Source organism: Salmo salar, chromosome 02 (genome assembly GCF_965601325.2).
Source record: "Salmo salar chromosome 02, fSalSal1, whole genome shotgun sequence".
Classification (NCBI taxonomy): Eukaryota; Metazoa; Chordata; class Actinopteri; order Salmoniformes; family Salmonidae; genus Salmo; species Salmo salar.
Window position 1 is genome coordinate 17677679 of NC_138292.1, and position 144179 is coordinate 17821857.

General features: G+C 43.9%; 6 protein-coding genes and 1 pseudogene across 13 annotated transcripts; 1 reads left to right on the plus strand and 6 right to left on the minus strand.

Annotated features, from left to right (window-relative positions):
* Positions 1–9088: 9088 nt before the first annotated feature.
* Positions 9089–17715, minus strand: s10ag (S100-A16). Of its 2 annotated transcripts, none has more exons than XM_045696000.2 (3): positions 17511–17715; positions 10739–10863; positions 9089–9769 (listed from the first exon to the last, which is right to left on the minus strand). In XM_045696000.2, exons 2-3 carry the CDS (start codon positions 10856–10858, stop codon positions 9611–9613), a joined length of 279 nt encoding a protein of 92 aa, XP_045551956.1. In that variant the 5' UTR covers positions 10859–10863; positions 17511–17715; the 3' UTR covers positions 9089–9610.
* Positions 17716–23047: 5332 nt separating this feature from the next.
* On the minus strand, positions 23048–24464 carry LOC106573865 (protein S100-A11). Of its 2 annotated transcripts, none has more exons than XM_014149280.3 (3): positions 24320–24464; positions 23883–24013; positions 23048–23340 (listed from the first exon to the last, which is right to left on the minus strand). In XM_014149280.3, the coding sequence occupies exons 2-3, from the start codon at positions 24009–24011 to the stop codon at positions 23206–23208; spliced, it is 264 nt and encodes an 87-aa protein (XP_014004755.1). In that variant the 5' UTR covers positions 24012–24013; positions 24320–24464; the 3' UTR covers positions 23048–23205. The 2 variants fall into 2 exon arrangements, with proteins under 2 accessions (XP_014004755.1, XP_014004764.1); XM_014149289.3 differs by having other exon boundaries at positions 23883–24071; positions 24320–24393.
* Positions 24465–24727: 263 nt separating this feature from the next.
* LOC106575300 (toll-like receptor 12) lies at positions 24728–32531 on the minus strand (annotated as a pseudogene). Its single transcript, XR_014380178.1, has 9 exons — positions 31450–32531; positions 31139–31306; positions 30740–31045; positions 29822–30082; positions 28025–28213; positions 27319–27743; positions 26963–27171; positions 26745–26862; positions 24728–26533 (listed from the first exon to the last, which is right to left on the minus strand). The product of XR_014380178.1 is annotated as a toll-like receptor 12 (transcript).
* A 1031-nt stretch (positions 32532–33562) lies between these two features.
* Positions 33563–59946, minus strand: LOC106575071 (uncharacterized). The gene is given in 12 exon segments (XM_082960421.1): positions 33563–37044; positions 37047–38323; positions 38672–38906; positions 39036–39152; positions 39282–39334; positions 39953–39976; positions 40231–40464; positions 40605–41031; positions 41135–41196; positions 46220–46994; positions 47179–47261; positions 59781–59946. Coding segments are annotated over 11 exon segments (3846 nt in total). The 5' UTR covers positions 47236–47261; positions 59781–59946; the 3' UTR covers positions 33563–36459.
* A 235-nt stretch (positions 59947–60181) lies between these two features.
* Positions 60182–61949, minus strand: LOC106575092 (lens epithelial cell protein LEP503). 2 transcript variants are annotated; one of them, XR_001321685.3, is made up of 3 exons: positions 60811–61947; positions 60698–60728; positions 60182–60485 (listed from the first exon to the last, which is right to left on the minus strand). XR_001321685.3 is itself a non-coding variant. In XM_014151283.3 (2 exons), exon 1 carries the CDS (start codon positions 61039–61041, stop codon positions 60850–60852), a length of 192 nt encoding a protein of 63 aa, XP_014006758.1. In that variant the 5' UTR covers positions 61042–61949; the 3' UTR covers positions 60182–60485; positions 60811–60849. The 2 variants fall into 2 exon arrangements, 1 of the variants encoding a protein (XP_014006758.1); XM_014151283.3 differs by lacking the exon at positions 60698–60728 and having other exon boundaries at positions 60811–61949.
* Positions 61950–62977: 1028 nt separating this feature from the next.
* LOC106593005 (SHC-transforming protein 1) lies at positions 62978–90856 on the minus strand. Of its 4 annotated transcripts, XM_082960426.1 has the most exons (14): positions 90577–90847; positions 84691–84737; positions 76182–76346; positions 75784–75854; positions 73984–74047; positions 73067–73186; positions 72672–72725; positions 70443–70494; positions 69387–69513; positions 69109–69259; positions 68780–68837; positions 66952–67071; positions 66421–66665; positions 62978–66154 (listed from the first exon to the last, which is right to left on the minus strand). In XM_082960426.1, the coding sequence occupies exons 2-14, from the start codon at positions 84700–84702 to the stop codon at positions 66026–66028; spliced, it is 1368 nt and encodes a 455-aa protein (XP_082816552.1). In that variant the 5' UTR covers positions 84703–84737; positions 90577–90847; the 3' UTR covers positions 62978–66025. The 4 variants fall into 4 exon arrangements, with proteins under 4 accessions (XP_082816552.1, XP_082816554.1, XP_082816551.1 ...); XM_082960428.1 differs by lacking the exon at positions 84691–84737 and having other exon boundaries at positions 90577–90856; XM_082960425.1 differs by lacking the exon at positions 84691–84737 and having other exon boundaries at positions 76182–76527; positions 90577–90841.
* Positions 90857–91955: 1099 nt separating this feature from the next.
* On the plus strand, positions 91956–103546 carry LOC106575080 (bifunctional FAD diphosphatase/FAD synthase). Its single transcript, XM_014151243.3, has 10 exons — positions 91956–92044; positions 94282–94499; positions 94638–95015; positions 100992–101105; positions 101354–101621; positions 101737–101884; positions 102055–102153; positions 102503–102692; positions 102854–102927; positions 103034–103546. The coding sequence occupies exons 2-10, from the start codon at positions 94320–94322 to the stop codon at positions 103167–103169; spliced, it is 1587 nt and encodes a 528-aa protein (XP_014006718.1). The 5' UTR covers positions 91956–92044; positions 94282–94319; the 3' UTR covers positions 103170–103546.
* The last annotated feature ends 40633 nt before the right edge of the window (positions 103547–144179 follow it).

Here is a 144179-nt window from a genome sequence, read left to right on the forward strand (position 1 = left end):
CTACTATGAATATCCCAGCAGTAGGTTTATGATGTGCTCAACACAAAACACTACTATGAATATCCCAGCAGTAGGTTTATGATGTGCTCAACACAAAACACTACTATGAATATCCCAGCAGTAGGTTTATGATGTGCTCAACACTACTATGAATATCCCAGCAGTAGGTTTATGATGTGCTCAACACTACTATGAATATCCCAGCAGTAGGTTTATGATGTGCTCAACACAAAACACTACTATGAATATCCCAGCAGTAGGTTTATGATGTGCTCAACACAAAACACTACTATGAATATCCCAGCAGTAGGTTTATGATGTGCTCAACACAAAACACTACTATGAATATCCCAGCAGTAGGTTTATGATGTGCTCAACACAAAACACTACTATGAATATCCCAGCAGTAGGTTTATGATGTGCTCAACACAAAACACTACTATGAATATCCCAGCAGTAGGTTTATGATGTGCTCAACACAAAACACTACTATGAATATCCCAGCAGTAGGTTTATGATGTGCTCAACACAAAACACTACTATGAATATCCCAGCAGTAGGTTTATGATGTGCTCAACACAAAACACTACTATGAATATCCCAGCAGTAGGTTTATGATGTGCTCAACACAAAACACTACTATGAATATCCCAGCAGTAGGTTTATGATGTGCTCAACACAAAACACTACTATGAATATCCCAGCAGTAGGTTTATGATGTGCTCAACACAAAACACTACAATGAATATCCCAGCAGTAGGTTTATGATGTGCTCAACACAAAACACTACTATGAATATCCCAGCAGTAGGTTTATGATGTGCTCAACACAAAACACTACTATGAATATCCCAGCAGTAGGTTTATGATGTGCTCAACACAAAACACTACAATGAATATCCCAGCAGTAGGTTTATGATGTGCTCAACACAAAACACTACTATGAATATCCCAGCAGTAGGTTTATGATGTGCTCAACACAAAACACTACTATGAATATCCCAGCAGTAGGTTTATGATGTGCTCAACACAAAACACTACTATGAATATCCCAGCAGTAGGTTTATGATGTGCTCAACACAAAACACTACAATGAATATCCCAGCAGTAGGTTTATGATGTGCTCAACACAAAACACTACTATGAATATCCCAGCAGTAGGTTTATGATGTGCTCAACACAAAACACTACTATGAATATCCCAGCAGTAGGTTTATGATGTGCTCAACACAAAACACTACTATGAATATCCCAGCAGTAGGTTTATGATGTGCTCAACACAAAACACTACTATGAATATCCCAGCAGTAGGTTTATGATGTGCTCAACACAAAACACTACTATGAATATCCCAGCAGTAGGTTTATGATGTGCTCAACACAAAACACTACTATGAATATCCCAGCAGTAGGTTTATGACGTGCTCAACACAAAACACTACTATGAATATCCCAGCAGTAGGTTTATGATGTGCTCAACACAAAACACTACTATGAATATCCCAGCAGTAGGTGTATGATGTGCTCAACACTACTATGAATATCCCAGCAGTAGGTTTATGATGTGCTCAACACTACTATGAATATCCCAGCAGTAGGTTTATGATGTGCTCAACACTACTATGAATATCCCAGCAGTAGGTTTATGATGTGCTCAACACTACTATGAATATCCCAGCAGAAGGTTTATGATGTGCTCAACACTACTATGAATATCCCAGCAGTAGGTTTATGATGTGCTCAACACAAAACACTACTATGAATATCCCAGCAGTATGTTTATGATGTGCTCAACACAAAACACTACTATGAATATCCCAGCAGTAGGTTTATGATGTGCTCAACACAAAACACTACAATGAATATCCCAGCAGTAGGTTTATGATGTGCTCAACACAAAACACTACTATGAATATCCCAGCAGTAGGTTTATGATGTGCTCAACACAAAACACTACTATGAATATCCCAGCAGTAGGTTTATGATGTGCTCAACACAAACCACTACTATGAATATCCCAGCAGTAGGTTTATGATGTGCTCAACACAAAACACTACTATGAATATCCCAGCAGTAGGTTTATGATGTGCTCAACACAAAACACTACAATGAATATCCCAGCAGTAGGTTTATGATGTGCTCAACACAAAACACTACTATGAATATCCCAGCAGTAGGTTTATGATGTGCTCAACACAAAACACTACTATGAATATCCCAGCAGTAGGTTTATGATGTGCTCAACACTACTATGAATATCCCAGCAGTAGGTTTATGATGTGCTCAACACTACTATGAATATCCCAGCAGTAGGTTTATGATGTGCTCAACACTACTATGAATATCCCAGCAGAATGTTTATGATGTGCTCAACACTACTATGAATATCCCAGCAGTAGGTTTATGATGTGCTCAACACAAAACACTACTATGAATATCCCAGCAGTAGGTTTATGATGTGCTCAACACAAAACACTACTATGAATATCCCAGCAGTAGGTTTATGATGTGCTCAACACAAAACACTACAATGAATATCCCAGCAGTAGGTTTATGATGTGCTCAACACAAAACACTACTATGAATATCCCAGCAGTAGGTTTATGATGTGCTCAACACAAAACACTACTATGAATATCCCAGCAGTAGGTTTATGATGTGCTCAACACAAAACACTACTATGAATATCCCAGCAGTAGGTTTATGATGTGCTCAACACAAAACACTACTATGAATATCCCAGCAGTAGGTTTATGATGTGCTCAACACAAAACACTACAATGAATATCCCAGCAGTAGGTTTATGATGTGCTCAACACAAAACACTACAATGAATATCCCAGCAGTAGGTTTATGATGTGCTCAACACAAAACACTACTATGAATATCCCAGCAGTAGGTTTATGATGTGCTCAACACAAAACACTACTATGAATATCCCAGCAGTAGGTTTATGATGTGCTCAACACAAAACACTACTATGAATATCCCAGCAGTAGGTTTATGATGTGCTCAACACAAAACACTACTATGAATATCCCAGCAGTAGGTTTATGATGTGCTCAACACAAAACACTACTATGAATATCCCAGCAGTAGGTTTATGATGTGCTCAACACAAAACACTACTATGAATATCCCAGCAGTAGGTTTATGATGTGCTCAACACAAAACACTACAATGAATATCCCAGCAGTAGGTTTATGATGTGCTCAACACAAAACACTACTATGAATATCCCAGCAGTAGGTTTATGATGTGCTCAACACAAAACACTACTATGAATATCCCAGCAGTAGGTTTATGATGTGCTCAACACAAAACACTACTATGAATATCCCAGCAGTAGGTTTATGATGTGCTCAACACAAAACACTACAATGAATATCCCAGCAGTAGGTTTATGATGTGCTCAACACAAAACACTACAATGAATATCCCAGCAGTAGGTTTATGATGTGCTCAACACAAAACACTACTATGAATATCCCAGCAGTAGGTTTATGATGTGCTCAACACAAAACACTACTATGAATATCCCAGCAGTAAGTTTATGATGTGCTCAACACTACTATGAATATCCCAGCAGCAGGTTTATGATGTGCTCAACACTACTATGAATATCCCAGCAGTAGGTTTATGATGTGCTCAACACAAAACACTACTATGAATATCCCAGCAGTAGGTTTATGATGTGCTCAACACAAAACACTACTATGAATATCCCAGCAGTAGGTTTATGATGTGCTCAACACAAAACACTACAATGAATATCCCAGCAGTAGGTTTATGATGTGCTCAACACAAAACACTACTATGAATATCCCAGCAGTAGGTTTATGATGTGCTCAACACAAAACACTACTATGAATATCCCAGCAGTAGGTTTATGATGTGCTCAACACAAAACACTACAATGAATATCCCAGCAGTAGGTTTATGATGTGCTCAACACAAAACACTACTATGAATATCCCAGCAGTAGGTTTATGATGTGCTCAACACAAAACACTACTATGAATATCCCAGCAGTAGGTTTATGATGTGCTCAACACAAAACACTACTATGAATATCCCAGCAGTAGGTTTATGATGTGCTCAACACAAAACACTACAATGAATATCCCAGCAGTAGGTTTATGATGTGCTCAACACAAAACACTACTATGAATATCCCAGCAGTAGGTTTATGATGTGCTCAACACAAAACACTACTATGAATATCCCAGCAGTAGGTTTATGATGTGCTCAACACAAAACACTACTATGAATATCCCAGCAGTAGGTTTATGATGTGCTCAACACAAAACACTACAATGAATATCCCAGCAGTAGGTTTATGATGTGCTCAACACAAAACACTACTATGAATATCCCAGCAGTAGGTTTATGATGTGCTCAACACAAAACACTACTATGAATATCCCAGCAGTAGGTTTATGATGTGCTCAACACAAAACACTACTATGAATATCCCAGCAGTAGGTTTATGATGTGCTCAACACAAAACACTACTATGAATATCCCAGCAGTAGGTTTATGATGTGCTCAACACAAAACACTACAATGAATATCCCAGCAGTAGGTTTATGATGTGCTCAACACAAAACACTACTATGAATATCCCAGCAGTAGGTTTATGATGTGCTCAACACAAAACACTACTATGAATATCCCAGCAGTAGGTTTATGATGTGCTCAACACAAAACACTACTATGAATATCCCAGCAGTAGGTTTATGATGTGCTCAACACAAAACACTACTATGAATATCCCAGCAGTAGGTTTATGATGTGCTCAACACAAAACACTACAATGAATATCCCAGCAGTAGGTTTATGATGTGCTCAACACAAAACACTACTATGAATATCCCAGCAGTAGGTTTATGATGTGCTCAACACAAAACACTACTATGAATATCCCAGCAGTAGGTTTATGATGTGCTCAACACAAAACACTACTATGAATATCCCAGCAGTAGGTTTATGATGTGCTCAACACAAAACACTACTATGAATATCCCAGCAGTAGGTTTATGATGTGCTCAACACAAAACACTACTATGAATATCCCAGCAGTAGGTTTATGATGTGCTCAACACAAAACACTACTATGAATATCCCAGCAGTAGGTTTATGATGTGCTCAACACAAAACACTATTATGAATATCCCAGCAGTAGGTTTATGATGTGCTCAACACAAAACACTACTATGAATATCCCAGCAGTAGGTTTATGATGTGCTCAACACAAAACACTACTATGAATATCCCAGCAGTAGGTTTATGATGTGCTCAACACAAAACACTACTATGAATATCCCAGCAGTAGGTTTATGATGTGCTCAACACAAAACACTACTATGAATATCCCAGCAGTAGGTTTATGATGTGCTCAACACAAAACACTACTATGAATATCCCAGCAGTAGGTTTATGATGTGCTCAACACAAAACACTACTATGAATATCCCAGCAGTAGGTTTATGATGTGCTCAACACAAAACACTACTATGAATATCCCAGCAGTAGGTTTATGATGTGCTCAACACAAAACACTACTATGAATATCCCAGCAGTAGGTTTATGCCTTTTGCATCATCAGTGTTACACTGTAGGTGGTTGTAAAATATTGTTACAGTAATGTATACCTACTCAAATACACAGGTTAAATAAAAAATATATACATAAATAAACACACAAATGCAATACAGTAACAAAAACATTGTAATTTATGTCCAAAATGCAGTATTTATGAACACGTGTTTTGTATGTAACAATTTCCATACCCAACAGGAGAAAACCAGGAAAAACATTCAGTAAGATAAAGGGTTTTCTGTACAAAAATAAAAAATTAAAGTGGCTCATTCTTTCAAAATTCTAAAGACAAAAACATGCAAAATGTAAGAAAAAAGACATTAGGCTGCATCCTGCTGTAATGTCTGCTTCAAACTCACACCCTCAAACACGTAGATCCCCTGAACACAGCTCACTCTCCAGATCCCAATCACCTGAACTCTGATCACCTGTATGTCATTATCACACACTATTTAGTTCAGTTCTTTGCACCCCATCACTGTGAGGTATTGTTTGTTTTGTGACACACGGCTTGCAGAGCCCTGTGGTTCACGTGATCGGCTCCTCCTGTGTATGATACTTTTGCCTGCCTCACTAACGACACATTTTTCCTATTCCCTGCCTGTACTTTAGCCTATCGGATTTCCTGTTATCTACCTATTGCCTGATCTCCCGGACTACGTTACTAGCCTTTTCCCTGCCTGTACTGTTGCCCTTTTGGACCCCCTGTGTATGACCTTCTGCCTGCCCATGGACCCAGCTACCTGCCTCCTCCTGTTGTCCTTTGCAATAAACAACGCTTGAAACCAGCTCTGTCCCCCCTTGTGTTCATTACACCTGCCTCCTATTTGGGTCTGGCCACAGCACCTCATCTACATCACAAGCCATGTTCTCCCTGGCTAAACAGCAGGGAAAGAATCTTCTGGAGTGACGGATCCAGCCGCCGAAAGCCCCCACATCAACTTCACCACATGCATCCTCCATTGCCTGGAGAAGAGGCAGGTGTGCAAGGAGATGGTGGTCATACACCTTCCATCGCCATGCCGAAAAAACTATTCAATTGTGTTTAGGAATGGGGAATATGGTGGGAGGTATAGAACAATAAATTGTGGGTGGTCAATGAACCAGTTGGGGACCAGAGCAGCCCGGTGGAAACTCACGTTGTCCCAGATGACAACATACCTGGGCTGCTCTGGTCCACCCTCTGCTCGGCTGGAATGAGGAAGCCATGTAGTGTGCCCAGGAATGGGATGAGAAGGGCGGTGTTGTAGGGACCAAGGTTGGCATGGTGATGGAGGACGCCTTGCTGGCTAACGGCTGCACACATGGTGATATTCCCTCCACGCTGTCCAGGGACATTCACAATGGCCAATAATGTTCTGTCCCCGTCCCCTTCTTTAGGCTAGCATCCAGCTCCAAGACTCTGAAACAGACAAGACAATGTGACATAGACCTTGAGCAGTCAATATGGTGAGGCACAATACACTGGATTACAGTACTCTAATGTGGCTATACAGTGCTGATATGATAGTAAATTCACAGTATAGTACTTACTTGCACATATTCATAGTGCTGTTCTTTAACCCTCTGAGTGTCGCTCAAATGGCACCCTGTAGACCTGTTTCATCCGGATTCGGTTGTGCTGTAATACACGGTCCAGTGTAGACAAGATCACCTGGTGAATGTTATTGAATATTGTGTTGTCTGCAATTATGTGGTTCTGGATTTCTCATAGTCTAATGGTATTGTTTGCCACCACCATGTTCACAATAGCGGTCTCCTGTTCTGATGTGAACAGACAGTGTCTTCCACCATGGCCTGGCCGTCTCAGTTCTGCAGAAGAGCCACAAATATGATGACATTACTGTACCGTTGGGCAACGATCCCTGAGTAACATAGGCCTACTGATATGTCAGACTGCAGTATACATAAAGAGCATAGTGTAGATGCCAGGTAATTTACCGGTCGTCATTTCTGAATGTACGGATGATAGATGCAACCGTGTAGCGGCTCAGGTTGGGCTGAACTCTGCCCAGCCTCCCTCATACTCAATCCATGGTAGAGCACATGGTCAACCAACGTGGCCCTGATCTCATCTGAGACAACTGTCCTTCCTCGTCCTCTTCCTCCTCTTACTCTCACTCCTTCACCTCTAGCTCTTGCTTCACCATTGACTTCCATTTTCCTCCAAAACAGGAGCACTCATCTGTGGCCTTTTATAGTGCTAAAGCTCTGATTTCTAAGTGAACAATTCAGCAGCGAGTGTTTACACCTGTGAGGAGTGGGTGTTACCAATTGGTTTATAGCGTTTGCAATTTTGCAGACTTGGTTTAATGATTTGGTACATGAGTTTCAGGTTTCGGTGATTGCGTTTCAAGTTCCAATTTTAGTGTGTAAACAATTGGGAAAAACTGTAATCTGTCATTCTCAAGCATCTGCTCAGTGAACTGTGTCTGTTCCCCTCAGGGCGTGTGGTGTGATGACCTTGTTGGCTGGGCCTGGTCCAACAGCTGCCCTGCTTGGCCTGGTACTGTGTGTTTCCAAATGCTGTGTTGGACCCAGATTGGTAGCAGCCAATTTCAGCTGGTGATTAGGTTAAGGCCTGAAACAATGGTTCTGTCTCCCAGTAGGTTAGATGGTAGTGGTTATTGAAATGAAGTGCAGAACCTGTTGGAACGGCGTTAGGGTAATATAGGAGATCCAGAGGGAGTTTATAATGTAAACAGCTCAACAGACCTGAGGCTGTGGTTAGCCTAGTGGGTGTGTCTGGCCTGAGGCTGTTTGAAAGGGAAGCTGGTACCTGATACAGGATCAGAGGGTACTAACTGAATGGAGACAACACCCTTGACAGGCAGCCATGCATAGCTATCACTTCTGTAACACACACAAACTTATACAAGCAAACAAAATGCCACACAAATCCTACATTCATACAAATACATAGCTATTGTAATAATGTATATTTTAATGACAACTGCACTCCACAAACCAAAACAGCAAACTAAATGTCTCCTTGTTAATCTGTGCTGTTTCTTTGACCAAGCCTTAGGTTTATATAACCACTGAATTGTATAGTGTCTGTGCACGTCTTGTTTTTTAAGTCTGAATGTTAATGTAACATACAGTACTTGTATGTTGCACCCACTACAGCTCTGAGGCTGCTACCCCCGGGGGAGCGGAAAGTAGGATTGTATAGATCTGCCTGCATTACAGTATAGACTTGTTTATCTCTCCCTGGTGCAATGCAGCATTGTATTCTGTTGGCAGAAGACGTGTGCGTGTATCCTTGCTGTGCACAATAGGTGGTGTTGTACATTGGTGTCCAATTTCAATATTCTGGTGCATCGTGGGCCACGGAGTGTAACACGACTAAATTTAGAAGGGGCCGCTGGTGGCCATGGTAGCAGGTATCAGCATATTGGTTCTATAAGGTGTGTGTCTTCCTCATGACACAGGGCGACCTAGAGAATGTCATTTAGAGAATGTTAGAGCAGTGAAAGACGACATGACTTTAAAACATTGCCATGGCTTTTATTTCAACATGATAACAAACCAATTACTGTAGAAGTGTTGGAGTAGTTATACTAAAACATGTGAACTGTTAAACTTAATGTCAAAAATGCCTTCATAAAGTGTTTATAAAACCAGTAACATTGTTATAACTGAGATGAAGATTCGTAGTGTATTGTAAGCATATAAAAATGTTGAGATGAAGTTAAGTCTGATTATGTAGTGATTATGTAGTGATTATGTAGTGATATACAGCTAAGGGAGATTGACAGTTCATGACAGGTCTATGAGCCTCTATAGGTACATGGGGCCTTATGGCAGTGTTCTTCAATTCTGGCCCTGTGGTCACACACACTGTAATCAATCCCATCAAAGCCTTCACGAGTTTCATCTGGTGTGTCAGTGCTGGAATGGAACTAAAGCCTGCACACCCTGTGGGTCACTAGGACCAGGATTGAAGAACCCTGCTTTATAGACTGCATAAGACATCTTATAGAGTGTCTATGAAGCCATATGTAGTTCCTATGAGGCAGGTGTGTTGTTGGCTGCAGTCCTCTGCTCGCTGAGGGTGTTTGCCACGTAGCCAATCAGAGTCATGTATTCCTGGAAGCTGACCTTCCCATCTTTGTTCTCGTCCAATCCCTTACGCATCTCCTTCACTGCAGAGGAACTGTCTGTTCCCTATGAGGTGAGAGGGGGAGAGAGGAAGAGAGTGGGGATACAGAGAGAGAAAGAGTATCATTAAAGATTACTTCCCCAATAACACCTGGTGCTGATTTGCATTATGACTAGGGTTGAGGCTCGGGTTTAACCGGGCCGTGGACACGAACCTGGGTCGTGGTTGATGCTCGGATTTAGCGGGAACAAGGACACGAACCTGGGTCGTGGTTGAGGCTCGGGTTTAACCGGGACGCGGAAACAAACCTAGGGTCAGGGTCGTGGCTCGGGTTTAACCAGGACGTGGACATGAACCCAGGGTCAGGGTTGTGGTTGAGGCTCGTGTTTAACCAGGACGTGGACATGAACCCAGGGTCAGGGTTGTGGTTGAGGCTCGCGTTTAACCAGGACGAGGACACGAACCCAGGGTCAGGGTTGTGGTTGAGGCTCGCGTTTAACCAGGACGAGGACACGAACCCAGGGTCAGGGTTGTGGTTGAGGCTCGCGTTTAACCAGGACGAGGACACGAACCCAGGGTCAGGGTTGTGGTTGAGGCTCGCGTTTAACCAGGACGAGGACACGAACCCAGGGTCAGGGTTGTGGTTGAGGCTCGCGTTTAACCAGGACGAAGACACGAACCCAGGGTCAGGGTTGTGGTTGAGGCTCGCGTTTAACCAGGACGTGGACATGAACCCAGGGTCAGGGTTGTGGTTGAGGCTCGCATTTAACCAGGACGTGGACATGAACCCAGGGTCAGGGTTGTGGCTCGCGTTTAACCAGCACGCGGACATGAACCCAGGGTCAGGGTTGTGGCTCGCGTTTAACCAGGACGTGGACATGAACCCAGGGTCAGGGTTGTGGCTCGCGTTTAACCAGGACGTGGACATGAACCCAGGGTCAGGGTTGTGGTTGAGGCTCGCGGTTAACCAGGACGTGGACACAAACTCAGGGTCAGGGTTGAGGAGTAGTGATACAAGGATAGGTGGAACTTACAGTCATGATGTTGCCGAGCTGTTTATTGACGAGGCCCTGGAAGTCCTTATCTCCGAGACTGCCCTTCCCTTTGGCAGACTTCAGATACACTTCTACCACTGTCTGGATGGCCGACTCCATAGCTACTGGGAGAGAGGAGAGGATACAGAAAAATCTCAAGTTTAGACAATTGAATGCAGCAACTGTTTCACTGGAACTGTTAAGACAAGGTACACTCTTAGAAAAAAGGGTTCTTAAAGAGTTCTTCGGCTGTCCCCATTGGAAAATCCTTTTTGATTCCACATAGAAAACTCTGTGGAAAGGGTCCTGCATGGAACGCAGAAGGGTTCTACCTGGAACCAAATGGTTTCGAACTGGAACAAAAAAGGGTTATTCAATGGGGACAGCTGAAGAACCCTTTTAGGTTCAAGATCGTACCTTTTTATCTAAGGGTGTAGAAAGAGGACATCAGAATAGAAGAAAGAATGAAAGAGGGATGGAGGAAGATGAGGAGAGCCCGGTGAGGTAAACTAAGGAAAGGATGGAGCGAGAGAGAGGGACGGGAGGAGTCTGAGGTAAACAATGGGAGCTGTGATGTCTGATGGAGAGAGGGATACCTGATCACCATAAGCCAGCAGAAGGCTATGGGTTCACATTACTACAGCTAAGACCTGTCTGTTACACACTCTCTCATATATATATATATATGAGTCTGTGGTTGGCTAATGTGTTTGTTACAGCAGAACTCCAACAGGATAGTGTGTGTATGTGGCATCAAGGTGGGATATGAAACAAAATCCTACACCTGGCATCAGACCGTGGGTGTGTTCTGCTCTCACTCACCCACTAATTAGGCTAATGTGAGAACAGTCCTAATTGGCCTAGGTCAATATATATCTACCCTACCCCCTCTACAGTATCTCTAACCCCTTCTCTTTTAACATTAGGGTGATGTCCTGAGGGTAGGTCGGGTGATGTCCTGAGGGTAGGTCGGGTGATGTCCTGAGGGTAGGTCGGGTGAGGTCCTGAGGGTAGGTCGGGTGAGGTCCTGAGGGTAGGTCGGGTGAGGTCCTGAGGGTAGGTCGGGTGATGTCCTGAGGGTAGGTCGGGTGAGGTCCTGAGGGTAGGTCGGGTGAGGTCCTGAGGGTCGGTCGGGCGAGGTCCTGAGGGTAGGTCGGGTGAGGTCCTGAGGGTAGGTCGGGTGATGTCCTGAGGGTAGGTCGGGTGATGTCCTGAGGGTCGGTCGGGCGAGGTCCTGAGGGTAGGTCGGGTGAGGTCCTGAGGGTAGGTCGGGTGATGTCCTGAGGGTAGGTCGGGTGAGGTCCTGAGGGTAGGTCGGGTGAGGTCCTGAGGGTAGGTCGGGTGAGGTCCTGAGGGTAGGTCGGGTGATGTCCTGAGGGTAGGTCGGGTGAGGTCCTGAGGGTAGGTCGGGTGATGCCCTGAGGGTAGGTTCGGGTGATGTCATGAGGGTAGGTCGGGTGAGGTCCTGAGGGTAGGTCGGTGAGGTCCTGAGGGTAGGTCGGGTGATGTCCTGAGGGTAGGTCGGGTGATGCCCTGAGGGTAGGTCGGGTGATGTCCTGAGGGTAGGTCGGGTGATGTCCTGAGGGTAGGTCGGGTGATGTCCTGAGGATAGGTCGGGTGATGTCCTGATGAGGGTAAGGATGAAGGGTGATGTCCTGATGAGGGTAAGGATGAAGGGTGATGTCCTGATGAGGGTAAGGATGAAGGGTGATGTCCTGATGAGGGTAAGGATGAAGGGTGATGTCCTGATGAGGGTAAGGATGAAGGGTGATGTCCTGATGATGGTAAGGATGATGGGTGATGTCTTGTTGAGGGTAAGGTTGATGGGTGATGTCCTGATGAGGGTAAGGATGATGGGTGATGTCCTGATGAGGGTAACCCTAGAGCCCCAACCCACAGGTAAATCTCCCATCTGACACTGTCACACCTGAATGCACACACACACCAAAATGCATGCGCATTCCCACAAACACACACCTGTCCCCTGGGCCTAGGCCAATTAGGACTGCTCTTACATTAGCCTAATTAGTGGGTGAGTGAGAGCAGAACACACCCACGGTCTGATGCCAGGTGTAGGATTCTGTTTCATATCCCACCTTGATGCCACATACACACACTATCCTGTTGGAGTTCTGCTGTAACAAACACATTAGCCAACCACAGACCCACACGGCTGGACATCTATCATCATCATCTTCATCCCTCATCACTATTTCACCAGCCTGCGGGTGTCCCGAGCAAGAGACACCTTCTACGCACATGGCCCATAATAGGACAGGCTGTGTGTGGTCTCTGTAGTTGAGTTGGTAAAGCATGGTGCCAGTAACACCAGCTAGTGGGTTTGTATACACGCATGACTAAGTCGCTTTGGATAAAACAGTCTGCTAAATGGAATATATTATTACATCAGGGATGGGCACCTGGACCCCTTTTGTAGGCCCACGGATCAATTTCCACACACATTTTTCAGGAACTCAGTCAGGGTCTCAACTTACTTTTGAGTTAGAATAGTAGAAACACAAGGTGACATTTCTAAATGTGGTTGTGCTTCAGCTGTTTCTCTTGTTATGTCAGTCACTCAATTAGCCACGTCAGCTAAACATGTTATATTGTTATGTCAGTCACTCAATTAGCCACGTCAGCTAAACATGTTATATTGTTATGTCAGTCACTCAATTAGCCACGTCAGCTAAACATGTTATATTGTTATGTCAGTCACTCAATTAACCACGTCAGCTAAACATGTTATATTGTTATGTCAGTCCACTCAATTAGCCACGTCAGCTAAACATGTTATATTGTTATGTCAGTCACTCAATTAGCCACGTCAGCTAAACATGTTATATTGTTATGTCAGTCACTCAATTAGCCACGTCAGCTAAACATGTTATATTGTTATGTCAGTCCCTCAATTAGCCACGTCAGCTAAACATGTTATATTGTTATGTCAGTCCCTCAATTAGCCACGTCAGCTAAACATGTTATATTGTTATGTCAGTCCCTCAATTAACCACGTCAGCTAAACATGTTATATTGTTATGTCAGTCCCTCAATTAGCCACGTCAGCTAAACATGTTATATTGTTATGTCAGTCACTCAATTAGCCACGTCAGCTAAACATGTTATATTGTTATGTCAGTCACTCAATTAGCCACGTCAGCTAAACATGTTATATTGTTATGTCAGTCACTCAATTAGCCACGTCAGCTAAACATGTTATATTGTTATGTCAGTCACTCAATTAGCCACGTCAGCTAAACATGTTATATTGGTCAATCTTAACGTGTAGTAATCATGGTCAAATTACCGACCGGGACCCCCATGTTTCATCAGATTAAATGAATATTAAAAACAGCAAACATTGGTCTCATGGCAAGTGTAGAATCGCAGGAAATTCACTCAAAGAATTTTGTTTAGGGCCCCCAAAAGGCTAGGGCCGGTTCTGACTGCATGTGTGAGTATGGATGTGGGTACACGGACCCACAAGCTACTGTGGCACCTCATGATGAGGTCTGCCCATCCTTGTTATATATATTGTGTGTGTGTGTGTGTGTGTGTGTGTGTGTGTGTGTGTGTGTGTGTGTGTGTGTGTGTGTGTGTGTGTGTGTGTTTGAGCCCTAGATCAGAGTGATTGATGAGCAGATGGATCCATGAGTATCTTTTTAGACCCAAACAGAGGATGTAATGAGACTAACTGGTGTGAAACCAAGCTGCCCGGGCTGCACCAGAATACAGAACCCTGGACAGGACTCGGTCAGCGGGAGGGAGGAGAGGAGAAGTTAAGAGACCAGAGTTCAGTAGGTGACACTAGTTTGGTGTTTTATGTTTGAAGCAGGTCAACTCTGGCTCCAACAAGACCGTTTTTTATAGATTTTTTCAAATTTATTTAACGAGGCAAGTCAGTTAAGAACAAATTATTATTTACAATGACGGTCTACACCGGCCAAACCCGGGCGACGCTGGGCCAATTGTGCACCGCCCTATGGGACTCCCAATCACGGACGGATGCGATACGGCCTGGAATCAAACCAGGGAGTCTGTACTGACACCTCAAGCACTGAGATGCAGTGCCTTAGACCGCTGCGCCTCTCGGGAGACAGACATGTTTAATTGATGTTTAATAAACGTCACTAGGAATTTACTTTCACATCCAACTTGTGTAAGAAAAGTTAGGAGTTACTTTCAACTATTCAACATGATTTAGGTAGTCTACACAAATGAGTATGGAGCTGAATAATGTTTATATGTGTTGACATGATAACAGCTGGTTTCCATAGCTAAGCAGGGTACAATAGAGGTATGTATCTGGATGGTAGACTTGATGTGACTGAAGTGAATTACCTCCTGTATTCCACTAGGAGACAATGTTCAGGCAGGAACTGTAGGACTGTGGCGTCACTTTTTATTTCAATGTACCTCTATATTTAGGTTGATGGCATGACGTTGAAACAATGACGTTGTAAAATATGTCTAATCAAATATGAAACGTAATTTCTCCACTGGGATTCTCTGCCTCCAACCCTATTACAGGGGCTGAGTCACTGGCTTACTGGTGTTCTTCCATGCCGTCCATGGGAGGGGTGCGTCACTTGAGTGGGTTGAGTCACTGACGTGGTCTTCCTGTCTGGGTTGGCGCCCCCCCCCTTGGGTTGTGCCGTGGCGGAGATCTTTGTGGGCTATACTCGGCCTTGTCTTAGGACGGTAAGTTGGTGGTTGGAGACATCCCTCTAGTGGTGTGGGGGCTGTGCTTTGGCAAAGTGGGTGGGGTTATATCCTGCCTGTTTGGCCCTGTCCGGGGGTATCATCGGATGGGGCCACAGTGTCTCCTGACCCCTCCTGTCTCAGCCTCCAGTATTTATGCTGCAGTAGTTTATGTGTCGGGGGGCTAGGGTCAGTCTGTTACATCTGGAGTATTTCTCTTGTCTTATCCGGTGTCCTGTGTGAATTTAAATATGCTCTCTCTAATTCTCTCTTTCTTTCTTTCTCTCGGAGGACCTGAGCCCTAGGACCATGCCTCAGCACTACCTGGCATGATGACTCCTTGCTGTCCCCAGTCCACCTGGCCGTGCTGCTGCTCCAGTTTCAACTGTTCTGCCTGCGGCTATGGAACCCTGACCTGTTCACCGGACGTGCTTGTTGCACCCTCGACAACTACTATGATTATTATTATTTGACCATGCTGGTCATTTATGAACATTTAAACATCTTGACCATGTTCTGTTATAATATCCACCCGGCACAGCCAGAAGAGGAATGGCCACCCCTCATAGCCTGGTTCCTCTCTAGGTTTCTTCCTAGGTTTTTGGCCTTTCTAGGGAGTTTTTCCTAGGGAGTTTTTCCTAGCCACCGTGCTTCTTTCACATGCATTGCTTGCTGTTTGGGGTTTTAGGCTGGGTTTCTGTACAGCACTTTGAGATATCAGCTGATGTACGAAGGGCTATATAAATACATTTGATTTGATTTGAATTTCATCCATATTGAATGATGAAAATTATTATGTTTTTAAGTGGAATTGAACAGGATTTCAACTTATACATAGTTCTGATTATAATGTTGAAATTAGACTGATGTGCTGTAACAACCTTTTCATCAGGTTAAGTCAGTGTATTTAAGTTGAAGTTTTACCCACATTTCAATGTTTCCAATGCTGGTTGAAACGAGATGAAAACAGTACTGGTTGACCATGTTGATTCACTTGGCAAATAATGTTGAAACAACGTTAATTCAACCAGTGTGTGCCGAGTGGGTTGTGTGTCTATAAAGCATTGTGACCTGGGATGGCATGGCTTGCAAGGTGATCATCAACCTGAAAATGTACATATTTGTCTCCTTTCCTAACACATTTAGGGGATAGATACGGTCATGTGGCAGGCTGAATATGGCGGAGAGAACTTGCTGCAGTCTAATGAGGATAATCATATTCAGAAGGCTTTGGGTGGGTCACAGCAACGTTTGAGAAGCACTGCTACAGGCCTAACTAAATAAAATGGGCAGACTTTCACACAATAGTTTATTTCGAGCCAAGTCTACTCACTCTCTCCATGCCTATGAACTGTGTGAAGCTCGGTTCAGTGGACTCGTTTCACCTGCATGAGCTTTGATTATTTCGACGGCCAAGCAGAATCAATCAGCGGGGATGTGATGTGTTCAATAAGTTACAAGGTGTGACTGACTCACTTCAGGCAACCATACCTGCACGGTGCTGTCAACGGCGTTTTCCACAAGCCATTTCTCCCCGCGCTACCAACGTCTTACCGTTCGTGAATAATTCAGGGTGAAAAGACTAGAGAGCGAGCTGTCCTAGCTGCTGTTACACAGGGCCACGGTCGGTGTTGAGGTTGTACAGACTCGAACGGATGTCATTGTCCACAAGCTTAACGACAACAACTACCGAACCGTTCACTCTTCGGCTCGTGCACCGTGGTTTTGCGCCCCCCGCCTTTAGCCGAACGCATCCGGTCGATTTGTAGAGTGGTCCCGAGGTAAAACGGACAGGGGAAATAAATAAATAAAGACGAGCTCTCTGGTTTGTCCTGAATTGTAAAGGGGTTGAGGATTGGGTTACCGACCAGGACAAGCCGATCCCTGTGCTATCATGCTAGGTGGGTTTAGGACAATAGATCCGCTCGCAAACTATACATTATTCATGTTCGGACGGAGGAACATGTTCTGGGAGGCCCATTTGGATCCATCAGCGCAATGGCCTGTTTGACTCAACGGAACTTCTGACAAACAAGCTAGGCTACATACTTCAGTTACTTTATCTACTCACCGTTAGATTGGGAATGAGAAAAAACAAATGTGCTCGATGTCAGTTATCTTGTCCAGGCTCTCTCTGTTTCTCAGTCTCTCAGGAACTCTTCTCAAGGCTCAAACTTGATCAACTAGTTGCACTCAAAAGAATCTCTTCCGTTTTAGACTTTTTCTTCCCCAAACTTTTTTGTATTGTGTCATAGAAGGGCGTGTGGCTGGGAAAGGGAGGCGAGTGGCTGGGAAAGAGCAAGGGAGATAGACGAAGGGGGAAGGGCTGCCAACAGATTCATTTTATTGTGTTAATAACTACTCTTTACGATATGAAACGTTGATTTGAACCTTCTGATCAACTAGTGGGTCAGGCGGCGACCCACTGTCTGATTCATATCGCGTGATTTCTGATGATTTCCTCGATTATATCGACTGATTGGTTCTGAATGGGGTGTTAATAACTACTCTATAGTTTAGCAGTTATTTTCATGTTTACAATAGATGGTTTATTGTAGACTATAGCCTATAGTTTGATTCTAAAAACTATTTGTAGCCTTATGATAAACTTAGGTATGCTATTATGAACCCTCCACAAAACATAAAAAGTTACTTAAAATTACTTTCCACAGATCAATGTTAGGGATGGCTGAAATATTTTAGCCACCACATTGCATCAGCACCTTGAGTGAGCAAGTGTGAACAGGCAATAAGGTGTGTGTCTGTGCATGGTAGTAGACCCGAGTCATATTTCCACCACACCCTTATTAAAGTCAACATCAGTTAGAGTTTATTCAACCACATTGCTCAGACACACAAACCATAATGTATAATTATTCACAAAGCAAGGAGAAACTTAGTCATGTAGAACTCAGATACATTAAGATCATATTCACAGCCATGTTTTTAGTCAGTTGGTTATTTACACGTAGGCTACATTCTCCCGCGGCATGTATTCATGGATGCCAAGGGAAGCCAGGCTTCCCCAAGAAATGGACAACAAAAATAAACAGATAAAATAATGTATCTTTTGTCTCTGTGTTTCATACATTTTTTTCCTTCAATTCACAAGAGGTTGAATAGATCTCACTGGAGAAAGCAACCAAGCGAGCGAAACAGCACCCCTCTGTCTCTGTATGTGTAGCCCATCTATCTAATGCTGTCTACTCAAAAAGAGAATGATATTGTTGCCGCCTGTAGCATTGAATGCAAGGGAAGCCAGTGAGCATTTGGCCTCCCTTGATAAAAAAATGATACAATGATAGTTTATTTCAAAGCTGATTGGCTAAGTAAACTCAGCTGTGAATGGTCCTGGCCCAGCCTGAAAAAGTGTCAAGGGAAGCCAGTTTGGATTTGGCTTCGCACCAATCACATCACATCAAAAGCCAAACGTCATTGACAGAAAAAACTTGAATTGTTGCATCTCGTTGTGTTGTTGTCCTCTGGTGGCTAGCTAGCTAAAATTGGCCCTTTCCTAAATTAGCCATGGATGGAGAGGGATTTGGACATGTGGTTTTACTTACAGTGCATTTGGAAAGTATTCAGAACCCTTGACCTTTTGCACATTTTGTTACGTTACAGCCTTATTCTACACACAGTACCCCATAATGACAAAGCAAAAACAGTTTTTTAGAAATGTTTGCAAATAAAAGAGAAGAAACTGAAATATCACATTTACATAAGTATTCAGACCCTTTACTCAGTATTTTGTTGAAGCAACTTTGGCAGCGATTACAGCCTTGGGTCTTCTTGGGTATGATGGTACAAGCTTGGCACAGCTGTATTTGGGGAGTTTCTCCCATTTTTCTCTGCAGATCCTCTCAAGCTCTGTCAGATTGAATGGGGAGTGTCGCTGCACAACTATTTTCCGTTCTCTAGAGATGTTAGATCTTGTTCAAGTCCGGTCTGTGGGTGGGTCACTCAAGGACATTCAGAGACTTGTCCTGAAGGCACTCCTGCATTTTCTTGGCTGTGTTCTTAGGGTAGTTATCCTGTTGGAAGGTGAACCTTTGCCCCAGTCTGAGGTCCTGAGTGCTCTGGAGCAGGTTTTCATGAAGTATCGCTCTGTAAATCGTTCCCTCGATCCTGACTAGTCTCCCAGTCCCTGCCGCTGAAAAACATCCCCACAGCAAGATGCTGCCAGCAACATGCTTCACTGTAGGGATGGTGCCTGGTTTCCTACAGACGTGACGCTTGGAATTCAGGTCAAAGAGTTCAACCTTGATTTCATCAGACCTTATTTCTCATGGTCTGAGAGTCCTTTAGGTGCCTTTTGGCAAACTCCAAGCGGGCTGTCATGTACATTTTATAGAGGAGTGGCTTCAGTCTGGCCACTCTGTAGCGGCTCTACTGTGCACCACAGGAGAACCAAGAAATTAAGAGCGACATCACGGCTGTCTTTTAGGCTTTTATGTTGATCTGCAATAGTATTGTTAAAAGACAGGACAGGAACACATCAGTCTCCAATGCACCATCTGACAAGCTGTTCTACACAGGCGCATGAAGAAAGGTAAAACACATATCCTATCTCACATCCCCAATACATTGCTAGGTGCTTTCAGTGTTGACAGTACCAAAATACAACAACTTCATGTACAAAAACACTGCAACACAAACAAGTTACAACGTGAAATCGCCTTTATCCCATTCAGACCTTAGAGGGCCAAAACTACATCTCCCATAATGCAACACCATCACTAGTCGGTAGCTCAGCTAGCCGTCTGCATCACAGAAAGGCATGCTAGCTAGCAACACTTTTAGCACTCTGTAACTATATTAATAACAACAATAAAACTCTGAAAGTTACGTGTTTCAATAGTCTCACACTCCCTTATAACAATATCTACAGCATTAACCTTGGGATGTTTTATTTATTTCACGTTACGGACTTCTACAAAGGACTAATCTGCAACCCATACCTTTCTCTCTGTGTTTTCTCAGACTGAGGAGAACGGGAGCTATGGGTAGTACCAGGGTGTTAGTAGGTGACGTAAGCACCCAGATAAAATAAAATACATTTAATGAAATAAAACCCGAAGATGTTAACATCATTCAGCAACTGTAGCTGCCCACCTAACATCAACAGGCATCCCCAGTAGCGCAACAATTAAAATTAGAAACCAAAAACAAAGTTCCTGGCGATCATAGCGATCTGACTCCCCCCTTCTGTCTGAATTTGGAACATTCCTGTTCGCGGGCTTTGGCCACTGACCCTCAACCTGATTGTTCTGCTCTGCGTTGTGTACTATTCCAATAATCTGACGTTTGCTGGAATAACCATTTTAACTCTACTACAACTCTATGAAAAAGGCCTGATTGGTAGAGTCCTGTAGAGATGGTTGTCCTTCTGGAAGGTTCTCCAATCTCCATAGAGGAACTCTGGAACTCTGTGACCATTGGTCACCTCCCTGACAAAGGCCCTTCTCCCCTGATTGCTCAGTTTGGCCGGGCAGCCAGTTCTAGGAATAGTCTTGGTGTTTCCAAATTTAATTTAACCTTTAACTAAGCAAGTCAGTTAAGAACAAAATTCTTATTTACAATGACGGCCTACCCCGGCCAAACCTGGACGACGCTGGGCCAATTGTGTGCCGCCCTAAGGGGCTCCGAATCACAGCCGGTTGTGATACAGCCTGGATTTGAACCAGGGACTGTAGTGACGCCTCTTGCACTGAGATGCAGTGCCTTAGTCCGCTGCGCCACTCAGGAGCACCATTTAAGAATAATGGAGGCCACTGTGTTCTTGTGGGCCTTCAATGCTGCAGAAATGTTTTGGTACCCTTCCCCAGATCTGTGCCTCAACACAATTCTGTCTTGGAGCTCTACGGACAATTCCTATACGACCTCATGGCTCGGTTTTTGCACTGTAAACTGTGGGACCATATATAGACAGATGTGTGCCTTTCCAAATCATGTCCAATCAATTGAATTTACCACAGATGGACTCCAGCCAAGTTGTCGAAACATCTCAAGAATGATCACTGGAAACAAGATGCACTTCAACTCAATTTCGAGTCTCATAGCAAAGGGTCTGAATACTTTCGTAAATAAGGTATTTCAGTTTTTTATTTGTAATACATTTGCAAAAATGTCTAAACCTGTTTTTGCTTTGTCATTATTGCGTGTGTATTGTGTGTAGATTGATGAGGAACGTGTTATTTAATCCATTTTAGAATAAGGCTGTAACGCAACAAAATGTGGAAAAAGTCAAGGGGGCTGAACACTTTCAGAATCCACTGTGATTCTATGTTCTGGCCAATGATTATAATGGCCATTCTGATCCAACCATAAAGTCATACATTGTGCCTCTGGCCTGAGAGGATGGAAGTTCAACATAGCTAGATGTAATAGGGTAATATTAACAAGCTGGCTAATCGTTGCCCATGAAGGGAAGTAAGACTAGCAAGCAAGCATTTTAGCCAGGTAGTCTAGGACAACAAAAACTAAAAGCGCGTACTGTATGACAAAGTCATAGACTGTTTTGGCAACATGAACGAGAGGAGGATGGCATTGGTGTGTCTACAAGTAGGGTGAGTCAACATGTTTTTTTCTACTTACGCACACACACACTAAGTTAATTAGACTAAATTGTTTTTGGAATCTTTCAGTTGTCACTGTATTAGGCTAAGCAGGGGTGAGTTGATGATGTTGACGTTGAAATGGTGCTGGAATAATGGAGGCAGCTCCTGTTTTCTTTGTGATTTGCGATAACTGGTGTTCTAAATCAATAGTTGTATAGTAGTCCAAAAATGTCAAAAACATGAACTTGCTTTACCATGCTGTAGGTGATGTTACTGTACATACAATATGCTTTGTGGACTTCCCTAGACAGAGGTTGCTATGCGGGAAAAAAAAGACGTTTGGTTGAATTTATTCAGCCACTCTGTCTTCTTGTCGTCTCGGCCTTAGGCCTATATATCACGGTGTCAAGGCATATGAACTAACAGGTTACAGAGCAAACAACGCAATTATCACAACACATAGGTTGTAATATGGCTTTTATTTTTCTGTCTTGGCTTCCCCATTGATTTGACCCACTCACTGCTACTGATTCTCCCTAGTCTGGGAGCCAGATATTCTGCTGCTTCAGCCAACTCCTTCCCTGCTGTCATACCAAACATGTTTTGTCATAGCAATCATCATTGGCTGAAGCACTAAGACTGCAAGACTGACATCCAGGCTATGTCTACAATTCTTTACTCCTGCCTAGTGCCTATACGCTTAACAATGGTGTTTTTCTCGTTCTGTCCTACAGCCTCCTGTTCATTTGACAAGAGGTACAACCTCCTGGAAAACACTAGCAGTCTCATTCACAACAGGGCCAGAATAAATTCTGCTTACACACCAAGATTCTCAATTTACACAGACAATGCAGACACAGTCTGATGCCATCACTGCTCCCGCTGTGTGTGTGTGTGTATGCAGTATTAGTTTTAGTCTGGCTAGTTTGGCGAGACATAATTATACTCTCAAAACAAGGAGGGAATTTTGGCTGCGACAGAAAGGGAGAGAGAGGAGAGAGAAAGAAAGAGGGAGAGAGTGAGTAAGGTCAGGTAGTCATAGATACTATAGTTGTATGATTCATCCATGTTTTTATTTTGCTGGACCAATCCTCCATAGCTTTATGAAGCACTTGACAATTTAGAAACACAACATGGGGATAACCATACCATTAGAATAAGTTATCATTGTAATTATATGGTAGTAACAGAACAAGACATGGAGACATCCTATTGGATAAAGCCGCCGTGTTGATTTGCTAGTCGTCCAATCAGCTGCCAGAACTCCAGGAAGGTGAGCTCTCCGTCGTTGTTCTCGTCAATTGAGTCCATGAGTCGGCCGATGACAGCTGGGTCACCAGCGTTCTACAGGGAGGCAATAAGGGCCGTCAGAATCACTAGTTAAGAGGCTTCCTTTCCTCTTCTTCTCAGATTCAGAACCACACTGACTGATCTGATTATGCTTGTCAGAAAAGCCATGTGACGAGAAGAAACCTTTCTACCATCTGAGGTCATGAGAAGGGAACAAGGAAATTAAGCTATTTTCTAGGTGTCACTATTTGGCCATTCTAGAAAGGATGGCGGTACAGCACTTTACAAGCACAAATGCAAATGTCTATTTTAGTATGGCCATACTGATATACCACAGGAGGCAGAGGTTGGAAGGACAAGAGGCATCTGTGCTGTCTATGTCCCCATCTAGAGGAAATGAAGTGGACCAAAAACTGATGTTGTGGCTCACCAACCCTGCTCCTGGAGAGCTAAAGGGTGGACGCTTTTGTTACAGCCCAGCACTAATCATCAAGCTGAATCAGTTGTATTATAGCTGGACTGGAATAAAAGCCTGTGATCACGGGTTATTATAGTATTACTCAAACGTTACCACAGTATAATTAACATGTAATTACCTTAACGAAGTTGGGGAGTTGTGTTTTGACCAGGCTCTGGAACTCATCTCTGCTCAGTGTATCTGAGGATCCATCACTTCCAGCAAACGCCTTGAACTGGGACACGAGTACACCAATGGCTGACTCCATCACTGACAGAGAGAGAGAAACGGGAAGAAAGAATGGAGAAGAGGTAGTGTTCTAATGGGACTAAACAGAATGCAATACAGACAGAGGAGCGGTTATTGAACTGAAAAATCATATAAATACGTAGATAAAATACTACAGACCACGTCAGGTCAAAGACAGCATTGAGAAAAAACAGCAAGTGTTACAGAGGAGGAGAGAAAGAGACGGGAGGACAGGAGATAGAAACATTAAACAGAGAGGGAGATAAAAGATAGATGTATATTCAACTTATAGAGAAATATGGAGGTAGATTAGAATGATTAACTCACCTGGACACTGCTGCCGGTGGCTGAGGTGGTGAGTGTGTTGAGGTGGTATGTGTGAAGGCAAGCTTTTCTCTCTCTCGCTCTCTCTTTTTCTCTCTTATACTCACCTCCTCTTCATAAAATCAAGCCCCCCCTCATCTCTTGTAAATGTTTCTCATGTCATGGCGTCCATTCCGTCCACTTCAAGGTTAAGGTGTCTGTAATAGTGTAAGCTAAATTACTCCACACTGACCACTGGTTTCTTTCCATGACGTGATTATTGGATTTATACAACACTGAAAAGCACTCACCTTCAGACAGGAAACCACACGTGTTCATTTAACCATTTATTATTAAAGATTACAATACGTTAGTCTAGGCATTAGGCTCTGCTCCTTCGGGGTAGCTCACTGCTAGAGCATGCATAATGTTAAGCTAAGATTAATTACAGGCAGAGAGCAAGGTGTGCTATACCAATCACCCTGCAGGAAGGAAACACAGAACCTAACAGGTGGAGGCTGTGGTGGCTGGTGGGTAAGCAGAAAACAGACATGTTACAGCAATAGTACTATGTCACCAAGAACACCAGCGCATAGCTTGTGTGGGGCAGCCATCATAGAAGTGTGTGCAGAACCTGGTGGATTAAATAGACCACCATATTAACGTAGAGTGATGATCTCATTGATGCAATATCGGCTGTTGCAACACCCAGGTTTCCTGTCTGGCTGCCATATGAATGTAAAAAGTCGCTATGCTTATGCTAAAACCTCTCAGAACAGCTCTTCTGGTTTACTTAGCTTTGGGCAGAACAAATCAACTTCATCATCAGCAGAAATGAGGGATTGTGTATTGCATGTTTCGCCCTTTGGCTTGCATTTAGAATATTATATTGATTTGAGCCTGTCTTGATTCAAATCTAACATCAGTGTTATAAAGTCAGATTTACTGTGAGTGTAGTTACGTGAATCTCTCATTCTGACCAGAGTCAAAGGGTAGCAAATGATTCCCACCCTCTGGCATGAGTGGCATCTCCTCTCCTAGTCAAACTATATCTAACATTAACCTCACAACTAATGAGACAGAGGAGTCTGAATCCAACTCCACTGAGTGAGGGGTTTGATGTGACATCATGCACGTATACATTCATGCTCACACACTCACAGGAAATGCACAGTTTAATTCCATTGCAGTTGAATGTCAGTTTAATAATTGAGCAAACAGAGCGATGCAGATATAACTACAAAAACATTTGTCCAACACTATTATCTTATGTATTTGAAAATGAAACACACACACACACAGGGCTTTGCCTGAAGGTTTAGACTATTCCAAATCTTAAAAAGACACGTCCCCCATTTATTCATGCAAAGCTGTAGAAATGCATCATCAGCATGATTAGTCAGCAGCTATCACACAGACCAGAATGGCTTATTAACCCTCATCTCTCAGCCTGTAGCAATGGATGTCTCTAGTGATGACAAGACACACTGTCCTTCTGCTGCAGAGGGTTAGAACGAACAGGCCCTGGTACTTACTGAGGAGAGGGCAGGTAGACAGCATACACCACTTTCAAACACACACACACACACAGACAAGCACTCTTGCAAGCATGCACACACACATTTTAGTCAGTATAGCTGAGACATCAGCTATACTATGTGGGTCTCTGCTTTAGATGGGAGGAGTGTTGCACTATAAAGCTACTGTAAACTCACACTGCATCAATGAGTTAGAGTGCAACATGTATTAAAATAAATGGTCATTTACTGGAAACAATATCTAACCAACTGAAATGTGTTGTTTCCATGGGAGAATGTTTAGCTTATTAATGTTGTCTTTGTGCTCAAATACACACAGCACAGATCTAAGAACAGTTAATTGAACAATCAGTGAATGAAAGAAAGGAGACGAAGGAAAGGTAGCCTAGCATTTAAGAGCATTGGGCCAGTAACCGAAAGGTTACTGGTTCGAATCCCAGAGCCGACTAAGTGAAACATATGCCGCCGTGCCCTTGAGCAAGGCACTTAACCCTGTAAGTCGGTCTGGATAAGAGCGTCTGATAAATGGAAGGCAAAGAAATCAACGTCAAAATATTATGCAAAAAAAAAATCCAGAAAGGAGTCACTTGACGTCACCCTTATCTGAGATCAGTAGCTAACACTCTATCTCTCTAAACGTAGACTGTAGAACATCGCGGGGAACACGCAGATGACTTCAGGATGCTTCCGGAGGATCATGCTGCAAAATGAACGTAGAATGAAAGGACATTTGAAAACACATACAGTATGTTATATACTGTAACACTACTAGGGTCAGGTTGACCTTCTGTGTAACTGAGTTACAAAGTTACTCATTACAGTGGAGTGGTTACACTTCAGATAGAAATAGATTACTTTCATGAGAATAGCAGGACAAATGGTGCAAGGTCTGATCTGACCCCTTCTCTCACCAGTTCGTCTGCGTCTCTCTCTGCGATGTTTCGTCGTAAACGCTCCCAAAACGTTACCCTCTCATCCTCATCCTGGGGCCAGTCCAGGTAGGTCCGGGTTCTGGCCAGCTTAGCCAGCCTGCAACACAAACACCCAGTACATCATATCACTACTGTTCATATACAATGTATTCCATTCTACGTTCAGTCCATTCAGGAGATGAGTTGGTGTGTGTTACCTGTGGAAGGCGGACAGCTCGAAGGGGGAGATGTGTTCTAGGAAGATGAGGATGAGTCTGTGGCTGTGCTCAGACAACAGGCGGTGTGTAGCCACTCTCATCTCCAGGCCACACCAGTCACTCCTCAGGTAGCGTCTTGTCAACACACACACCGTCCTCCTGCTGCAGTAGATGTTCTCAGCGATGTTATCCACGATGCCCTTCCCTACCTGGGACAGGACACAACAGGCTGGGTGCTGTTTATCAATCTAATCTAATGTATTTGTGGTTGTACTTTGTACCATTATAGCACCATATTCTCCATTCTCACACACACTTCCATGTCGAAGTGCGCGTGCGCACACACACACACACACCTCAAAGTCTCGGTGGTGTAGACACAGTCGTAGTCGTGGCTCCCCCTCCTCCTCTAGCATCGGGGCCATCTCTCCCAGTACCCACGCCTCGTCAAGACTGCTGAACGACACAAACGCATCATACCTCACCTCCTCTTCCTCCTTCTCCTCTCCCTCCTCCCCCTCTCCCCCATCCTCCTCTTCCTCCTCCACCACCTCTTCCCCACACGTCGCTCCACCCATCCTCTCAGACGAAAGAATAGTACGACACAGGGCCAGCGGAGGAAGCGGTATCCTAGCGCCAAGCACAGTAGGGTGCACAAAGCAGCCATTGTGGAGACGTAGGACAGGAAGTCGTCTTCGGTCTGGCAGAGGCGCTCCATGGTGGACAGGAAGTTGAGTCGCTGGTAGTGCCAGATGCACTGCTGTTGCTGCAGGAGCACCACCTGAATCCATAACCAATCAATCATTAATCATCTGTAATCAATATACTGTATCAACCCTAGTCAACACCACCTCTTAAAGACAATTATCAAAAATATATAAATTGTCTGTTGTTGAAAGATTCTAATCAATATCATTTGTTGTTCACAGCACCCGTTAAAGACCAGAAATCATCAAACATAAATACATGATCCCTAGTAAAAACCTGTTACCTGTTATTTATCAACAATAATCTATATGTTATCAGCAGATCAGAGCTTTAGTTGGACCTGACTTCTTCTACCTGTGTTTTACGAGAGTTGTCGGCCCAGTCCAGAAGCCAGCCGTTGGAACAGTCACAGCGGAAGTCGACCTGGTCAAAGACCAGCGTGGAGAGAGACAGCAGGGGAATGAAGACCCCCTCCAACAGGATCAGAGGGCTCTCACTGTACAGCCTCAACACACGTAGAGACACCAGGTCTGTAAACATGGACTGGAGGGAGGGAGGGAGGGAAAGAGGGAGGAAAAGAGAGGGTGAAAGAAAGAGAGTAATGAGAAGGGGAGAGAGGGAGATACAGTAATGACAATGTGAGGGAGGGAGATAGAGTAATGAGAAAGAGAGCGAGAGATCTGAAGTCAAATTTTTACTGTTTGCTGATGATCTGGTGCTTCTGTCCCCAACCAAGGAGGGCCTACAGCAGCACCTAGATCTTCTGCACAGATTCTGCCAGACCTGGGCCCTGACAGTAAATCTCAGTAAGACAAAAATAATGGAGTTCCAAAACAGGTCAGTTGCCAGGACCACAAATACAAATTCAATCTAGACACTGTTGCCCTGGAGCACACAAAAAACTATACATACCTCGGCCTAAACATCAGCACCACAGGTAACTTCCACAAAGCTCTGAACGATCTGAGAGACAAGGCAAGAAGCGCCTTCTACGCCATCAAAAGGAATATAAAATTTGACATCCCAATTATGAACTGGCTTTAAAATACTTGAATCAGTTATAGAACCCATTGCCCTTTATGATGGTGAGCGGACCCCAGACTTCACAAACTAAGAATTCACAAAATTGGACAAACAACAAATTGAGACTCTGCATGCAGAATTCTGCAAAAACATCCTCTGTGTACAACGTAAAACATCAAATAATGCATGCAGAGCAGAATTAGGTACCCGCTAATGATCAAATACCTGCTAATGATCAAAATCCAGAAAAGAGATATTAAATTCCACAACAACCTAAAAGGAAGTGATTCCCAAACCTTCCATAACAAATCCATCACCTACAGAGAAATTAACCCAGAGAAGAGACCCCTAAGCAAGCTGGTCCTGGGGCTCTGTTCACAAACAGACCCCACAGAGCACCAGGACAGCTAGACCCAACCAAATCATGAGAAAACAAAAAGATAATTACTTGATACATTGGAAAGAATTTACCAAAAAACTGGAATGCTATTTGGCCCTAAACAGACTGTACACAGTAGCAGAATACCTGACCACTGTGACTGAACCAAAATTAAGGAAAGCTTTGACTATGTACAGATTCAGTGAGCATAGCCTTGCTATTGAGAGGTCGCCATAGGCAGACCTGGTTCTCAAGAGGAGACATTGCCCACAGTGTGCCATCACAGCAGCAAGATTTGTGAACTGTTTCCACAAGAAAAGGGGTTGTACAACCCATATTTATGTTTATTTATTTTCCCTTTTGTTCTTTAACTATTTGCACATCATTATAACACTGTATATAGCCATAATATGACATTTGAAATGTCTCTATTTCTTTGAAACTTTTGTGAGTGTAATGTTTACTCTTCATTTATTGTTTATTGTCTATTTCACTTGCTTTGGCAATGTAAACATATGTTTCCCATGCCAAAAAAGCCCTTTGAATTTAATTGAATTGAGAGCGAGAGATACAGTAATGTGGAAGAGCATTGGCAGTAACACGTGATGCCATCACTAGAAGGATCTAAGGGCTCTCAATGTGAAGGTAGAGACACCAGGGTCATTATCAGTAGGCATGAAACTAAAAGCGGTTGGAAAAACGATCTATCAATGAATGATTCGATTGATGGACCAATAGCTAGTTAGTACCCTGGTGAGGAAGTTGAGACGACAGTTGATCAGCACTAGGCTCCTGAGCTCCGTCAGGTTCCTGAAGGTAACACTGGGGTCTGTGTGGTTGGAGAAGTTCAAGTTGGTCAGTTTGAGCCTCTTCAGCTTTCGTAGCTGGTTGATGGTGGTGTAGGGGGTGGCAAACTTCTCAGGGTTGGCTGAGAACTCAAACGACTCCAGGTTGAGGAAGTAGGGGGCCAGGAAAATGCTTCTGCAGTCAAATGTTGTCCCCTCGCCCACCTATTTTCAGAATATTTGTATTATTAAGATTACCGGAAAATTACTGGTAGCTAGCCAGATCAGTGTCTGCTGCAGCCAAGTCCTTCAGCACAACATTGTTGAGGCATGACAATAAAAATGAATTGGCAGTAGCAGAAACTTATCTGACTAGCTACCAGTATGATACATTTTCCTGTACAAGATCTGCTGATTGGCTATAAAGCAGTGTTCTTCAATCCTGGTCCTGTGGAACCACAGCTTGATATAAGTTGATCAGGTGAACCAACCCACTGGGCACAGACATCATTTGGTTGAGTTGTCAACTGATGTGAATTGAACATGAAATCAACAACAAATGTCACCATGTCATTAGATTTAGGTTACAAGTGTGGTGAAGAAAATACTAAATGTTCTTAGGTTGATGACTTTTTGCAAACTTGACTTTTTTCCAATCAGTTTTCCACTTTGATTCATCGTCATTACAGATATATTGTTGTTGCTTGAAATGATGTGGAAAGAACATTGATTCAATTAGTTTTTGCCCAGTGGGAAGTGTGTTAGTACTGGAGGATGGAGCAATAGCCTGCACACCTTTACTTCCGCCAGGACCATGGTTGAAGATTACTTCTAGACATCACATTGAGATACAACACAGAGTAACTCCTCATCCTGGCCCACCTTCAGCTCTCGGACCATGGGGAACATGTTGTTGTCACAGTCAGAGGACTGGATCATCTTCCCTCTGAGTTCCAGGACCATGGGGAACTCAGGAGCAGGAACATGGCCTACGGTGAGGTAGGGTCCTGGACCTGTGTCGATGAGGAGGTGCTGGAGCTTGGTGGGGAAGCCCAGGAACAGCATGTTGAGGTAGAGCTGGTAGATAATGTCTATCTCTCCCAGGCTGAGGTCTTGGAGTCGATGCTGTCTACGGAACACCCCATGAGCGATGCCCCTCGAGATCTTGTTCCCTTCCAGGAGGAGAACCTACAGTCACATCATCAATAATTGATTACCATAATCTGTTTCCCCTCCAAACATATAGCACTTAGCACATCAACACAAATACCCTGATCTGACCTCTAGAGCAGGCAGACCCTCAAAGTCGTCTTTTCCCAGCAGGGAGATTTTGTTGTGGGTGAGGTCGAGGACGCGGAGGAGCGGCATCCCCTGGAGAGCCCGGTGGGCCAGGGAGGAGATATGGTTCCCACTCAGGTCCAAACGCTCCAGCAGGGGCATACAGGAGAACTGAGAATGATCATGATAACCATCATACTCATCGCCATACTGATTTTATATAGCATCATACAAATATCTCAAGTCAGCAAAGTTATTGTATCTCAGTTAGTTGAGGTATAGACATTAAACAGAAGTGACACAGACTGACTGACCTGATCAGTGGTGATCTCAGTGAGGTGGTTGCCATGGAGAATGAGAGAGGTGAGGTTCCACACCCTCCCTCCCCCTGCAGAGCAGAACGAGGCATTGGTCAGCTTGGTCAGGACCATCATCAGACCCTGTATCTGACCGGTACCAGTCCAGAACCCCAGGTCCATACCAGACAGATCCTCAGAAGTCACAGACAGCTGCCTCAGACCAGGACCACACCTACAGAGTCAGGGTTAGCATCTTACAACATTAGCCTGGTTGACAGATCTGTTCCTGTGCTCATTTGTTGTTCATAGTCATGGCAATGAATTTTTACATTCAAAAGATCAATAGGAGTCCTGTAGCTCAGTAGGTAGAGCATGGCACTAGTAACGGCAGGATAGTGGATTCCATTCCTGGGAACACCCATAGGTAAAATGTATGAACACATGACTAAGTCGCTTTCAAATCAAATTGTTTAGTCACATGCGGCGAATATAACAGGTGTAGACCTTACAGTGAAATGTTTACACACGAGCCCCTAACCAACAATACAGTTTAAAAAAATATATATGAATAAGAAATTAAAGTAACAAGTAATTAAAGACAGCAGTAAAATAACAATAGCGAGACTATATACAGGGGGGTACCGGTCGAGGTAATTGAGGTAATATGTACATGTAGGTAGAGTTATTAAAGTGACTATGCATAGATTATAACAACAGAGGGGACCAGCGTTGTGAGGGCAAGGGGGGGGGGGTCTTCCTTACCTGTGGCGGTCCTCATGAGAGCCCGTTTCACCCTAGCGCGTGATGGTTTTTGGGAGTGCACTTGAAGAAACTTTCAGAACTCTTGACATTTTCTGGATTGACTGACCATCTCTTGAAGTAATGGACTGTCATTTCTCTTTGCTTATTTGAGCTGTTCTTACTATAATATGGGCTATCTTCTGTATACCATCCCTACCCTGTCAAAACACAATTGATTGGCTCAAACGCATTAAGAAGGAAAAAGTCCACAAATTAACAAGGCACACCTGTTAATTGAAATGCATTCCAGGTGACTACCTCATGAAGCTGGTTGAGAGAATGCAAAGAGTGTGAAAAGCTGTTATCAAGTCAAACGGTGGCTACTTTGAAGAATCTTAAATATATTTGGATTTGTTTAACACTTTTTTGGTTACTGCATGATTCCATATGTGTTATTTCATAGTTTGGATGTCTTCACTATAATTCTACAATGTAGAACATTTTTAAAACAAAACAAAGAAAACCACTTGAATGAGGTGTGTCCAAACTTTGACTTGTACTAATACACACACACACACACACACAAGGACCTTTTCAAGACAGGTCTCCCCCTGTCTGTTTGCCCACAGAGCATATCTGACTACAAACTATAGACTGTATGAGGACGTACTATTGTATAGTGCTGATCTCTGTTCTATTGTCCTGGTTGTATGTAACCAACCTGAGGTCAGTGATCTCTGTTCTATTGTCCTGGTTGTATGTAACCTACCTGAGGTCAATGATCTCTGTTCTATTGTCCTGGTTGTATGTAACCTACCGGAGGTCAGTGATCCGTGTGCACTCAGCATAGGGTCCCAGGCCAGGCTTAAGGGAACACTGAATGAACCCTCCGATGTCTTTCTGTGCATACATATCCTCCTCATAGCAGTCACAGTGATGCCTGATCACCCCCTCTGCTCCGTCACACACACACAAGAGCAGCAGCACACTGACACCGGGCCTCCACACCCAAAACACAAACGCTCACCTCAGTGTTCCGTGTTTAAAAACTGTCTTCCTTTGCCAGACCTCTGTGCTTCTATGGAGGGAGAGATCTGTACTTCTGCTTACAATACTTCTGTCGACACCTAGACAGCTAGTCTGGTGCAGAATACTAGAGAACAACCTTTAAATGTCTTGAGAAAAGGGAAGTGAAAACAATGTCTTTATTTTAAACCTGCACAACAACTTTATCAGTAGTCAAATAGAGGTTCTCTGTTGCTGCGAAGTGCTAAAGGTGAATTACCAGGCCTGTAACAGACAGAACAGCAATACTTTTCATTCTCACCTCTCACCACTAATCAGATGGCATGAAGCTGACATCTTGGACACAACAACACGACAACTGTTCTTCGGAAGGTCAAAGCTTCATTTATTAGGTTGCTTTTATCACAATCGTACCATATTACATTTGCACATTTAAAGCACACAAAGTGGAGTTTTGAAAGATGCTGCTGTAAGCCCACGTGGTTCAACTTGAATGTCCAGTCAATCAATCTTTTAGTGGATATGGGCTTGTCAATCATCAGTTTTACACAGTTACCATCATGTAAACATAGGGCATCAGTAAGACTTTATTTTACAGCCCTGCTTCATCTGGTATCTACCAGGTATTTACTATGAAACTATGGTAACAAGTCATACTTTCTGGTACTCATCACAAATAATTCAACAGAATTAGAAACTATTACAATTAATATAAAAAAAAAAAGAATACAAAAGTTGTTATTAGGTGGTTATTCTGATGTAATGATCATTCTACTATGTAAGTAAATACCAGGTAAACACAGGCCTGTAAAGACCAGTTGAACCACAACATCCAACTGTTTTCTTTCCTGAAGACAATCCTTATCTTAAGTGCCATGAGCATTTTGCTTCATAATAACTGTTGCAACATAACCAAAAGTAAAGACGTTTTAGTGTTTTCAATACATTCCCTCTTTATCCAAAAGGATGGATGCATGGTGAACATATTACATTGTCTCCAAAGCAAGTTAATGTGCCTTTTGACATTTATAAAATCCTCTATTTTATTTTAAATAGAATATATCATTCAAATGTTTTGTAAGAGTGTGGTGTTTTAGTGCACTATTTACAACCTGTTGAACATTGACATGAAAATATAGACCTGCATCACCATCACGTTACATTCACTCCTCCTCCTCAGTACTTCAGTCACTTTGTAAATCTATCCTTTAATGACTTTTAAAGAGCATGTCTCACAAACAAAAATAAAGTTATTAATAAATAAGTTAACAGAAATGATTGACATGAATGAAAGCTACCAACACTACACGCGGCCAGTGAAAGGGTTAACTTGGCAGTGCACGATGCATAGTGTAATCTATAGAGGAAACACACTCCTCTTTATGAAACAGTGTTACACCACTGTTTTAGGCTAGCGATCCTGGGTGGTTTGGTTTCCTATGTGCTTGGGGACAGTAAGAGGTTAGGCGAGGGGTTGATTTGGGATTGGCCATTGAGAGACAAGTTCTAGTCCCCTCCCACTAGCTATGTTAAGACTGCTGGATGGGTCTCTGTTTCCTCAGTACCACTGGCCTGCTAGTCTCTCTCTCTACTCCCATCAACAACTTCACATATCCCTCTGAAATGAATGCCTGAGGTGTGTGTGTGTAATACATTATTCAAACTGTTGAAATGGAAAATAGCATAAGATTAAAGACAGTAGATAGTGAAACACATCCAAACACACACTATATTTCTGGGAACCAGAAGTCCCCACAAGAAGAGTAAACAAACAAATTTGACCAACTGGGGACATTTTGTTAGTCCCCAAGGTCAAATGCCTTTTCTAGGGGGTTTAGGGTTAAGGTTAGAATTAAGTTCAGGGTTATGAGCTAGGTTTAGTTTTGGGGTTAGGAGCTAGGTTTAAGGATTAATGTTAGGGTACAGGATTTTGAATGGGTCACTTAGAAATGTCCTTGTTTTTGAATGAAAGAAAAGCAATTTTTTTGTCCATTACAATATCAAATTGATTAGAAATACAGTGGAGACATTGTTAATGTTGTAAATGACAATTGTAGCTGGAAACGGCTGATTTTTAATGGAATATCTACAAAGGCGTACAGAGGCCCATTATCAGCAACCATCACTCCTGTGTTACCTAATTCAATTTTAAAAAGGCTAATTAATCATTAGAAAACCCTTTTGCAATTATGTTAGCACAGTTGAAAACTGTTGTACTGATTAAAGAAGCAATACAACTGGCCATCTTTAGACTACTTGAGTATCTGGAGCATCAGCATTTGTGTGTTCGATTACAGGCTCAAAATGGCCAGAAACATAGCCCTTTCTTCTGAAACTCGTCAGTCTATTCTTGTTCTGAGAAATAAAGGCTATTCCATGGGAGAAATTGCCAAGAAACAGAAGATCTCGTACAACGCTGTGTACTACTCCCTTTACAGAACAGTGCAAACTGGCTCTAACCAGAAAAGAAAGAGGAGTGGGAGGCCCCGGTGCACAACTGAGCAAGAGGACAAGTACATTAGAGTGTCTAGTTTGAGAAACAGACACCTCACAAGTCCTCAACTGGCTTCATTAAATAGTACCCGCAAAACACCAGTCTCAACGTCAACAGTGAAGAGGCGACTCAGGGATGCTGGCCTTCTAGGCAGAGTTCCTCTGTCCAGTGTCTGTGTTATTTTGCCCATCTTAATCTTTTCTTTTTATTGGCCAGTCTGAGATTTGGCTTTTTCTTTGCAACTCTGCCTAGAAGGCCAGCATCCCGGAGTCGCCTCTTCACTGTTGACGTTGAGACTGGTGTTTTGCGGGTACTATTTAATGAAGCTGCCAGTTGAGGACTTGTGAGGCATCTGTTTCTCAAACTAGACACTAATGTTTTCTAATGATTAATTAGCCTTTTAAAATTATAAACTTGGATTAGCTAACGGGCCTCTGTACGCTTATGTAGATATTCCATTAAAAATCTGCAGTTTCCATCTACAATAGTAATTTACAACACTAACAATGTCTACATTGTATTTCTGATCAATTTGATTTTAATGGAAAAAAAAAAGTGCTTTTCTTTCAAAAACAAGGACATTTCTAAATGACCCCAAATTTTGAACGGTTCAAAATGTATATATACATACACACACACGTACGTACGTACGTACGTATGTATGTTGCTCCTCCTAAATTCTACCTTGTAGCACATCCATCTATTTTCCTCCACCTCCATCTTTCCGCTCCTCCTGACGTGCGTTGACTCCCTTTCTCACTCCATCACACCCGTCCTCTCCCACTCCCCTTCCTCCACTTCTCCCTCTCTCCTCCCCCTGGAACTGAAAACCTGTTCATTGCCTCTTCCTCAAAGTCATCCATCTCCTCCTCTACCTCCTCATCCTCCACCATATCCTCTAAGATGTCATCCACATCCTCCACAAAGTCCTTGAAGCGCATCTGGTCGTGAACGAACACTCCGTCACTGAAGAACTCCTTGGTTAGCTTACTGAGCTCCTCCCTCTTGGAGGCCTCCACCCCCACCCTCTCTGCCTTGACCAGGTAACCCAGGAGCAGGGCCTCAAACTCCGGCATGGTGACAGGGAGCAGCCCCTCTGCCTGGGCGCAGGCCTCCACTGAACTGCAGTGGGTTTGAGGGTTGGGTTTGTGCTGCAGTCGTTCTCTCTGGTGACTCCAGTAGTCAGGTTGCTCAAGGGGGGGTCGGCGGTGGGTTTGGGGAGGGCCCTTTTCTCTCTTTCTCCTCTCTTTCTGCCCTTCCTGAGAGTAGTGGTGGTCCTTCTCGTACTTGTCATTCCCTCTGTCCTTTTTCCAGTTTCCTCCGTTTCTCTCCTCCTTCAATCCTTCCATCTTTCTATTTCCATCAGACCACTCATTTTCTCTCCTGTTGTCCTTACTCTTCCACTCTTTACTGACGTCTTTCTTTCTGTCCTTCTTTGTCCAGTCTTTCTCTTCCTTCCACTCCTTTCTCTCTCCTCTCTCCTTCCATCCTTTGCCAAGGTCCTTATAGTCATCCTTGTCATTCTTCCACTCCTTCTCTCCCTTCCACTCATCCCTGCCCTTAATCCAACCTCCTTTTCTTTGATTTGTGTCCTCTTTTCCATTCTTCTCTCGCTTCCACTCATCCCTGCCCTCATTCCAACCTCCTTTTCTTTGATTTGTGTCCTCTTTTCCATTCTTCTCTCGCTTCCACTCATCCCTGCCCTCATTCCAACCTCCTTTTCTTTGATTTGTGTCCTCTTTTCCATTCTTCTCTCGCTTCCACTCATCCCTGCCCTCATTCCAACCTCCTTTTCTTTGATTTTTGTCCTCTTTTCCATTCTTCTCTCGCTTCCACTCATCCCTGCCCTCATTCCAACCTCCTTTTCTTTGATTTGTGTCCTCTTTCCATTCTTCTCTCGCTTCCACTCATCCCTGCCCTCATTCCAACCTCCTTTTCTTTGATTTTTGTCCTCTTTTCCATTCTTCTCTCGCTTCCACTCATCCCTGCCCTCATTCCAACCTCCTTTTCTTTGATTTTTGTCCTCTTTTCCATTCTTCTCTCGCTTCCACTCATCCCTGCCCTCATTCCAACCTCCTTTTCTTAGATTTTTGTCCTCTTTTCCATTCTTCTCTCCCTTCCACTCAACCCAACCTCCTTTCTTTTGATTTTTCTCCTCTTTTCCCTTCCGCTCATCCTTGCCTTTTTTCCACTCCTTGCTATCACTCCATCTTTCAGGTTTTCCTTTTTTCCAATCTTTCTCCACCTTCCAGTCTTTTTTCTCACTCTTCTCCTTCCATTCCATCTTGTTTCCTCTGTCCTTCCATGGTTTGCCCTCATCCCCTCTGCTAGATTTATCTTTCTTCCATTCTCCCTTCTTGTCTTCTTTCTTCTTCCACTCTTTCTCTTTTCCTTCTTTCTCCGGGTCATATTTTCCACTTCTCCACTCTTTTTCTACCTTACAATCTGTCTTCCCTCCCTTATTCCAATCCGTCTGCTCTTCCTTCAACTCTTTATCCGTTTTCTCTCCCTTCCCTGGTTTCTTGCCCTCTCTCTCTATCGTTCCGGCTGTGTTCTGGCTGTCATCCCCAGCTTGGCCAGAGGGGGGCAGGACAGAGGCAGAGACTGGAGGTGATGCTGCTTCTTTGGCTAAGGAAAGAATTGAAGAGAATTAGACATTGTGTTTGTGTGCATGTACATGTTGTGTCACTGTGGCTATTAGTGTCACTAGCTAGCTCTTTCCCCCTGTCCTCTTCCTCCCTCCTTCACATTCCCTACTCCCCTCCCTCTCTCTTACACTGACCTGTGGGTTCAAATACTATTGGAAATCTTCCAAATACTTTTAGGGATTGCTTTAGCATGCCTGGTGTACCAGGTGGGCGGGGCTTGCAGTTAAGAAAATGTTATTGTGCCAGGCATTCTCAATCAAGCCCAGCTGAAGTACAGTATTATAAATGATTTTAAATAGTATTTGAAGCCAGGTCTACTCCTAAGTACCTGTGCTGTGTTTTAGTTCAGTCACTGTGGCTCTGAGTGTCTCTAGATCCTTCTGTAAGACAGGAACAGACTCCAGCTCTCTCTTCATCCTCTCGTTCTCCTTCTGAAGGACAGGGAGCGACATCATCTCTTTCTTCAGCCTACCGTGCTCCTTCTCCACCTCCTCCCTCTTCTTTCTCTCCTTCCCTCCATCCTCCGCCTCCTTCTGGGCTACTTTTAGCTCCTCTTTCTGTGCCTGATTAAAAAAACAAAGAGGACCCTTTGAGAATATAGGCAGCACACACACACACACACACACACACACACACTAAGTCAGAAAGAAAGAGAGAGAGAGGAAGAGAGAGAGAGACAGCGAGGGGCCTACCAGGAGTTGGGCTTGCAGTACAGCTATCCGTGGGTCTTCTTTAGCCAGTTTATTCAGTTGGTCTGTACTGTCAACATCTACAGGTGGTGGAAGAGGAACCTCAGGATTCAGCCATTCCTTTGATAACACACAGACAAACATTACACACACACACACACACACACACACACACACACACACACACACACACTACCATTTGAATTTTGAAGTTAGCGGGGGATAAGATAGAGAGAGAAAGAGGCTGACCTGTTTTCCCACCACCTCTGTTTCTCTCAGCACCCTGGCATCATAGTCCCCCTCTGGAAGGACAACAGCTGTTATAACGCATCACAAGACTGACACAGAATGTTACAAGGCATTATATCACAGCTATAACAAGTATAATGCATCATAAAGACAATGGAGACAACCACGGACATCATATCACATAGATATATCATTGGGGACAATACACATCACTCTACACACAAACACTAGGATGCACCATCACCATGACAACAAAACACAAGGATGGAATGCAACACACAGTGCATCAGTGCATGTCAGGAGCTTCCTCAACAAAGCATTGAGAACCAACATGACGCATCAAAACCCACTCAAACGGTGTCATGAGGATGGGCAGGCAACATTAACCTGCACAAAGCCCCCTCAGCATGCATGCACACACACACATTATCAACATGCACTTGTCATTTGTAATTGGCTAAGTAACCCTTCAGTTACACAGGGGGGGAAAAAACTAAATCATTAAGCGAATATTAATTTCTAACATTCATTGAATAGTAATATTATATACAGTGTAGATCTAGAGAGAGCAGTGCATCTTGGGAAAGCATGGAGAGCACTGTCAACCAAGCATGTGAGTGTTAATCGCATAACACTCTTCTTTTCCTCTGGTACACACACACACAACCTACCACCATCCAGGTCCATGAAGACACCTGTAGACATAATACAGTCTCAGATAGACCTTTATCTGTGACCACTACTTCAACCAACACACTACTGACTAGCTGTGATGTGGGGGACAAATTCCTTTAGTCTGATCAGTCATCATTATGTGAAGCACATTGTGTTACTGTCATAGAGAAGAGACAGGCACAGGTGACATACAGGTGTGTAGGTCATACACCGTTCACTTAAAGGTAACAATATTGTATGTTCCCATGGTAACAGAAACTGCAGAGACACACACCTGAGAAGAAGATGGTTCCGAGGCCCAGCAGTATGACAGCTCCTAGGATGCACTTGTTGAGAGAGAAACCAGTCTCCTCTTGCTCCCTCTGCTGCGGACTCCGGAACTCCTCCTCCTCCTCCTCCTCCTCTTCCCTTCCGATCCGCTCCAGAGCCGCCAGGAGAGACCCCCTCCTCCTCCTCACCCCTGACACCCCTTCCTCCTCCCCCACCACCTCTGCTTCCAGATGAGAGTCTGGCCCAGGGAGAAAGAGGGGACTTAGAACCACTGAACATTAGCTTTAAAGGGACAGTTCACACAAACTACATTTTAAGGAGAAGTGACAGTGAAGCTAATGTTGTTACGGTGCTCCAGACAGATGCCTTGTGTCTCACCTGTCTTGGCCCTGACCTCAGACAGATCAGACTCCTCCTCTTCCTGCCCAAGCCCCTCCTCATAATGATGATGCACATCCTGTATATACCCCTCCACTTCCTGTACAAGCCCCACCTCTTCCGGTGGCTCAGTGTTGAGCAGCAAGGCAGGGGGCTCTTCAAGGTCGGGGGAGGAGCTAATGTGGGTGTAGGAGTCAGAGAACGAATCAGGGTCAGAGATGGGAGGGGCTGGGTTCCCAGGGAGGCTTCTGGATTGGCTGTGTGTATCTGGGTCAAGGCCTGTGGGGGCGGGGACTTCTAACAGAGAGCTCGGAGGAGCAACATTAGCAGAGGTGGAGTCAAGGGCAGGGGTTGAGTCAGGGACAGGGTCAAAGGGAAGGTCATGGGTGTAATCCTTGTCTCTCTCTGGTTGTGTTTCCTGGGTCTCCTGGGGATGGATGTGAAACAACTGTTAGTGTCCAAGACCAGTCAGTGTTTCCTCTAGCTAGACATGATCCTAGGTGGGGTGTCATAAGAGATGGATCTCTAACCTGCTGTAGCTTCACAGAGTGAGACTCTTCAGCAGACACTGCATCCTCCCCAGGCCTACTCTCTGATAGACAGACAGACATGTTAGAGGTTAAGTAGTATAACAGTATTAGTGCCTGTAGGTTATACTATTGCAGTTGCGACCCGTCATTCACGGCAGGGCAGAGCCCCACCTGTTTTGTATGTTATTTGGCATTAATACGTTTCACATATCAGTTTGCAAACAATGAGTTAATAACGCTGCATACAAACATGGTCTCTTTTTAGATTTCTTGAGTAACACAGCTCTAAAATGCAAGTGTTTTTGCCTAGCTCAGCGCTTTCTGTGGTGGTGGGGCAGCCAGCGTAACATACAGAGCGAAGGGGTTGGAAATGTTCTCTAGTTGGGTCGTGATTGGGTCAGTGTTCTGTCACTCATGGGGACACTACGTCAACGCAAAATCTATGGGGAGATTCTGCAGCAATGAAGGTCCACAAGAACACAGTGGCCTCCATCACTCTGAAATGGAAGAAGTTTGTAAACACCAAGACTATTCCTAGAACTGTCCGCCCGGCCATACTGAGCAATTGGGGGAGAAAGGCCTGGTCAGGTTGGTGACCAAGAACCCAATGGTCACTTTGACAGCACTCCATAGTTCCTCTGTGGAGATGGGAGAACCTTCCAGAAGGACAACCATCTCTGCAGCACTCCAACAATCAGGCCTTTATGGTAGAGTGACCACACCAAAGCCACTGCTCAGTTAACCTCTTGGGGCTAGGTGGGACGCTAGCGTGCCACCTGTGGTGCACTCCATCAACAGCAGGTGCATTTCAAGAGCGGCAAATTTGAATCCAAATAAATGTCAAAATTCAAATTTTTCAAAAATACAACTATGTTACACCATTTGAAAGATAAACATCTCCTTAATCTAACCACGTTTTACGATTTCAAAAAGGTTTTACGGCGAAAGCATAAATTTAGAGTATGTTAGGACAGTACATTTACAAGAGTTGTGTGTAATGTTTTGTCAAGTCAAAGACAGGGTCACCAAAACCATAAAACCAGCTAAAATGATACACTAACCTTTTACAATCTCCATCAGATGACACTCCTAGGACATTATGTTAGACAATGCATGCATTTTTAGTTCTATCAAGTTCATATTTATATACAAAAACAGCGTTTTACTATGGCATTGATGTTGAGGAAATCGTTTCCCTCCAATAACCGGCAGTCAAGTCAGCGTCAGAAATTAAATAATTAAAATTAGAAAACATTGGTAAAATATTATATTGTCATTTAAAGAATTATAGATTTACATCTTTTGAACGCAATCAACTTGCCAGATTTAAAAATAACCTTACTGGGAAATCACACTTTGCAATAATCTGAGCACTGTGCCCAGAAAAATACGCGTTGCGATACAGACTAGACGTCATGTTGGGGAGATCTAAAATCGAAAATACTATGTAAATAATCCATTACCTTTGATTCTCTTCATCAGATGTCACTTCCAGGTATCACAGGTCCATAACGAATGTAGTTTTGTTCAAAAAAGCTCATCATTTATGTCCAAAAATCTCCGTCTCGTTAGCACATGATGTAAGCCAGCCGGACTTCTCGTCATGAACGAGGGGAAAAAATATATTTCCGTTCGTTCAAACATGTCAAACGTTGTATAGCATAAATCATTAGGGCCTTTTTTAACCAGAACATGAATAATATTCAAGGTGGACGAATGCATAGCCTTTTATAACGTATTGGAACGAGGGTACCCAACATGAAGTAGCGCGCCAGGTGTCTAATGGGACATCACCGTTCCATGGCTCTTGTTCGGTCAGATCTCCCTCCAGAAGACTCAAAACACTTTGTAAAGGCTGGTGACATCTAGTGGAAGCAATAGGAAGTGCCAAAATATTCCTAAACCCCTGTGTTTTTCAATGGGAGAGGTTTAAACTCAATACAACACATCAGGTATCCACTTCCTGTCAGAAAATGTCTCAGGGTTTTGCCTGCCAAATGAGTTCTGTTATACTCACAGACACCATTCAAACAGTTTTGGAAACTTTAGAGTGTTTTCTATCCATATATAATAAGTATATGCATATTCTAGTTACTGGGTAGGATTAGTAACCAGATTAATTCGGGTAAATTTTTTTTATCCAGACGTGCAAATGCTGCCCCCTAGACCCAACAGGTTAAAGCCCAGCTTGAAGTTTGCCAAAAGGCACCTGAAGGACTTTCAGACCATGAGAAACTCGATTCTCTGGTCTGATGAAACCAAGATTGAACTCCTTGGCCTGAATACCAAGTGTCACGTCTGGAGGAAACCTTGCACCATCCCTACGGTGAAGCATGGTGGCAGCATCATGCTGTGGTGATGTTTTTCAGCGGCAGGGACTGGGAAACTAGTCAGGATCGAGGGAAAGATGAACGGAGCAAAGTACAGAGATCCTTGATGAAAACCTGCTCAGGACCTCAGATTGGGGCGAAGGTTCATCTTCCAACAGGACAACGACCCTAAGCACACAGCCCGGACAACGCAGGAGTGGCTTCAGGACAAGTCTCTGAATGTCCTTGAGTGGCCCAGCCAGAGCCCGGACTTGAACCCGATCGAACATCTCTGGAGAGGCCTGAAAATAGTTGTGCAGCGACACTCCACATCCAACCTGACAGAGCTTGAGGGGGATCTGCAGAGAACAATGGGAGAAACTCCCCAAATACAGGTGTGCCAAGCTTGTAGCGTCATACCCAAGAAGACTCGAGGCTGTAATCACTGCCAAAAGGTACTTCAACAAAGTATTGAATAAAGGATCTGAATACTTATGTAAATGTGATACATAAATTTGCAAAAATAAAAACGTTTTTTGCTTTGTCATGATGGGGTATTGTGTGTAGATAGTTTTTTTTAATCAATTTTAAAATAAGGCTGTAATGTAACAAAATGTGGAAAAAGTCAATGGGTCTGAATAGACTATCTACCGTAGCTTTGAATGGACTGATCATGTCAACATGATACTTTCAAAATCTTAGCTAGCAAACAGTCATCATGAGTCAAGTCGACAATGTACTGGCAAATAATTTTCAATATTTGTCATATGAAGAGAAATTATACAAAATGTATTGTTGCTCATCAGCCATTGGACAAACATTACAAAACAAGTAGGAAATCGCAAATTCAACAATGAGTAGTTTTGAAGGAATCAGTGGCTAACTGCAAGCGTTGCAAAGCAATCACTAGCCTGCTATTCAGTGGAGAGGGTGTGTGGTCCTAGTCTGGGTTTAAGGGTCTCTTTTCCAAGCTTAAAAGGATAAACTCACTCAAGTCAGATTTTCCAGTTCCAAAATCTGCCACGTTGTTTGGAACACGGCAGATTTCGGAACTGGGAAATCTCAGACTTGAGTGAGTTCAAGACAAGTGGGAACTCTGGGAAATAAAACGAGTTCCGACTGGGAAAATATGTTTTGAATGGTCATCCAACTCTGAATTCGGGAACTCAAGCCTCTTTCTAGAGCTCCGACCTGAAGATCATGATTTGACCTTGATCAAGTTTGTACATGGCACAAGTTTGTAGATCTTAATTGTCAGTAGAAACCACATTTGTTTAAACAAGTCAGCCATATCAGCTATGTTTTTTTAAAGGCAGTAAATGAGGCTGAATGAACTGTGTCGCTGCCAGACAAGGCTCCGCTGATAGCCAGGTGTAGCAGTGGTAAGGATTCACATGGTGTTGAAAAGAGTGCTCTGTTGTTGGGACAGCTTCATGTAGGCCCTAACAGTTTGTGGGAACCGTTTGTCACCGTTATATTGCAATTGATGTATTGTGTAGTGTTGTTTAGTGGCTTTATTGGCATGAATCAACAAAAAAAAAAATGTTTGAGTTTGCCCCACCAAGATTTACATGCTAAAATCGCCACTGTTGCAATATGTGTTGTGTACCTGTAGGTTCTCATGTGGCAATACAGTGAGCTCCGAAAGTATTGGGACAGTGAATTTTTTGTTGTCGTTTTGGCTCTGTACTCCGGCACTTTGGATTTGAAATGATACAGTGACTGAGGTTAAAGTCAGACTCTACTTTAATTTCAGGGTATATTCATCCATATCATTTAGAAATTACACCACTTTTTGTACATAGTCCTCACATTTTAGGGGACCAAAAGTACTTGGACAAATGTATTTATATTATGTGTATTAAATTAGTCCAAAGTTTAGTATTTGGTCCCATATTCCTAGCACACAATGATTGCAGTAAGCTTGTTACTCTACAAACTTGTTGGATGCATTTGCAGTTTGTTCTGGTTGTGTTTCATATTATGTTGTGCCCAATGGAAATTAATGGTAAATAATGTAGTGTCATTTTGTAGTCACTTTTATTGTAAATAAACACTTCAGAACACTTCTACATTAATGTGGATGCTACCATGATAATGGATAGTCCTGAATTAATCATGAATAATGATGAGTCAGAAAGTTAGACGCACAAATATCATACTCCCAAGACATGCTAATCTCTCACCGTTACAATAACAGGGGAGGTTAGCATTTTATATCATACCCCCAAGACATGCTAATCTCTCACCGTTACAATAACAGGAGAGGTTAGCATTTTATATCATACCCCCAAGACATGCTAACCTTAGCATTTTTTGGGGGGGCGGATTTGATCGTCTAACTTTCTCACAATTCATTCAGGACTATCCGTAATCTTGGCAGCTTCCACATTTATGTAGAAGTGTTTATAAACATATTATATTCTTATTTACAATAAACGTGACTTAAAATGATACCATTCATTTCTATTGGCCCAAAAATGATCTGAAACCAAAACAAACAGCAAATGCATCCAACAAGTATGTAGAGTCACACGCTTTATGTAATACTGAACGTTTGACTACTTTAATAGAGAAGTGAATTTGTTCCCTATACTAGGGGTACTATGTACAACAAGTGCTGTTATTTCTACACAGTTCACCCAATATGTATGAAAATACCCTCAAATTGAAGCTTGACAGTCTGCACTTTAACCTCATTTCAAATCCAAAGTGCTGGAGTACAGAGTCAAAACATTTCCAATACTTTTGGTGCTCACTATATGACTGGGTGTACCTGTAGGTTTCTCTGCAGCAGTATGACTGGGTGTACCTGTAGGTTTCTCTGCAGCAGTATGACTGGGTGTACCTGTAGGTTTCTCTGCAGCAGTATGACTGGGTGTACCTGTAGGTTTCTCTGCAGCAGTATGACTGGGTGTACCTGTAGGTTTCTCTGCAGCAGTATGACTGGGTGTACCTGTAGGTTTCTCTGCAGCAGTATGACTGGGTGTACCTGTAGGTTTCTCTGCAGCAGTATGACTGGGTGTACCTGTAGGTTTCTCTGCAGCAGTATGACTGGGTGTACCTGTAGGTTTCTCTGCAGCAGTATGACTGGGTGTACCTGTAGGTTTCTCTGCAGCAGTATGACTGGGTGTACCTGTAGGTTTCTCTGCAGCAGTATGACTGGGTGTACCTGTAGGTTTCTCTGCAGCAGTATGACTGGGTGTACCTGTAGGTTTCTCTGCAGCAGTATGACTGGGTGTACCTGTAGGTTTCTCTGCAGCAGTATGACTGGGTGTACCTGTAGGTTTCTCTGCAGCAGTATGACTGGGTGTACCTGTAGGTTTCTCTGCAGCAGTATGACTGGGTGTACCTGTAGGTTTCTCTGCAGCAGTATGACTGGGTGTACCTGTAGGTTTCTCTGCAGCAGTATGACTGGGTGTACCTGTAGGTTTCTCTGCAGCAGTATGACTGGGTGTACCTGTAGGTTTCTCTGCAGCAGTATGACTGGGTGTATCTTCATGGTGCTCTGTTCTCTCCTCTACAGGCCTCAGTGTCTCAGCAACAGTCTCCTGAGACACACACATTATTTCATTGACCCATATGGTGACACATTAATCCCATTTGAAAAACAAAATGTTCAAAACGCAAACTTTTGTAAACTCTGCAGTGCACACACACACACACACACACACACACACACACACACACACACACACACACACACACACACAGTAAAGTGTGAAGAGAGCGTACCTCTGCTGTGAGGACAGTCCAGCTATTGCTGTTGGCAGCACCACCGCTGTCAGACATTACCCCCTCGTGGCTCTGTCCAGCACCTGCAAGTCAAACACAGTACTTCAGCACAGGCTATAGATAGTCCTACAGTAGGCCAGTAATACTGTAATCCTGGCCTCAAGGTCCACAGTTCTACTGGTTTTCATTCTTTCCTTCAACTGATTTAAAACTGGGAAACCAAGTGTGTGCCTGTCATGGATGATTAAATGACATTGCTTGATAGAGTAAGGGCCAGAGGGAGAGGAGAAAGGCAGCAGTACTGCAGAGAGGCCCCCAGGGCCTGAATAGTATTGCTATAGGCTTCATGTACAGATACTAAAAAGACTAAAAACACCAGGAAATCAGCTCCAAGAGATTTTAATTCAATAAGTCTGTTCTCAAGTATTCCCATGCATAACAGAGAGACACGTGGTTGTATACAAATGTAAGCAAGATTTGAAATTATTATTTTAGTCAAACATAGTGGCAAGAAAAAGTATGTGAACCCTTTGGAATTACCTGGATTTCTGCATAAATTGGTCATAACATTTGATCTGATCTTCATCTAAGTCACAACAATAGACAGTGTGCTTAAACTAATAACACAAATTGTATTTTTCTTGTCTATATTGAATACATAATTTAAACATTCAAAGTGTAGGTTTGAAAAGTATGTGAACCCCTAGGCTAATGACTTCTCCAAAAGCTAATTTGAGTCAGGAGTCAGCTAACATGGAGTCCAATCACTGAGACGAGATTGGAGATATTGGTTAGAGCTGCCTTGCCCTATAAAAAAACTCACAAAATTTGAGTTTGCTATTCACAAGAAGCATTGCCCAAAGTGAACCATGCCTCAAACAGAAGAGATCTCAGAAGACCTAAGATTAAGAATTGTTGACTTGCATAAATCTGGAAAAGGTTACGAAAGCATCTCTAAAAGCTTTGATGTTAATCAGTCCACGGTAAGACAAATTGTCTATAAATAGAGAAAGTTCAGCACTGTTGCTACTCTCCCTAGGAGTGGCCGTCCTGCAAAGATGACTGCAAGAGCACAGCGCAGAATGCTCAATGAGGTTAAGAAGAATCCTAGAGTGTCAGCTAAAGACTTACAGAAATCTCTGGAACATGCTAACTAGAGGTCGACCGATTAATCGGAATGGCCAATTAATTAGGGCCGATTTCAAGTTTTCATAACAAATCGGTATTTTTGCCCACTTTTTTATACCTTTATTTAACTAGGCAAGTCAGATTAAGCACACATTTTTATTTTCAATGACGGCCTAGGAACGGGGGTTAACTGCCTTGTTCAGGGGGGATTCGGGGATTCGTTTTTTCAACCTTCCGGTTACTAGTCCAACGCTCTAACCACCTGCCTTACATTGCACTCCACGAGGAGCCTGCATGGCAGGCTGACTACCTGTTACGCGAGGGCAGCAAGAAGCCAAGGTAAGTTGCTAGCTAGCATTAAACTTCTTAACATATTCACTAGTTAACTACACATGGTTGATAGTTTTTTTATAAGAAGTTTGTCTATTGTTGTGACCTAGATGAAGATCAGATCAAATTTTATGACCAATTTATGCAGAAATCCAGGTATTTCCAAAGGGTTCAGATACAGTGGCAAGAAAAAGTATCTGTTTGGGCTTCTTGCGGTCAATTTACAGTCTAAAACTATTTGTAATTTTGTTCCGGCCCCCCGACCATCCGCTCAGAGTCAGTATGATACAGTACAGTTCACTGTTCCACTTCTCATTCGACATACAGAATCAGTATGCTACATTACATCACTGTAGGGGCGGCAGATAGCCTAGTGGCTATGAGCGTTGGGTCAGTAATCCAAAGGTTGCTGGTTCGATTCTCTGACCTGACAAGGAAAAAACAAATCTGTCGATGTGCCCTTGAGCAAAGCACTTAACCCAAATTGCTCTGGATAAGTGCGTCTGCTAAATGACAACAAAAAAATTGTTCCACTCTTCATTCTGCTACTGAAGGCCCTACAGCATCAGTGTGCTACAGTACTGTTCCACTCCTCATTCTGCTACTGAAGGCCCTACAGCATCAGTGTGCTACAGTACTGTTCCACTCCTCATTCTGCTACTGAAGGCCCTACAGCATCAGTGTGCTACAGTACTGTTCCACTCCTCATTCTGCTACTGAAGGCCCTATAGCATCAGTACTGTTCCACTCCTCATTCTGCTACTGAAGGCCCTACAGCATCAGTGTGCTACAGTACTGTTCCACTCCTCATTCTGCTACTGAAGGCCCTACAGCATCAGTGTGCTACAGTACTGTTCCACTCCTCATTCTGCTACTGAAGGCCCTACAGCATCAGTATGCTACAGTACTGTTCCACTCCTCATTCTGCTACTGAAGGCCCTACAGCATCAGTGTGCTACAGTACTGTTCCACTCCTCATTCTGCTACTGAAGGCCCTACAGCATCAGTGTGCTACAGTACTGTTCCACTCCTCATTCTGCTACTGAAGGCCCTACAGCATCAGTACTGTTCCACTCCTCATTCTGCTACTGAAGGCCCTACAGCATCAGTGTGCTACAGTACTGTTCCACTCCTCATTCTGCTACTGAAGGCCCTACAGCATCAGTGTGCTACAGTACTGTTCCACTCCTCATTCTGCTACTGAAGGCCCTACAGCATCAGTGTGCTACAGTACTGTTCCACTCCTCATTCTGCTACTGAAGGCCCTACAGCATCAGTATGCTACAGTACTGTTCCACTCCTCATTCTGCTACTGAAGGCCCTACAGCATCAGTGTGCTACAGTACTGTTCCACTCCTCATTCTGTTACTGAAGGCCCTACAGCATCAGTATGCTACAGTACTGTTCCACTCCTCATTCTGCTACTGAAGGCCCTACAGCATCAGTGTGCTACAGTACTGTTCCACTCCTCATTCTGTTACTGAAGACCCTACAGCATCAGTACTGTTCCACTCCTCATTCTGCTACTGAAGGCCCTACAGCATCAGTGTGCTACAGTACTGTTCCACTCCACATTCTGTTACTGAAGACCCTACAGCATCAGTACTGTTCCACTCCTCATTCTGCTACTGAAGGCCCTACAGCATCAGTGTGCTACAGTACTGTTCCACTCCTCATTCTGTTACTGAAGGCCCTACAGCATCAGTACTGTTCCACTCCTCATTCTGTTACTGAAGGCCCTACAGCATCGGCAGTACTGTTCCACTCCTCATTCTGCTACTGAAGGCCCTACAGCATCAGTACTGTTCCACTCCTCATTCTGTTACTGAAGGCCCTACAGCATCAGTATGCTACAGTACTGTTCCACTCCTCATTCTGTTACTGAAGGCCCTACAGCATCAGTGTGCTACAGTACTGTTCCACTCCTCATTCTGCTACTGAAGGCCCTACAGCATCAGTGTGCTACAGTACTGTTCCACTCCTCATTCTGCTACTGAAGGCCCTACAGCATCAGTGTGCTACAGTACTGTTCCACTCCTCATTCTGCTACTGAAGGCCCTACAGCATCAGTGTGCTACAGTACTGTTCCACTCCTCATTCTGTTACTGAAGGCCCTACAGCATCAGTGTGCTACAGTACTGTTCCACTCCTCATTCTGCTACTGAAGGCCCTACAGCATCAGTGTGCTACAGTACTGTTCCACTCCTCATTCTGCTACTGAAGACCCTACAGCATCAGTATTGTTCCACTCCTCATTCTGCTACTGAAGGCCCTACAGCATCAGTACTGTTCCACTCCTCATTCTGCTACTGAAGGCCCTACAGCATCAGTATGCTACAGTACTGTTCCACTCCTCATTCTGCTACTGAAGACCCTACAGCATCAGTACTGTTCCACTCCTCATTCTGCTACTGAAGGCCCTACAGCATCAGTACTGTTCCACTCCTCATTCTGCTACTGAAGGCCCTACAGCATCAGTATGCTACAGTACTGTTCCACTCCTCATTCTGTTACTGAAGGCCCTACAGCATCAGTGTGCTACAGTACTGTTCCACTCCTCATTCTGCTACTGAAGGCCCTACAGCATCAGTGTGCTACAGTACTGTTCCACTCCTCATTCTGCTACTGAAGGCCCTACAGCATCAGTACTGTTCCACTCCTCATTCTGCTACTGAAGGCCCTACAGCATCAGTGTGCTACAGTACTGTTCCACTCCTCATTCTGTTACTGAAGGCCCTACAGCATCAGTACTGTTCCACTCCTCATTCTGCTACTGAAGGCCCTACAGCATCAGTGTGCTACAGTACTGTTCCACTCCTCATTCTGCTACTGAAGGCCCTACAGCATCAGTACTGTTCCACTCCTCATTCTGTTACTGAAGGCCCTACAGCATCAGTACTGTTCCACTCCTCATTCTGCTACTGAAGGCCCTACAGCATCAGTGTGCTACAGTATTGTTCCACTCCTCATTCTGTTACTGAAGGCCCTACAGCATCAGTGTGCTACAGTACTGTTCCACTCCTCATTCTGCTACTGAAGGCCCTACAGCATCAGTGTGCTACAGTACTGTTCCACTCCTCATTCTGCTACTGAAGGCCCTACAGCATCAGTGTGCTACAGTACTGTTCCACTCCTCATTCTGCTACTGAAGGCCCTACAGCATCAGTATGCTACAGTACTGTTCCACTCCTCATTCTGCTACTGAAGGCCCTACAGCATCAGTGTGCTACAGTACTGTTCCACTCCTCATTCTGCTACTGAAGGCCCTACAGCATCAGTGTGCTACAGTACTGTTCCACTCCTCATTCTGCTACTGAAGGCCCTACAGCATCAGTGTGCTACAGTACTGTTCCACTCCTCATTCTGTTACTGAAGGCCCTACAGCATCAGTGTGCTACAGTATTGTTCCACTCCTCATTCTGCTACTGAAGGCCCTACAGCATCAGTATGCTACAGTACTGTTCCACTCCTCATTCTGCTACTGAAGGCCCTACAGCATCAGTGTGCTACAGTACTGTTCCACTCCTCATTCTGTTACTGAAGGCCCTACAGCATCAGTGTGCTACAGTACTGTTCCACTCCTCATTCTGCTACTGAAGGCCCTACAGCATCAGTATGCTACAGTACTGTTCCACTCCTCATTCTGCTACTGAAGGCCCTACAGCATCAGTGTGCTACAGTACTGTTCCACTCCTCATTCTGCTACTGAAGGCCCTACAGCATCAGTGTGCTACAGTACTGTTCCACTCCTCATTCTGCTACTGAAGGCCCTACAGCATCAGTACTGTTCCACTCCTCATTCTGCTACTGAAGGCCCTACAGCATCAGTGTGCTACAGTACTGTTCCACTCCTCATTCTGCTACTGAAGGCCCTACAGCATCAGTGTGCTACAGTACTGTTCCACTCCTCATTCTGCTACTGAAGGCCCTACAGCATCAGTGTGCTACAGTACTGTTCCACTCCTCATTCTGCTACTGAAGGCCCTACAGCATCAGTGTGCTACAGTACTGTTCCACTCCTCATTCTGCTACTGAAGGCCCTACAGCATCAGTGTGCTACAGTACTGTTCCACTCCTCATTCTGCTACTGAAGGCCCTACAGCATCAGTGTGCTACAGTACTGTTCCACTCCTCATTCTGTTACTGAAGGCCCTACAGCATCAGTGTGCTACAGTACTGTTCCACTCCTCATTCTGCTACTGAAGGCCCTACAGCATCAGTGTGCTACAGTACTGTTCCACTCCTCATTCTGCTACTGAAGGCCCTACAGCATCAGTGTGCTACAGTACTGTTCCACTCCTCATTCTGCTACTGAAGGCCCTACAGCATCAGTACTGTTCCACTCCTCATTCTGCTACTGAAGGCCCTACAGCATCAGTGTGCTACAGTACTGTTCCACTCCTCATTCTGTTACTGAAGGCCCTACAGCATCAGTACTGTTCCACTCCTCATTCTGCTACTGAAGGCCCTACAGCATCAGTACTGTTCCACTCCTCATTCTGCTACTGAAGGCCCTACAGCATCAGTACTGTTCCACTCCTCATTCTGCTACTGAAGGCCCTACAGCATCAGTTGCTACAGTACTGTTCCACTCCTCATTCTGCTACTGAAGGCCCTACAGCATCAGTACTGTTCCACTCCTCATTCTGCTACTGAAGGCCCTACAGCATCAGTACTGTTCCACTCCTCATTCTGCTACTGAAGGCCCTACAGCATCAGTGTGCTACAGTACTGTTCCACTCCTCATTCTGCTACTGAAGGCCCTACAGCATCAGTACTGTTCCACTCCTCATTCTGCTACTGAAGGCCCTACAGCATCAGTACTGTTCCACTCCTCATTCTGCTACTGAAGGCCCTACAGCATCAGTACTGTTCCACTCCTCATTCTGCTACTGAAGGCCCTACAGCATCAGTGTGCTACAGTACTGTTCCACTCCTCATTCTGCTACTGAAGGCCCTACAGCATCAGTGTGCTACAGTACTGTTCCACTCCTCATTCTGCTACTGAAGGCCCTACAGCATCAGTGTGCTACAGTACTGTTCCACTCCTCATTCTGCTACTGAAGGCCCTACAGCATCAGTATGCTACAGTACTGTTCCACTCCTCATTCTGCTACTGAAGGCCCTACAGCATCAGTGTGCTACAGTACTGTTCCACTCCTCATTCTGCTACTGAAGGCCCTACAGCATCAGTGTGCTACAGTACTGTTCCACTCCTCATTCTGCTACTGAAGGCCCTACAGCATCAGTACTGTTCCACTCCTCATTCTGCTACTGAAGGCCCTACAGCATCAGTGTGCTACAGTACTGTTCCACTCCTCATTCTGCTACTGAAGGCCCTACAGCATCAGTACTGTTCCACTCCTCATTCTGCTACTGAAGGCCCTACAGCATCAGTGTGCTACAGTATTGTTCCACTCCTCATTCTGCTACTGAAGGCCCTACAGCATCAGTACTGTTCCACTCCTCATTCTGCTACTGAAGGCCCTACAGCATCAGTATGCTACAGTACTGTTCCACTCCTCATTCTGCTACTGAAGGCCCTACAGCATCAGTGTGCTACAGTACTGTTCCACTCCTCATTCTGTTACTGAAGGCCCTACAGCATCAGTATGCTACAGTACTGTTCCACTCCTCATTCTGCTACTGAAGGCCCTACAGCATCAGTGCACGTCGTTCCACTCCTCATTCTGCTACTGAAGGCCCTACAGCATCAGTACTATTCCACTCCTCATTCTGCTACTGAAGGCCCTACAGCATCAGTATGCTACAGTACTGTTCCACTCCTCATTCTGCTACTGAAGGCCCTACAGCATCAGTGTGTTACAGTACTGTTCCACTCCTCATTCTGTTACTGAAGGCCCTACAGCATCAGTGTGCTACAGTACTGTTCCACTCCTCATTCTGCTACTGAAGGCCCTACAGCATCAGTATGCTACAGTACTGTTCCACTCCTCATTCTGCTACTGAAGGCCCTACAGCATCAGTATGCTACAGTACTGTTCCACTCCTCATTCTGCTACTGAAGGCCCTACAGCATCAGTACTGTTCCACTCCTCATTCTGCTACTGAAGGCCCTACAGCATCAGTATGCTACAGTACTGTTCCACTCCTCATTCTGCTACTGAAGGCCCTACAGCATCAGTACTGTTCCACTCCTCATTCTGCTACTGAAGGCCCTACAGCATCAGTACTGTTCCACTCCTCATTCTGCTACTGAAGGCCCTACAGCATCAGTGTGCTACAGTACTGTTCCACTCCTCATTCTGCTACTGAAGGCCCTACAGCATCAGTATGCTACAGTACTGTTCCACTCCTCATTCTGCTACTGAAGGCCCTACAGCATCAGTACTAGTTCCACTCCTCATTCTGCTACTGAAGGCCCTACAGCATCAGTATGCTACAGTACTGTTCCACTCCTCATTCTGTTACTGAAGGCCCTACAGCATCAGTATGCTACAGTATTGTTCCACTCCGCATTCTGCTGCTTAAACTCCTCATTTACATCCTGTTTTTACATGCACAGGAAGTGTGTGTGTGTACATGAAGTGCACACTCCTGTGAGTGTATTCAGTCCTTCATTAGTAGTAGTGTGTGTTGCTAGCATTGTGGCTACCCTGGCTTCTGACTGGCTGACGCATGCTTTGGCAGAGACAGGGGTTACTATGGCTTGGGCCATTGTAGAATTAGAATTAGTAGAACAGACATTCCCAAAGGACCAGTGGATTGGCCTACACCAGGAGCCATATTAGGTGCAGGAAGGCCCAGTATTTATTTAATGTTCGATTAATTGATGCCAACCACATAATCTATTTTATTGTGCCTTTCTCGAAGTTCTACTACACATGCACAAAATGGCAAATTCTATTGTCATTCGGTGGATGGTGGATTTTAGAGAGCTAGTCCATTCTAGTCATTGTGATTCTATGTCTGGCCAGGCAGTGCAGGAGACACCTTCACTCAGGCTGAAATTACTGGAGCAGAAACCAACTGACTGAAAATACTGGACTGGGTTATAAAACGGCGCAATAAACTGCATACATGCATTAGTAGGTTTATTGAAAGCCTAGATAAAAGTGTCCTGTCTACTTTCAAAAGTATGTTCTTCTATTAAATTGGACTTTCTAGGCTACTTCCAACACGGGTTATTATTGTCATTGTGTCTGACACCATCTTCAATCATGCCACTTCTGTCAGATCACTGCATGACACACTTTAGTCCCCCATGTCTCTTCTCTGTCCCACAGTCATTTAGGTCTTCTAATCAGGCTCTTCCCATGAGAGGCCTGTTGAAATGTCGCCAACGGAGCATTGTGGAGCATATCGTGGAATGACTTAAATATAGATATTAGCCTAGCTAAATATAGAGCTAATGAGATAGACTCCAAGACAGAGAGCGCGAACAGTGCCCTGGTAAATCAATCAAACATGCGCACGCATTCTGAAGGAGCGCCACTGTCTCAACTGTGGAGCATTTAAAGAGGCAGTGCTGACCCGTCATTCAGGGCAGAGCTAAAAATATACAGGTATTTTTTTTGCATGTTATTTTGGCATTAATGTCAGTTTGCAAACAATCATTGAGTTAATAAAGCTACATACAGTCTCTTTTTTGCTTTCTTGAGTAAGGCAGCTCCAAAATGCAGGTGTCTCATTGGGACACTAAGTCACTGCAAAATCTACGGGTAGAGCTTGAAAATTCAAGTCCCTTGGGTGCCCATCCAACAAGGCTCAAGGTCTTTGGCCACAGATAAAATGTCTTCAAATCACATGTCTACCGAAGCTTTGATTGGACTGATCATGTCAACATCATACTTTCAGTGTCCTAGCTAGCAGTCAAAATCATGATCCAAGTCAACAACCTACTGGCAAATCCTTTCAATACTTGTCATATGAAGACAAATTATACATAAAATGTATCGTTGCTCATCGGTAATTGGACATAAACATTACACAACAAGTTGGAAATGTCAAATTCAACAATGAGTGATTTGGAAGGAATCAGTGGCTAACTGCAAACATTGCAAAGCAATCACTAGCCTGCTATTCAGTGGAGTTGGTGTGTAGTCCAAGTCTGGGTTTAAGGGTCTCTTTTCCAAGCTTAAAAAAGGATAACCATTCAAACACCATGGGCCATAAAAGTGGATTAACTGCCTTGTTCAGGAGCAGAACGACAGATTTTTTTTACCTTGTCAGCTCAGGGATTTGAACTTGCAACCTTTCGGTTACTGGTCCAACGCTCTAACCACTAGGCTACCTGCTGCCCTGTTCTGATTTGGTGGTGCACATGTAGCCTATAGCCATGTTTTAGAGAAACGTAATCATCAAATATTGTAAGAGTTCATATTGTCTGTGTATATGTCCCCTTTATTTTTATGGTTTTCTCCCTGTACACCAAGTCAGAACCGGAGGAACAGCCCATGTTCTGAATTCTGTCGCAGTACATTTCAAAAGTGCTGAACAAAGTTGCATTGACTATGTCCATCCTAGCTCACTCATTATTGTCTTAATCGAAATTATGGAATGCTTCTTATCGGCTCGTTGTCCCCTTACGACAGTAAGTACATCTCAATTGTCAGTAGAAACCACATTTGTTTTAAAACATCTTAGGAATAGCCCCCTTTTTTTCAATTTTCACCTAAATTACATACCAAAATCTAACTGCCTGTAGCTCAGGCCCTGAAGCAAGGATATGCATATTATTGGTACCATTTGAAAGGAAACACCTTGAAGTTTGTGGAAATATGAATCGAATGTAGGAGGATATAAACACAATAGATCTGGTAGAAGAAAATACAAAGGAAAAAAAACAACCGGTCTTCTACCACCATCTTTGAAATGGAAGAGAAAGGTCACAGTTGTAGCTATCACGGGTTGTAATTCCGATAGTGTCCACAAGATGGCAGCAGTGTATGTGCAAAGTTTCAGATGGATAACTTGAAGTATGAGTGAACTACAAGACTTTTAGTGTGAAGTCCCCAGGTACATTTTGGCAAATCATGAAGGAGACATTCACATTCATATAACATTTTTCTGCAAGAATATCATCAAATCTGTATACTTGGACTTGATTTAGATTTCCAAGTATTAGTAGCCATATTATACGTTCAACATTTGCAAAACAACCAGTTTTCATAACTGTGAATATCCTTATAATTTTTGTCCAAAATGAAAAGGGATGCTGTCATACAAGGTTAGTAGCTACATTTTACGACATATACATGGTAAAGCCCAGCTCATTGGCTATCTAGCTGGCCTTGTTTGACCCCGATTGGTGCTTATTTGACAAAGATACAGTAGTTCAAGTGATGACCACCCGCGTCATCGGCGTGCCATTAAGGCATCGCACTCTGACCAAATATGGTGTCCTATAGGATACACTACACCCCTAACGATATAGTGAAGTCTTGTTACCTTCTAGGATCTCTGAAGAATACATATGAACGTGATTTGACTCGTTCTAACAACGTTTAGGGTGAGATTTTCACAGATTCCTATCTTTGCAAATTGAACGAGTGGAAATAGAAAATTGATCGTGCATGCTATATGGACCTTTTTAGGATATGAAAAAGGATTTTATCTAACAAAACGACACTTCATGTTATCTCTGGGACCCTTCGGATGATACATTCTGAAATCTTGCTCTGATTTAAGTACACATTTCACCTTCAGAGGTGAATCTCAAACCTATCGCGGAGAAAAAAAAGTGTTTTGTTGTTAGGAGCTCTCAAACGGTAGCATGCCATTTTTTCACAGTAATAACTACCGTAAATTGGACAGTGCAGTTATATTAACAAGAATTTAAGCTTTCAGCCGATTTAATGATCCTTAAGCAAGTCAGCCAAATCAGCTATATTTTTATAAAAAGACAGTAAATGAGGCTGAAATAACTGTCGCTGCCAGACAAGACTCCGCTGATAGCCTGGTGTAGCAGTGGTAAGGATTCAGTCCATGGTGCTGAAAAGAATGCACCTTTTGTCACCACTATAGTGCAATTAATGCATTGTTGATATATATATATATATATTGCCCCACCAAGATTTACATGTTAAAATAGCCACTGTAAATAGTAAATGTTCTCTAGACCTATAGTAAGTAGCCTAGAATTCTATATAAAATAAATCTAACTTGTTTAAAGAAAAAGAACATTTGTAAAAATGTGGTGTCAATGAAAGATACCCTCATTCTTCCGTACTCGCTCTCTGAAGTGGATCATGACTAGAAGGGATAAAGCTTTTGTCAAATTGAAGTCAAAAGTTGCATTTTTAGCTAACTCCTAAACCTTTTCCTGATCTTAAACTAGTTCACCTAACCTGCTATTTTCATTCGCCTAACCTGCTGCATAAATTATCTTAAACCTGCTACGAAAAGTCGATTTTGACTAAAACTGTATCTCTTCTAGACAAAACCTCTAACAAACGCTTCGGCGCCAGTGGTAGTACACTTGGCCTATACAGGCGTCCACTGCAAACTTCACTTTTTCCTCTTTATATTTGCTTAAACAGGCCTGGGTAATAGAGAACGATGTGCTTTGAAACGAGTTTCTCATCATTCTCTTTAATCTGAAATGACATTTATTTTTGCGGTGTCACATGCTTCTTCCGTCTGTGTGCCAACAGCCTATTATATATCTTTATCTGTGTCTCGGCGAAAGAAAATGACCAAAAATGGTCACAACGCTACACTGCTGGCCTTGTCTAGTCGATGTTAGGCTGTAAAATGTTTAAACAAGTGTTCAACCTAAGCCTGGCAATGAATCATCGCTCCCTGACACCCAATTTGCATGTTAGCCATCTCAGTGTCGACAAAGAAGGTGTGTACTCTGAAATGTCAACAACTGTTACACTGCATCTCCACTGATGAACCATGACAAAATTATCATAATCGAGTGAAACATTGTGACCATCGGTGGCAACACAATATAGAACTAAATAATACGGAAACTTTACTACATCCGTTATAAAATATGTACTATTCAATTAAAGATAAACCCTGTTATCTGCCAACCTACTATGAAAAACTTTATCCCTTCCACCGAAAATCCAGATAGTTACTTTAACCTCTGTCGAGAAACAGGAAACAGTAACATCTAACGACAAAATGGTAACAAGAACACAAAGTAACATTACATTTTCTACTCCACTTACCTCTGAACGCGTTGCTTTCCTTATAAATGGCAATTGTGTATCAATCCCTTTCTGCCAAATTAATTGAACGCATCCAACTTCCGAACTTGGAAGAGTCTCTTTGACACTTGCATGAGCCACGCTCTCTTGTCCAACCGGGAAGGACATTCTCTGACGTCCCACCCCTCCTTGCCCATCTCGCCAATGATCATCGCTCTCTCGTGTCGCTCAATGGGAACACTTTCATATTGATTGACACACGCAGGTGATAAGAGTGGGTATGCAAAATATACCATACGCAATGCTTTTCCGATGTTGAGTGGTGCCACCTGACACTATGATGACATTGGCAGATGTCAGGCTCTACTTTTTTGTTTCTCTCACACACATCACCTGACTCTGGTTAGCACACACAGACAAAATCAGATATTACATTACTTTTTATTCCTTGCATATTAAGACTGTACAGAAATGAATAAAACTTGGAATTAAATGTGACCTAAGCAGCATCAAAAGCCATGTCCATTGCTTGTCCTCACAGGTTTGGTTTCTCCACAGGTCTAGGATCAGCTGATTGGTGTTAAGACGATGCTTCACACACACACTGCAGGTCTCCAGACCGACTGACTCAGGATCAGAGAATAACAGAGATCCTCTGATACACCACCAGGCAGCACATCAGTTTCTTAAGCCTCCAGACAGGAATACAGAACTGCATCATGGGCACTAAGAGGAGCAAATCCACACACCAGGGCCATATAGTACAACATGTACAACATAACATACTACACAGTCCTACATATTTGGTCAAATATTTTACAGGTAACATGTACCGTAGCTGAAAGGAAATGTCAGAAAACAGTTTGGCAAATGTCTTCTATTTTGGAGTCAAACTATGTACAGTATCTACTGTATGTAATGACAAGACTCATACTTACACCGTTTCACACGCTGTGTTTAACATCTTAGCTGGTGAGAGAAAAACGGAAGAGAGTGAAAAGGAGGAAGAGAGAAACACGTCCAGAGAGACATGCAGGAAAGAGAACCTCACCCTTGTGCCCCTCTCTCCCTCTCTGGGTGTCTCAGTCAGTCAGTCCAGTATCTCCTTGATGCACCAGCAGCAGAGTACGAAGTAGAGGCACTCCTTGAGGGACTGGATGAAGCCGTAGGCCATGTTCCCACCAAGGAAGTTCTTCCCTCTGCCTAGGCCCATGGCCATGTCACGCAGGTTCTGCCCGAGGGAGGAGGGCATGGCCTGGGGGAGAGGACGCTGGGGGTGCATGGCTCTGCTCCACACGGAGGACAAGAGGAAGAAATGATAGAAATGGGAGATGAGAGGAATAGGGGTCAGGTCAATCCCAGAGGAGTTGAGGAGGAAAGGAAAGAGGAGAAGACCAGGGTTGGACTGGGTGTGAGTGGACAGAGCGCTCCTGTCCTGAGCTCCTCCTATAGTGACATCAACACTACCAACACCAGGGGGTGTTCTCTCAGCTCCTGATCTTTCTCTATTCTATTCTTCTACACTCTGGAACACAGACACACCAGTCACCCCTGGTTATGAAACATTCTGTTCACTGGCTCTGGGTGTGTTCTGCACCCCACCACCCCTCTCTCTCCCTCCCTCCCTCCAGCTCTCTCTCTGCATCTCTAGGGTTTTTGCCAGTCTGGAACAGACTAGCTCGGTGCTCTTCGTCTCTCTCTATGTAAAGCATAATCTATTCACCACCTACAGTACACCCCTCAGGATAGTTCCAGTATCACCTGCTCAATGCAGCTCTACTGTAAAAGCGCACAATATGCCTCCTCTCTTTGTCCAGGACTGTGTGACAGCCTATTGTTTCTCTCTTCTGGTAATCTGTGTTCTGAACAGGTTGAAATAAGTATGCCCCACTATTCTGATTTCTATATTGTTGGATGACTGCGTGGTGGTCATCGTCCAGGTTGAAATGATTCTGTGAATGACAGCTATAGGACATGTTCTCACCAGAGGTCTGAAAATAGAACATTTGCTGACATGGACCCTGCACTAATGCACATTCTCTAACCCTAGACCCTACTGTACACCTTGGCACTTAATGTAGAGGCACAACTAGCCTCTACCTCCCCCCTGTGGTAACTCAACTAGCCTCTACCTCCCCCCTGCGGTAACTCAACTAGCCTCTACCTCCCCCCTGTGGTAACTCAACTAGCCTCCCCCCTGTGGTAACTCAACTAGCCTCCCCCCTGTGGTAACTCAACTAGCCTCCCCCGTGGTAACTCAACTAGCCTCCCCCGTGGTAACTCAACTAGCCTCTACCTCCCCCCTGTGGTAACTCAACTAGCCTCTACCTCCCCCCTGTGGTAACTCCACTAGCCTCTACCTCCCCCCTGCGGTAACTCCACTAGCCTCTACCTCCCCCCTGCGGTAACTCAACTAGCCTCTACCTCCCCCCTGTGGTAACTCAACTAGCCTCCCTGTGGTAACTCAACTAGCCTCCCCCCTGTGGTAACTCAACTAGCCTCTAACTCCCCCCGTGGTAACTCAACTAGCCTCTACCTCCCCCCTGTGGTAACTCAACTAGCCTCCCCCCTGTGGTAACTCAACTAGCCTCCCCCCTGTGGTAACTCAACTAGCCTCTACCTCCCCCCGTGTTAACTCAACTAGCCTCTACCTGACCCCTGTGGCAACTCAACTAGCCTCATCCTCTCCCTGTGGTAACTCAACTAGCCTCTACCTCCCCCCTGTGGTAACTCAACTAGCCTCTACCTCCCCCTTGTGGTAACTCAACTAGCCTCTACCTCCCCCCTGTGGTAACTCAACTAGCCTCTACCTCCCCCCTGTGGTAACTCAACTAGCCTCTACCTCCCCCCTGTGGTAACTCAACTAGTCTCGTCCTCTCCCTGCGGTAACTCAACTAGCCTCGTCCTCTCCCTGCGGTAACTCAACTAGCCTCGTCCTCTCCCTGCGCTAACTCAACTAGCCTCGTCCTCTCCCTGTGGTAACTCAACTAGCCTCGTCCTCTCCCTGTGGTAACTCAAGTAACTTCTTCCTGCCTGATCCTGTCTCTTTCCTTTTCCTGTCCTCTCATCATCTCCTTGGTCGTCTCCTCGAAGTGTAGAACTGCAATTAAAACAATCTATAGTCTTCACCTGTATTTAGCAGAATAAATAAGGGTATATGTTCTATTTAATAGTTATGAATCAACATTTAAGAAAACACATCACAGGAGACCAAAGAGTAAATCCAGAAACTGCATTTTAAAACCAAACTCACCAAGAAAGTTTCATGATATATGCAATCTGTGATTTCAAATACAGGTGTAAACAGATGTATTTTCCCCCAAAAGAACAAGAGTATTACAACAGAACTGTAAAAAGTAAAACATTAAATCAATATTTGTGAAGGCTAATTGAAAATAACCCTTTGGCTTTCAAAACTCAAATGACAAAGTACATCAAAACAACAACAATATAGAAACTGTAAAAAAGGGTTTCCATGCAACAAAGGCAACTGTGATGAACAATGACAATGCTAGAATGCTTCACAAATTATGTAGAGGATAGATTATTCCTTTTACACACACACCTTGGGGCTTGTATACTTGTTTTCTTGTTGCCTATCCAGGACCTGTAGTCACTTAAACAGTCGGTGTCTAACACAGCTGTCCCTCCTGTGTGTTTGTGACAGAATGAAGCAAAGGCCTCACACACAGAGCACACGTGCCACCATGTAAGAACTAGACAATCCCAACCATAAACTCTGATCATCCACACAACACACACACAGAAGCACAATGAGAAAGATGAATAAAACAATTACCTGTCCAGGTTCAGAGCCCTTTCTCATGACTAGAGTTGCAAAATTCAGATAACTTTCCCCAAATTGCCCGGTTTTCCACAAATCCTGGTTAAAATAATACCAGAATTACACGAGCGAATAAGCAGGAATTCCGTGAATCCTCCAACCAGGATTTCTGGAAAACCACGGGATTTTGCAACCCTACTGATGAGACAGAAATATTTTGTGCAGCAGGTGGCAAATCCCAGTTTACTTTTCACTTCCACGTTTACAGTTTGGTTTCAGCCTCCCTCAAAAACCTGGACATGGTTCATTGGCTAGAATCAAAATGAATTGGATTCAGAGAGAAAAGTATTCTGTGAGTATTACATGTGAAATACAGTATCTGGTTCTGTCCCACCCATGTTATTAATAACATCTAAACAATAAAGACTTTCATTTCAGAACCAAGAACTCAAACCGACCAATCAGATCTGATGTTATTTACAGGTGGAGTGGAAATCCCTCCAATGAGAGCTGCGACATCGAGCAACAACAAGTGACAACAGGAAGTAATAATGAATGTGCAATAGAGGAGCGGATTGCCATCACTGGACCTGGGTGGTGAGAGTCAGTGTCCTTTTTGCAGAGTGTTTGTTGGCCTGAGAGACCATGTGACAGGATCCAACGGTCCACTACATTTGGATTAAGTACATCAACTGACTGACTGTACAATAAGCACAGTACATTAGGTGACAGACTGCACTGGAGTGAGGTGACTGCATCGAAGAAACAAGGCACGAGTAAAAGATACAAAAAATATCATGAAGAGAAGGAGGGAGAGGATGATTCCTCCGCTTTCTCTCCCTCTACTATCTTCTAATTCCAAGGAACACGTCAAAGTCCAACGTTTGACCAACGTTCGCGAAGCTCCCAGATTTCGTTGTGAACAGCGCTGATAACAGTTTTCCCTGCAGTGAGCTGAGAAGAAACACATCACACACTAATGCTAATGCTAAAAGCTAATCTCCTGACCAAGTGTTGCAGCACATTTGGAGAGGAGATAAGATCATTGCTTTGAATGCTCTGGACCGGATGCTTTCGGCATTAAAACACACTTCATCCAGTATTCCCCCCCAACCTCTCCACCCCCCACCCGTCCAGACAGAGACATGGCCATAGATTGTCAGGGCAAACAGATATTAACAACAAATCCATTGAAAAGCAAGCAAATATTGGCAATAATCTGAACTACGATCCCAACACCGCACCGATTAAATTGTGCCGACCGCATTTGGGTTGACTGTGACATCGTCGTAGAATTGGTTTGAGCTCTTTCAGATGACATCATGTCTAAGTCTGATGACATCTCTAGATGTGGAACCTCCCCCCTGCCTCTTCCCAGTCTTCTCTCCATCCCTCTCTATGTAAAGACACTATACTCCCAATGAAAGTACACGACAGATACAGACTAACACACTGTATGTTGGTGTATGAGTCATCTCCATGGTTTCTGCTGTCCCAGTCCAACCAAGTCCACTTTCTTTGTCATGATCAGAGCAGAAAGGTAAGACCAGTCCCATGCAGACAGACAGGGAGACCAGTCCATTGCAGACAGACAGGTGGATGTCGGATGGGCATGAATCACATCCTTTTATCAAACTCCACCTTCGGAGGCCGGAAAGAAACCGTGTCCATATTTGGACAGACTGAGACAATGGTTGTTGGCATAGCAACCCCCTTTTTGCATACAGAGACGTCCTCCGTGACATCACCAGGTATCACTCAGGGGGTCAATGGTCAAAGATGAAAGGTCTTTTAATGGGAGTGGCTTGAGGGTGAGCGAGGGCCCTGATTGGTGTGGACACAAAAATGTCTATGCATATTAACAGAAGGCCTGATCTCAGTCATGTTTGGTTATTCATGTGTTCCACTGATATTTGATTGGCTGTTCCTGTGTTCAAATGATATTTGATTGGAGGGTCCATGTCTGAGCTCTCTGATGAGTCCAATCATCAGACAAGTCTTTGGAGTGCTTCTGTGACGGTGAGAGAAACTGTTTCCTCTGCCATGTCTGGCTCAAGACCACTCTCTACCTTTCACTCCTCCCCTCCAAGGTCCATAGTCCTCCTTTACTATGATTGTATCAGTTCTGAATGATTCTATGGCATGATTTAATTAATAATGCTCAGTTTTTTACTAAATTGTATTAATTTCTGTCCCACTGAGAAGGAAAATAAAAAGTGTTCCTAGATGTTACTCCCTCGTTCTTTGGAGGGATGGAGGTAGTGGAGCTCGATGACGGAAGGATGAACAGAAGGAAGGATCACGGAGGTAACAGTGAGTCATCCAGGAGGAGAGGGTGTGAGGAAAAGCAGAGAGCAAATGATTTGGCAGAAAGAGTGACAGAGGTGTTTTTTTTTGGCTTTCCTTAATGTGGTCAGTGTGCGAGTGTGTGTAGTGTTTCTGAGAGTGTGTGAGTGTTGCATTGCTGTATTTGTGTGTGTGTTCAGGCCCTGTGCTCCACTGGTTGTTGCAGACACACCTCACTGCCTGCTGATACGATGGGCAGTCTGTTGTCCATGTGGTAACTGATCAGGTGGCTCACACTCTCAAAGTGGTGGTCTTTGGTACGTACCTGAGTAGGACAACACACACACACACACACACACACACACACACACACACACACACACACACACACACACACACACACACACACACACACACACACACACACACACACACACACACACACACACACACACACACACACACACACACACACACACACACACACACGCACAAAGAGAGAGGGTCAACAAAACATAGCACGTCACAGCTGATAAGTGGGAAGGTGTCGGGTGCCTCGCTCTAACTCAGACATCTCTCCCTCCAACTCACCACTCCCTCTGGGTCGACCAGTAGTAGGTGTTTGGGCTGACCCCCCTGTTGTCCAGTGAGGACGTACTGTCCAGGGGTGGTGCCTGACTCTCGGACCAGGAAGTCTCCGTCACGGGTCAGCAGTCTCTCAGCCTGCCTGCGACTCAGGCTGCCGTGGAACCAGGCCTCACACTGCAGCTGTTCCACCAGAGGGGGTGCCGCTGAGACCCCCAGACCTGATACACCCAGGGAATCATCAAACGGCTCTGAGAGGAGAAGGAGAGAGGGCAGAGCTAGAAAGACGTTGTGAGACCATACGACCAGATCCAGATTCATTCTTGATACATTCAGGATACCAATATTCTAATTTCCCCTATGTCCAAAGCCAAATGAATAAACTAATGACTTCTACTGTAGTGTAATTACTGCAATATAGCTGATAACCATTCTAATTAGTCTTATCTGAGATGACTGATAGTGACTGCTACAGACTGCAGGGCCAGTTGATGTATTGTACACAGACTCTAGCTGATAGGGCCAACTGGGACTCACTCATGTCGAACGCATCTCTGTGAGCGTTGCCATTGGCTGCAGCTGTTGTGGGGCGGGGTTTATCCACATTGACGTATGAGGGGTCATCACACAGGTCCCGCCCTCCCTCCTTTGCTCCCACTGAAACAACCAATCAGAGGAGTTTAATCACATAACTGTCTGTCAGTATCACCTGGGAGGTGTTCAGGGATGGGAAACATTTAGAGTAGAACAGATATATAGAATATCTGTTCTGCGATGTCACAGATAGAAGAACCCAGATAATTCACAGGATGTATAAATCCGAGGCATCCGTTTGGAACTTCTTCTCACTACCAGATATGGTGATAAGAGGAAGTCCAGTGGCGGGAAGTGGGAGGAGATGTACTTAGATGAAACCTACTACAACTACTAAGGACATGGTGACCTCTAGTGGATAACCAGAGACTTACACAACCAGAGACCTTCTGTTGAACTATTCGTCACAGACAGATCGGGCGATTTCAGCAGAGCGAGTCGACAAAGACATACAAGCGTAAATATGCACATTGCATTTCTAAATCTGAATGAGCGGGTGTTAGGGTGCTAAATATCCATATTTACGATGAGCGTATTATTCAGCTGTATGTACGATAGTTGAATTCCTTTGTCTCTCCTTCTCCCGCTCTTTCTTTCCCCAGCCCTTTCACTGTGTAACCAGCCGTCATATCGGGTTAGTCCACTAGGGACTTTTCATTGCATTATGTTAGTAATCAACGTATAATCTATCCTGTGTGTGTTTATGTCATTCTGTGTGATTATTTAGTTAGTTAGTAAATAAATAATTAAGCCAATTTGTGTATCGCTGAATCATCATGCAGACTAGGATTGGTGCAGATTTAAGTCAACAACGTTCAGAATGAGACTGATATGAGGTAATAATAATTCATGGATGACTAATATGATAAAGGTATATTCTGATATTCTTCAGTCAATTCAGGGAAATGGTAACTCATTAATCAAACTTTTTCTGTGGTGCCCCAAGATTGCTAATGAGTTAATTGTTACGTCATTAATTTAATCACATAATCATTTAAACGTAGTAAATTGATTTGATTAAATAATTGTCATCGCATTAATGGTATTCACGTCACGACACACCTATGGGAACACAGAGACCAGTTGACACACACTGTCCTAGAGCAACACACACTGTCCTAGAGCAACACACACTGTCCTAGAGCAACACACACACACTGTCCTAGAGCAACACACACACTGTCCTAGAGCAACACACACTGTCCTAGAGCAACACACACTGTCCTAGAGCAACACACACTGTCACACACTGTCCTAGAGTAACACACACTGTCCTAGAGCAACACACACTGTCACACACTGTCCTAGAGCAACACACACTATCCTAGAGCAACACACACTATCCTAGAGCAACACACACTATCCTAGAGCAACACACACTGTCCTAGAGCAACACACACTGTCCTAGAGCAACACACACTGTCCTAGAGCAACACACACTGTCCTAGAGCAACACACACTGTCACACACTGTCCTAGAGTAACACACACTGTCCTAGAGCAACACACACTGTCACACACTGTCCTAGAGCAACACACACTGTCCTAGAGCGACACACACTGTCCTAGAGCGACACACACTGTCCTAGAGCGACACACACTGTCCTAGAGCAACACACACTGTCCTAGAGTAACACACACAGGGTCAATCTGACTCATTTCCTCTCACTGTGTCCGTGTCATTCTCTCACTGCAAGTCATTGTATTATATGTCACCTCATATCCTTTAGCTGAGTGTGTGTGTGTGTGAGAGAGAGAGAGAGATGGCTCACTTGGTAGAGGGGGAAGCGGCTGCTTGTGAATATCATTCTGACCCGGTTGTCCATAGGGCTGAAAACACACACACCAGAAGCAATTAAGATACAGATGGAAAAACATACATTACACTGACCAACTGACGAGACACACACACACTGTGAGGTGGATAAGGAGAGTGCCAGAGAGAGTGGAAGACTAAGGGCTGCTGTGATGTGAGGGTGAGACTGGGCCAGATGATTAGCCTACATACTGAACTGCCCTCTCTCCCCTGGAGCTGCAGACTGGATTCAATACAATTGACTAACAATTACTTGATATGTGTGTGTGTATATATATATCTCACCAGTGTAGCCCCAGGGCGGGCCCTCATGTCCACCAGTCCCCCAGGAGGAGGTTGTTTCCCGGGGAAGTTATTATAGTACGGAACATCTGCAGGGGGCGGTGCTCCCTCATCTTCCTCTTCCTCCCACGCTGAGCCGTCAAACGGAGCCATCCTGAGAAAGGGGAGAGGAGTCAGAACTCAGGAGAGAGAAACACACACACACACACACACACACACACACACACACACACACACACACACACACACACACACACACACACACACACACACACACACACCTGTCATGGGGGGTGACCAGTTTGGGGGGGTTCTTCAGGTACTGTTTGAAGCGTAGTTCGAAGGCCTGCCCTATCGTACTGATAACTTCCTGGGCCAAGCCCTCCGAACACTCCAGGATATGACACGCTGGACAGAAAGGAAGCAGAGAGGAGGGTAAACAACAGAGGTAAGGAAACAGAATATTGGCACTGCCTCGCTGTCCAAAGAAAGGTACTGAACAGGGATTGGATGTGCTGCTGGATAAATATATTGAGTTTGTGTTTATTTTTACAGGGACAGTGCACATTAATCAATGTTTCAGTAAAAGTGACGGTTTTAGCCAGCTGGCTAATTTTCAACTGCAGTCCCTGGGCAGGTTATTAAAAACAATTACAATAACAATACAGACAATCAATGATCAGTGAGCATGCAGACAGAGCAATAGCACAAAAAGCAACACAACTAAATACATAAAAGCAACAAAGTGGAGAGATGACATTGATGTAAGGTACTGAACAAGGACTGGATGTGCTGCTGGATAAATCTATTGGAGGGATGACATTGATGTAAGGTACTGAACAAGGACTGGATGTGCTGCTGGATGAATCTATTGGAGGGATGACATTGATGTAAGGTACTGAACAAGGACTGGATGTGCTGCTGGATGAATCTATTGGAGGGATGACATTGATGTAAGGTACTGAACAAGGACTGGATGTGCTGCTGGATAAATCTATTGGAGGGATGACATTGATGTAAGGTACTGAACAAGGACTGGATGTGCTGCTGGATGAATCTATTGGAGGGATGACATTGATGTAAGGTACTGAACAAGGACTGGATGTGCTGCTGGATGAATCTATTGGAGGGATGACATTGATGTAAGGTACTGAACAAGGACTGGATGTGCTGCTGGATAAATCTATTGGAGGGATGACATTGATGTAAGGTACTGAACAAGGACTGGATGTGCTGCTGGATGAATCTATTGGAGGGATGACATTGATGTAAGGTACTGAACAAGGACTGGATGTGCTGCTGGATGAATCTATTGGAGGGATGACATTGAGTCTCACCTCTCTGGTTGACTGGGTCTTTGGCCACGTATGCTACATACTCTGCTGTGTCCTGAGGGAGAGAAACGAGAAGAGGGGGGTGGGGAGGACGAAGAGAGGGTGGGAGGGGCAAATGAGAGGGAAATATTAAGAGGAGGGTGAGGAGAAAAGGGGAGAGTGGGTGAGTTGGAAGAGAGAAGGAAGCAAAGACGTTTAGTCGGAAGAGCTATTAACACACAATGATATAGAGAGGAGGAAGAAGAGAGGAGGAGGAGGAAGAGCTATTAACACACAATGATCTAGAGAGGAAGAAGAGAGGAAGAGGAGGAAGAGCTATTAACACAATGATCTAGAGAGGAAGAAGAGAGGAAGAGGAGGAAGAGCTATTAACACAATGATCTAGAGAGGAAGAAGAGAGGAGGAGGAGGAAGAGCTATTAACACACAATGATCTAGAGAGGAAGAAGAGAGGAGGAGGAGGAAGAGCTATTAACACACAATGATCTAGAGAGGAGAAAGAGAGGAGGAGGAGGAAGAGCTATTAACACACAATGATCTAGAGAGGAGGAAGAGAGGAGGAGGAGGAAGGGCTATTAACACACAATGATCTAGAGAGGAGGAAGAGAGGAGGAGGAAGAGCTATTAACACACAATGATCTAGAGAGGAGGAGGAGGAGGAAGAGCCATTAACACACAATGATCTAGAGAGGAGGAAGAGCTATTAACACACAATGAAGAGAGAGAGGAGGAGGAAGAGAGGAGGAAGAGAAGGAAGAGAAAGAATACATGTCTGAGGAAGAGAGGTAGGGAGTTCCACTGACGTGGATAAAGACAAAGGAGGGAGGAAAAGAGGAAAGGAGCTATGGAATACAGAGAGAGGTGGATAGAGGAAAAGAAAGATGGACGGAGCAAGACAGAGAGGCAGCGTGACAGGGATAGAGGAGTAGATGGATGGACAGAGTGAAGCAGAGAGAGAGAGAGAGGAGTAGATGGGTGGACAGAGTGAAGCAGGGAGAGAGAGAGAGGAGTAGATGGGTGGATAGTGAAGCAGGGAGAGAGAGAGGCATAGAGGAGTAGATGGGTGGACAGAGTGAAGCAGGGAGAGAGAGAGGCATAGAGGAGTAGATGGGTGGACAGAGTGAAGCAGGGAGAGAGAGAGAGGAGTAGATGGGTGGATAGTGAAGCAGGGAGAGAGAGAGGCATAGAGGAGTAGATGGGTGGACAGAGTGAAGCAGGGAGAGAGAGGAGTAGATGGGTGGACAGAGTGAAGCAGGGAGAGAGAGAGAGAGAGAGAGAGAGGAGTAGATGGGTGGACAGAGTGAAGCAGGGAGAGAGAGGAGTAGATGGGTGGATAGTGAAGCAGGGAGAGAGAGAGGCATAGAGGAGTAGATGGGTGGACAGAGTGAAGCAGGGAGAGAGAGGAGTAGATGGATGGACAGAGTGAAGCAGGGAGAGAGAGAGGCATAGAGGAGTAGATGGGTGGACAGAGTGAAGCAGGGAGAGAGAGGAGTAGATGGGTGGACAGAGTGAAGCAGGGAGAGAGAGAGGCATAGAGGAGTAGATGGGTGGACAGAGTGAAGCAGGGAGAGAGCGAGGCATAGAGGAGTAGATGGGTGGACAGAGTGAAGCAGGGAGAGAGAGGAGTAGATGGGTGGATAGTGAAGCAGGGAGAGAGAGAGGCATAGAGGAGTAGATGGGTGGATAGTGAAGCAGGGAGAGAGAGAGGCATAGAGGAGTAGATGGGTGGACAGAGTGAAGCAGGGAGAGAGCGAGGCATAGAGGAGTAGATGGGTGGACAGAGTGAAGCAGGGAGAGAGAGGAGTAGATGGGTGGACAGAGTGAAGCAGGGAGAGAGAGGAGTAGATGGGTGGACAGAGTGAAGCAGGGAGAGAGAGGAGTAGATGGGTGGACAGAGTGAAGCAGGGAGAGAGAGAGGCATAGAGGAGTAGATGGGTGGACAGAGTGAAGCAGGGAGAGAGAGGAGTAGATGGGTGGACAGAGTGAAGCAGGGAGAGAGAGAGGCATAGAGGAGTAGATGGGTGGACAGAGTGAAGCAGGGAGAGAGAGGAGTAGATGGGTGGATAGTGAAGCAGGGAGAGAGAGAGGCATAGAGGAGTAGATGGGTGGACAGAGTGAAGCAGGGAGAGAGAGAGGCATAGAGGAGTAGATGGGTAGACAGAGGCAGAGCAATGAATAGAGTGGGGATAGAGAATGGATAGTGAGATGTGCGAGGGAGGGCTGTATGACTCACTGGGTCTCCTCCAGAAGCGAAAGAGATGGACTGCATGTGATGATTTGCAATTATCTGTGAAAAGAGAGAGAGAGAGAGAGAGAGAGAGAAAGGGAGGGAGGGATTTGAGCATGATAGTGTGATGAATGATGAAGAGTTGAGATGTAGATGTAGAGGTAGAGGTAGAGGTAGAGAGAGAGAGAGAGAGAGAGAGAGAGAGAGAGAGAGATCATGTTTCTCCATTCAGCAGTAGTGGTTGGTTCCATTGACAGTTAGATATAGTGTATTCTAAATACCTAACTGACTGGATGATGTAATTAACACCATGTAACAGTCTGTAATAACAAACCCAGATAGATCAACAACAACAAACACTCATTCAGGATCCATGCCGAGTGTGCTTGTGTGTGTGTCACCTGTTTGCAGTCGGAGGCCAGCAGGTTGAGGCTGCTGGTAGAGACCGTCAGGCTGATGGTCATCCCAGCAAACTGCAGGTTACGTTTCCCCAGAATGGACGTCATACAGCGAGACGACGGCTGGAGGGGGAGGGGAGGGAGGGAACTTTTAAAAGCTCTTTATTAACCATTCATGTTAAACAGAAGGCCAACAGGGAAAGAAAGATTTCACCAATAAGGAAGATTAAACAGAAGATATTCTAAAAGAAGATAACAGAGCATAGTAAACATACTGTACAATATACAGAGAAGAATGTGTGTGTGTGAAGGCAATAGAGAGGGAGAAGCATGTCTGAGCTGTGTGTGTGTATATATATATATATATATATGTGTGTGTATATAGAAGAACAGCTGCAGGCTGCCAGTGATCCTGTCTGACCCTGCTCTGTTCAATGGTTCATATGGTCAACACAAACTAAAGCTTGTCTAGTCAAGTCCCCCACAGTCTCCCACAGTCCCCCACAGTCTCCCACAGTCTCCCACAGTCCCCCACAGTCTCCCACAGTCTCCCAGGGCCAGACATGCTTTAGCCAAACCAGTCTGTTGTGTATATAGCTGTTTTATGTAGTGTTTGGGTGGATGCGTGGATGCTTTAAGTTTTACAGGAATGCCCCCCCCCCCCCATAAAGACAAACTCCCAGTTGGAGTTGGCTTAGTCTCGGCACACACAACTTAGTCACAAGTCTCCCTCATACAAGGGGCAGTGTGTACATGTGTGAGAGAGAGACCGTGAGAGAGACAGAGGTAATTACCTGGAAGTACCACTGACCACAGAGTGGACAATCCAGCTAAATCCAGACCCAACAACGCCCTGACCACGGCCCTCCACTTAACACATAAATAAATAATACTCTGTCTGTGTGTGTATATTGGTGTACCTTTCTCTTGCGTTGGGCTCCTTTGGCTCCAGGCACTGCCTCACACACCACTGAGATAGCCTCTCTGAAACAACAACACGTGTGAGAATCTCTCCGTAACACACTTGTGTGGATTTCACACTGTGCAGCAGATTAGATGAAATCTGGCAACATGTGACACAGACTTGATCATCCTGACAACCACACTCATCCTCACCATGGATACAGACATCACCATAGAAACCAGAAGGAAACCACCAGGATTCCAGAACATGCTAATTTAGAGGTTGTGAGGGCGGTAGGCACACACACAATACTGTTAAACCGATACAGTCCTTTCAGATTGGCCAACACTGAATGGGTAGAGGCTAGGGACCAAAATAGAACAGGGCAAAAAAAGAGAACTGGGGGTTATTGTCACGTCCTGACCAGTTAAGGGTTATTTGTTGTTGTAGTTTGGTCAGGATGTGGCAGAGGGTATTTGTTTTATATGGTTCGGGGTGGTGGTGTATGTAGTAGGGTGTTTTATTTATGTATTCCGGGGTTTTTGGGCACTGCTCTGTGTTTATGTATTTCTATGTTAAGTCTAGTTAGTTGTGGGTATAGGTTCTAGGTTTGTTTTCTATGTATAGTTAATTGGGGTTGGACTCCCAATTGAAGGCAGGTGTGTTGAGTTGCCTTTGATTGGGAGTCCTATATAATAGGGTGTGTTTGTCTTTGTGTTTTGTGGGTAGTTGTATTTCGCACTGCTAGTCTTCATTTAGCCTGTGAAACTGTCCTTCGTCGTTCTTGTTCTTTTCTTGTGTTCAACGTCATTTAATAAATTAAGATGATGAGCACCAACTCTGCTGCGTATTGGTCCACGTTCTCAGACGACGATTTCTCTATATCGTCGGAAGATGAAGAAACTTGTGACAGTTATGAACTGGAGATAAATAATGTATTTTTATGTGAAAATGAGGTAGCTAGTAAGAGTACATTTTGTGATTTGCAATGTTTGAACCAGAGCCCCATACAGCACTTAGCTCTAACTACATGGCTCTGTTTTGAACCAGAGCCCTATACAGCACTTAGCTCTAACTACATGGCTCTGTTTTGAACCAGAGACCTATACAGCACTTAGCTCTAACTACATGGCTCTGTTTTGAACCAGAGCCCTATACAGCACTTAGCTCTAACTACATGGCTCTGTTTTGAACCAGAGCCCTATACAGCACTTAGCTCTAACTACATGGCTCTGTTTTGAACCAGAGACCTATACAGCACTTAGCTCTAACGACATGGCTCTGTTTTGAACCAGAGCCCTATACAGCACTTAGCTCTAACTACATGGCTCTGTTTTGAACCAGAGCCCTATACAGCACTTAGCTCTAACTACATGGCTCTGTTTTGAACCAGAGCCCTATACAGCACTTAGCTCTAACTACATGGCTCTGTTTTGTACTACCTAACCACAGTACATCTGCGTGCAGTAACTTGATCATTAGCCTTAAACAACAGCTTAAAGGGATAGTTCACCCAAATGACAAAATAATACATAGTCTAAGGACAAGGTATGACAGCAATTCATGCCTCCTTTCCAAATGCTAACGTTTTAGCAATTGTTGCTCAAATCCCATTCAAGTCATGGTACCGATATTATCATTTTCCGCACATCATGTTCATCTATAAGTGACTTTGTTGAGCTTCACAATCAATTTTAGATACTTCAGGGGGATTTTGATTGTCATAATGTTTCCATAGACTGCTTACAGGGTAACGAAACCAATATGACATTTTGTAATTGGGTGAACTATCCCTTGAACAATTGGAGGTTCTCACCTGGTGACCTGAGTTCTGGTGTTGAAGTCCAGCGCCCTCATAGACTGTAGCACCTCCACACAGCCCATATACTACACAGGAAATAGAGAGGAGACGCATATGAACAGGGATGCCACTTCCTACAGCACTCCTCTCCACACAGCCCATACACTACACAGGAAACAGGAAAGGAACTCATATGAACTAGGATTCCATTTCCTCCAGAACACCCACACTGACCGGAGGGGCAGATGGAAACAGATAGAGAGAGACAGAAAGATGGACAGACAAGAGAATAGATCATTTTGAGAGAGCAACAGAAAAATTGACAGATATGGAAAGTTAAAGAAATATGCAAGTACGAGCCTAAAGGTCTACATCCTACAAACTGAAAAACAGACAGAACAACCAACTCTTACCCGTACTGAGTAGGCAACCCCAGTGGTGCTGACCACAAGGTCTGAGTGTAGCCATCCTCTGGTGGGCTTGTTGACGAAGGAGCCGTGGCGCGTCCACTCATCTCCCCCCAGCTGCCCCCCCTCCACCCGCGCCCTCCTGGACGCCCCACCCAGCCGGTTCATATCCTGCAGAAAGGGGCGATGGGGGGGAGAGGGGGCTGTTAGACAGGGAGGGGGGTGAGGAGTGGGAGAGCTGGAACTGTTACCCCCTGAAGACCCCATGGGGGCTTGAGCCCGCTGAGGCCTGCTGGAGACCTTGAGGCCTGGGAGTAGAGCGGCAGAGATGCCCAGGCGAAGGGCTCCCATCCTGGGGAAGAAGGAACAGAGCGTGGTGGGGCTGTTCTCAGCCCGGCGGGGGGAGGAAGGGGGGAGGATGGGGGTGAGAGAGGAGGAGGAGAGGGAGGAGGGTAGCCCAGGAGGGGTGAGGGGGGTTGCGGGGGTGGAAGGGGGGAGGGAGAAAGGGTTGGAGTTGGTATCGTCATTCGAACTGAGAGATTCACTCCGGAAGTGAGTGTACTTAGTTTTAGGGACCAGCTCCATCATGGATCTGAGATGTTCAATGTTATTTCAGTGTTTCTCTAACAAGTCCACACTCTCTGGTGTGATTCAGTCTGAACAACAACAGTGGTTCATTCTCTCTTTCTCTGTATTATCAGTCTCTCGCTCAAAAACACGCTCGTCTTTCTTTCCCTCTCAGTGACCGTTGTCTGTCCTTCCGCCCTGTTTTATTTCCTCCCGTCATTGTCAGGCAGTGCAGCAGACACTGCGCAAGAAACACCATCTACAAGACAGAGGAGAGCAGCAAGAGGAGCGATTGAAGATCAGAGGGGATCGCTCTCTAAGAGTCTAACCCAGCACACTGATGGAGTGATAGTCAGAGTTGTTTGGTGTCTACGCTGTCAGTCTTACAACATTTTGACTTTCAATCCACAGAAATGAATGCCACTTTCCAATAGACAGAATCAAAAAGGATTTGTGATCAAGTATGCAGCACCTGTTCTGAAAAATGCTGTTTGAGCACATCAGCATGTCAACTAATGTAGCATGGCACTTAAATCCAATTGTTCATCTTTGAGCACCATGGAGATTCCACATACAACCTCAGAATGTGATTGTCTATTGACACAGACACTCAGGTGGTATGAGTTACTGCATCAAGGGGCCTACCCTCATGTGTCTGTTAGCATGTGCTGGAGTAGAAACCTACTCTACTGCCTGTAAATGGCACAGAGTGTGTGAGTCTGTGGTGTGTGTGTGCGTGCGTGTTTCAGCGTGTCTGTCAGGGCAGTAGCTCACTAGCCGCTCTTGCCTGACACGGGCCCATAAAAACCCTATCAGCTGCCAACGAGTAGATCAGAAAGGACACACACACACACACACACACACAGGGCCGAAACACACACTGCCGAATCACAGCAGTGACGGGTCGATACAACAGAGTAAGATTATCTGCAGAGCTTAATATAGCAAAGTTCTGTTAAGACCTGCTGATCTATGGCCAGAGACCAATTCTGGCAGGGAAAAACTACCTTTATCCCTCCTGCTTTTTATTCCTCTGCTGCTGGACAATACTCCTAAGTAATTTAACTCTTCCTCCTCTGTACTCTTTTACTCACTCATCCTCACCCACTCTCTCTCTCTCTCTTTTCCTCACTCCCTCTCTCTCTCTTTTCCTCACTCCCTCTCTCTTTTCCTCACTCCCTCTCTCTCTCTTTTCCTCACTCCCTCTCTCTTTTCCTCACTCCCTCTCTCTTTTCCTCCAGATGGTCTCGTGTTCTCTCTGGGTGGCCTTGGCTTTCTCCCTCTCTTTCTCCCCCTCTTCCTCTCTCTTCCTCCAGATCACCTCCTGTGCGGTCTCTCTCCCTATCTCTGTGTTTCTCTCTCCCCTCAGCTTGTCCTCTCCTATCCTCTCCTGGAATCCCTCTCTCCTCCTCCACACTGTTTTCTGTGCCTCCCTCAGTAGCCGCTGCACTTCCTCCTTCTCTCGCTCCACCACTTCCTGCCTTCTCTTCCAAATGATCTCTCGCTCCCCCTCTCCCCCCCCCTCGTCTCCTTTCCCGTTCTCCAGACTGTCCTCTTAAACAGTCCCTCTACTTTAAAGATTGTCTGTCTCTCTCCACACTCACTCACTCTGTAACTACAGCCAGAGTCTATACAATGCACATAACCTATTAACAGACAGCACTAGATAAGAAAAAGATTGATAGATAAGAAAACACCAGATTCTGGGCTTGTCCCTGACTGAAGTTTCTGATATGGCTAAAACAGTAGGTAGAGCTGTTCTAGAACATTGCTGCCCTGGTTAGATGGATACGTTCTGGAGCACCATAGCATCAGAAGTGCTAGAGTTGGAGAAGTTGCCTTTTTCTGGTTACAGAAACAGTGACACACACAGTGGTGATGCAACAAGAGAGAATGTAGGTCATTGGCTGATGACACCACTGGTGGGATTGTTTTGATGATAATGAGACCTGAATGGTACTGGAGGCTTGTTAGAGAACTCAATCACCCAGTCATTACACTCAATTAAACCTCCCTCCCCTCTCTCTCGCTCTCCTTATTGATACCACAGAAACAGTCTTGTTTAAACAAGCCAAGCCAATAGTCAGTTACCTGAGAGAAACATGTGTATTTCTTGACACAGCACTGTATGGTCCAGTACTAGCCTAACTAGAAACACAGCAGCTAACTACAGTCCGAACAATCTGCATAGTCCATCCAAAGAGAAACCTAAAGTTGTCTTACATGAACAGTCTCCAGCTGCAAGACAACTCACAGAACTGAATAGTGGAGGTTGAAGCTGTAATATAACACCAGGGGCTTGTCAGCTCACATTTCAGTGTTGTTTCCAGCACTGTGCACATGTTCTAACCATTACTCTGCCAGGTTTGTCCCACTGAGATTAAACTTTGTAACAGATTGACAATTTGGCACCAAAAGTTTCACGATGATACCAGAGAAAGTTGACGTTCAACAACAAGCGCTAACGGCTAAAGCCCTGTATGTTTGGTAGCAGAGGGCTAGCAGAGGGCTAGCCGTTTGATTTTGGCTGCCTAGCAACAGACAGAGGGACGCTCGCTCGATCCCACCAGTCTAGCACCAGAGCGTCTGTCTACCGAGCCTGCCACAGCACTCGCTAGCTAACGTCTCCTCCCAGACAGACAGCACCAGAACGCATCAGGATACAGACTGGGATTAGCTATGAAGTGCTATGTAGGGGCTATGAAGGGCTTACAACGCCAGGGTTGTGGGTTCGATTCCTACGGGGAACAAGTATGCACTCACAACTCTAAGTCACTCTGGAAAAGAGTGTCTGCTAAATGACTAAAATATAAACGTCAACAAAGATGAACGTATGGAGTTGCGTTCAATTGTGAAACGCTAGCAACACTCGCTAACAGTGACGAGATGTCACAAAAATAGCCAACGAGTCAGTTAGCAAACATACATAGGTTAACACTAGTAGATGCTAGTACAGCAGGTTTAACCCTCGCCCTGCCAGATGTTAGTGCACAGAATAAAACACAGTGTAGGTCAGACGAGTGCAGAGTACAGCGCCCTCTACCTGAGGAGATGTCCTGGTTCTCCTACACACAGATAGAAAACACACAACAAGTAGAGAAAGTCACCACTACACTAACACATAAACACACAGTTGACGATACCAGTTAAGACTACACAGTTCCACAGCTGTACAAAGTGAATGATATATCCACATATAGAATCATCTGATTATAATCCAGATTAGTTCAGTCATTTCTGACATTGGCTTGGTATACCACCTGTCCCAGTCAGGACGCTAGTTACCAGTAAAGATGGCACAGCACAAGCTAAAGAGAGAGAACGACAGATATACCTCATGGCACCCCACCAGTAGTCTAGACTGTTTCTCCTGGTTATCACCACCCCACCAGTAGTCTAGACTGTTTCTCCTGGTTATCACCAGTAGTCTAGACTGTTTCTCCTGGTTATCACCAGTAGTCTAGACTGTTTCTCCTGGTTATCACCACCCCACCAGTAGTCTAGACTGTTTCTCCTGGTTATCACCACCCCACCAGTAGTCTAGACTGTTTCTCCTGGTTATCACCAGTAGTCTAGACTGTTTCTCCTGGTTATCACCACCCCACCAGTAGTCTAGACTGTTTCTCCTGGTTATCACCACCCCACCAGTAGTCTAGACTGTTTCTCCTGGTTATCACCACCCCACCAGTAGTCTAGACTGTTTCTCCTAGTTATCACCAGTAGTCTGGACTGTTTCTCCTGGTTATCACCAGTAGTCTGGACTGTTTCTCCTGGTTATCACCAGTAGTCTGGACTGTTTCTCCTGGTTATCACCACCCCACCAGTAGTCTAGACTGTTTCTCCTGGTTATCACCAGTAGTCTGGACTGTTTCTCCTGGTTATCACCAGTAGTCTGGACTGTTTCTCCTGGTTATCACCACCCCACCAGTAGTCTAGACTGTTTCTCCTGGTTATCACCAGTAGTCTGGACTGTTTCTCCTGGTTATCACCAGTAGTCTGGACTGTTTCTCCTGGTTATCACCACCCCACCAGTAGTCTAGACTGTTTCTCCTAGTTATCACCAGTAGTCTGGACTGTTTCTCCTGGTTATCACCAGTAGTCTAGACTGTTTCTCCTGGTTATCACCACCCCACCAGTAGTCTAGACTGTTTCTCCTGGTTATCACCACCCCACCAGTAGTCTAGACTGTTTCTCCTAGTTATCACCAGTAGTCTGGACTGTTTCTCCTGGTTATCACCAGTAGTCTGGACTGTTTCTCCTGGTTATCACCAGTAGTCTGGACTGTTTCTCCTGGTTATCACCACCCCACCAGTAGTCTAGACTGTTTCTCCTGGTTATCACCAGTAGTCTGGACTGTTTCTCCTGGTTATCACCAGTAGTCTGGACTGTTTCTCCTGGTTATCACCACCCCACCAGTAGTCTAGACTGTTTCTCCTGGTTATCACCAGTAGTCTGGACTGTTTCTCCTGGTTATCACCACCCCACCAGTAGTCTAGACTGTTTCTCCTAGTTATCACCAGTAGTCTGGACTGTTTCTCCTGGTTATCACCAGTAGTCTAGACTGTTTCTCCTGGTTATCACCACCCCACCAGTAGTCTAGACTGTTTCTCCTGGTTATCACCACCCCACCAGTAGTCTAGACAGTTTCTCCTAGTTATCACCAGTAGTCTGGACTGTTTCTCCTGGTTATCACCAGTAGTCTGGACTGTTTCTCCTGGTTATCACCACCCCACCAGTAGTCTAGACTGTTTCTCCTGGTTATCACCACCCCACCAGTAGTCTAGACTGTTTCTCCTGGTTATCACCACCCCACCAGTAGTCTAGACTGTTTCTCCTAGTTATCACCAGTAGTCTGGACTGTTTCTCCTGGTTATCACCACCCCACCAGTAGTCTAGACTGTTTCTCCTAGTTATCACCAGTAGTCTGGACTGTTTCTCCTAGTTATCACCAGTAGTCTAGACTGTTTCTCCTGGTTATCACCACCCCACCAGTAGTCTAGACTGTTTCTCCTAGTTATCACCAGTAGTCTGGACTGTTTCTCCTAGTTATCACCAGTAGTCTGGACTGTTTCTCCTGGTTATCACCAGTAGTCTAGACTGTTTCTCCTGGTTATCACCACCCCACCAGTAGTCTAGACTGTTTCTCCTGGTTATCACCACCCCACCAGTAGTCTAGACAGTTTCTCCTAGTTATCACCACCCCACCAGTAGTCTGGTCCTGTATGGACTGTTTCTCCTGGTCATCACCACCCCACCAGTAGTCTAGACTGTTTCTCCTGGTTATCACCACCCCACCAGTAGTCTAGACTGTTTCTCCTGGTTATCACCACCCCACCAGTAGTCTAGACAGTTTCTCCTAGTTATCACCACCCCACCAGTAGTCTGGTCCTGTATGGACTGTTTCTCCTGGTCATCACCACCCCACCAGTAGTCTAGACTGTTTCTCCTGGTTATCACCACCCCACCAGTAGTCTGGTCCTGTCTGGACTGTTTCTCCTGGTCATCACCACTCTAGACAGACACGTATAGAAAGAACAGCACCAGTGTTTGAAAAAAGAGAAAAAGACTCAAAAGAACTTTACATCTCAGTCTGTCTCTGACTGCGGCGGACGCAAGTTGCCGTGGCAACAGGCATTAAAAGAGAAGCCTGCTCAGGATCTATATTGAGAAATCCTGACAGCGGCAGAAACATCTCAGACAAAGAGATAACAGACTGCTTCCACAAATCAGAGCCCAGGAGCAGCTAAGCAGAGCCGAGACGGACCCATTACGGTCTTTAACATCTAACTGGAGAAACTACAGCCGGTCGGCCAGCCAGAGACTCCTGGAGGGATCAATACCACTCAGGAAATGATCAAAGTTTGGCCCACGTCGCACCGGCCATAAAACCAAATCAATGTTGACATCCCAACCTGGCTGATTCCAGACTGGCTAGGACACATGGATTAACACAACATATATTGCTTCAGAGGATGAAACACTTTCATATATCAAATCAACTTTACTAATCACAATAGCTAACACTTTAGAAAAAAATTGCATAACAACAACAACCTGAATGTTTTCCTGAACAGTCCTAACTGTTAGGTAAGTAACCACAAAGGTGGTGATTGTATAATAATCTGCAGAGCAGGTTTTTTTCCACCTATAATTGTTTATTTTACAAAAAAAGTGTTCTTTTTTTGTTTTGAGTTGTGAATAAATTCCTTGAGAACTCTTCCTTTGCTTCAAGAGTGAATGAAAAATGTAAAACAATTGTTCCTTATTTTGGGTTAGACAGAGTAGAGGTGATTATCCGTAGCATGATAATAACAGAGCTCCATATTCACATCAGAACCATATTCATGTTTAAACACCCTCTCTCTCTCTCCTCTCTTCCACTCGTTTAAATCACAGTCATTGCCAGATCTCATATCCTCTCCATCTATCCTCTCCTCCGCTTGTCCTCGTCCTCTCTTCCCCGTCTCAGCGGAATGTGAAACAGCAGAACGGCAGGGCTGAACAACGGCACTCCTTCAATGTCTTCCTCTCCTCCTCTTGCTTCGCTCTCTCATCCCCCTTTGCTTTCCTTCCAGCTCTGTCTGAGTGAGAGACGAGCCCACTGTCTATCCTCTCCTTCTCCCTCTCTGTCTATCTGTCTGTCTGGGTGATGCCGCCTCTCTCTCTCTCTCTGCCCCCCTCTCGCTCATGCGCTGCTGCTTTTTTCCTCTGTCTCATCCGCTCACCCCTCCTTCCCTTTCCATTTCCCTCTCTCGTTCCCTTTCCCTCCCTCTCTCCATTTCCCTCTCTCCTCCCCTTTTCCCCTCTCCCACTTTGCAGTCTAAATCATTTAACAGTATATGCATGAATGTGCACTGAGCGTTGCTCTCTCCCTTTCTCACACACACACACACACACACACTAGGGGAAGGACAACAATATGGATGGAGGAGGGGAAGGAGAGCGGGATGGAGATAGTAGAGCCCACATGGGCTGTTTCCCCATCTAAAAGGCTCCTCCCCCTTTTTCCTGTTTGGTAACCTGAGAACCAGAGGGAGAGATTGAATTCAGATGGAGGGAAAGAGAAAAGAGGAGGGAAACACACAGAGGAAGAGAGAGTCTCTCTCTCTAGACAGACAGACAGACAGACAGACAGACAGACAGACAGACAGACAGACAGACAGACAGACAGACAGACAGACAGACAGACAGACAGACAGACAGACAGACAGACAGACAGACAGACAGACAGACAGACCACACAGACCACACAGACCACACAGACCACACAGACCACACAGACCACACAGACCAGAGATGCAGGCTGATTTGAGGGCATTGTGAATAACCTTGATGTATACGGCCAAATATGGACACTTAACCTGACAATGCCAAGCAGCTACTGTACCACTTGAGTTCACCGCTGGTAAAGAACAGGTTATTATCTCACAAACAGGACAGTAACAACAGAAACAATACACTTGATGTTGCAGTCAAGATACATATTCTTAAAGTCTTAAAAAGAAAAAAGAAAACCAGAGTGATCAGTGGAACCAAGTGAGAACTTCCAGTGATGAGAACCGAGATTCAGACAGAAACACAGAAGAAGATCTAGAACTGCAGAACTGCTAGAGAGACAGAATCAGGGAGAGAACCACAGAACCCACGTCAACACCTCAGCGTTACAAAGCGTTGCCCACAGAGAGTGATTGTTGAACGCACACCCACAGTGTGATGACACCGTTCACCATACAGATCACAGCGGTATACAGAGAGATTGTTGAACGCACACCCAGCAACCCCACACCAGGCCCTGCACCAACGTAACACACACACACACACACACACACATAGCTCTAAATGGCTTAGACAGACAAATAAACAATGTCCTTTACCGCAGGGAGATACTGACAGTGGGAGGAGCAACCAGCAACCCATATGCCTCTGTGTGTGTGTCTCAAGTTCTTACCACGTATTCCATGGGACAACACTGACTGCCTGTGAGTGTCTGTAACCCTAAAAACACCAAAGCGCACATCAGCACACGGTACACACACTCTTAGCCAATCACTAGGCGTTGTACATGTAGCGAATCATAGTTCTCCTAAATGATCCCCTCACAAACACTTGGCTTGGAGCATGCACTGCTCCCGGGATCAGCTGTGGAGAGAGTCGTGTGACCTCCTTGCTCAGGTGAGCGCAAAGGTACACACACACACACGCAAGCTGTTTTTGTATCCCCACATACCAAAGACTGTGTGTGTGTGTGTGTGTGTGTGTGTGTGTGTGTGTGTGTGTGTGTGTGTGTGTGTGTGGTGAGCATGTTCAGACATACATTGTGGAATGAAAGGAATTAGTTACAGGGACTAGTCAAATAAATCCAGACAACAGCTTTCCTTCCCAAAATTAGTCATAAGTGTACACACACGCAAAGCATATAACCCTGTCAGATGGTGTGTTGTGAATGTGACAGAACAGGTCCAGAAATAGTCCGGTTATTGGGGGTATATCAATGTGATTAGGGGGTGATTTGGACATTAGATTAGCCAGGCCTTCAGCATTCAGCAGGCCCAACCAGCCGACCGACCAGTTAACAGTTCTACATGTGAGACAAACCGAAAGTCTCTCCCTCTCCCTTCCTCTCTCCTAGTTTTATTCTCACTCTATCCGCTCTCCTTCCTTCACTTACTCTTGTCTGTTTCCCTTTCTCTCTTTTGTCCGCTCTGTCTCTCATTGATTTTCTCTTTTCCTCTCAGGTTCTCCAAGTCTGTCCCTTCCTCTATCCTTCAATACCAAATACTGTAAAACGTCAATTAATATCCCAGGTGTTTATCACCAACACTGGACAATTGAGGAGTGGAAACATCACCTGGAACATGACAGCGGGTTCAGTTTACTGTTGTGGCCTGGTCAGTCCCCAGAGCTCAACCCAATAGATCATATTTAGGATGAGATGGAACGGGCTGTTCACAGCATGTATGTACCGCTGTCCAATCTGCAGCAACTGCATGATGCCATGACGCAAACATGGACCAACATCCCTGTGGAACGTTTCCGACACCTTGTAGAATGTCCCAAAGAATTCAGGATGTTCTGGAGGTAAAGGGGGTCTGACCCGGTACTAGATGGGTGTACCTAATAATCTGTCTGGTGAGTGTTTTAACCTGGGTGTAAAAATGTATATACAGTACCAGTCAAAAGTTTGGTCACTCCTACTCATTCTTTTCTTTATTTTTACTATTTTCTACATTGTAGAATAATGGTGTTATTTCATAGTTTTGATGTCTTCACTAAGAGTGTGCAAAGCTGTCATATATATATAAACCAAAGATTCTCAGGGCAGTCACTGCTAGAATTGACTGAATAACAAGATATCTCCCATCGGTCTCTCTCCATCTCTTCTCCCCATGTCCCTCTCCCTTCTGTGTTGCTGCTTTGATGAATATTAACCAATTCTACAGGGCCCCATAAATGCTGTACACACAAACGCACGCGCACACACCTCACTGTCCAGAACAACAGGCCTTAATGGAGACCAGTACTTTACAGCACACAGGACAGGTCTGTCCTGTCCAAATCTATACAGACTCGCTCTGACTCATAGCCTGCCCTACACAACTCATGGCCCAAATAAATTGGATAATTCAAGACAACAGCCCAAAGACTGCAGAAACTCAGAGTCGTATCACTTTATTCACAAACATACTGGTATGGTAGACAGAGAACTCCTTCACCACTGCTCTGACTACAGGCGCAGCCAGCCAGGGGAACTATTAGTGTGTAACACTACACACCATATGGAACTCAGAGTGTAACACTTTACAGAGAAACAATAAGAAATCCATGGAAAACTGTAGCCTCTGGGCCAGAGCAGGATGTGAGGCTGAAACAGTTCCATTTTAACCTCACAAACCTCCCACACAGAGGTCACACCACACAGACCCAATGCCATGAACCTAGGATGGCAGGAAACAGGATTAGGCACAGAGATGTCAAAAAGGAGACCAGGAAGTACGGGAGCTAACCATTCATTTCATTCGGGTCCATTCAGTGGACAGGAGTTCCATTCGCTCCCTGTTCATATGTACTTCTGTTAATAACATCAGACATTAGGAATGTCCCCCTCTAACTGGGCTGACCAAATGTGACCGACAGGAAGCACCAGTATATTACTGGCCTGAGTATGAAGCATGTGCAACCCTGATAAAGCTCCCTGTTTTGTATCACAAAGAATCTAATCATCTATGAATAGTGGTATCATAATAATTACTTTGGGATATGTGCATCAAGTAAATACTAGTAGGCCTTTAGTTTAAATGTATCTATGTGGGAGTGAATCTGTCTGCAGCTCAGCATGTATTCTAAGTGTCTATGTGAAGTGAGTAGGAGGCAGCTCAGGCCTCACCATCTCTTCCGCTACGTTGTAAGAGACGGACAACCACACACTGAGACCCAGATAACTGCTCCTACAGTGTTTCCACACACGCTGAAAACTATTTGGGTCCACAATTAAGTGTTACAGTGAAGGACCCAAATAAGTCAAAGGTCATACATATGAATGTTCTTAAAACCATGGAAACAAAACCTCTTCTTGATGCAGATAAGCTGCTGCTGCTCACAACAGCTGAAACAGTATCTTGCCAGCTAACACAGAGCAGTATCTAGCCAGCTGCTTGGCTTTTTTCTCTGGCAGTGAGCTATATGTCAGACACTGCCTCATATTGATACACAAACTGACGCTGAGTGAAATCCAAGACTGTTACCAATTGCAACTAAGGGCTGGCACACGTGCGCACACATGCATACGTGCACGCGCTCGCATACACTTAATTTTGAGCGGAGATACACACACCTGTCTGACAAATCAAAAGGGAGTTAACCAAAAGGTGTCACCCAGCCAAGCTTATCACACAGACAGGACTGGTTCTGCTTTTGATTGATAGGGTCTGCATTAGACTGGGCAGACCCGGTTTGATTGAGAGGGTCTGAGGTGGATTGTGAAACTCTGTGTCAGACAGGATGTCTTTGATTGACAGATAGATTCATAGATTAGTTGGTAGTGTGTGTGTGTGTGTGTACATTTCTATCACTGACATTTCTGTCTCTCAGAGTGTATTATCCCCAGGCCCAGCCATGCAGCAGTCAGTCAAGCCTTCCTCCTCTTCATCACCATCAGAGAGATAACCCACTGACAGTGAGTTTAAGGAGTGTGTGAGAGTGTGATATGGGAGCTGGGCATATTATGAAGCAGTCTGTTCAGACACATAGGCCTACCTCTATCCACTCCATCCCTGACTCCTGTCTGTCTGGGGTGTCTCCAAACCATCAGAGTGGTATACTATGATTAAACCTAGATCTACTCAGGGTTTTCTAAAGCTAGCCAGCTTTAGTCACATTCCAGCTCAGGCTTCATCTGTACTACAACAGTGGATGTTGCTTATATGCCTGCTGCTAACTCTAGCAGGCTTGTAACTGCGCATGCATGCCACACGTGTCTGGTCAAACGCCAAACTTTTCATTGAGACAAGTCTGAAACATCCATCCATGGGCGAGTCAGTGCCACGTCTTAATTTGTGCAAAATGAAAAGAGTTATGCTGCAAATTCAGCAGGCTGTGGTGTAAAATAGGCTTGTTGAAGTGCCGTCTTTATTTTATTACCGTTAATGTCTTCTTTAGTGTGCTTATCAATACACAAGCACCTTTCCCCCACTCCTATCGATATAATAATTGTATTAAGTTATACACACGTTTTACTTGATTTTATTGGTCTTTAACTCGTGATACTTCATTCAGGATACATGGAGTTAACCCTGAGTAAGCCTGCCCAGGGGCAGGTTAGTTCTGGATTTGTTGCCATAGAAATGTACCTGGCTAAAAGGTGAGCCACTGTCGTGGTACCAGTTATCCCGAGTTGAACTCAGAGTTGACCAAAGTTACCTCGCTAACTCCTCAAACCACATACGTAGTATAGGGCTCAGGACCAGTCCAGCTGTCGAACAACAGTAGTCCCATCATAGACTGAGGTGTACGTAACCATAACAACTGTGTGTGTTTACGTATCTGGCCACACCAATACAGCCCGAATCATAGGCTAATGAAGGGCCCAGCATCACAGCTTGTTGTTGAATGTTCTGTATGGCACGTAGCCAACTACAGAGCACTGTTTTAGTCAGGGCTTGTTACAGATGATTTAAATGATCGTTGTTGTCTGAAACAAATAGTTACACTTCCATGACAATATAGAACCTAGACCTATTGAAACATTAAATCATCTCCATGACAATATAGAACCTAGACCTATTGAAACATTACATCATCTCCATGACAATATAGAACCTAGACCTATTGAAACATTAAATCATCTCCATGACAATATAGAACCTAGACCTATTGAAACATTAAATCATCTCCATGACAATATAGAACCTAGACCTATTGAAACATTAAATCATCTCCATGACAATATAGAACCTAGACCTATTGAAACATTAGATCATCTCCATGACAATATAGAACCTAGACCTATTGAAACATTACATCATCTCCATGACAATATAGAACCTAGACCTATTGAAACATTAAATCATCTCCATGACAATATAGAACCTAGACCTATTGAAACATTAAATCATCTCCATGACAATATAGAACCTAGACCTATTGAAACATTAAATCATCTCCATGACAATATAGAACCTAGACCTATTGAAACATTACATCATCTCCATGACAATATAGAACCTAGACCTATTGAAACATTAAATCATCTCCATGACAATATAGAACCTAGACCTATTGAAACATTACATCATCTCCATGACAATATAGAACCTAGACCTATTGAAACATTAAATCATCTCCATGACAATATAGAACCTAGACCTATTGAAACATTAGATCATCTCCATGACAATGCCATCTTGACAATATACTAAAGCTCTATATTGCACATCACAGAAATGTAGCGTAATCCTAACTTCTGATTAGGTCGCTGAAAAAAAACTAGAGTATTTACAGAAAGCCAAAACCAGCCTTTTTAGTCAGACTTTAGATTCAGTTTCTCTAAACCTGTGTGGTAACACTGGGATTCATTTAGTAATATTCTTGCATTAACATGTTTTTACATAGTAAGAACAGTAGCTTAGTTTCCATTGCATAGTAGGTCTTGTGGAGTTTACATAAACGGAATAGTGGTCAGTTCCTGTTCCACGTGTAGAAAAACAAACTCCATACTGCTATAGTAGTACGTAAACAACATGTCAATACAAACAATGCTGTTACTTTTCTTGTTACAGTATTAGTACTCATGTAGGTCTATAAAGTGTTACCAGAACAGTTTAAATGACAGAGTTGGACAACTTGGCGTGAGGAAAGTAATGATATCCCAGGGACCCAGGCCTACAGAACTCACTATTTCTAGTAGCCTATGCAGCAAACCACTTTTATTTTGAAAACACCCAAAAGTGACAACACGGTTGTTTGCGACTTCTGTTGAATGGATACAATGTTTAATGTGCGGCCTAAGCTAGTTACTTTGTATCACTAGGCTATATTTCGCAATGTTGCAATAACTTAAAAAATTTCGTAGTACGGCCACACTGAACTCAGCAGTCTTGCTAGAATAGATATCAGCAAAATATTGTTTCGCCAACATCGAACTGATGACACAACAACAAGTAATGCAGCCTACAATCGGCCTATAGTAAATAATATTCATCTGTCAGACAGAATGTTATTGCTTTAGTATTGGAATGTCCTAAAACGTCTCTCTACCACGTTACAACACGCAGCCCTTAAAATTCAAGGCCAAACCATGCCCAGAGAAGTGTGCTGAACATTTGTCAGGAGAACTTACCAGCTATCTTCCTCCTTGTCCCTTTTGTGCCTCTTGTTTTCTCCCAGCTGTTGTTGTCCCGTAGGCCTACCTCTAACTAAATGACACAAGTGGCTGAATGTGAAGGTTCAAATCGCCAGCTGTCGTACAGTGTGAATATGAATTTCTTTAGAAAGAGGGCTGAAACTTTTCTTCTTTAGTTTCTCTTCCTTTCCTCCCCCTTTCTACCAACACAAAAAAAGCCACTTCCGCGAACAAATGGTAACGTCATTTGCCTTGGCCGCTAGTGCCACTCAGTTTGTGTGGTTCTCTGCACCTGGCCCGCGGTTGAGCGGCCTTGACAGAAAGGGATTGCGCAAAAAGATAACTTCCCACAATAACAAACCAGCCTACGGTATAACCGAGTAAACTGACATTAAACCACATAGACACAGTCTTTGTTGAATCACACATTATTTTTTGCATAGTACAACTGTAATGCCTATGTTATAGGCTACAACATTTCTTGACCGAGGAGCACGAGAACAAACCTGAATAGCAGTTCATAATGTTTATGATTGGATCACTGAGACCGAATAATGTTCAATGATAGAATAGGCCCTTATTGAATAGGTCAAATATGATAAATAGCCTATAGTCTAGATAATTCCATGTAGCCCAGTCATTTATGCATAGTGAATACTGTTCACTGGAGTCCTCTGCTGGTAGATACCATATTTGCACGCGCACATATTAATATTTGTCGTTGACAGTATTAGAAAGAATAAAATAAAAACATTTACATTTAGCAGACGATCCAGAGCGATTTACAGTAGTGAGTGCATATTTTATTCCTTTTCTGTACTGGTCCAACGTGGGAAAAGAACCTACAACCCAATCGCCATGCTCTACCAATTAAGCTACAAAGGACAGTTTACATATCTACATAGGGTACAATCTACCGCCTACTTATTGTTTTTATTATGGTTTATGACAAATCATTGTAAGAATTGTAAACTCTGTTGCAGATAGGCTTAAAACACGTGTTTTTGCTTGGTCGATCGAGGTTAATATAATAATCATGTTATAATCATAAAATAATCTTGAAGGCATACTCTGGGTGCATGTTATCAGGGTCTTGTCTAGAAGGGATACAGGTTGTGAAATTTGACGTCAAAAGTATTTTATTTAAATTTTCGCTAATCCTAACTATTTTCATAACATTGACCTAGTTCTCATAACCTACTGCTCACGTTATGCTAAACCTACCACGAAAAAAAAGTTGTATCCCTTCTAGACAAAACCACCTTATCAGCGCAACACTGCACACCCTGTACTTCCGCTACACAAACACGTGGTAACTTTCCGTCCCGCCTTCTCACAGCTCATTGGCTTTCTGGATTCAGAGATTGCACTTTATTGCTATTGATTGGCTCGCCAGAGACGCCCAGTGTTTGAAGGGGATGTAGTTTGTCGGCTAATACATTACGAGGACGTATGCGACTTTAGGGTAAGCACTTGTCTGTTGATTACACGGGTTATCAAATACATGATTGTTGCTATCTATTGTCACAGCAGAGATACATTATGATCTGTAGAAAGGCTATCACGTTGCCATTAAACTAATGATCATGGTTACATACAAACTCATATGCGCGTTGCGCAGGGGGTAACTAGCTAACTGTTAGCATATGATGTCCAATCATAGGCCAAATGAAGATATCTTACGCAGGCCGTTTACCTCTGAAAACAGTTGCCATAGTTCGGTCTGCTTTAGGGATAGCAGCTGGATCTGGTGTGCTTAGTTCATTGACTTAATATGAACCAGAAAAATATGTGCGAGTGGGATGTCTCGCTTCCTTTTCCGTATCTGGTCCAATGCAATGGTTGTGGCTAGCTTGTTCCTCGCCGAATGACCGTGGCGCCCTTCACTTTTTTAAATTTATTTAACCTTTATTTAACTAGGCAAGTCAGTTAAGAACAAATTCTTATTTACCAAAAGGCCTCCTGTGGGGACGGGGACCTGAGATTTAAAAAATAAATACAATATAAATAAAGGACAAAACACATCACAACAACATAACAAGGCAGCAAAACATGACATCACAGCATGGTACAGTAGCAACACAACATGACAACAGCATGGTAGCAACAAAACATGGTAGAAGCACAAAAACATGGTACAAACATTGGGCAAAGTCAACAGCACAAAGGTCAAGAAGGTAGAGAGAACAATACGTCATACAAAGCAGCCACAACTGTCAGTAAGAGTGTCCATGATTGAGTCTTTGAATGAAGAGATTGAGATAAAACTGTCCAGTTTGAGTGTTTGTTGCAGCTCGTTCCAGTCACTAGCTGCAGCGAACTGAAAAGAGGAGCGACCCAGGGATGTGTGTGCTTTGGAGACCTTTAACAGAATGTGACTGGCAGAACAGGTGTTGAATCACATCTCTGCATGTCTGGCAGACATATCATTGTGGATGACGGATCACCACCTCAAGCTGAACCTCGGCAAGACGGAGCTGCTCTTCCTCCCGGGGAAGGACTGCCCGTTCCATGATCTCGCCATCACGGTTGACAACTCCATTGTGTCCTCCTTCCAGAGTGCTAAGAGCCTTGGCGTGACCCTGGACAACACCCTGTCGTTCTCCGCTAACATCAAGGCGGTGACCCGATCCTGTAGGTTCATGCTCTACAACATTCGCAGAGTACGACCCTGCCTCACACAGGAAGCGGCGCAGGTCCTAATCCAGGCACTTGTCATCTCCCGTCTGGATTACTGCAACTCGCTGTTGGCGGGGCTCCCTGCCTGTGCCATTAAACCCCTACAACTCATCCAGAACGCCGCAGCCCGTCTGGTGTTCAACCTTCCCAAGTTCTCTCACGTCACCCCACTCCTCCGCACACTCCACTGGCTTCCAGTTGAAGCTCACATCTGCTACAAGACCATGGTGCTTGCCTACGGACCTGTGAGGGGAACGGCACCTCCGTACCTTCAGGCTCTGATCAGTCCCTACACCCAAAGAAGGGCACTGCATTCATCCACCTCTGGCCTGCTTGCCTCCCTACCTCTGCGGAGGCACAGTTCCCGCTCAGCCCAGTCAAAACTGTTTGCTGCTCTGGCACCCCAATGGTGGAACAAGCTCCCTCACGACGCCAGGACAGCGGAGTCAATCACCACCTTCCGGAGACACCTGAAACCCCACCTCTTTAAGGAATACCTAGGATAGGATAAAGTAATCCTTCTAACCCCCCCCCCCCCCCCAAAAAAAAATATATAGATGTACTATTGTAAAGTGGTTGTTCCACTGGATATCATAAGGTGAATGCACCAATTTGTAAGTCGCTCTGGATAAGAGCGTCTGCTAAATGACGTAAATGTAAATGTTGTATGTGGAGAATGAGGGCTGCCACTCTAGATAGGCAGGTGGCTTATAACTACAGCAGACATGTATCTTGAACTTAGACAGCAACACATTTGCGCCACCATAACTCCAAGTTAATGCTTGGATTTCAAATAGAATAGATAGCTAACTGGACAATCATTTATGGTGAAATCCTGTGTATGTAACACTCCTTCCCTGGTCTACCCTCCCTGCCTTATGTAAATAAGATGACAAACTTATTGGTGTCCAATGACTACATTTTGATCTTGTTGGAACTAGTATGTACTGCTCAGTACCCATTCTCCCCATTCTTTCTCCTCTACTCCTCCATGTCCCTCTCCTTCCCTGCCTCCCTCTCTAGTTGGTTCTCTTCCCCCACTCTTTCTGTCTCAGGTCTGGATGCTGCAGGCTGTGTCCAGGCTGAGTAGAGCAGCGGTGCGCGTGAGGACAGTGGCCGCTCAGGTCCAGGTCACCACTGTAACCATGGCCCAGAATCACCAGAGCTGCGGTACCTCCTGTCAACAGAAGGGGGGTGCTGTCACAGCAGCCATCCTCATCATCGGGGACGAGATACTCAAGGTGATACTGGAGATGGGGGCTTGGTACTGAGTGGAATATGCCTGATCTCTGAAAACAACCTCCTCAAGTCCCTATCTCTTAGGAGTTAGCTAATCTAAAGGGTCTCTCTCCCTCCCTCTATCCCCCACTCTCTCTCAGGGTCACACGGTGGACACTAACAGTGCCTTCCTGTTGCGAGCGCTGAGGAAGCTGGGAGTGTGTGTCCAGCGTGTCACAGTAATCCCTGACCAGCAGGAGGTCATCTCGAAGGAGGTGGCCCTCCTGGCCCCACAGTACACACACCTGCTCACCTCTGGGGGAATAGGCCCCACCCACGATGACGTCACCTTCGAGAGCGTTGCCATGGCGTTCGAGGAGGAGCTGCATGCCCACCCGGAGCTGACCCGTTTGGTGGAGGAGTTCTTTGGGGTGGTGGATAGGGAGAGTGCAGCCATGAAGCTAGCCATGGTCCCCCGCTCGGCCAAGCTCAACTACGGCACTGACCCTCAGACTGGACAGCCACTACGCTACCCACTGGTCAGTGGCTGACTACTGTTAAACAAAAAATATGTTTAAGTATTTTTTTTCTCATTAGTCCACTGTTGATACAGTCCCTAAATGTTTTCAATGTTAGCAGTCAAGTCAAGGTATTGGACTTTCAAGAAGTAAAGCGTCACTTGCCACATCATCATTATGATGCAAAATGCATCATCTGATTCCTTTTACATGTAAGGGATAAACACCCACGTTCTGTACATTACCTTGGAAACAACGGACGGCAGAGCGGGATGAGGCGGAGAGACAACTAGCTACAGCAACACAGTCCTGACCTCTGCAGCCGAATAACAGCAAAGTTTATTTTGTTGCATTTGTTTAGTTTATCCCGTTTATACCACATTTGCCAAAGAAAATAATACTAAGCACACATTTACCGGTAGAATAAAAAAAAAAAAAGTTGATATTTTTACTTAAATAAGCAAATTCATACTCATATTTTGGTTGCTAAAGACTCGACCCAGTGGTTCGTTATGATTAGTTCGATATTTATGGACGTGACCCAGTCGTTTGTTCTTTGTCCTGTTGCCATGCTCGCTGCCAACATTCGTATCCCTTGCTTGCTAGCTAGCCAGCTAGCTATGGCTAACACAGTCACAAACTCTTCAGCAAGAATAACAGCAAATTAGATGTTTTCTATTGACATTCATTTGAATAAATCGATAACAATGAGCTGATAATGCCCGATTTTTGCCTGGTATAGCTAGAAAAGTTTGCCTTCTCGCCAGGACAGTCGACACTGTTCATTACGAGGAGATCACATTGCATATCAAACACTAGGCTAGAAGCTAGCTAAATAGTTTGTTGCTAGCAAGCCTGCCAATATGACAACCAAATGAAAAAAAAATACAATTTTATGAAAACAGCTGGTCAAACTAGAAATATGTAGCAGGATTTGACAGCATAGCACCACTTGTGTCATGACTGCAAAAGTAGGGACCAATGTTCCCTCAAAACATTTTTGGCACTCAGCAAATTTCAGGTCTGCTGAGCGCAAACTTGAATGTTGTGAAAATTCTGTGCAACTTCCAGCGCACATTTACTGAGGCTATACCTGCTTTAAGTTACAGTTTTCAGACAGTGGTCAAGTAGGCTACTGTGGCTATTTGATTATAATGTAGGGCTACCAGAGTGGCCTACCATCAAAAACAATGGAGAAAATGTATTCCATAATATTTGTACATGGAAATAGCTGTTCTATCGGTCAGCCTACAGTAGCAGCCGATGTGTGGTGCTCAATGTAGGCCTACATTCCATGAGACTTTTGAAAAAACATGCAGGGCTTGACATTAACCTGTTTATCCACTTGTCCTACAGACGAGGAGGTGACTGAAAATGTTGTTGCGTTGTTTGATGCAAGAAACCACTTTACAAAATAAAAAGCATTATTATTCCCATACCATTATTACAGAGAATCAGACAAATGCTATAATCTGCCTATTGGCTACTTATTCAACCCTGTCTCAAAATACAACACTGTCCCTTTTAAGACAAAAAAAGCTCTTTACCTGACTTGCATCTCAAAGATGGCTAGACATGTACACATTTTGTGCTCTTGTAGGAAGCAACCACTCCCCCATTGCTGACTACAAATGATCTAAAACTGGACTAATAACTCACTAACTAGCGCAGGATATGAACAAATGTGCACAAGTTGCTACATGCAGCTCACACTTTAATCTCAAAACAAGCTCATCTACTCACGACTGCGTATGCTGTAAACAGTCCAGTTCAAAGTGAATGGCACAGATCCATATATGGAAAACAAAAAGGATAACGCCGCACACTGCTGCTCATGCTCCCAGGTGATTTTATTTATAACGTTTCGACCCTTAAGTCTTCATCGGGCATCCATATCCCAGGTGGGGGTGGAGGGACCATTATTTATTTATTTATTTATTTATTTATTTATATATATATATATATATATATATATATCTCAGCAAAAAAAGAAACGTCCTCTCGCTGTCAACTGTGTTTACTTTCAGCAAACTTAACGTGTAAATATTTGTTTGAACATAAGATTCAACAACTGAGACATAAACTGAACAAGTTCCACTGACATGCGACTAACAGAAATGGAATAATGTGTCCCTGAACAAAGGGGGGGTCAAAATCAAAAGTAACAGTCAGTATCTGGTGTGGCCACCAGCTGCATTAAGTACTGCAGTGCATCTCCTCCTCATGGACTGCACCAGATTTGCCAGTTCTTGCTGTGAGATGTTACCCCACTCTTCCACCAATGCACCTGCAAGTTCCTGGACATGTCTGGGGGGAATAGCTCTAGCCCTCACCCTCCGATCCAACAGGTCCCAGACGTGCTCAATGGGATTGAGATCCGGGCTCTTCGCTGGCCATGGCAGAACACTGACATTCCTGTCTTCCAGGAAATCATGCACAGAACGAGCAGTATGGCTGGAGGGTCATGTTAGGATGAGCCTGCAGGAAGGGTACCACATGAGGGAGAAGGATGTCTTCCCTGTAACGCACAGCGTTGAGATTGCCTGCAATGATCACAAGCTCAGTCTGATGATGCTGTGAGACACACCGCCCCAGACCATGACGGACCCTCCACCTCCAAATCGCTCCAGAGTACAGGCCTCAGTGTAACGCTAATTTCTTCAACAATAAACGTGAATCCGACCATCACCCCTGGTGAGACAAAACCGCAACTCGTCAGTGAAGAGCACTTTTTCCAGTCCTGTCTGGTCCAGCGACGGTGGGTTTGTGCCCATAGGCGACGTTGTTGCCGGTGATGTCTGGTGAGGACCTGCCTACAAGCCCTCAGTCCAGCCTATTGCGGACAGTCTGAGCACTGATGGAGGGATTGTGCGTTCCTGGTGTAACTCGGGCAGTTGTTGTTGCCATCCTGTACCTGTCCCGCAGGTGTGATGTTTGGATGTACCGATCCTGTGCAGGTGTTGTTACACGTGGTCTGCCACTGCGAGGACGATCAGCTGTCCGTCCTGTCTCCCTGTAGCGCTGTCTTAGGCGTCTCACAGTACGGACATTGCAATGTATTGCCCTGGCCACATCTGCAGTCATCATGCCTCCTTGCAGCATGCCTAAGGCATGTTCACGCAGATGAGCAGGGACCCTGGGCATCTTTCTTTTGGTGTTTTTCAGAGTCAGTAGAAAGGCCTCTTTAGTTTTCATAACTGTGACCTTAATTGCCTACCGTCTGTAAGCTGTTAGTGTCTTAACGACCGTTCCACCGGTGCATGTTCATTAATTATGGTTAATTGAACAAGCATGGGAAACGGTGTTTAAACCATTTACAATGAAGATCTGTTTTTTTTTATTTTTTTAAATTTAACCAGGTAGGCCAGTTGAGTAAAACTTCTGTTACAACTGCGACCTGGCCAAGATGCAAAGCAAAGCTGTGCGACAAAAACAACAACCGAGTTACACACAAACAAACGTACAGTCAATAACACAATGTAGAAGAGTAGGGAGGAAAGGCAATAAATAGGCTATAGAGGCAAAATAATTACAATTTAGTATTAACACTGGCGTGATAGATGTGCAGATGATGATGTGCAAGTAGAGATACGGGGTGCAAGAGGATAAGTAACAATATGGGGATGAGGTAGTTAGGTGTGCTATTTACAGATTGGCAGGTACAGTGATCGGTAAGCTGCTCTGACAGCTGATGCTTAAAGTTAGAGAGGGAGATATAAGACCCCAGCTTCAATGATTTTTGCAATTCGTTCCAGTCATTGGCAGCAGAAGGAAAAATATACCTGCTGGAGCGTGTGCTACGGGTGGGTGTTGCTATAGTGAGCACAGATAAGGCGGGGCTTTACCTAGCAAAGACCTGGAGCTAGTGGTTTGGTGACGAATATGTAGTGAGGGCCAGCCAACGAGAGCTTACAGGTTGCAGTGGTGGGTAGTATATGGGGCTTTGGTGACAAAACGGATGGCACTGTGATAGACTACATCCAGTTTGTTGAGTAGAGTGTTGGAGGCTATTTTGTAAATGACATCGCCGAAGTTGAGGATCGGTTGGATGGTCAGTTTTACGAGGGTATGTTTGGCAGAGTGAGTGAAGGAGGCTTTGTTGCGTAATAGGAAGCCGATTCTAGATTTATTTTTGGATTGGAGATGTTTAGTATGAGTCTGGAAGGAGAGTTGACAGTCTAACCAGACACCTAGGTATTTGTAGTTGTCCACATATTCTAAGTCAGAACCGTCCAGAGTAGTGATGCTAGTCGGGCGGGAGGGTGCGGGCAGCAATCGGTTGAAGAGCATGCACTTAGTTTTACTAGCATTTAAAAGCAGTTGTGGGCCACGGAAGGAGTTGTATGGGGTTGAAGCTCGTCTGGAGTTTTGTTAGCACAGTGTCCAAAGAAGGGCCAGATGTATACAGAATGGTGTCGTCTGCATAGAGGTGGATCAGAGAATCATCAGCAGCAAGAGCGACATCGTTGATATACAGAGAAAAGAGTCGGCCCGAGAATTGAACCCTGTGGCACCCCCAGAGACTGCCAGAGGTCCGGACAAAAGGCCCTCCGATTTGACACACGGAACTCTATCTGAGAAGTAGTTGGTGAGGCCGTCATTTGAGATAACAAGGTTGTTGAGTCTGTCGATAAGAATGTGATGATTGACAGTCAAAAGCCTTGGCAAGGTCGATGAAGACGGCTGCACAGTACTGTCTTTTATCGATGGTGGTTATGATATCGTTTAGGACCTTGAGCGTGGCTGAGGTGCACCCATGACCAGCTCAGAAACTATGAAGTTAATTCGTAAAAATCCAAATATCTTTGAAAGACAGGGTCCTGAAAAAGGGACGTTTCTTGTTTTTTGCTGAGTTGTGTGTGTGTGTATATGTATATATATGTGTGTGTGTGTGTGTGTGTGTGTGTGTATATATATTTCTCCCTGAACAAGGCAGTTAATCCACTGTTCCTAGGCCATCATTGAAAATAAGAATTTGTTCTTGACTGACTTGCCTAGTAAAATAAAATATATATGGGCAGTACTCAGTGACGTGACTTAGTGAAACAGTTTGGGAGCAGTGTGCAGCGTTTTTCATAAATTCACCTGCGAAAAGTACCTGGATGTGCGTATGTTCTTCAGATCCATATATGGCAACGGTCTATTTGCATATAGGCTACTGCTGCTCTGATTGGTTATGCCGCACCTGTGTGTAGAGTAAGGACTGAGTAGTGCATGTCAATGCAACATAATCCTTATTCGATGCGTTCTGCCTACCAAAAAAATCTCTTGCATAGTTGGTTTTAGATTCTAAGTATGTTGCATTGAAAGTGGCTAATATTGTGTTGATTCGATCACAATTCCCACAGTAAAGGGAAACAAATGTTCATAGTGTTAACTTTCTAGAGTTTTCCCCCCTTAGTTAAGTGAAATTCAATCTCATGCTTCTCTGTGTAGGCTGATATTTCTACTGCGTCGCGCCTGTGCACACGCACAGTTTAGAGGGAACATTGGTAGGGTCCAGAGAGATTCATGTTTATCACTCACCACGTTAGGTCACCAGAGCTCCAAAAAATGTCTGCAAAAACAAATCAATGCTAGCTAGCTACGTTTTATTTCCTTGTTGGACCTGCGTTTTACAATTTATCCAATTTCAGTTTGGGCAGTTGTTGGTATAACTTCCTGTTACAAGTACGGTCTGCATGTGTAGGTGCATATTGCGTCATGATTGCAAGGCATCCCGATGTCTTTTCCAACTGTCCAGTTATCTGGTTTTAATGTCCATTCTAGAATGCCCTTCTAGCCAATCAGAAATGAGTATTTTTCAACGCTGTAGTATAACATGATATCATGTAGAAAACATGAATGTTCTCCCTGATGGTCAGTGTCTGAAACCAGGTAAAATATATTTTAATGATAGGAGATATGAGTGTGTTGGAGCCACCGGCTTTCTTAAGAGTCTGGAGATGCTTGATGTCATGCTGGTCCTGGTTCTGACTCCGTCTCTGTCATTCCCAGGTGAGTGTGCGTAACGTCTACATCTTCCCTGGGATCCCGTCTCTGTTGGAGAGAGCCTTCAACGGTCTGGAGCACCTGTTCGCTGGCTCAGGGACCACCTTCCACACACGAGAGGTGAGGTGACCAACCGTCTGGCTCCACTACAATACAGTCGACAGGACGTTTTCAACATATAGACAAACGTCACTCCTGGTCCTGGAGACCCACAGGGTGTGCAGGCTTGTGTTCCATCTCAGAGACTAATCATCAAGACCTTGATGAGCTGAATCAGCTGTGTTTGTGCTGGAACAAAGCCTGCACAGGACCACTGCTGCAATGGATGCCTATTATAATGTTATGTATTCCCCCGTGTTGTGTTGTAGGTGTTTGTGGATGCAGACGAGGCGTTGATCGCCCCGGTGCTGACCCGCCTGCAGGCGGGCTGGGGGAAGAAGGTGGCTCTGGGCTCCTACCCTGACTGGCTCAGTAACTACCACCGGGTCAGGCTGGTGCTGGATTCAGACAGCTCTGAGGAGGTGGAGAAGGCCCGGGCTCAGCTGCTGGAGGGGATGCCCAAAGGCAGTGTGGTTCCCCTGGTCACGGACCCTGTGTCCATCGCTACTGAGGAGGTCTACACACTGGCCAACAGCGGTGTGTGTGTGTGAGAGCAAAAGAGGGAGGGAGGGACAGGTAGAGTACCCATAAAAAAATGAGTGACTACATTTCCCATGACCCCAACTGTCTGTATGAACTCCATCTCCCATAGGCACACCGCTGGGTGATAAAGTGGCAAACGCTCTGAAGACCGTAGAGACTGCTCTGGATCAGTATTCGGCAGGGGAGATCTGTGTGGGCTTCAATGGAGGCAAAGATTGCACTGCTCTACTACATCTATATTACGCTGCACTGAAACGGTGAGAGAGAGAGAGGGCAAGAAAGACAGTTTTCTGTCTACACAGAATGAAGGAATGAGACGATATGTGACTTTTAACCCATATTTTGTGTTATCCTGTCTGAATTGATTGTTTACTGGGAAAATCTACCTCGTATTTATTCTCTCTTTCTCTCTTCCCCTCCCTCACAGGCGGTATCCGGAGGGTAAGGACAAGGTAAAGGCTCTCTACATTCGCATCGTCTCTCCCTTCCCAGAGATGGAGAGATTCCTCCAGGACACAATAAAGAGGTAAGCTATCGGTCTCTGTAGTTAGCGTTAGCATCGCTAGTCGTTTCCTCAATCCCTATATGTTAGCTATGTACTCTGTAGTTAGCGTTAGCATCGCTAGTCGTTTCCTCAATCCCTATATGTTAGCTATGTACTCTGTAGTTAGCGTTAGCATCACTAGGTCGTTTCCTCAATCCCTCTGTGTTAGCTATGTACTTTTTTTCTGTCCCCAACAAGTCTGTATGGTTGGAGCTTGATCTGCATTGCATCTTTGAGTTTGAGCAAAACTCTGATAATAAAATGTATTACAGTATTATTATACTGAGACTTTGGCTCACTATTTAGCAGAGCTCTATCCTGTCTCCCATAGGTATGACCTAGAGATTTTCTCAGTGGAGGGCAGTATTCGGCAGGCATTGAGTGAGGTACAGGAGAGGAGGCCGGAGCTGAGAGCTGTGTGTATGGGCACCAGGATGAGTGACCCCTACTCACACACACTCACACCCATGTGTCTCACTGACCCTGGATGGCCGGACTACATGAGGGTCAACCCCCTGCTGGTGAGACTTGATGCTTGCAATGTTCCCTTTCTGAGGGTGTGTGTGATATACTTCTAATGCTCTCTCTTCCTCCCTCCTCGCTCCTTCCCTCTCTCTCTCTTGTCTCCCCCCTCTTTCTTGGTTTCTCTCCCTCCCACTCTCACTCGCTCTCTCTCCATCAGGACTGGACGTATCATGATATCTGGTCATTCCTGAGGACTCTATATGTGCCCTACTGTATTCTATATGATAAAGGGTAAGAAGACATACATACCTCTTAATCAAGCATGTCCTCTGTTTCCTCTCACTGTCTACTCCCCCGTCCTAGTCTCTGACGGAGTCCTCTGTCCGTCTCCTGACAGGTACACCTCATTGGGCAGCATGGACAACACTTGCCGAAACCCTGCACTCCAAGTGGTGGATGGGAGGGGCGTGAGCCGCTATAGACCTGCCCACCACTTGGAGAATGAGGAAATGGAGCGCGACTCACGTGAATGATGTCACTTCCTTGTTTGTAACGTCATGTCCTGATCTTTTATCCGCCCCTCCTGATTGGGGCTCCAGGTAAGAGATGCTTGTAGGGACAGACCTAGGATCAGCATATCCTCCTCAAATCCCAACCTTAACCAACAGACAAAACTGAACATACAGGCAACTTCTGAAGAGAGGAGGGGAGGAAGGAAGAGGAGAGTGAAAGAAAGAGGGAACAGATTGAGGAAAGTGGAACAGACAAAGAACCAGAGACTGATCGCAGAATGAGTGAATTTTGAAGGAAAACTCTGTTTCTGAGTGGAAAATGTGTGTCTGAGTGGCTTAGAATCTAATGATATGGATTTACATGGTTTGCAATAAAATATCAATCTGTCACAAGTTTACTTATTGATTAATTATTGGCAAGAGATTGTGAAGGTGCTGATGAGAGAGGGGGGAGGGAGAGTAATTATTCTGTTGTACATTTTAACAATATTCCTCTGTTCACGATTTTACACTACAAGCTACGTCTTTTAATCTATGCTGAGCGCACAAAACATAAGAAACACCTTCCTAATATTGAGTTGCACCCCCCTTTTCCCTCAGAACAGCCTCAATTTGTTGGGGCATGGACTATACAAGGTGTTAAGCGTTCCACAGGGATGCTGGCCATGTTGACTTCAGTGGTTCCCACAGTTGTGTTAAGTTGGCTGGATGTCCTTTGGGTAGTGGACCATTCTTGATACACAGGAAACTGTTGTGTGAAAAACCCAGCAACGTTGCAGTTCTTAACACTCAAACCAGGGAGCCTGGCACTTACTACCATACCCCGTTCAAAGGCACTTCAATATTTACTCTTGCCCATTCACCCTTTGAATGCGCACATACAAAATCTGTCTCAAGGCTTAAAAATCCTTCTTTAACCTGTCTCCTCCCCTTCATCTAAACTGATTGAAGTGGATTTAACATGTGACATCAATAAGGGATCATAGCTTTCACCTGGTCAATCCATGTCATGGAAAGAGCAGGTGTTCTTAATGTTTTGGACACTCAGTGTATATTATAGCATATTTGTATACTGCAGTGGAGGCACGTGGGAGATGCTATAGGACGGGTTCATTGTAATGGCTGGAATGAAATAAATGGAACAGTATCAAACATATGGAAACTACATTTTTGACCCATTACAATGAGCCGGTCTTCCTATACCTCCTCCCACCAGCCTCCACTGATATATTGTATATACTGTGCATTATTTTGAGTGGGGTAGGAGAGGGAGTGCGAAAGAGACTAGGAACGATGAAGCGAGAGAAGGGAGGGAGAAAAGGTGAGTTATGAATGTGTTGGAGGCTCACCAGCAGGTCTGGCTGCTCCTCTGAGAATGTTTTTACATTTCAATCATTTGGTAGACGCTCTAATCCAGAGCGATTTACAATTAGTGCATTCATCTTAAGATAGCTAGGTGATACAACACATCACAATCGTATCGAGTACATTTTCCCTCAAAGGATCAGCAAAGTCAGTGCTAGTAGGAAAAGACAAGTGGATTTTTTTGGGCGTCGTGAGCGTTATTTAAGATACTCTTCAAAGAGGTCCGGTTTCATGATGCGAACTTCAACTGGAAGTCAGTGGAGTGTGCAGGGGAGCGGGGAGACATGGCAAAACTTAGGAAGGTTGAACACCAGGCGGGCTGCAGCATTCTGGATAAGTTGCAGGGCTTTGATGGCACAAACAGAGTTGCAGTAGTCTAGACGGGAGATGACAAGTGCCTGGATAAGGACCTGCACCGCTTTCTGTGTGAGGAAAGAGCATGAACCTGCAGGAGCAAGTCACTGCTTTGATGTTTGCCGAGGACAACAGGGTGTTGTCCAGGGTCACGCAAAGGTTCTCACCCTGGGAGGGGGACACCGTGGACGGAGAGGTCTTGGAGTGGGCAGGCCTTCCCTGGGAGGAGTAGCAGCTCTGTTTGTTGAGCTTGAGGTGGTGGGATCACATCCAAGCTGAGATGTCTGTCAGGCACACAGAGATGCGTGTCGCCACCTGAGTGTCAGAAGGGGGGAAGGAGAAGAGTAGTTGAGCAATGAAAGGAGAGCCCATGTGAGGATATGACGGAGCCGAGTGACTTGGTAGAAAGAGGAGAGGGGCTAGAACCGAGTCTAATGACTCACACAAACACTCTCTCTGGTGTGTATGCACACACAAACACTCTCTCTCTGGTGTCTAATGACTCACACAAACACTCTCTCTGGTGTGTATGCACACACAAACACTCTCTCTCTGGTGTCTAATGACTCACACAAACACTCTCTCTCTGGTGTCTAATGACTCACACAAACACTCTCTCTCTGGTGTCTAATGACTCACACAAACTCTCTCTCTCTGGTGTCTAATGACTCACACAAACACTCTCTCTCTGGTGTGTATGCACACACACAAACACTCTCTCTCTGGTGTCTAATGACTCACACACACTCTCTCTGGTGTGTACGCGCACACACACAAACACTCCTCTGGTGTGTACGCACACACACAAACTCTCACCCATATTTAATGAGACGACAAACTTTAGACTGAGATAACGTGTCCTATATTCGTGTCTGCATTGTGTGCTGATCTAGAGATACCTTATCTACACAGTAATACAGGTCATTACAGTAATACAGGTCATTACAACAGACTTTTTGTTGTCAACATTTACATGTATTTATTATGGTACTGGCCCAGGTGATTTGGTATACCAATAAAGAACACACAGGGCGGTCTCCCGAGTGGTGCAACGGTCTAAGGCACTGTATCGCCTTAAACCATTGAGGCGTCACAACAGCCCCGAGTTCGATCCCAGGCTGTGCCACAGCTGCCGTGACCGGGAGACGATGCGGCGGGCAATTGGCCCAGTGTCGTCCAGATTAGGGGAGGGTTTGGCTGGCTGGAATTTCCTTGTCCCATTGCGCTCTAGCAACTCCATGTGGCAGGCTGGGCGCCTGCAAGCTGACAACGATCGCCAGTTGGACGGTGTTTCCTCAGACACATTGGTGTGACTGTCTTCCGGGTTAAGCAAGCAGTGTGTTAAGAAGCAGTGCGGCTTGGCAGGGTTGTGTTTTGGAGGACACGTAACTCGACTTTTGCCACTCCCGTGTCCGTAGTGGAGTCGCAGCGATGGGTCAAGACTAACTATCAATTGGATATCAAGAAAAAGGGGTAAAATAAAAACACACAGGGCTCTATTTTATCAGATCCTCTTTAGCCGACATCCGCATAGCGCTTGTTTTGGCAGTGTCGGAGGTGGAACTGCATTAGGGTGGCAGGTAGCCTAGCAGTTAAAGCATTGGAACAGTCACTGAAAGGTTGTTGGTTCAAATCCCTGAGCCGACAGAAAAATCTGTCTGTGCCCTTGAGTAAAGCACTTTAACCTTAATTGCTCCTGTAAGTTGCTCTGGATAAGAGCATCAGCTAAATGACTAAAATGTAAATCCACAAGCAGCTCCTGGCATTATACCTAAAGTGAACATTGCCATTGGCTGCACAGAGCTGCATTAACAGAAATCCCATGCAGATTTGTTGGAACACTTGAGTGTGAGATGTAGGTTAATCTACACCTTGATTAGGATGATAGAAAACCTCTATTTAATGTAATGATTTTTCAATTTGAGCATGATTATTTCTATATAGCCTACACTTTCTAGTCCCGAACTTCTAACGTGAGCGGGACGGGGGTGTGGCTTCGTGACAATGACCGCAAGAGCAGCTGTTCACTGTTTTAACTGCTCCAACCCAGTTCCACCTCCAACACGCCAAAACATCAGCTATGTGGGTGTCTGCTATCATCTGATGTGATTTCATCCATATAGGCCTTAATATATAGTGTATGGTGCAATCTAAAACGGCATAGAATTAAAAAGGCCTACAGCTACTGCAAAGTAGTGTAATCTACATTCAATTCAAACCGGCAGGTATCTATGATACCTCAAAGACCTACCCATAGAGATCCTATTAAATTACAAGAGGGGCTATGTCATAAACCCTCAAAGTTCCAGAATATTGTCATATAATTATAATTAGGCCTAGAGTTTATATAGGTTTTATACACATTTTCTGTATATCTTCCAAAATATATGAAAACAGACCATAAATGTCTCAATGTTTGTTTTCTTGGAAAGCTGTGTGTGATAATATGATGCATTATCCATACTTGTTACATTTACAACTTGTCTAAGTTCTAGCATCAACGGATTTCAGCCAGTGTATGGCTGTGGATTGATTGCATTGTTTGTATGGAATGTTAATGAAATAATTGATGTAACTTTTATAGCGCTTTTACAGAAAATGTCAAAGTGCATAAAAAACTAAATAAGCAAACAACAAATTTAAATTTAGATGGTAGAGATGGAGATTGAATATTCCTTTGGCTTCGGATGAAAGGCTGGGAGTTAAGGCAGTTTGGATTGAAAGGCGGCAGTGTTGCTTCAGGTAAAAGGCTGGGAGATGAGGCAGTTTGGATTGGAAAGGCAGTGTAGCTTCAGGGAGGGGGCATCGATGGTAGAGCCAGAGAGAAACAGACAGTCTGACCAACAGGCCCAGAGTGCTTCATCAGTACACCACATCTGCTTCTCCAACAGTCAGTTCCTCCATAGGACCCACTCCTCCGTAGCTACTGCTCCTCCACTGCCCAACATGTAGCACCCACCTAGGTGATGCCACAGCTGCTGAAAAGTTTAACTTTTTTGGAATATTATTGGCATTTAATTAAAACAAATATTTGAATCATTCCACTTAAAATGGCTGGCTAGCTAGCTACTAAACATAACGTGCAGATAATCTTCAAATTCATTGTTTTACACCACCTTCACATCACACTGGCTGGATATGGTTGACCGACTCCCTGACCAAAATGGCTGACCTTTTATGGTGTCATAAGACCTTTTATGTCCATTCTGGTATTCTAATTCCTACTTATATGGAAATATCTGTGCCATTTAAGCAGAACATACAGAAGAAAGGTTTTAACTATGTCTCTCTCTCACAGAACAGTTGCTTCAGGATGGGACAGCATTCATTTTACAGTAGGTCTAAGATGCAGTTTCAGTGTCCAACCTCACGGGAGCGTTGTTCTCACGTTTTTCATTTAGCCCTTTGATTACAATAAATTACTCTTTCTGTTTTCAAGCGTGACTGAATCCCGGCGTATCGATTCCCCTCTCCCCGCCAGGAGATTAGTCGATGCTCCGGCAGCAGGGATCGATACAAGCCGATCTAATCAAGCGGGTCGCTTACGAGGCCTCCCCAGGCCTCACACAATGTTACACCATCAATTACCTTCTCTGCCCTCGCTCTGTCTCACTCCTGTCTCCCCCAACTTCACCGGTCTGGGTGTTATGGCGTGATTAGATCATTATTAATAAGAGAGACAATAAGATGAGATATTACAATTATAAAAGTAATGGTGTTAGATTGTGGGACTTGATAGGAGATTGTCTGGAATATGATGTAGGTATGTTTGGAGTGATTACTTTATATTGGTTAAGATGCTTGTCAATTACAAATGTAGTGTGTGTGTGTGTGTGTGTGTGTGTGTGTGTGTCTGTGGCAGGTGTTCAGTATGTAATTATTTCAGAGAAGCAGGTGTCCCCCTCTTTCACTTTCCCCCTCTTCCCCAAGATCTACCCCATACCCCCTCTCTCTATCTCATCCTCCATCACACTCCTCCATCCTCATATCCCTCCCTTTCTTCCGCTGACCCTTATTCCCTCTAGTCTTTAATGTTCAACTTTCAGAGTTTACCGTCTCATAAACAGGAGCTAGATGGTGCCAATCTTTCCCATTTGTCTGGGATGGAGCCAGCAGATTTCCCATAATGCATATTGCTGAATTTATTTACTCAACAGATGCCATGGAATACATTCACAGCTTGACTTTAGACCACTGTTGATGTCAAAAAGGTGTGAAGAATCTGACAGACTTTGATTTGGTAGAGAGCTATTGCCTTAATGTCCCCAGATATAAGTGTTCTTCACATAGTGTTCTATAGAAGAACGTCTCTAATCCAATTGCATGCTGGCTCTCTGTGTTAGAGGAGACGGCGGCAGCATGAGACAGCGATTCAGCTCCCCGTCCTGAGAGATGCTGAACACTCAGGATGAATGGATTCTCAGTTGTTAGAAATAATCTGGAGGGGGGAATCACGTGACCCTTGAACGAGATGGCCGCATGAACTAAGAGCTCCGCACAAGTAGTTTCCAATTCCTAATCTTACCTCCACTTCAAGTTTAAACTCCTTTAGCTTTAGTCAAAAAGTCATGGCGGCTACAAAAGGCGACATTACAGGGGACATTTTTACCCGGACTCGAGCACTAGCGGAGGAAAAAGCTTCCAATAAGCAGCTAGCTTCAGAAAAAGCTAGCGCCAGGAGCAAGAGGACCCGTCCCCCTCTGAGGCCCAACAAATGCCAACCTCACACTCTGTCGAAGACATCCTTTCTGAGCTGAGATCCCAACGTACAGAACTCAACATTAAATTAGATGCCATTAACTCTCAGCTCAGTGCGATAGGGGGCAAGGTGACAATCCTGGAAAATGCTTTGCCTGACATCAACAACAAGATAACCATCAACGTGGGGCGCCTGGACGAGGCAGAGGGACGAATCCTATCCATGGAAAACTTATTGACAGACGCCATGGAAACAATAGCATATGCTAAAAAGAAAATAGAGCATCTGGAAGAGAACAGAGGACATGGAAAACAGGGGGCGAGGGAATAATTGTGTTCTATTAAATCTGGGAGAAAAGGAAGAGGGAAACATGCCACTGATCTGCTACCTGCAAGACAAACTTCCTGAGTGGCTCCACCTGTCCACCGACAGGCCCATAGAACTCGAGAGACTGAGGTCCCCACCAGCAGCCAGACAACCACCGCGCCCAATCACCATACGTTTCCTGAGATGCACCGACAAGGAACGAGTCCTACAGGCGGTGAAAATCAACACCATTACGGTGGGAAACGCCAAACTCACTTTACACCAGGACCTGTTAGCTGGAATACGCCGAAAGTGCCGAGAGTTTGACGAGGTGAAGAAATACTCCATTGACCGAGGCATCTTTAGGGAATTCAAATACCCAAACTAGCTCAGGATTCTTCGCCAAGGAGCCCGGCGACACTTCGTAAGTTTTGAAGAGGAAAAACGTTTTTTGAAAGACAATCCTGGTCAATGAGAAATGGACCAATGACTAAATGTTATTACTAAAGGAGGTAAGACAACATATAGCCGACATCCAGAGACCCACCCGCCCCGCTAAATGTCATTATAGCCGTCTAATCTATATTTATATTCCTTTAGCTGAGAGGGATAGGCTCTATAGCCTAACCTAGGCCTACTAACGTTTCAGCCTACTTTTATTTCCCTCTTTTTTGTGCTATTATTACCTGTGTTTCCCTATGTCACTCTCTTACTAAAGAGATGGGACTGATAGATATCTGGAGAGAGACTAATAGCTCATCTATGGACTATACATACTACTCTAATGTCCATAACACCTACTCCCGTATAGATAACATTTTTATCCCAAAGAGTTTCATAAATTCAGCCACGTGTACAATCGGACCCATAGCACTTTCAGATCACGCCTTTGTCCACCTCCGCTTTGACCTCTGCAAAAACATTCCAAGGTCAAAGAGCTGGAAATTCAACACCTCCACGTTATCAAACGAAGCATTCCATACATTGGTAACTACATGGATAGACAACTACACACAAGACAACAAAGATTCTCCTGTTTCTCCGGCCACAATGTGGGACACTGCCAAAGCCACACGAAGAGGTCATCTAATTGCATATGCTTCCTCTAAGAAAAAAGCAATGGAAGCACACAGGCTAGATCTTGAGAGGGAGCTGGAACGCTGTGAAAAAGTACATAAACAATCCCCAGACAGCACCTCCTGGAGTCAACTTAACGTCTCTTGGGTAGGGGGCAGTATTTTCACGGCCGGATGAAAAACGTACCCAAATTAAATGGCCTAGTACTCGGGCCCAGGAGCTAGAATATGCATATTGTTAGATTTGGATAGAAAACACTCTGAAGTTTCTAAAACTGTTTGAATGATGTCTGTGAGTATAACAGAACTCATATGGCAGGAAAAAACCTGAGAAAAATCCAACCAGGAAGTGGGAAATCTGGTTCTTGTAGTCTTTTCAAGTCATTGCCTATCTAACACACAGTGACTTAGGGTTCATTTTGCACTTCCTAAGGCTTTCACTAGATGTCAACAGTCTTTAGAAAGTTGTTTGAGGCGTCTATGGTGAACAGAGAGCGAACAAAGGAAGTTGGAAGTTGTTCACTCAGGAAAGCACATGAGTTCATTGGCGCGCATTCACGTGAGGGGTAGCTGTGTTCCAAAACGTTTGTCAAGACATTGGAATCGTCCGATTGGAATATTATTGAAGTTCTAAGTTAAAAAGGCCCTAAAGATTGATGCTATACAACGTTTGACATGTTTTTTGACTTTTCGTCGTGACATTTTGGCCGCGCTTCCTACACTTGGAGTAGGAGGTATTTGGATATAAATTATGGACTTTATCGAACAAAACAACATTTATTGTGGACCTGGGATTCCTGGAAGTGCCTTCTGATGAAGATCATCAAAGGTAAGTGAATATTTCTAATGCTATTTATGATTTTAGATGACTCCAAAATGGCGGGTATCTGTATTGCTTGTCTTTTTCTGAGCGCAGTACTTAGATTATTGCAAAGTGTGCTTTCAAATCTTTTTTGAAATCTGTCACAGCGGTTGCATAAAGGAGATGTTCATCTATAATTCTTTGAATAACAGTTTAATATTTTATCAACGTTTTATGATGAGTATTTCTGTAAATTATAGTGCTGATTCACCGGCAGTATTGGAGGCAAAATATACTGCTCAAAAAAATAAAGGGAACACTTAAACAACACAATGTAACTCCAAGTCAATCACACTTCTGTGAAATCAAACTGTCCACTTAGGAAGCAACACTGATTGACAATAAATTTCACATGCTGTTGTGCAAATGGAATAGACAACAGGTGGAAATTATAGGCAACTAGCAAGACACCCCCAATAAAGGAGTGGTTCTGCAGGTGGTGACCACAGACCACTTCTCAGTTCCTATGCTTCCTGGCTGATGTTTTGGTCACTTTTGAATGCTGGCGGTGCTTTCACTCTAGTGGTAGCATGAGACGGAGTCTACAACCCACACAAGTGGCTCAGGTAGTGCAGCTCATCCAGGATGGCACATCAATGCGAGCTGTGGCAACAAGGTTTGCTATGTCTGTCAGCGTAGTGTCCAGAGCATGGAGGCGCTACCAGGAGACAGGCCAGTACATCAGGAGACGTGGAGGAGGCTGTAGGAGGGCAACAACCCAGCAGCAGGACCGCTACCTCCGCCTTTGTGCAAGGAGGAGCAGGAGGAGCACTGCTAGAGCCCTGCAAAATGACCTCCAGCAGGCCACAAATGTGCATGTGTCTGCTCAAACGGTCAGAAACAGACTCCATGAGGGTGGTATGAGGGCCCGACGTCCACAGGTGGGGGTTGTGCTTACAGCCCAACACCGTGCAGGACGTGTGGCATTTGCCAGAGAACACCAAGATTGGCAAATTCGCCACTGGCGCCCTGTGCTCTTCACAGATGAAAGCAGGTTCACACTGAGCACATGTGACAGACGTGACAGAGTCTGGAGACGCCGTGGAGAACGTTCTGCTGCCTGCAACATTCTCCAGCATGACCGGTTTGGCGGTGGGTCAGTCATGGTGTGGGGTGGCATTTCTTTGGGGGGCCGCACAGCCCTCCATGTGCTCGCCAGAGGTAGCCTGACTGCCATTAGGTACCGAGATGAGATCCTCAGACCCCTTGTGAGACCATATGCTGGTGCGGTTGGCCCTTGGTTCCTCCTAATGCTAGACCTCATGTGGCTGGAATGTCTCAGCAGTTCCTGCAAGAGGAAGGCATTGATGCTATGGACTGGCCCGCCCGTTCCCCAGACCTGAATCCAATTGAGCACATCTGGGACATCATGTCTCGCTCCATCCACCAACGCCACGTTGCACCACAGACTGTCCAGGAGTTGGAGCATGCCCAGGCGTTGTAGGGAGGTCATACAGGCACGTGGAGGCCACACACACTACTGAGCCTCATTTTGACTTGTTTTAAGGACATTACATCAAAGTTGGATCAGCCTGTAGTGTGGTTTTCCACTTTAATTTTGAGTGTGACTCCAAATCCAGACCTCCATGGGTTGATAAATTGGATTTCCATTGATTATTTTTGTGTGATTTTGTTGTCAGCACATTGAACTATGTAAAGAAAGAAGTATTTAATAAGATTATTTCATTCATTCAGATCTAGGATGTGTTATTTTAGTGTTCCCTTTATTTTTTTGAGCAGTGTATTTTCTGAACATCACGCGCCAATGTAAAATGCTGTTTTTGGATATAAATATCAACTTGATCGAACAAAAAATGCATGTATTGTGTAACATGATGTCCTAGGATTGTCATCTGATGAAGATCGTCTAAGGTTAGTGCATAATTTTAGCTGGTTTCTGGTTTTTGTGACAACTGTCCTTGCTAGGAAAATGGCTGTGTGGTTTTTCTTGTGTTGGAACTGTCCTAACATAATCTAACTTTATGCTTTCGCAGTAAAGCCTTTTTGAAATCGGACAATGTGGTTACATTAAGGAGACGTGCATCTTTAAAATGGTGTAAAATAGTCGTATGTTTGAGAACTTTGAATTATGACATTTTGTGGTTTTGAATTTGGCGCTCTGATTTTTCACTGGCTGTTGAATAGTGTGAACCGTGAGTGTGAACCGCTAGCGTTCCACCTCCCCAAGAGAGGTTAAAGCAGCCAAAGCCAAACTGAATTTGGACTATACTCGGGAGATAACTTTTTTCTCTTTTTTTTTCTTTACTAAACTGAAACCATGAGTATAGCAATAGGCCGAGTAGATTGCTTGCTTACCAATTTAAAAAAAGAGCAGTCAGAGCGTACAATCATGGCTAGGATGAGGTCACATATGACCCAAAAAAGCTAAATTTAACTTTTCATGATTTTTACTGCAAACTATATACCTCTGAGAGAGAACACACGGAGACAGAACTCTACTCCTTCCTAGAGGGATTCTCGCTACCTATACTATCAGAGACCGTCCGAGAAGATCTCAACTCCCCCTTCACTCCTGAGGAGATCCTGGAGGCAATTACCTCCATGCCACCTAATAAGTCCCCAGGCCCAGATGGATTCCCCAGAGTTCTACAAAGCTTTTTGGCCCCAGCTTAGCCCTATTTTCATGCCAATGCTGGATGATGCAAAAACGGGGTTCTCCCAGACTCAATGCACACAGCTCGCATTACAATGTTGCTCAAAAAAGACAAGGACACTCTACCCTGCTCGTCCTTCCGGCCCATAAGCTTGTTGGATTTCGACTACAAAAGAATTACCAAATTGCTCGCCAAAAGACTAAATAAACACTCTTCTTCCCAAAATAATAAAAGCGGACCAAACTGGATTTATTAGAGACAGATACTCTTCTGACAACGTTTGCCATCTTTTTGATATTATTGATCAAGTAAATGCACAGAAGACCCCTGTCCTGCTGGCTTCACTGGATGCTGAGAAGGTGTTCCACACATTTTTTACATTTTAGTCATTTAGCAGACGCTCTTATCCAGAGCGACTTACAGTAGTGAATGCATACATTTCATACAATTTCATACATTTTTTTTTTTGCTGGCCCCCCGTGGGAATCGAACCCACAACCCTGGCGTTGCAAACACCATGCTCTACCAACTGAGCTACAGGGAAGGCCACACCACTGTCCTGCTGGCTTCACTGGATGCTGAGAAGGTGTTCCACACCACTGTCCTGCTGGCTTCACTGGATGCTGAGAAGGCGTTCGACACCACTGTCCTGCTGGCTCACTGGATGCTGAGAAGGCGTTCGACAGGATGGAGTGGAGTTTTCTGTTCGCAGTCTTAGAAAAGTTCAATATGGGCCTAAACTTTATTAAATGGATTAAGTCCCTATACTCTCATCCAAATGCCATGGTGACTACTAACGGACTGAACTCTGACAGATTCCCTTTGGGACGGGGCACAAGACAAGGGTGCTCGCTGTCCCCCCCTGCTTTACTTGTTGGGGGCGGAGCCTCTGGCAGAGTTGATTAGGAGCAATCCAAGCATTATGGGTGTCTCTGCAGGTGGCCTGCAGCACAAGATTTTGCTTTACACGGATGACGTCTTGCTCTACATATCCAACCCTGAGAAATCCCTCCCTCCCATTTTAGACACAATTGCTCAGTATGGCAAGTTTTCAGGATATAAGATCAATTTTAGCAAATCCACTGTCTGCTCTCTCAATCTTACACTCACCAGCTCTATGAAGACACTACGTCCATTTCAATGGAAGACACAGGGGTTTCAATACCTTGGGATCTTCATAACACCAGATCTGAATAGCCTTTTCAAGGAAAATGATCTGCCACTCCTGGATCGAATCAAGAACGATCTCCAAACCTGGATCTCCCTCCCAATTAGCCTAGTCGGAAGAATTAATGTCATCCGTATGAACATCCTCCCTAGACTGAACTATTTATTTCAGATGCTCCCATGCTATCTCCCAGTTTCCTTTTTCAAAACAACAAACCAAAGCTTCACCAAATTTATATGGGGCAATAAAAAACCTAGGATCAAGTTCTCCACTCTATCGAAACCAGACTCTAAAGGTGGTCTTGCCCTTCCCTCCCTTCAATTGTATTACTGGTCTGCCCAAATCCGCAACAAATTTTATTACACTCCAATCAGACTCCACAGAATGAAAACAGACATTTCTCCTAACTGTAAAAGATGTACCTCTGAAAGTGGAACCTATATGCATGTATTTTGGAGCTGTAGAGAGATTGCCAGATTTTGGCAATCTATACATACTGCTGCACAGAACACATTACATGTACAGTTTGATATGACCAGATTGTTGACTTTCTCCCTCTTGAAAAGCTCACTTATGACCTCCACAAGAGGCAGCCCAAGTTTGATAGACTGGTCTCCACTACTCAACTATATTTCAAATTGGACAGAGTGAATGGGGTGATTAGGGAAATGAGCATGTTGTGTAAGGTGCTGAAAAAACGAATTATTTGCTCGTCATCTCAGCTAAGGCTGGAAATAGCTAATAAGAACCTTGATAGTGCTGCTGCAAGTTTTTAATATATATATATATATATATATATTATTTATATATTTATATTATATATATATATATATATATATATTTTAATATTTGTCTTTTTTATATATAGTTTGTTAAATATTTTTCATTCTTATTTTTTTTATTCTTATTTTATTTTTATTTTTTTATATATATATATGTATATATATATATTTTTTTAAGTCTGTCACATCTGTGAGTGTGGAATGTGTTTTGTTGGTTGATTGAAAAACAAGAACTTAATAAACCTTTAAATTGAAAAAAAAAAAATTATAATCTGGAGAGGAACGAGAGAGAGGTAGAAAGAGAGGAGCGAGAGCTTTGAGTCTATGCAAATCACACTGATCGGCATGTAAAGTCGACCAACATGAACGCAGGAAATGTGATGTTCAGTATCAAAGTGTCACATTTAAAGGGGATGAAAGAGAGAATAAAGAGGGAGTGAGGGAGGGAGAAAGAGGAAGAGAGAGCTCTTTGAATCGTCTCATGTGAGGTGTGACTGAGTGAGGTGATTTAAGTTTGTGTCTAGCTTTGGTTTCTACACATAAAGGTATTCTCATACTCGCAGGTTTGCCACAGTTCTGAGTTCACTTAATAAAACCTAGACCCCTGCTTGTATTGGGGTACATGAAGGAGTTTCTGAAAAGCCTTTCAAACCAGACATCACAGGGTTCACTCAAAGTAAATGCAGCATGGCTTACAGATTCTATACCAGTTTTCTGAAACTGATGAGAAAATTCCCAAAGATTGGATTTGTGCGGTTCATGTTTTGTAATGAGAACATTAACATAGCAAAAGATATCCAGAAGTGAATTGCAATATCCTTCAGATTGTCGCTATTGAAGTAAGGACGTTGCGGCTCAGTGAACGGTAGGCCTAGATAAGGCTGAGAAGTATTTGATTGGGCAAGAACGTCTTGACCGATTGGTCAGTTTGTGTGTAACGGTCCTCCATTGTCCCTGTAAAGACTGAACAAACACGAGAGCTTTGTGAAGTTATAAAAATTACGTCATGGTAAAAACCACCTTCCCACTTGGTTATGAACGCAGCATTAGACACTGATCTATACAACTCATTGAATACAAATGTCACTGAACTTGTGCTCAAAGAATGTCTTGCCATTTCTCAGTAACCAAAAATGCAATTGAAAATATCACAACACCACAGTCTGTTAATGAATTAAGCATGATTAATAGTATACGGTATGTCTGCTCTAAATAAAGTTAAGCTATTCAAAAACCCACTGGAATGTCAAGTAAAGAGAAAATGTGTATAAATGCTCCTAATAGGTTTCAGAAACATATAAATGACTGTAATGTGGCTTTAACAGTACACAGTAAAAAAAGATCTGATGATGCAGAAGTGGGTGTGGCTGTTTTTATAGATGCATACAACCTTTAATATTTAAAGAGACTCACCTGAATATCACCGGTCATGCAGCACGACAGGGATGACACATCAACATTTCCCCTGTAATTCGTGAAGGGAATCACAAAAGGACATTTACCACGATGGTGGAAATGACAAGATTATGTTATAATGCTGTTATTACATCAAATGGTTGTTTTATGGAACAGAATAAGGGGGTTGTTAGAATGCTCATCTGTGTGTGTTCTACTGAGGATGGGCCTCTGGAAGATTTACCATATCTTTGGGTGATACTCCATTCCAGAGCATGAGTTAATGTTTTTGTACTGGGGTACCAGGGGGAGATGGCTCCAGTATGGAGTTGGGGGGCCAGACACTGGTCTCTACTCAATGAGAACTCTTTTTACTGTCTGCTGTGAATTATAAGTATCTTTCTTACAAATCTTAACCTTGTGACACATTCCATACATCTGTTGTGTGTCATGTAGACTGAAGTAGGATGGACTTTGCTATAAAATACTGTGGATGAAACCAGCTTGTTGATTTCTCAGTGATCACCTCCAGGAGTGATTACTGACCAGCTCCATTACTGCAGTAATAAAATAAAGTTTGATTGTTTTGAAGATATCTAAAAGTCTCTCCTTTTGATTACAATAATTCCACTACACCACTTAACACACAGTAGTCCTCCATTGTCTCTGTAAAGACTGAACAAACACACCAGAACTTTGTGAAGATATAGAAATGACCTCAAGACAGTTCAATGAATCATAATGAAGATCATAATCCTGTTATCTAGTCACTGAACTTGTATGAAAATAATGTAATTTGTCTCTGAATGTTCACACGCAATTCTCAGAAGACTTTCCTTACCTCTGAAAACAAGACAAAAATACAACTAAATATAAGAGAATTCACACGCCCCCCCCCCCCCCACATTACACCTTACAATGGAAAGTCACATAGAGAGACAAATATAACCCTCCAGATTGCATTTCCTTTAAAGGTTTAAGAAACATACACGTGACATGTTCTATAAAATACAATAATGGGACTTTAATAAATAATAATTGTTTGATGACATTGACAGTAATTCCTACTTCAACAATAACATATTTGCTTGATATCATTTGCTAAAGGTAGTGATGTAAAACCTGGATTGGAAATGGAAACTCAAATGAACTTGGCAGCTCTGTTTTACGGGTGGCATACAATGATAGCTGCTGATGACGCATAGCTGGATGTGGATATTTGTATGGCTGCCCACAACCTTTACATAACTATTTACATAGACTCACCTGAGTATCAGAAGTCATACAGCACGACAGAGAAGAGACAGCTGAGTATCAGAGGTCATACAGCACAGCAGAGAAGACACACCTGAGTATCAGAAGTCATACAGCACGACAGAGAAGAGACACCTGAGTATCAGAGGTCATACAGCACGACAGAGAAGACACACCTGAGTATCAGAAGTCATACAGCACGACAGAGAAGACACACCTGAGTATCAGAAGTCATACAGCACAGCAGAGAAGACACACCTGAGTATCAGAAGTCATACAGCACGACAGAGAAGAGACAGCTGAGTATCAGAGGTCATACAGCACGACAGAGAAGACACACCTGAGTATCAGAAGTCATACAGCACGACAGAGAAGACACACCTGAGTATCAGAAGTCATACAGCATGACAGAGAAGACACCTGAGTATCGGAGGTCATACAGCACGACAGAGAAGACACCTGAGTATCAGAGGTCATACAGCACAGCAGAGAAGACACACCTGAGTATCAGAGGTCATACAGCACGACAGAGAAGACACAGCTGAGTATCAGAGGTCATACAGCACAACAGAGAAGACACCTGAGTATCAGAGGTCATACAGCACGACAGAGAAGACACACCTGAGTATCAGAAGTCATACAGCACGACAGAGAAGACACACCTGAGTATCAGAAGTCATACAGCACGACAGAGAAGACACCGGAGTATCAGAGGTCATACAGCACGACCGAGAAGACACACCTGAGTATCAGAAGTCATACAGCACGACAGAGAAGACACACCTGAGTATCAGAGGTCATACAGGACGACAGAGAAGACACACCTGAGTATCAGAGGTCATACAGCACGACAGAGAAGACACCTGAGTATCAGAGGTCATACAGCACAACAGAGAAGACACCTGAGTATCAGAGGTCATACAGCACGACAGAGAAGACACACCTGAGTATCAGAAGTCATACAGCACGACAGAGAAGACACACCTGAGTATCAGAAGTCATACAGCACGACAGAGAAGACACCGGAGTATCAGAGGTCATACAGCACGACCGAGAAGACACACCTGAGTATCAGAAGTCATACAGCACGACAGAGAAGACACACCTGAGTATCAGAGGTCATACAGGACGACCGAGAAGACACACCTGAGTATCAGAGGTCATACAGCACGACAGAGAAGACACACCTGAGTATCAGAGGTCATACAGGACGACAGAGAAGACACACCTGAGTATCAGAGGTCATACAGCACGACAGAGAAGACACCTGAGTATCAGAGGTCATACAGCACGACAGAGAAGACACACCTGAGTATCAGAGGTCATACAGCACGACAGAGAAGACACACCTGAGTATCAGAGGTCATACAGCACGACAGAGAAGACACACCTGAGTATCAGAGGTCATACAGCACGACAGAGAAGACACCTGAGTATCAGAGGTCATACAGCACGACAGAGAAGACACCTGAGTATCAGAGGTCATACAGCACAACAGAGAAGACACCTGAGTATCAGAAGTCATACAGCACGACAGAGAAGACACCTAAGTATCAGAAGTCATACAGCACGACAGAGAAGACACCTGAGTATCAGAAGTCATACAGCACGACAGAGAAGACACCTAAGTATCAGAAGTCATACAGCACGACAGAGAAGACACACCTGAATCAGCACGACACAGGTGAGGTTATTATACTTTTTTTATGTGTTGGTGACTGTAGAACTTCACCATTATTACATTAAGATGGTTATTGGCAGATAAGCAGAGATTCATCTTTAAGCTTTGTTTTTTAATTATCCTCTGAAAAGAAAAGATGTGTGAATTGTGTGCTTGTTCAAATACTTGCTGAATCTGGCTGAATCTTTTGGTTAGAAAGAGGAAAGTCTGATTTAAAGCAGCTTATTATGAACTCAATATGATATCTTTATGTTTAGAATCCAACCTAGCAACACCAAGAACTATGGCAAAATCTACAGGAAATAGTCTCTCTATCATCACCTGGAACACTTGTGGTGTTAAACCAACAAAACACAGCCCAAATAAGTTGATTGATATAATGAACTTTGGCAAGAAACAGAAAGCTGACATAATCTTCCTTCAAGAAACTCACATTGGACCTAAAGGTTACAATTACATAAATGAAGTGAGAGGTTGGACCTCTTACTTTACCGTTTACTCTCCAAATAGCAAAGGAGTGGCCATACTGGTGAATAAAAAACTAAAACCACACTATGAGTACATCTGCCATGATGAAGATTACGCTGGTGGCTACATTGTGTTGTTCTGTCAGATGTATGGTCAACTCTTCACGCTCGTGAATGTGTACAATCATAAAGAAGACAAGCAAGTACTGGGGAGGCTGTCTCAGTATCTTCAGGAAATGAAGATTGGAACTTTAGTGATTGGGGGGGATTTCAACACAGTTTTGGACCTTGACTTTGACAAGCGTACAGCATCTGAACATAGACGGCACACATCCCTACGACCTCTCCTGCAGAGTTTCATTTCCTCACTGAACCTCCAAGACACATGGGCAAGACTACACCCAACAGAAGAAGCCTTCACTCGTTCTCAGAGCACCAGCCACTCCCGGTTAGATATGTTCTTCATGCAACAGGACAAAGCCCCATTTGCTCAGAGCTGTGAGATTCACACTGATTCAGGGATTTCAGATCACAACCCTGTGTCTCTGAAGATCCATGTTCCTAAAATAGGAAGTACGTTAACAGATGTTCATCAAAAGCTGAGGAAGTTGGGCGATGGTGGACAAAAATTCAAGAACAAATTAGATAGAAGAGCAGGAAAAATCAGTGGAGCTGAAGTCCTAGTGGCGATAAAATCACTGACTGACTCAACACAATCACCACCATATGAGGTGGTGACTTCAGGGTCAGATGACTATACACGATCCCCATCGAGGTCAGATGATGTCAGACAATCACCATTGAGGTCAAATTACTATAGACAATCAACAAAACATGAACCATATGATAGATGTCTAACACCATCTCCATACAATGCAAGACTCCAAATGGAGTCAGATCACTCCAGACAATACCCATACTGGCGGTCAGATGATTCCAAACAATCACGGTCAGATGGTTCCATACGATCACGGTCAGATGATTCCAGACGATCACGGTCAAGATCAGATGATTCCAGACGATCACGGTCAAGATCAGATGATTCCAGACGATCACGGTCAAGATCAGATGATTCCAGACGATCACGGTCAAGATCAGATGATTCCAGACGATCACGGTCAAGATCAGATGAATGCAGACAATCACCATCAAGGTCAGATGATTCCAGGCGATCACCCTCAAGGTCAGATGATTACAGAATATCACCATCAAGGTGGTCAGATGACTCCAGACAAGCAACACTATACGATTCAAGTTCAAATGACTACAGACAATCACCATCAATGTGGTCAGATGACTATAGACAATCACCATCAATGTGGTCAGATGACTATAGACAATCAGCAAAACATGATAGATGTCTAACACCGTCTCCACATGATACACAATGCCAGATGGAGTCAGATCATTCCAGACAATCACCATCCATGCGGTCAGATGATTCCAGACGATCACGGTCAGATGATTCCAGACTATCACGGTCAAGATCAGCTGATTCCAGACGAACACGGTCAAGATCAGATGATTCCAGACGATCACCATCAAGGTCAGATGATTCTAGGCGATCCCTTTCAAGGTCAGATGATTCCAGAAGATCACCATCAATGTGGTCAGACGACTCCAGACAATCAACACTATATGTTTCAAGGTCAGATGACTCCAGACAATCAACACTATATGTTTCAAGATTAGATGATTCCAGAAGATCACCATCAATGTGGTCAGATGACTCCAGAAAATCAACACTATACGATTCAACATTAGATGACTCCAGAAAATCAACACTATACGATTCAACATTAGATGACTCCAGAAAATCACGATCAATGTGGTCAGACGACTCCAGAAAATCAACACTATATGTTTCAAGGTCAGATGACTCCAGACAATCAACACTATATGTTTCAAGATTAGATGATTCCAGAAGATCACCATCAATGTGGTCAGATGACTCCAGAAAATCAACACTATACGATTCAACATTAGATGACTCCAGAAAATCAACACTATACGATTCAACATTAGATGACTCCAGAAAATCACGATCAATGTGGTCAGACGACTCCAGAAAATCAACACTATATGTTTCAAGGTCAGATGACTCCAGACAATCAACACTATATGTTTCAAGATTAGATGATTCCAGAAGATCACCATCAATGTGGTCAGATGACTCCAGAAAATCAACACTATACGATTCAACATTAGATGACTCCAGAAAATCAACACTATACGATTCAACATTAGATGACTCCAGAAAATCAACACTATACGATTCAACATTAGACGACTCCAGACAATCAACACTATACGATTCAACATTAGACGACTCCAGACAATCAACACTATACGATTCAACATTAGACGACTCCAGACAATCAACACTATACGATTCAACATTAGACGACTCCAGACAATCAACACTATACGATTCAACATTAGATAACTCCAGACAATCACCATCAATGTGGTCAGACGACTCCAGACAATCAACACTATACGATTCAACATTAGATGACTCCAGACAATCACCATCAATGTGGTCAGACGACTCCAGACAATCAACACTATATGTTTCAAGGTCAGATGACTCCAGACAATCACCACCAACACTATATAAATCAACATTAGATAATTTTATGGAAATAGAAAGATTAAAACACTATTATAATGAAGTACTTAGAGAAAAGAAAAAAATCCCTAAAGGACTCAACAGAGAGCACAAAATATTTGCAACAGTACTTGCCAACCGTCTGCAGAAGTACTTGGAACCCTTATTAAAAGAAAGGACCAAGACACCTCTACGTCCTCATTGCACTGTTACTTTGGTCATCAATGACAAAACACAGATCAATTGGAAGTTCTTAAGCATTGCAATTAAATCAATGAAGGCAATCACATTCCAAAAAAATCCGAAAGAGGACATCATTTTGAAGAAGGTGCTATCCCAGGACTTGGATATCTTGGGAAAGTTGCTTTTTAGGGTTGAACATTCCCGCGTTCATAAGAAACATCTACATCATGACTGTCCCCTCACCCCAGCCCTACTCAGCCTGAGTCTCAAATACATGGAGGATGAGATTTCCAGAGTCATCCCCAATGTCACCACTAGCCTCAGCTACCAAAGAAGGAGTCTTAAGATCTACACAGACACTCTGGTAATAAAGTCTGTGCAGGACCACCTCTCCCACATCAGAGAGGAGTCTGGGATTGAAATGAAAGAAGAATGGCAGAATTAAGATGATCTGAAATTACTGTGATTTTACTGTGTTGACTTATTTAAGGACAAAACTTATTTTGAATATGTTAAAGCACACATTTTGCAGACTGGAAAGAGAACTGCATAGGAAGTATGTATTAAATTATCCTGAGTGCATTTCTTCCATATGATTAGAACCATAGACATATACACTACCAGTCAAAAGTTTGAGCACCTACTCATTCAAGGGTTTTTCTTTATTTTTACTATTTTCTACATTATAGAATAATAGTAAAGACATCAAAACTATGAAATAACACATATGGAATCATGTAGTAACCAAATAAGTGTATATATAAGTAATAATAATAATAATAATAAGTATATATTTAATATTTCAGATACTTCAGATAGCCACCCTTTGCCTTGACAGCATTGCACACTCTTGGCATTCTCTCAACCAGCTTCATGAGGTAGTCACCTAGAATGCTTTTCAATTAACAGGTGTGCCTAGTTAAAAGTTAATTTGTGGAATTTCTTTCCTTCTTAATGCGATTGAGCCAATCAGTCGTGTTGTGATAAGGTGGGGGGGGTATACAGAATATAGCCCTATTTGGTAAAAGACCAAGTCCATATTATGGCAAGAACAGCTCAAATAAGCAAAGAGAAACGATAGTCCATCGTTACTTTATATATATATATATATATACTGCTCCAAAAAATAAAGGGAACACTTAAACAACACATCCTAGATCTGAATGTGCTGACAACAAAATCACACAAAAATAATCAATGGAAATCCAATTTATCAACCCATGGAGGTCTGGATTTGAAGTCACACTCAAATTTAAAGTGGAAAACCACACTACAGGCTGATCCAACTTTGATGTAATGTCCTTAAAACAAGTCAAAATGAGACTCAGTAGTGTGTGTGGCCTCCATGTGCCTGTATGAACTCCCTACAACAACCGGGCATGCTCCTGATGAGGTGGCGGATGGTCTCCTGAGGGATCTCCTCCCAGACCTGGACTAAAGCATCCGCCAACTCCTGGACAGTCTGTGGTGCAACGTGGCGTTGGTGGATGGAGCGAGACATGATGTCCCAGATGTGCTCAATTGGATTCAGGTCAGGGGAACGGGCAGGCCAGTCCATAGCATCAATGCCTTCCTCTTGCAGGAACTGCTGACACACTCCAGCCACATGAGGTCTAGCATTGTCTTGCATTAGGAGGAACCCAGGGCCAACCGCACCAGCATATGGTCTCACAAGGGGTGTGAGGATCTTATCTCAGTACCTAATGGCAGTCAGGCTACCTCTGGCGAGCACATGGAGGGCTGTGCGGCCCCCAAAGAAATGCCAAACGTCCTGCACGGTGTTGGGCTGTAAGCACAACCACCACCTGTGGACATCGGGCCCTCATACCACCCTCATGGAGTCTGTTTCTGACCGTTTGAGCAGACACATGCACATTTGTGGCCTGCTGGAGGTCATTTTGCAGGGCTCTGGCAGTGCTTCTCCTGCTCCTCCTTGCACAAAGGCGGAGGTAGCGGTCCTGCTGCTGGGTTGTTGCCCTCCTACGGCCTCCTCCACGTCTCCTGATGTACTGGCCTGTCTCCTGGTAGCGCCTCCATGCTCTGGACACTACGCTGACAGACACAGCAAACCTTCTTGCCACAGCTCGCATTGATGTGCCATCCTGGATGAGCTGCACTACCTGAGCCACTTGTGTGGGTTGTAGACTCCGTCTCATGCTACCACTAGAGTGAAAGCATCGCCAGCATTCAAAAGTGACCAAAACATCAGCCAGGAAGCATAGGAACTGAGAAGTAGTCTGTGGTCCCCACCTGCAGAACCACTCCATTATTGGGGGTGTCTTGCTAATTGCCTATAATTTCCACCTGTTGTCTATTCCATTTGCACAACAGCATGTGAAATGTATTGTCAATCAGTGTTGCTTCCTAAGTGGACAGTTTGATTTCACAGAAGTGTGATTGACATGGAGTTACATTGTGTTGTTTAAGTGTTCCCTTTATTTTTTTGAGCAGTGTATATTTATAGATTTTTAAGTAAAGATACCTTGAAGAGAAAATGACTCAAGTAAAACTGAAAATTACCCAGTAAAATATTACTTGAGTATGGAAAATTTCAAGAACTTTGAAAGTTTCTTCAAGTGCAGTTGCAAAAACTATCTAGCACTATGTCACGTTCGTCGTAATAATTGGACCAAGGTGCAGCGTGAGTAGCGTTCCACATCTTTATTATAATGTGAAACTTAGCAAAATACAAATACAATAAATGAACAAACAAAACGTGAAGACAGTGAAGTGCAAATAGGCACCTACACAAAAACAAGATCCCACAAACACAGATGGGAAAAATAACTACTTAAATATGATTCCCAATTAGAGACCACATTTCCCAGCTGCCTCTAATTGGGAATCATACAAATCCCCAACATAGAAATAATAAACTAGAACCCCACATAGAAAATATAAACTAGACTAACCCCCCAGTCATGCCCTGACCTACTCCACCATAGAAAATAAGGACTCTCTATGGTCAGGACGTGACACGCTATGATGAAACAGGCTCTCATGAGGACCACAACAGGAATGGAAGACCCAGAGTTACCTATGCTGCAATGGACAAGTTCATTAAAGTTAACAGCCTCAGAAATTGCAGCCCAAATAAATGCTTCAGAGGTCAAGTAACAGACACATCTCAACATCAACTGTTTAGAGGAGACTGTGTGAATCAGGTCTTCATGGTCGAATTGCTGCAAAAAACCACTACTAAAGGACACCAATAAGAAGAAGAGACTTGCTTGGGCCAAGAAACACGAGCAATGGAGTCCAAATTGGAGATTTATGGTTCCAACCGCCGTGTCTTTGTGAGACGCGGTGTGGGTGAACGGATGATCTCTCCATGTGTATTTCCCATCGTAAAGCATGGAGGAGGAGGTGTTATGGTGTGGGGGTGCTTTGCTGGTGACACTTTCTGAGATTTATTTAGAATTCAAGTCACACTTAACCAGCATGGCTACCACAGCATTCTTCAGCGATATGCCATCCCATCTTGTTTGGGCTTAGTGGGACAATAATTCGTTTTTCAACAGGACAATGACCCAACACACCTCCAGGCTGTGTAAGGGCTATTTTACCATGAAGGAGAGTGATGGAGTGCTGCATCAGATGATCTGGCCTCCACAATCACCTGACCTCAACCCAATTGAGATGGTTTTGGATGAGTCGGACCGCAGAGTGAAGGAAAACAAGCCAACAAGTACTCAGCATATGTGGGAAGTCCTTCAAGACTGTTGGAAAAGCATTCCAGGTGAAGCTGGTTGAGAGAATGCCAAGCGTGTGCAAAGCTTTCATCAAGGCAAAGTGGCTATTTGAAGAATCTCAAATATAAAATACATTTTGATTTGTTTAACACTTTTTTGGTTACTTCCAGTGTGAAAAAAAGTACTAAATTGTCATACTTGAGTAAAAGTAAAGATACCTTAAGAGAAAATGACTGAAGTAAAAGTGAAAGTTACCCAGTAAAGTACTACTTGAGTAAAAGTCTAAAAGTATCTGGTTTTAAATGTACTTAAATACAGTGGTAGAAAAAGTACTCAATTGCCATACTTGAGTAAAAGTACAAAGTAAAAGTAAATGATATACATCAAATTCCTTATATGAAGCAAACCAGACGGCTCGATTTTCGTATTATTTTTAATTACGGACAGACAGGGGCACACTCCAAAACTCATAAATAATTTACAAACACAGTATTTGTGTTTCGTGAGTCCGCCAGATCAGAGGCAGTAGGGATGACAAAGTGTTGTATTGATAGGTGCCATAATTCTGTCCTGCTTGAGCATTCCAAATGTAATGAGTACTTTTAGGTGTCAGGGAAAATGTACGGAGTGCACTCTAGCCAACAGCTAGCAAATACAGTGCAGGTATAGGCTGTGCGGGTAAGCTAGTCTATATGTTGAGATTATTATGGAAAAAAGCAGACCACCCTCTGCCCCCAGCTGTGCTCTGGACACCATATGTGAATTGATTGCCCCCATCTATCTTCAGAGCTCGTGCTGCTAAGTGACCTAAACTGGGACATGCTTAACACCCCGGCCATCCTACAATCTAAGCTTGATGCCCTCAATCTCACACAAATTATCAATGAACCTACCAGGTACAACCCCAAAGCTGTAAACACGGGCACCCTCATAGATATCATCCTGACCAACTTGCCCTCCAAATACACCTCTGCTGTTTTCAACCAAGATCTCAGCGATCACTGCCTCATTGCCTGCATCCGTAATGGGTCTGCGGTCAAACGACCACCCCTCATCACTGTCAAACGCTCCCTAAAACACTTCAGCGAGCAGGCCTTCCTAATCGACCTGGCACGGGTATCCTGGAAGGATATTGACCTCATCCCATCAGTAGAGGATGCTTGGTTTTTCTTCAAAAGTGCCTTCCTCACCATCTTAAATAAGAATGCCCCATTACAATAATGTAGAACCAGGAACAGATATAGCCCTTGGTTCTCTCCAGACCTGACTGCCCTTGACCAGCACAAAAACATCTTGTGGTGTTCTGCATTAGCATCGAATAGCCCCCGTGATATGCAACTTTTCAGGGAAGTCAGGAACCAATAAACACAGGCAGTTAGGAAGGCTAAGGCTTGCTTTTTCAAGCAGAAATTTGCATCCTGTAGCACAAACTCAAAAAAGTTCTGGGACACTGTAAAGTTCATGGAGAATAAGAGCACCTCCTCCCAGCTGCCCACTGCCCTGAGGCTAGGAAACACTGTCACCACCAATAAATCCACTATAATTGAGAATTTCGATAAGCATTTTTCTACGGCTGGCCATGCTTTCCACCTGGCTACCCCTATCCCGGTCAACAGCTCTGCACCCCCCACAGAAACTCGCCCAAGCCTCCCCCATTTCCCCTTCACCCAAATCCAGATAGCTGATGTTCTGAAAGAGCTGCAAAATCTGGATCCCTACAAATCAGCCGGGCTAGACAATCTGGACCCTCTCTTTCTAAAATGATCTGCCGAAATTGTTGAAACCCCTATTACTAGCATGTTCAACCTGTCTTTTGTGTCGTCTGAGATTCCCAAAGATTGGAAAGCTGCAGCGGTCATCCCCCTCTTCATATGGGGAGACATTTTAGACCCAAACTGCTCCAGACCTGTATCTATCCTACCCTGCCTTTCTAAGGTCTTCAAAAGCCAAGTTAACAAACAGATTACCGACCATTTCGAATCCCACCGTACCTTCTCCGCTATGCAATCTGGTTTCAGAGCTGGTCATGGGTGCACCTCAGCCACGCTCAAGGTCCTAAATGATATCATAACCGCCATCGCTAAGAGACAATACTGTGCAGCCGTATTCATCGACCTGGCCAAGGCTTTCAACTCTGTCAATCACCACATTCTTATCGGCAGACTCAACAGCCTTGGTTTCTCAAATGATTGCCTCGCCTGGTTCACCAACTACTTCTCTGATAGAGTTCCATGTGTCAAATCGGAGGGCCTGTTGTCCGGACCTCTGGCAGTCTCTATGGGGGTGCCACAGGGTTCAATTCTCGGGACGACTCTTTTCTCTGTATACCTCAATGATGTCGCTCTTGCTGCTGGTGATTCTCTGATCCACCTCTACGCAGACGACACCATTCTGTATACTTCTGGCCCTTCTTTGGACACTGTGTTATCTAACCTCCAGACGAGCTTCAATGCCGTACAACTCTCTTTCCGTGACCTCCAACTGCTTTTAAATGCAAGTAAAACTAAATGCATGCTCTTCAACCGATCGCTGCCCGCACCTGCCCGCCCGTCCACCATCACTACTCTGGACGGTTCTGACTTATAATATGTGGACAACTACAAATACCTAGGGGTCTGGTTAGACTGTAAACTCTCCTTCCAGACTCACATTTAGCATCTCTAATCCAAAATTAAATCTAGAATCGGCTTCCTATTTCGCAACAAAGCATCCTTCACTCATGCTGCCAAACATACCCTCATAACCGACCATCCTACCGATCCTCAACTTCGGCGATGTAATTTACAAAATAGCCTCCAACACTCTACTCAACAAATTGGATGCAGTCTATCACAGTGCCATCCGTTTTGTCACCAAAGCCCCATATACTACCCACCACTGCGACCTGTACGTTCTCGTTGGCTGGCCCTTGCTTCATACTCGTCGCCAAACCCACTGGCTCCAGGTCATCTACAAGACTTTGCTAGGTGAAGCCCCACCTTATCTCAGCTCACTGGTCACCATAGCAGCACCCACCCATAGCACGTGCTCCAGCAGGTATATCTCACTGGTCACCCCCAAAGCCATTTCCTCCTTTGGTCGCCTTTCCTTCCAGTTCTCTGCTGTCAATGACTGGAACAAACTGCAAAAATCACTGAAGCTGTAGACACATATCTCCCTCACTAGCTTTAAGCACCAGCTATCAGAGCAGCTCACAGATCACTGCACCTGTACATAGCCCACCTGTAAATAGCCCATCCAACTACCCCATCCCCATACTGTATTTATATATTTATCTTGCTCCTTTGCACCCCAGTATCTCTACTTGCACATTCATCTTCTGCACATCTACCATTCCAGTTTAATTGCTATATTGTAATTTCTTCGCCACCACCTTACCTCCCTTATCTTACCTCATTTGCACACACTGTATATAGACTTTTTCTACTGTATTATTGACTGTATGTTTGTTTTTTCCATGTGTAACTCTGTGTATGTTGTATGTGTCGAACTGCTTTGCTCTATCTTGGCCAGGTCGCAGTTGTAAATGAGAACTTGTTCTCAACTAGTCTACCTGGATAAATAAAGGTGAAATAAATCAAATTAAAAAACTGTACTCGCATAACAACTGTGGATGGAAATGTAGTTAATGATTCGTTTTCTTCATTTTTACTGCACAATAACAGAAAATAAACCCATTTAATTGGTCAGATATGATATATTACTGTAATCAAAAAAATTTCTGTAACCCAGCGATGGACTCACCTGAGTTGTTGATCCAGGTGTCATCCCTGCCATGCTGTATGACCCGTGTGGTGGTTAATTTCTGTATTATCAAATGAGGAGAGACAAACTTATCACACAAGTCAGAGTTATACTTAAACTGAATCTTTATTAGTGAGAGCTTTGCAATAGCGATGGCTGGTCGATGAATCACCCTCAGATGATTCGTTGAGAGCCACAACACAAAGGCTACTGAGATCTTTTATAGCAAAGATCCACCCCCTAGTCTACATAACAAACCACAGATGTTTGGAACGGGTCACAAGGAGAGATTTTTTAAATGAGAAAGGAGTATCCCGTAGCCAGATAGCATTCGCTATAAATTATCGTTCAGTTTGGCCCCCAAAACGAGGTTCCAATCTCGTTCCTGGTACTTCATAGCACAAAAACACCAGCTCATCCAATGGCATAAATCAACTGTCAACTCCAGATACTCCCATCTCAAGTAAAACCCCTTCTTGACCACACATCAGGACAAGCTTACTGAGGGGAGTGATCTTCTAGGTCATACACTACCCCAGGATAAGTGCAACATCAGAGATGACATACAATGGTTCCAGACACTACAACACACATCTGTTGTCTCAAACCTTATCTCCCCCAACGCCAGAGAGAGTGACTGGCGCAAAGACATTGTGGAGACAAGTAATTGGTTCCCCATTAATCGCGCCACCCCTTCACATGGTTTAAGAATAGGTAAAGATACATTCAAATATGAAGACAATGTTCCCTCCTGTCCTCTTCCCTTTCTGATATTCTGCATAGCACCAGGGACATGTGAAAGACAAGCCTGACCTCTCCCCTCTCTGGGCCCCAGGTGACCCTAGGTTCTTCCCAGCTGAGGGAAGAAGTGCAACTGCCAACACCAGAGTCCGAAGGGATACATTCTAATAACAAGTACATCACATAAGCATATTATGCAGATAAGACATCTTCATTATCGATGTTACCCAACTAATTCTTACGCCACAAAATGCACTTTAGTGTTTCTTGATATGTCTTTTTTGATTGAAAAGTGAAATTGCATTGACGTAATAAATTCAAAAATGGCATATATCTAACAAACAGATAATAACCATATTACACAATCAAAATAAAAGTAATGCATTTAAATTGCATTGATAATAACATTGAATTCATTTATGCAATTTTTTTTAAATAAACAGATTATAAAATAACATATGTTTATAACAAAAGAATACAGGGAACCTGTACTAAAGAGCTTCAGTTATTGTTGATAGAGCTACAAGCATAACCACACTGAGTTCATCTACACCTGTAAACATTTGTAAAAAAAGTTCAGCCAAGTAAAAAGTGGGCAATTTTTCATAATGTTTCAAATAATCAGAATGGATGCCAACATACAGTACCAGTCAAAAGTTTGGACACACCTACTCATTCAAGGGTTTTTCTTTATTTGTACTATTTTCTACATTGTAGAATAATAGTGAAGACATCATAGCTATGAAATAACACATATGGAATCATGTAGTAACCAAAAAAGTGTTAAACCAATATATGAAATATTTAAGAGTCTTTGCCACCCTTTGCCATGATGACAGCTTTCCACACTCTTGGTATTCTCTCAACCAACTTCATGAGGTAGTCACCTGGAATGCATTTCAATTAACAGATGTGCCTTGTTAACCTGTTATGGCTAGGGGGCAGTATTTTCACAGCTGGATAAAAAACGTACCCGATTTAATCTGGTTACCACTCCTACCCAGTAACTAGAATATGCATATACTTATTACATATGGATAGAAAACACCCTAAAGTTTCTAAAACTGTTTGAATGGTGTCTGTGAGTATAACAGAACTCATTTGGCAGGCAAAAACCTGACAAGGTTTCATGCAGGAAGTGGCCTGTCTGACAAGGTGTCGTTCTTCTTGTCTCTGTTTATTGAAGAGTGAGGATCTTAGCTGTCCCGTAACACTTCCTACGGCTGCCATAGGGTCTCAGAAGGCGGTAAAAAGCTGAATCGTGGCTTTGCAGGCTCTGGCTGAAAAAAAGTAGCGCGTTTGGGTAGTGGCTGGTTACAGTACTGTGAGACTCAGGCTCGTGCCCGCGTCGACCGAAAGCTTTGTTTACTTTCCTCTGTTTAGCTAAAAGGAGATTCCCGGTCGGAATATTATCGCTTTTTTATGAGAAAAATGGCATAAAAATTGATTTTAAACAGCGGTTGACATGCTTCGAAGTACGGTAATGGAATATTTAGATTTTTTTTGTCACGAATTGCGCCATGCGCACGACCCTGATTTACCATTTCAGATAGTGTCTGGGACGCACGAACAAAACGCCGCTATTCGGATATAACGATGGATTATTTTGGACCAAACCAACATTTGTTATTGAAGTAGCAGTCCTGGGAGTGCATTCTGACGAAGACAACAAAAGGTAATCAATCTTTTATAATAGTAAATCTGATATTGGTGAGTGCAAAACTTGCCGGGTGTCTAAATAGCTAGCCCGTGATGCCTGGGCTATGTACTTAGAATATTGCAAAATGTGCTTTCACCAAAAAGCTATTTTAAAATCGGACATATCGAGTGCATAGAGGAGTTCTGTATCTATAATTCTTAAAATAATTGTTATGCTTTTTGAGAACGTTTATCGTGAGTAATTTAGTAAATTCACCGGCAGTGTTCGGTGGGAATGCTAGTCACATGCTAGTCACATGCTAATGTAAAAAGCTGGTTTTTTATATAAATATGAACTTGATTGAACAAAACATGCATGTATTGTATAACATAATGTCCTAGGGTTGTCATCTGATGAAGATCATCAAAGGTTAGTGCTGCATTTAGCTGTCTTCTGGGTTTTTGTGACATTATATGCTAGCTTGAAAAATGGGTGTCTGATTATTTCTGGCTTGGTACTCTGCTGACATAATCTAATGTTTTGCTTTCGTTGTAAAGCCTTTTTGAAATCGGACAGTGTGGTTAGATAAAGGAGAGTCTTATCTTTAAAATGCTGTGAAATAGTCATATGTTTGAAAAATTGAAGTTTTTGTATTTTTGAGGAATTTGTAATTCGCGCCACGCCTATCATTGGATATTGGAGCAGGTGTTCCGCTAGCGGAACGTCTAGATGTAAGAGGTTAAAAGTTCCTTTGTGGAATTTCTTTCCTACTTAATGCATTTGAGCCAATCATTTGTGTTGTGACATGGTAAGGGTGATATACAGAGGATAGCCCTATTTGGTAAAAGACCAAGTCTATATTATGGCAAGAACAGCTCAAATAAGCAAAGAGAAACGACAATCCATCATTACCTTAAAACATGAAGGTCAGTCAATAAGATTTCAAGAACTTTGAAAGTTTCTTCATGTCCAGTCGCAAAAACCATCAAGAGCTATGATGAAAAGGCTCTCATGAGGACCGCCACAGGAAAGGAAGACCCAGAGTTACCTCTGCTAAAGAGGATAAGTTCATTAGAGTTAACTGCACCTCAGAAATTGCAGCCCAAATAAATGCTTCAGAGAGTTAATGTAACAGACACATCTCAACATCAACTGTTCAGAGTAGACTGCGTGAATCAGGCCTTCATGGTTGAATTGCTGCAAAGAAACCACTACAAAAGGACACCAATATGAAGAAGAGACTTGCATGGGCCAAGAAACACGAGCAATGGACATTCAACCGGTGGAAATCTGTCCTTTGGTCTGATGAGTCCAAATTTGAGATTTTTGGTTACAATCGAAGTGTCTTTGTGAGACGCAGAGTAGATGAACCGATGATCTCTGCATGTGTGGTTCTCACCGTGAAGCATGGAGGAGGAGGTGTGATGGAGTGGGGGTGCTTTGCTGGTGACACTGTCTGTGATTTATTTAGAGTTTAAGGCACACATAATCAGCATGGCTACCACAGCATTCTGCAGCGATATGCCTTCCCATCTAGTTTGCGCTTAGTGGGACTATAATTTGATTTTCAACAGGACAATGACCCTCCAGGCCGTGTAAGGGCTATTTGACCAAGAAGGATAGGGATGGAGTGCTGCATCAGATGACCTGGCCTCCACAATCACCGAACCTCAACCCGTTTGGGATGAGTTGGACTGCAGAGTGAAGGAAAAGCAGCCAACAAGTGCTCAGCATATGTGGGAACTCCTTCAAGACTATTGGAAAAGCATTCCAGGTGAAGCTGGTTGAGAGAATGCCAAGAGTGTGCAAAGCTGTCATCAAGGCTAAGGGAGGCTACTTTGAAGAATGTAAAATCTGAAATATTTTTTGATTTGTTTAACACTTTTTTGGTTACTACATGATTCCATATGTGTTATTTCATAGTTTTGATGTCTTTACTATTATTCTACAATGTAAAAAATTGTTAAAAGAAAAACCCTTGAATGAGTGGGTGTGTCCAAACTTTTGACTTGTACTGTATGTCTGGACCTCTACCAGACGTAAATATTTAACTGAAACACCTAAAGCAGAATCTTTACTGCACTAAAACAAAAACATCTATTCAAATTAACACCAGCCTTAAGCCTCTCCTCATTGGTGGAGGGCCTCACCTGGTTAAGTACTCAGCAGACAGTCTAAATAACTCAACACCTGGTTGGTCAGGAGCATCCCGCAATCAGCCAATGGGTCCCAAGAATCCTTTTGATTGCCTTTTAAGACTGAAGAAGGGAGGACAGGGGTACAGGGGGAAGGGGTGGGGTGAGAGAGTCCCCTTGCCAAAACAATATAGGAACGGGGGATAGAAACCTCCCTCCCTCACATCCCTCCCAACTCAATCCCAATCTGAGAAGCAAACCACCAGTCACAGTTCCAGATATTCCCAGATATAGTCAGATTACTCCCACAGTAGTATGGTCTATTCTCCAATCCCAGAGTGCCAGGTGTTACAGTCCAGTTGGACCAGTCTAACCAGTATGATCCCAGTAGAGGGCGTAGCAGAACAGTCACAACATTCCAGTTCATCATTCCCAGGGTTCAATTCACGTAGCATGTCCTGGTTTAGGCAATATCGTCAGTGGTGAACTTTTTTACTAAAGTTTGGTAAACTTTCATTGTTCCTGTGTTTTTTTAAGATCAGCCTTATTTTATTTAAAAAGAGAGAAAGAGAAATAAAGAGAGAGACTGTGAGTGTGTTGTCAATTAGAAATGCAATGTGTGTGTTTGTGTGTGTGTGTGTGTTTGGAGCAGGTGTCTTGTTTGTTCAGTAATCTGGGTCAGATTGTTTACCTGAAGCAGACTCAGCTCTACTATTAACTACTAAGGCACCCAAACTTCCTGATCCCACCCTCCTCATCTCACTCTCCCCAATCTCTCCCCCTCACCCCAATTTTCCATTCTTTGCCAACCTTTCTCCCTCTGCCCTACTTTTATCCCTCACTCACTTTTCCCCTTTTCCCAAATCCACTATCTACCCCATCCCACCCTTTCTCTTCCCCCATCCTCCACCGTAATCCATCATTCTATGTCTTTTCTCCTTCAATACCTCTGTCCTCTCTCTTCCACATCCTCCCTTTGCTCCGTTCATCCTCACTACCTCTAGTATTTCATGTCCAACTTTCTCCATCAAAGTTTCACCGTCTAATAAACAGGAGCTAGATGGTGCCAATCTTCCCCATTTGTCTGGGTTGGAGGTCTGCAGATTTCCCATAACGCATATTGCTGAATTTATTTACACAACAGATGCCATGGAATACAGACACAGCTTGACTTTAGATCACTGTTGATGTGAAAAAGGTGTGAAAACGTCTGACAGACTTTGATCTGGTAGAGAGCTATTGCCTTAACATCCCCAGATGTAGCGTTCTTTACATAGTGTTTGTGTTCTATAGAGGAAGGTCTCTAATCCAATTGCATGCTCTCTCAGTTGTAAGAGGAGACGAGGCAGCATGAGACAGCGATTCAGCTCCTTGTCCTGAGAGGGATGCTGAACACTTAGGATGAATGGATTCTCAGTTGTGAGAAATCATCTGCAGAGGAGTGAGAGAGAGAGAGAAAGAGAAAGAGAAAGAGAAAGAGAAAGAGAAAGAGAAAGAGAAGAGAAAGAGAGGAGCGAGACCTTTGAGTCTATGAAAAATCACAAACTGATCGGCATGTAAAGTCGACCAATCAGAATTCAGGAAATGGGATGTTCAGTATCAAAGTGTTACATTTAAAGGGGATGAAATTGGAAAGAAAGAGAGAGAGAAAAGACGATATATAGAGAGAAAGAGTTGGAGTGAGTTCTTTGAACCGTGTGTGACTGAGTGAGGTGATTTAAGTGTGTGTCTAGCTTCAATTCTACACATAAAGGAATTCTCATAATCTCAGGTTTGCCACAGTTCTGAGTTCAGTTAATAAAACCTTGACCCCTGCTTATATTGGCCAGAAGCATATACCACCCTGCATCCCACTACTGGCTTGCTTTTGAAGCTAAGCAGGATTGGTCCTGGATGGAAGACCAGCTGGTGTTGGAGAGCCAGTAGGAGGCACCTTTCCTCTGGTCTAAAAAAAAATATCCCAGGGTGCTGTCTTTCGGATGGGATGTTAAATGGGTGTTCTGACTCTCTGTGTTCACTAAAGATCCCATGGCATAAATTGTAAGAGTAGGGGTGTTAACCCTGGTGTGCTGGCTAAATTCCCAAACTTGCCATCATGGTCACCTAATCATCCCCAGCTTACAATTGGCTCATTCATCCCTTCCTCTCCCCTGCAAATATTCCCCAGGTCATTGCTGTAAATTAGAATTTGCTCTCAGTCAACTTACTGGGTAAAATAAACAATAAATTGAGAGAGAAGAGGAACAAGGAGATGCATTGAAGTAAAAGTGCTCTGGCATTGCAGTCTATTTGTAGTGTAATGGAAAGCCTTTCAAAACAGACATCAAGAAGTTCACTTAAAGCAAACACACTGTGGCTTATAGATGAACCAACATGACCCTGAACAGCTTCTACCCCCAGGCCATAAGACTGTTAAATAGTTAGTTATTAAACAGGTAACCAATCATAGCCATAATATGTGTTGACCATTTCTGACTCATCACATATGCCTCCGTTACTGTTTATTATCTATCCTGTTGCCTAGTCACTTTATCCCCACCTATATGTACATATCTACCTCAATTACCTCGTACCCCTGCACATCCACTCGGTACTGGTACCCCGTGTATATTGTCAAGTTATCCTCACTTTTTGTGTATTTATTATTTTTCTATTATTTCTATCTTTTTTTCTCCCAGCATTGTTGGAAGGGCCCGTAAGCATTTCACTGTTAGTCTACACCTGTTGTTTAATAAGCATGTGACAAATACAATTTGATTTGATTTGATTCATAACCGTTTTTGTGAAACTAATGAGAACATTTTAACTAATTGGATTTACGGGCTTCATCTTTTGCACTGAGAAAGTTAACAAAGCAACAGATATTCAGAAGTTGCTATTTGCAACGTCCTTCAGATTTTCACTATTGAAGTAAGGATATTATTTCTCAGTGAACAGTATAGGCTATGGCTGAGAAGTATTTGATTGGGCATATAATTGAGAACGTCTTGAACGATTGGTCAGTTTGTGTGTGTTTTGTGTAACCTGACCAAGCAATGAAAAACAACAAAGAAATCTGCATTGCCTCAGTAATTAGTAAAGGAAATCCTAAAAGGACATGCAACATTGAAGACACAGTAATCCTCCATTGTCCCGGTACAGACTGAACAAACACATGAGAACTTTCTGAAGTTATAGAAATGACCTCAAGACAGTTCATTGAATCATAATGAAGATCATAACCCAGTTATCTAGTACATCCTGCTCAACCTTCACTAAACTTGCATGTACATAATGTAATGTGTTCACATGCAATTCTCAAAGGACTTTCCCAGTAGCGACCCGTCATTCAGGGCAGGTGGGGCAGGGACACCTATATAGCAACAAAAAAAAGACAAAAAAAAAAATATATATACAGTTGAAGTTGGAAGTTTACATACACTTTAGCCAAATACATTTCAACTCAGTTTTTCACAATTCCTGACATTTAATCCTATTAAAAATTCCCTGTTTTAGGTCAGTTAGGATCCCCACTTTATCTTAAGAATGTGAAATGTCAGAATAATAGTAGAGAGAATGATTTATTTCAGCTTTTATTTCTTTCATCACATTCCCAGTGGGTCAGAAGTTTACAAACACTCAATTAGTATTTGGTAGCATTGCCTTTAATTGTTTAACTTGGGTCAAACGTTTTGGGTAGCCTTCCACAAGCTTCCCACAATAAGATGGGTGAATTTTGGCCCATTCCTCCTGACAGAGCTGGTGTAACTGAATCAGGTTTGTAGGCCTCGTTGCTCGCACACACTTTTTCAGTTCTGCCCACAAATTTTCTATAGGATTGAGGTCAGGGCTTTGTCATGGCCACTCTAATACCTTGACTTTGTTGTCCTTAAGCCATTTTGCCACAACTTTGGAAGTATGCTTGGGGTCATTGTCCATTTGGAAGACCCATTTGTGACCAAGCTTTAACCTGTTGGGTCTAGGGGGCAGCATTTGCACGTCTGGATAAAAAAAATGTACCCGATTTAATCTGGTTACTAATCCTACCCAGTAACTAGAATATGCATATACTTATTATATATGGATAGAAAACACTCTAAAGTTTCCAAAACTGTTTGAATGGTGTCTGTGAGTATAACAGAACTCATTTGGCAGGCAAAACCCTGAGACATTTTCTGACAGGAAGTGGATACCTGATGTGTTGTATTGACTTTAAACCTATCCCATTGAAAAACACAGGGGTTTAGGAATATTTTGGCACTTCCTATTGCTTCCACTAGATGTCACCAGCCTTTACAAAGTGTTTTGAGTCTTCTGGAGGGAGATCTGACCGAACAAGAGCCATGGAACGATGATGTCCCATTAGACACCTGGCGCGCGAGTTCATGTTGGGTACCCTCGTTCCAATACGTTATAAAAGAGTATGCATTCGTCCACCTTGAATATTATTCATGTTCTGGTTAAAAAAGGCCCTAATGATTTATGCTATACAACGTTTGACATGTTTGAACGAACGGAAATATATTTTTTCCCCTCGTTCATGACGAGAAGTCCGGCTGGCTTACATCATGTGCTAACGAGACGGAGATTTTTGGACATAAATGATGAGGTTTTTTGAACAAAACTACATTCGTTATGGACCTGTGATACCTGGAAGTGACATCTGATGAAGAGAATCAAAGGTAATGGATTATTTACATAGTATTTTCGATTTTAGATCTCCCCAACATGACGTCTAGTCTGTATCGCAACGCGTATTTTTCTGGGCGCAGTGCTCAGATTATTGCAAAGTGTGATTTCCCAGTAAGGTTATTTTTAAATCTGGCAAGTTGATTGCGTTCAAGAGATGTAAATCTATAATTCTTTAAATGACAATATAATATTTTACCAATGTTTTCTAATTTTAATTATTTAATTTGTTACGCTGACTTGACTGCCGGTTATTGGAGGGAAACGATTTCCTCAACATCAATGCCATAGTAAAACGCTGTTTTTGGATATAAATATGAACTTGATAGAACTAAAAATGCATGCATTGTCTAACATAATCTCCTAGGAGTGTCATCTGATGGAGATTGTAAAAGGTTAGTGCATCATTTTAGCTGGTTTTATGGTTTTGGTGACCCTGTCTTTGACTTGACAAAACATTACACACAACTCTTGTAAATGTACTGTCCTAACATACTCTAAATTTATGCTTTCGCCGTAAAACCTTTTTGAAATCGTAAAACGTGGTTAGATTAAGGAGATGTTTATCTTTCAAATGGTGTAAAATAGTTGTATTTTTGAAAAATTTGAATTTTGACATTTATTTGGATTCAAATTTGCCGCTCTTGAAATGCACCTGCTGTTGATGGAGTGCACCACGGGTGGCACGCTAGCGTCCCACCTAGCCCCAAGAGGTTAACTTTCTGACTGATGTCTTGAGATGTTGCTTCAATATATCCACATAATTTTCCTTCCTCATGATGCCATCTATTTTGTGAAGTGCACCAGTCCCTCCTGCAGCAAAGCACCCCCACAACATGATGCTGCCACCACCGTGCTTCACGTTTGGGATGGTGTTCTTTGGCTTGCAAGCCTCCTCCTTTTTCCTCCAAACATAACTATGGTCATTATGGCCAAGAGAGCGAGAGTTGCACCCCTTCTCAAAAAACCTACACTCGATCCCTCCGATGTCAACAACTACAGACCAGTATCCCTTCTTTCGTTTCTCTCCAAAACTCTTGAGCGTGCCGTCCTTGGCCAGCTCTCTTGCTATCTCTCTCAGAATGACCTTCTTGATCCAAATCAGTCAGGTTTCAAGACTGGTCATTCAACTGAGACTGCTCTTCTCTGTGTCACGGAGGCTCTCCGTACTGCTAAAGCTAACTCTCTCTCCTCTGCTCTCATCCTTCTAGACCTATCTGCTGCCTTTGATACTGTGAACCATCAGATCCTCCTCTCCACCCTCTCCGAGTTGGGCATCTCCGGCGCGGCTCACTCTTGGATTGTGTCCTACCTGACAGGTCGCTCCCACCAGGTGGCGTGGCGAGAATCCGTCTCCACACCACGTGCTCTCACCACTGGTGTCCCCCAGGGCTCAGTTCTAGGCCCTCTCCTATTCTCGCTATACACCAAGTCACTTGGCTCTGTCATGTCCTCACATGGTCTCTCCTATCATTGCTACGCAGACGACACACAATTAATCTTCTCCTTTCCCCCTTCTGATAACCAGGCGGTGAATCGCATCTCTGCATGTCTGGCAGACATATCAGTGTGGATGACGGATCACCACCTCAAGCTGAACCTCGGCAAGACGGAGCTGCTCTTCCTCCCGGGGAAGGACCGCCCGTTCTATGATCTCGCCATCACGGTTGACAACTCCATTGTGTCCTCCTCCCAGAGTGCTAAGAGCCTTGGAGTGACCCTGGACAACACCCTGTCATTCTCCGCTAACATCAAGGCCGTGACCCGATCCTGTAGGTTCATGCTCCACAACATTCGCAGAGTACGACCCTGCCTCACACATTAAGCAGCGCAGGTCCTAATCCAGGCACTTGTCATCTCCCGTCTGGATTACTGCAACTCGCTGTTGGCGGGGCTCCCTGCTTGTGCCATTAAACCCCTACAACTCATCCAGAACGCCGCAGCCCGTCTGGTGTTCAACCTTCCCAAGTTCTCTCACGTCACCCCGCTCCTCCGCACACTCCACTGGCTTCCAGTTGAAGCTCGCATCTGCTACAAGACCATGGTGCTTGCCTACGGAGCTGTGAGGGCAACGGCACCTCCGTACCTTCAGGCTCTGATCAGTCCCTACATCCAAAGAAGGGCACTGCATTCATCCACCTCTGGCCTGCTTGCCTCCCTACCTCTGCGGAAGCACAGTTCCTGCTCAGCCCAGTCAAAACTGTTCGCTGCTCTGGCACCCCAATGGTGGAACAAGCTCCCTCACGACGCCAGGACAGCGGAGTCAATCACCACCTTCCGGAGACACCTGAAACCCCACATCTTTAAGGAATACCTAGGATAGGATTAAGTAATCCTTCTAACCCTCCCCCCTACCCTCCCCCCCAAAAATATATAGATGTACTATTGTAAAGTGGTTGTTCCACTGGATATCATAAGGTGAATGCACAAATTTGTAAGTCGCTCTGGATAAGAGTGTCTGCTACATGACGTAAATGTAAATGGCCAAACAGTTCTATTTTTGTTTCATCAGACCAGAGGACATTTCTCCAAAAAGTACGATCTTCATGTGCAGTTGCAAACCGTAGTCTGGCTACAATTTTTTTTCTTAGGACTTGGCTGATTTCTTTTGATTTTCCCATGATGTCAAGCAAAGATGCACTGCGTTTGAAGATAGGCCTTGAAATACATCCACAGGTACACCTCCAATAGACTCAAATTATGTCAATAAGCCTATCAGAAACTTCTAAAGCCATGAGATAATTTTCTGGAATTTTCCAAGCTGTTTAAAGGCACAGTCAACTTAGTGTATGTAAACTTCTGACCCACTGGAATTGTGATACAGTGAATTATAAGTGAAATAATCTGTCTGTAAACAATTGTTGGAAAAATGACTTGTGTCATACACAAAGTAGATGTCCTAACCAACTTTCCAAAACTATAATTTGTTAACAATACATTTGTGGAGTGGTTGAAAATGAGTTTTAATGACTCCAACCTAAGTGTATGTAAACTTCCGACTTCAACTGTATGTCTTTGGGTCCAATGTGCGTCTCTTGAAGAAAAGATATTGAGGCTTTCAGTGTTATTAGCTGTTTTAACAGTTGAAGTTTTCTTTGAAGATTTTGTGTAACCTTTACCCAGGATGCTCCAAGTAACAAAGCGTAGAGTGTGATGGCCAGACATGTCCATGGTTCTGAATGCTGAGCCTCTTCAAGACAGGACCTGATCCCTCCAGGACACAACAGACTCTATGAAAAAACACATCATCACAGGTAGTATAGCCACTGTCACCAGATCAGATAAAAAATAGGGGCTCCTTCTCCCATAAACTATATGATGTAGACTTGTTACATTAGCTATAGTTTCTTAACAAGAAATTTGTGGAGTGGTTGAAAAATTAGTTTTAATCTTCCGACTTCAACTGTATATATATATATTTTGTTGTTGTTGCTTGTTTTGCATGTTATTCTGGCATTAATACGTTTCACATACTAGTTTGCTAACAATGTAAAAAAAGAAAAACTGAGTTAATAAAGCCGCATACAAAGATGGTCTCTTTTTGTTTTCTTGAGTAAGGCAGCTCCAAAATGCAGTTGTTTCAGCCTAGCTCAG

Excerpts from the sequence above, each read along its gene's own strand:
- s10ag (XM_045696000.2), bottom strand. The coding sequence starts at position 10,858 with ATGGAGTCGGCCATCCAGACAGTGGTAGAAGTGTATCTGAAGTCTGCC. Across the intron at positions 9,770-10,738 it reads AGCTCGGCAACATCATGACT|GGAACAGACAGTTCCTCTGC; the intron begins GTAAGTTCCACC and ends CTCACCTCATAG.
- LOC106573865 (XM_014149280.3), bottom strand. The coding sequence starts at position 24,011 with ATGGAGTCAGCCATTGGTGTACTCGTGTCCCAGTTCAAGGCGTTTGCT. Across the intron at positions 23,341-23,882 it reads AACTCCCCAACTTCGTTAAG|AACGCTGGTGACCCAGCTGT; the intron begins GTAATTACATGT and ends GCCTCCCTGTAG.
- LOC106575092 (XM_014151283.3), bottom strand. The coding sequence starts at position 61,041 with ATGCACCCCCAGCGTCCTCTCCCCCAGGCCATGCCCTCCTCCCTCGGG.
- LOC106593005 (XM_082960424.1), bottom strand. The coding sequence starts at position 76,763 with ATGATGGAGCTGGTCCCTAAAACTAAGTACACTCACTTCCGGAGTGAA. Across the intron at positions 70,495-72,671 it reads TCGCTTCTGGAGGAGACCCA|GACACAGCAGAGTATGTAGC; the intron begins GTGAGTCATACA and ends TCTCTCCCTCAG. Across the intron at positions 66,155-66,420 it reads TGGTCGACCCAGAGGGAGTG|GTACGTACCAAAGACCACCA; the intron begins GTGAGTTGGAGG and ends TGTCCTACTCAG.
- LOC106575080 (XM_014151243.3), top strand. The coding sequence starts at position 94,320 with ATGCTGCAGGCTGTGTCCAGGCTGAGTAGAGCAGCGGTGCGCGTGAGG. Across the intron at positions 101,622-101,736 it reads CTACACACTGGCCAACAGCG|GCACACCGCTGGGTGATAAA; the intron begins GTGTGTGTGTGT and ends CATCTCCCATAG. Across the intron at positions 102,928-103,033 it reads TGTATTCTATATGATAAAGG|GTACACCTCATTGGGCAGCA; the intron begins GTAAGAAGACAT and ends GTCTCCTGACAG.